Genomic DNA, 141,776 nt, shown 5'->3' with positions numbered 1-141,776 from the left:
TTAAAGAGCGGCCACAGTAATCTGCGGCCGTCTCAGTTGCTAGGATGCAGCGGAATCCTGTTTAAATCTTCCATAAGTGTTTCTCACAGTAAGTGCTACTTAAAATGACACTTAATCTTTGGGACTGCTAACATCTTCTCTTGCTGCTACTGCTGTGGCTTAAGAAACTCATCTAAAGCTGTAAAACGTGGGTAGGAAAAGGAAACAGTGTTGTTTGAAGGTCCACACGTCTTGGGTGCCTTGCCATGGAGAGCGTTGACCTTCACACCGATTCCCAGCACGGTTTACTCTGATTTTACACAGGAGAAACTGAGGGTCCTGGGGGGAAGGTACCTGCCCACTTCTGCGCACGGATGGCCGCGCCCATATCCATGCGCGTGCCTGCCCGCCTCGCCGCTGAGGCTTCCTTCTGTGCCTGCTGGCCTGGAGCGCTCCGAGGCGCAGGCTGTCCTCCGCGCTGAGCCCACCTTCCCACTCGTCCCAGCCGGGCCTTCGCTGACGTCAGGGCCCCGCACCCTGCACCCACCACCCAGCCCTAGCTCAGCACCTTGTCCTTTCCTATGAAGCACCCAAGACATGTATTCACTTGGCTGCTCGTTTAGTCAGTTTTTTGCCTCCTTTAAAATGTCAGCTCAGTGAGGACAGGAAGCGCATCTGTCTTACTCGCTTCTGTGCAGCCAGAGCTCAGCAGAGGCTGGGCCCATAGTAGACAGGTCAGGAGATACTAGTCGATTGTGAATGACGCCCAGCCTTTCTTTATTCACTACATTGCTTCTCATGAACAGTTCATTCTATTAAAGATTGTTTGCTCATTAAGTCCCAAAATAAAAAGGTTAAAGATAAAAATAGTAACAAAATGTCCCAGTAATACAGTGACTTTCTAGCCACTTGTGATTGACTGTTCCTTGTACGGCCCGTTCTGGTTTCTTGCACCCACTTGAAACCAAGACGTCCCAGCCCCCAGTGACACAATGAGTGTGGGCTTATCTGCCCTCTAAAAAGGCCAGCCCGAGACAACCAGGGACGAGCCGCCCCCACGGAGCCATGTGTCCTGTGGAGGGTCCAGAGCACCGTCTGAATCTGATAGGTTGCTTAGCTCCATTTGCTTTAGTTCTTTTTCTGGAGTTTTGATCTGTTCTTTCCATGTATGATGGATAAAAATTCAGAAGGGGTATCTTGGGAGCAAGGAGTCCCATCCCCATAACAGGCCCCCCAGCCCAGGGTTCCAGTGCCAGGAGCATAAGTCCCCTCCTTCTGGCTGCAAACACCACTGGGGATTAAAGTCAGTGGAAGAAACTTCTGGAGTCCCGAGCAGCTCCCCGTGAAGAAGCCACACATGGGCTTACTCGGGCTCACTCCCTCCAGCTCCAGCACCAGGGTAGCAGCGCGGGACAGCTTTCTCCCAGACGGAAAGGTGGGCAGGAGCCCTGGTCCCTTTTCCGAGCCCGCCCCTGTCCCCAGAGCCACACAGCCTGCAGGAGGGTGCTGTATCCGAGACTCCATCAGTCCGGCTAACTAACACTATTTGCCCCGCCCTGGAGATCCCCCGAGACTTTGCTGCACCCAAATTATAGGCCCAACCAAACTGTCTACCATGGTTTTTCCATATGATTGGCTGGTCTCGGCTCATACTCACAACTTCCCAAATCTGATCAAACAAGCAACAGCTGGCCTTAGGAAGTCTCCTGCCCCCATACATCTTGCTAGGTTGCCTCAGGCCTGGCACTAGCAGCAGCCCAGATTCATAGCTAGACTTTGCCTGGGAATCTCCCAGCCCAGCACAAGTAACAGCCATCTCTGATTGCTTTACAGCTCCTGCAGGGTAGCCCAGGGCAGAACACAGGTGGGGGTTGACCTTGGCCTGAATCCCCTGGGAAACCCCAGAGTCTGTGCACTCAGTGGACAGCTACAGACCATGTCAGAGCACCACCACCCTGCCCAGCTGACCCTCCACAGAGGGCGGAGGTGGGTGGTCAGTGGTCACAGCCAGTCCTTGCAGCTGACTGGCCTGGGTAAATCCGTCCCATTGATCTGCCAATAGCAACCAAGGCTCAACTACAAGAGGAGGGTGTACTCAGCCCACAGGAGAGGTGAACCTTGAGTACCCAGCTTGGGTGAGAGGGGAGACTGTACCACTGGAACCTACAGGACACCTGCTACATTAGGCCACACGACCAAGACAGGGAGTCAAAGCAGCTCTACCTGATACATAGAAACAAACACGGGGAGGCTGCCAATGTGAGGAGACAGAGAAACACGGCCCCAATTTACTGTTCTCTCTCACTGAGACACACTGACATGCAACATCATTGTTATAGCCGATCCCTATTTTATAACCTGTGATGGCGCTCCTTGGCTGTGACAGTTTTGCTTATGGCTCTTAGGACACACGTGACACTTAATCCAACTTCCCGAACTGGCATTTCTATTGAGCCTGTTCGCTTTTGCTGAGTTTGCAAACTCTCATGTGACGGAAGGTCCTGGGCCTGGCTGTCTCTGTCACCGAGGCACGTGAGTGACCAAGGACCAGACCTTTCGCCCCTCTTTTACTCGCAATTTCACTCACAGTGCTCTGGCCCAGACGGTGCTATGTGATGCCTGCTGTCTGGCTGGAGGGGTGGGTGGAAGGGGACAGGGACCAGGGCCCGACCTGCAGGGCTGCTCCCTGCAGCACCACTGAGCAGAGACCCCGCAGAGGTCCCAGGACTCTGCTCCTGGCGCCACGCAGACCACTCCCCCAAACAAGGCCTGTCCCTGAGTCCACGCAGACCAGCAGCCGGGCCCTTCGCCAAAGCATGTGAGTAAACAACGATGGCTCCGGACCTGCACTGTGTGTGTGTGACATGCACACACACACATCGGTACATTTGTGGACATACAGAAAACATGCAAACTGTTAACATGAATACTCCTGGAGCAGAGAGGAAGGTTTTGTGGTTTTACTTTATTTATTCATATTACTTGAATTTTCACATACATGTAATCATATTTACATTTAGAACAATTATTGAAAATGAAAAAACGTAATTTTTGCAATGAATGCATTTCTTTGAATACTCAAATTCTACAAGCCGGCAGGATTCTGTCCCCCAACTGTCCCATTCTCCTTTCTGCTGGAATAAATGTTAAAGGAGCTATTTTTGGGCGTTATGCCATGAACTTCATTAGGGGAAGTTACAAAAAATTTCTCTGTGAAAGTCGTTTTATTTAGATCATGAAGGTCGTTCAGGAAACAAGTCGTCAGTCACCCTGTAGCCTGGCGTTTCTGCGCCAGGAATGGAACGCCGGTCTCCCGGGCAGCGGCCGTGTTTAGCTCTTAATGAGTTTGCTAGTTACTTAATGAGTTCTCTGGTTACTAATGATGTTTCCACCGTCACACCGGCTTCAGAAAGCTCAGAGCCCGCTGTCAGCAACCAGACAGACGCTCGCAGCGAGCACTTGTTCAATGCTTTCACCTCTCACTTCCTCTGTTTTGTCGTATTTTCCCTTTTCCACAATTGCTCACTCTTTTATTTTGTATATTTTTGTAAGTTGTCTGAAATCCTTCTTAAAACAAGGCAGGGTATAAATAACTGAAGTCATAAATATGCAAAGCAAACAGTGCCAGGACGCTGACATTTCCATTTATGTCTAAACGTTACTTGTTTCGCTCCAGTCCTAATACCCATAATGCCCTCATTTCCTCTCCACAGCCCTAAAAACACTGTTTTATTAACGTGCTGCCGAGTCTTTGAAATGTTCGGAGGAGCTGGGATGCGAAGGTTTGTTCAGGGCGGAGGCTAAGCTCTGTCACAATCCTCAGTGAGTCCCCAGTGGGAAGTGCCACCAGGCAGACCATGCAGGGGACGGCCAGTCTGTCCCATGTGCCACAGACAACGTGCAGTTCCGGCTGTCGTTGGCACTTCCCACCAGGTCCCAAACTGCGTCATCATCCACTGAGCCCGAGTCCCCTCATCCTCACTGTGCTGTTGCTACCAAGTCCCGCCGACATGTAGAAAGTTAAGGGCCTTGTGAGCAAGAAGGAAGTTGACTTGTGTTTTATAACTACTCAGAGAGAGAAAAATCTAAAATATCCTTTCAGTCTCTTTCCAAAATAAGTCATGATAAAGATGGTTTTATCACACTGTACTAGCTGGGCCTACAGAATAACAAAACACAAAAGGCAGAAAAGAAAACGCTAATAAAACGGGAAGTCGTTTACTCCCAGGCCATAAACTGTGAAGGGCGTCTGCCAAGCCCAGAGACGCAGTCCCGAGCCGGCAGCCCTGCCCCCGGCCCCCTGCAGGCCCTGCCCCCCCCCCGCCCCGCCCCGCACAGCAGGTGACGCTCTGACCACTCTCTGCTCACCTGGGACCAACACAGCAGCACTACTGTCCGCTGCACCTGAAAATAAAACTCATTTGCGCTCTGCAGGCGCGCGGCCCCGCCCACACGGAGTCGCAGGATGGGGACGAGGGGGAGGCCGCTGCCACCTTGGTTTCCTGGGGCGCCTTGGCCCGGACGGAGAGGGGTGTGACCGCAGTTGCAGTGGAAACGGGAGTCCCTTACTGCGAGAACTAAATGAGCACCAACCGGTGGCTCGGCGGCGCTGTGCTGGTTGGTGCGGGCGCAGGTGGCGTGAGGACACGGCTCGCCGCGGACACAGGCAGCTGCCCCGTATCCCTGAGTGCACCGCCCGTACCTTGCATACAGAGGAACAGCAGAAAAGAAGTCACAAGGGACGCCAAACACAGACGCAAACACAAGGAGAGAAGAGACAAGGCCGCGACGGTGACTCGGAGGGAGCACGCGGCACGTCCAGCCGCAGCCCAGGGTTTGGTCGCCCTCCGGCTCCGGAGACCAGCCGGGTGGAGCCGCATTTCCCAGACGAACCCGCGCACGCGTTCCAGGAGGGTCCGGGTCCCACCCACTGAAGTGCGCGCACTGGAAGTCAGGACCGAGGAGGTGGGGAGAGAGCCGGGAACGCGTGTGGCACGGGTCACCGCACGAGGGACCACGCACGTAGTGACCGTCACCCCGCATGGTGGCAGTTTGAGCAAATACCGACTCAACTGTGCCGTCTGCGTAAAACTCATGTAATGCTGTGTACCAATTACACTTCAGTAAATACATACACAAATAAGCAAAACCCCAGAAAATGTTACCCTAAACTTTATGTATGCAATATTTACAGAAATGAATAGAATTTGAACATAAGCTCTTTCAAAAAGCATAAAAGAGGTTGGAGAAGATATTATTATAGCAAAAACCCAAACATGTTATTATGAAAAAGGGCCAGTTAGGAAACAAAAAACAGCCAGTTTTTAAATTTTTCGATTATAATTACTAAAGTTTAATAGAATATTGGGACGATAAAATTAAGATTTACCTACAAAAGCACAATAAATTGGAAAAAATGGGGGTGGGAGGGAGGTAATCCAAATAGAAAAACAGAGAATTCAGATAGTTTAAAACCAGGGTGATACAAATCACAGGAGGAAACCCCCAAAGAAACAGAAATAAAATTAGTGAAGTGATAAAACCACCTCGACGGTGAGGTAAGCGCCTGTGCAGCTGAAAGAACACATGTCGTGCCTTCCCGGGGGCCACGGCAGGGGGACCAGACACAGCAGAGCCCACTCGGGAACAAACCCCGTGGGAATCAAACTTCTCGTCACAAACGCTGGTGCCGAGTCAGATACAGACTCAGAAAATATGTTTCCCGTTGTCCTCTCCTCAGGGGGCTGTAAAAAACTGCAGGGGGTGAAGATGTAAATCAGAAAAGGACAGGAAGTAAGTCCAGAAGGCAAGGAAGGACGCACCAAGCCCAGCCATGAAGATGCCCTGCAAGGAGTCTGGGGAGGGGCAGGGGGGGCCCGGTGAGGCAGAGAGCTTGGAAACAGCCCCTCTCACTGTCCCCAGAGAAGAGTGGCAGGAACTGCACACCAGTGACCCTCTGAGAGCTGTCAGAGCTCCGAGGTCTCTGGGTGGGTCACCACCTCCAGCCCTGGACACGGGCTCAGGACTGCAGTTGCCACCCACCCCCCCAGGCAGTAGCCCCACAGCCAGTGGGTGGCAGGAGCTGGCAGCAGTCACTGTGTGAGCTGCTGGGGGCTGAGTGGGCACTGGTTCAAGTGTTCAGCCCCCCTGGGATCAGTCCTAGAGGAGCCAGCCCATTGTTATGGGTTTTCCTTCCGGGACCAGGAGTGAGTTCCCAAGGTGAAGACCAAAGGAAAAACCCCCACGTTTCGGGCAAGGAGAGGAGAGGGCCAGGGGATTCTCCCCAGAAAAGGCCTGCCCTCCAGGGAAGGCCACCTGGGGGACCTGGGGACAGGCCCTGGTGAGTGCCGCCCCTCTCTAGCCGCCCTGTTTCACAAAAAGGGAGAGAGCAAGGCTGAGAGAGGCTGCCAAAGGCCCACCCTCCCCGAGGGAGCCAAAGCCACCAGCGAAACTGAGATGTGACCAAGCTGAGATGACAGAGTGCTGCACGCCCATCCCCGGCACCTTGCACCCCTCCCGGGACTTCAGCGTGGTGACAGGAGGTGGGCCGCAGCCCAGAGCGCCCCAGATGGACTGGGATGGGGGTTCCTAGGGGAATCCAGAGACAGTGGGGAGGAGGAGAGAAAGGACACCCGAGCAGACCGGGCCCCTGGCTCTCCCAGCTACAGCAGACGTTAGGCACAGCTGGCTCCCAGCGGGATTCACGTGACCCTGCTCCGGTGGCCTGCTACCTTCGTTCCCAGCACCAGGAAGGCCCTGTCCAGCGCTCGACCCAAAATCGCAGAGCAGCTAAAGTGGGACAAAGCGTCTGAAGAAACACAGCGCGCACCGGCACCAGGCGCAACACATGGCAGGTTTGGGAATAAGCAGAGGAAGAGTTTAAAATAACCATGACCAACATCTCATAAGGGCTCTACGCAAAGTAGACAAGAGTCGGTGGTTAGTGAAAGCGGAGAGAGGGGACCTCTGAGAAAACACTAGGACTCAAAAGACAGCAAAAGAAACCAGGGGCACCCCTGCGACGCCTCTGCCGGCTCATGCGGAGCCCGAGGAAAGGAGCAGTGAGCTCACTGTCCTGTCCACAGAAATGCCCCAGAGACAAAAGCAAGCAAACAAAAACCAAATGAAGAAAAACCAGAATAGTGTATGCGACAATTACAAGAGCTGCGATGTATATGAAATTGGAATACTATGCAAAGGAGAGAAATGTAAGAAATATTATATCCAAAGTAATAGTGGCTGAAGACGCTCCCGAGCTAATGACACAGCCTCCCCATCCACCCAGCAGCTGCAGAGAACACCGAGCAGGATAAATACTAAATATTCCACTCCCAGTCCATCATATTCCAAGGAAAAAAAAGGATGAAGAGAGTATCTTGAGAGAAGCCAGAGAATAAATGCTCCTTGTGAAGAGAAGCCGCAGAACTCTTTCCTCCTATCAACTCCCTTCTCCAACAGATTTTCTCCAATTTCCCCATTTCTGTGTGCACAGACCCGATGGCAGAGGGGACCCGGGCCGTCTGGCCGCCTGGCCGCGAGGCATGGAGGGTCCGTCTCTCTCGAGAATGTGCAGGTGTTTCGTGTCTCTTGTGCTCCAGGCTTCAGTCCAAATACTAAGGAAACAGAAAAATTCCTACCAAATATTCAATGAACACATTTATGTAGTTATTAGGACGTGATATTTAATATTTTTCTATGCTTGTTGCCCTCCGACATTCAGGCCCATGTAGGCAGACCAGTGGGCTCTGTGCCCTCAGAACAGGATAAGGCGGGAATTCGCAGCACGAGAGAGTCGGGCTGCTGCTCAGCAGCGGAAGCCCCAGTGCGAGGCAAACATCTGATGAGGAGAAATGACCGGGTGGGGCCACGCGGACAACCAGAGAGTCAGCGAGGATGGGGGAGGGGCGCTGGTCCAGAAAGAGGGCTGTGGCCAGACAGGACGCCCCGCCGCCCCCTTAATCCTCACTCAGCCTCCCAGCGAGCCTAGACCGTCAGGGCCACGAGAGCTCTGGGCAGAAGCCAAGGGCAGGCACAGAAGTTGGAGTCAGATAGCCTCACAGCCAGAGGCTCTGACCAGCAATTTGGACTTGACCGTGTCTACCTGATTTCCGTGGAAAATGTCTGGAAGATCACATGAGAAATGGCTCACATGGCTTATCTCCTGGGAGCAGGACAGGAAATCAGTAGGGGGAACAAGAACTTCAACTTCTCCCTTTAAAACTTCCACAGTGTTCACATGTTTTTGGAATTCATTTATTTATTCAACAAAGTATCATTTATTTTTAGGAAAGCAAAGTTAACACTCCACAGAGAGTGCGGAACACTTAAGCAAATGTAATCGGTTGTGTGAGAATGTCTAGAAAAGGAAAAGGGAGAAAACCGAGTGAGGAAGAGGAGGGACGGAGAAGGCGAGCGCGAGGTGAGACCCAGAGTCGGCAAAGGCGGGGAGAGGCGTCGACCGCTCGTGCGGCGGCAGGTCGGGCTTCGTGGAGGTGTCCACAGCCGCCACGCGGCTAGAACACACCGAGAACAAGCCCCAAATGAGACACGGGCCAGGTAAGGGACCATAAGGGCTAAGGGGCAAGGACAAGTTCATGTTTCCACAGGAGACAAGAAGCCTCGTGGACAACTGCAGCCACCTCCAAACAAGTGACAGTTCGTCAAGTGGCAGAAAGACTAGACTCAAATTTTGCCTGGGGAATAAATATTTGAGACTAAAGAGTGAGTTAAAAGGAAGCAGATTATATAGAGTTTCCTTAGATTGGTTACATTCACTACAAAGCAGTCCTGGACACCCTGAGGAGCGAAGCCTCAGGAGATTGGGACCCGTCCATGCCTCCACTTTGCTTTGGCCTTCACGGCAAAGCAGCTGGGTGCGCGTAGGTGGAACCTACGTGGAAACCCACTCCCTGAGAAGCCACGGCGAGCCCAGCACTGAGGGGCAGGCCTCCCTGAAGAGGCGGAGCTGGCTGCTTCTGCCTGTTGTGGGAATGAGGAAGACGCAGCTACCCCGGCTCACGGCTGCCAGCGTGGTGTCCAGGACTCAGCAAGAAAGCGTCCGCAGACGGGGCGTCCAAACGGACTGCACGGACAGAGCGCGAGGAGGCCTGGGGAAGCGCGAAGACGGACCCGATCCGCCCACGACTCGGCCGCGGGCCAGACTCCCGACTCCCTTCACACATCTCTTCTGATGCCGCCCGTCGCGCGTCCACCGAGAGCAACGGCCAGCTGACTCGGAGCATCGGCCCCACACACGTGTGCTGTGTCGGCACAGGCTCCTGGGCCCGGAGGTCTGACGGCCAAGAGGCGTTCGCCGAGCATGACGATCACGTGTCAGCAGCCTTTCAGACGGCAGAGTGGCAGCCGAGGACGCTCCGCATCTCGGTGCTCTTCCAAACATCGTCCCCAGGAAACGAACACTTCCCACGATCTCACATGCAGGAGGGAATTCCTAAATGACAGCTGTTGTTCTCAGTCCAAAACCAAGACAGCATGCGCTGTTTAACAACCTGGAGGCTAGAATATTAAATTGATGGAACAGACAGAAACTGCTGATAGATGCAAACCAAACTGGGAGTGGTTACCTTATTAGGTGCTTGCAAGGAATGTTTAGCAACTTCATAGTAAAGATCCTTCCTAAAACAAGAAGGACCCGTCACACCCATCTGTGGTGGAATAAACAGGAATTCGGAGACTGAGTTCAGTGTTTCCAGAGCCGGGGCAGCATCGAGAATCCGGCGCAGGGTCACAAGACTGAGGAGGCAGCACTGGCACCGTGCGGCCCTGGACGACCGTGTGACGCGTCCTCCTGTACCATCAGCTCATGTCATTCTCACAAGGACAGTCTTCTTCTGCCCTGTCTCTCCTGAGCGCCCTCTTCAGGTGAGAGGCGTGGAGACTGAAGTTGCTGTCCAGCCCACCCAACGGAGCCAAGTGGCTGACCCAGAATGCAGCAGGGTTTGACCTCGGACCTGTAAACAGGCACCTTGGAACAGTGCCTCTCTCTCTGAAACACTGTTTCTGTCATTAGCAAGCTCTGTGACGACAGACAAATTGATTCATTTCTCTGGATCTCAGTTCCCTCCCGGGTAACACTCTGTTACTGAGTTACACGGATGGCAAGTCCTGTTTCTTATCTAGCGTTCCATCGCTCTGCTAGGAAGAGCATATCATAAAACCAGAGCTAAAAGATTTGATCGTCTGCTAAGTGTTTTTTAAACACGGGTGATTATTCCTCTCGAGAATGTAAACACTGTATGAAGAATCAATAAATATGGAATTCATTAAACCAATACTTACTAAGAACTGACTCTGCAATAGATTGATATGAAGAGAACAATGATGAAATAATAATAATAATAATGATGATCCCTGCCTTCACGGAACTCAGAGACACCTGAAAGGATGGGCGAGTCGGGAAGCCGTTTCGAAACCCTGTGTCAGGACAGAAACTGGACCAGAAAGAGAGTCATGTGACGGAGACCAGGAAGGTGGGCCTGGCTCCCTGCAGACCCCAGTGCGGAAACACACCTTGTCGGGTGACAGATGACGCAAGCAAACAAGGAAGAGAACGATGCAGGGAGAGCTGCAGAAAACCAAATATCCAGAAACTAATATTCCAGAAGCTAATTTGCACATAATTGTCCAACTTCCAAAATGTACCCATAATTGCCATGGCTGCAGGCGCCGACGCAGCAGAAGTCATGCCCATGTATGATCCCACAGCTGTGGGAGAGGTGCGCAGACGGCGGGCGGCGTGACCGAGGCGTGCAGGCTGTCCGACCATGAAGCACGGGCCCGTGCCCCCTGCCCCACACCCCACCGCTTCCCACACACGTTTCCCGAAGCTCAGCTGCCCACAGACGCCCTGGTGCAGAAACACCTTCCGGGACACCGGACACCTGAAGGACCCTGGGGAACTCAAGAGGAAACTCGGGAACAGAGCTCAGCGGGAAAACCAGGAGCGAACCTGCTCTCAAGCCATTTGGAAAGGCCTCCAGGAAACGACGCCACAACCCTGTCCCAGAGGCGTCTCAAAGAAAGAGGCCCTTCCTGCAAACAGGCAGCAGAGGGGAGGTGTCCCCGGAGGCTCGAGAGGGCCGGCCATGGGGCCGCCGAGCCCGTAGGCCTGGCAGAGGAGAGCCAGGCTCGTCCCATGTGAGCTAAGTGCGATTTTACTTGTGGTTCGGCAATAACTGGTAATTTATGGGCTTGCATGTTTTAACAAGGTCTTACCAGCCTGTAATTTTTAAACCAAAAAGGTCAAACACATTTTGAGTTTTCATTCCTAATTTTTACATCCCAAGGACAGAAGATCAATGATTCTTTCAAATGCCCGTCACACGACACTTCCTTGCTCACCGCATGCCTGGCGTGGCGAGATGAAACAAATGCCCTTCTGCACCCAGACATGAAGTGGACTTTGCAGTGAGCAGGTGTTTCCCGCTCTGGGAAGGCAGAGCTCGGAGGTGCAGAGCAGGTCATTTTTTCTTTTCATATATTGTTATGAATTGGACTTACTGGGATGATGCCTCAATTTCTGAATATTTTCCAAATCTTCTCTGGGTCCTCATTGCACCCTTTCACTCTCTTCAAAGCCCTGGGAGACCAAGTTCAAGGCCCGCTCACCCCATTCCCATTCGGCCAGTGAGAGGCGCCGTCCCCCTGCCCGAGGGTGGGGCGTGAGGTCGGAGCGGCTCCCTGGCCCCTCCTGGTCACGCTGTTGCCTCCCTCAGGGGGACTAGCCAACAGCTAGTTTATAACTTTGTCTTCTGTTAATAGCACACGGAAAATGTTTAACTCCTTAATTTTCAAAAAAGGTGAGGATTAAGGGCGATTAGAATAAAATTCACATGATGTGCTTGGACCAAAACAGATTTCAATTACTTTATGGAACATTGCATGTTAAAGCTGAAAAAATACGTAAGAGTTTTATCTGGGCTTTTTCCCAACTATATTTGAAAATGTCTATGTCCCAGAAGACACCCCACCACGTTTTACTAAAGCCTCCCGCCTCTGTGTTCTGTGGCTGTTCTTAGGGGCTCTCAGTGTCTGGAGAAACACTGAGAAGGGTGGGAAAGGGTCTGCATCACCTAATACGTGGAAAAGAGCATTTGTAAGCATTTAACACTTCTTACTGACGCTGTTTGCTGCTCTTCCTGTTTGGAACTCTCCCTCGGAAAACAGTCAGGGAGTGAAAGAAGTGGCTCTGTGTAAATAGAAATGGGCATTTTTCCCTGCACTTCAGTACCATGGACCCGAATCCACCACTCATGTGGCCTCACCCTTGACGGCATGTGGACACGCAGGGCCAGCTCGCAGTGCCCTGGTCAGCGGCGCCGTCACGCAGGGAGAAAGGGGGAGAGAAACATCGATGTGAGAAACATCGATCAGCTGCCTCTCGCACCCTGGGCACGCAACTGGGTCCCCGGCCTGCGACCCAGGAGTGTGCCCGGAGTGGGAATCCAATGGGCCACCTCTCGGTGTGCGGGACGCCCCCCAGCCCACTGGGCCGCACGGGTCAGGGCAGGATAGAATCTGTTCTTACTGATTGGAAAGTAGAATATGATGAACATCACATTTTCCCCAAATACCCTTCGCTCGGGTCGATTGACTATTTATGTCATCAGTCATTCCCCCTATGTGTACACAACACACACATGTCTGCATTACATGTTACATGCTTACACGCATGTTGGTGTGCATTATGCCCAAATACTGCAGCATGTGTCTCCTAAAAACAAGGGCGTCTTTCATATGACCACAGCACCAGGGCCAAAGCCAGGGAACACAGCCAGAACATGGAGGCAGTGCCCTCAGCTGACCCGGGGGTCACGCACTCAGACTTTCCCCGCCGCCCGGTAACGTCCCTCACGGCCGCGTGTCCTGTCCAGGGTCCAGTCTCGGGCTGCGTGCCGTACTGATGGCTGTGTCTTCACGCTTCGCCTTCCCAGACTTTCGTGACCTTGGTGCTTTTGTCCAGGTGAGAAGAAAGTGCTGCAGCTGGCACTGTCTGGTGTTCCGCGTGGACAGTGCAGACAAGGAGCCTTTTTCGGCAGTAAACGTGATGAGGCGCTGAAGCCTGGGAGTCCCGGAAATCGGGGAGGCCTTGGGGGAGAGGCTTCTGAGTGCAGTGGACCAGGTCCTGGTCCTCAGCTCTGCTCCGCTGTTTGCACACACGCTCACTTGTCTATCCAAGAAGCATTCGCTGAGCTCCCGTGACGAAGCAGGCAGTCTCCCAGGCTCTGGGAGCGGAGCAGTGCACAGAAGACAAAACCCGGACCTTGGTGCATTCAGTACCGGGTCCTGGGACCTGGGACCTGGGACCTGGGACCTGGGACCTGGGACCTGGGACCTGGGACCGTGACTTTACTGGAAAACATGGTCTTTGCAGATATAATGAAAGTGCAGAGCCCGTGATGAGCTCGTCCTGGATTGCCAGGATGGGCCATGCGTCCAGCCGCAAGGGTCCATGTCAGGGACAGACGAGAACACACAGACACATGGTGGGGAGGCCACGTGAAGGCAGGGGCTGCGGCCAGCGTAGGGCTGCCACGCGCTGAGGGCGTCAGCTGCCGCCAGAACCGCGGAGAGGCAAGGGCGGCGACCTAGGAGGAGCCCAGACTGCTGACACCTGGATTTTGGGTTCTGTCCCCACAGCTGTAGGGAATGCATCTTGGTCTCTGTGAGCCAGCAAGCCTGTGGCACTTTGTCACAGCCTTCCCAGGAAACGGACGCCCGGAGGCCCCACTGTGGTCACCAGGGCGTGGGGGGGCGTGCTAATGGGGCACGGGCCCCTGGGCAGCTGCTCGAGTCCCGGTGCATCTCTCCCTCTGTCTCACCCTCTCTGGTCACAGTTGGTTTATTTTACCTCATTTTTCTACTGCAATTGACGTCCAGTATTACTTTGCATTAGTCTCTGGTGTACAGCACGGTGGTTAGATAACACTTCACAGAGCGATTCCCCCAGTAAGTCTGGTGCCCCCTGGCACCGTCCACGGTTACTGCCTTATCAGCTCTGTCCCCCGGGCTGCACCTGGCGTCCCCGTGACCGTTCTGTGACCGCCAATCTGTGCTGCTCCACCTTTTCACCCGTCCCTAACCCCCAGCACTCCGGCAGCCGCCAGTCTGTCCTCTGTGTCCGTGAGTCCGTTTCCATGCTGTCTATTTATTTTATGAACATAATGTTTTAAACTAAAGAAAAGGGAGTACGCTCAGGTAAACCCATGCCGTCCTCCCACATTTCTCGGGGCCCTTGTCTGGCCTGCCCCAGTGCCCCGCGCCCACGCCCTGCCTCCTCTCCAGGGCCCGTGGGCCTGCGCCCTCTACCTGGGGCAGCTGCAGACGCTCCTTACGGCCCCGCCAGTGAGAGTCGGCGAGCCCACTGGCCGTCTCTTCAGGGCACATCCTCCGCTGTGCACAGTCAGGGCACAGAGTCCACAAAACCCGAAAGTGGAGACCCCCGGACCCCCTGTCTTTCTGAGGTGGCGAGAAAACGCGCAGGCGAAGAGCAGAGAGAGCGCCCCCCTTTGCCACGGGGAACAGGTGAAGTGCCGTGCAGCCCGCGGTTCTCCGGCACACGCTTGAGCTCTCACCGCGCGGCTGCCACGGCCCTGGCAACTGGCTAATGTGCCCTGGCAGGCTGTGGTGGTTCCGAGGGTGACTTCAAGTGCTTGATGGGGCGACTCCTCGCTCAAAAACCCTGGGTCTGCGGGGAAGCCGCGTCGCAGCTGTGCACCACTGGGAACCTTTTCGGGCCCTAACTAGGCCACGAGGCCACCAGGGGGCGGGGGAAGGCCTTCGTTCCGGGAACTGACCACTGGGCAAAACCGGTGTTGCCATGGAGGTTATTTGTTGCCCCTTGTAGTCTGGACTCGCAGACCCGTGGTAAGGACGTGCTGACCAGCGACTTAAGTGCTCGGCGATATAAACTGTGCCCCCCCATGTCCCCCCAGCATCACAACTATGTATCTGTTGGAGCTTCAAACGTCTCCCTGTCCGGCTCATTGCTCCCTAGAACGTGGTCTCTGGGGTCCTCGGGACTCTGTCAGGAGCTTCAGAAAGTCAAGAACACCTTGTTTTAGATTTTTATTTATTTAGATTTCGAGAGAAGGGAAGGAAGGGGGAGAGAGGGAGAGAAACATCAGGGTGGGGTTGCCTCTCGCACCCCCCACTGCGGACCCGGCCTGTACCGGTTCGCAGGCCGGCACTCCATCCCCGGGGCCACACCGGCCGGGGCCAAACTCTTTTTTCAAGTTGGCATATTTTACCACGGGGCATCATACCGTAAGCACCTTTCCCCCCATGAAAGTTATAAAGAGGTTTACACAGAAAGTTTAAGTAGAATTATAACAATCAGTTCACCTGAGTTCCAGTGAGAATATAATAAACCCTCATGACTGAGAAGAAAGCCACGCCTAACCGCGGCATTAGGGAAGTGAGAAGTGTTGGAAACAAGTGAAACACAAATGTTCTTATAACAACACCTCCTGAGTTGGAAACCAGCAGCTCAGACCAGCACTCACAGGAGACACAACGGATTAGCGTGCGGGGAACAGCCTTTCAAACACAGGCTTTTCTTTAAGAAAAGAGACCGAAAGGGGTCCAGCCACAGGGCGCAGACTTTCAGGCCCGCCCTCCTTTCTGGAGTGGACTGAGGGGTGACTGACCACTTCTGGTCGCTCTGGGAACAAATCTGGATTGAAATCGTTAGCTGGTTTCACTCGATTCCTATACAAGGGGAGCGCCCCCGAAACAGAATTGTCTCCTGGAGGGCAGGCCCCTTACAGTACAGGCCTCCCCCACTAGGTGTTTTAGGAAGCCACCTTTATCAGTGAACCAGCTGGCGCTGTTGTGAGAGGCTGCGTTCAGCTTGGGTGAGTGTTTCTTGACAACTCTTTCAACGTGTTTGCCCGTTCCACGGGCTCTTAAATGGGCGATTTACAAGTGCACCTGCCCGCACTGTGCTGAACAGCGGTTTCTGACTAAAAGCAGCACGACACCCACGCCCCACCTTCCCATTCACCCAGTCTCACCCCGAGTGACTTTTTTGTTTCCTCAATGGAAAAGGTTCTCAAAGGGAAATATTTTGTTGATGTAGAAGATGTGGAACAAAAGAACAGCAGAAGCACTAAAAGGTATCAAAATTGACAAACTCAGAAACTGCTTTGAGCAGTGGAAAAAACACCTTAATAGGTGTATCGCATCAAATGGAGCGTACTTTGAAGGTGACTGAAGTTTAAACATGGAAGAATAAATACATAAGTTTTTATAAACAAATTCTCGAGGTCTGGGGAGTCCCCCCTCATATCTAAAACACTCAAAGAATTTTTTCCTTTATCTTGTACAATCCTGAGTTAAAACATTGAGAGTGACTAAATCCAGGCTAAGGGATGGAGAAAACATGGTTTTAACAATGATTATGTATAGCCCAGAACCTGAGGAATAATACTGTGTGATGTTCCAACTTCCCTCGATTTGTTCAAGCCAAGGAGGAGATTACACTCGTAACCTCGGATGGGGGTGGGTAAAACAATGTTTATAAATCAAACCATTCCTTCCATTCCTTTCATCACCCAGGGGTTTCACTGTAGACGAACTTCCTCTGTAATCCACACCATTCGTACTTTGTATGGGACTTAGTAGAACTTTCACTTTAAAAAAAAATCAGGAGTTGAAGTAAATGCCGAGTATTCTTAGGCTCCTTCTGCAGCTGTTCAAAGTTCCAGTTCCGGTTTCTTGTTTAAACGCTCTCCTCCGTAAGCCATCCCTGTGGCTCGCAAACTCTGCTCTCGGCTGGACGGAGCTATCAGGCCTCCCGCCCGCCCTGCAGGTGCTGTCGCTATCGCGGCGGCGGCTGGTCCCGGGGAGGAAGCGCCGCCCCCCTTCGTGCGGTGCTCAGCTCTCGAGTTCTCTCTCTGTCCTGCTGGGGGCTTCCTGGCTTTCTCTACGAGGCCTAGGGCAGCCTTTCCTGCTTGTGTTTGTTTCTGAAAGCCCCTCACCGTTCGTTTGCCCCTCACTGCATCAATGGGAAAGGTTAACCAGATGAACCTTCTCTCTTTGGTGAGGTTGTCTCCCTAAACCTGTAACATAAACAAGCGTCTCCCTGGCCAAGTCTGCAGATGAAGACAAGGGGTGGTCAACACATTCAGGCATTTACAGGTAAGTTTCATTACCTGCGTGCACAACATAGAATTTTCCTTTTCCTCGTGTATTTCTAAGTTCATGAGTGCACCCACTCATCCGTTCAAAGAAATGAACAAGGAGTGCCTGTTACAGACAAGGTACTGGGCCAGTTATGAAGCATGAAATAAAAATGGGTCACATAAGGTGACCGTTCAGGAAGCGCACTGACAGCTGTACCATGTCACATGGACGCATGGTATCATATATCGCCACAAAGAAGACATCTGTGCTCCGACACACAAGTCTGGTCCTGCTCTGGGGCCTCGGTGGCCTTGGTCTGTGGTCTGAGGCCAATGTTGATGGGAAGCCTCTGGAGTCAGCGCAGGAGAGCCCTGTCCCGAGTGGCCTGAAGCTCGCGGTACCAAGAGGGAGAAGCCCACGTGTTGGCGAGAATGAATTCTGTGACCAGGGCAGGGATTTGTGCCCAGCTATGGCCTACAGGTCAAGTCCCAACAGAAGAGAGGCCAGGGTATTGGGAACAGGCCGGTATGGAGTAAGACCAGTCCGGGATTGGATGATTCTACCGTCTTTACAAACCAAGTTTGCCTGAAACTATTTCATAAATGCTGGTAGAAGACATGGGACTTCTGGGTTGGAAATAAAAGGCTGCGTCACACCCGTCCTTTGCGAGCCCCACCGAGGCGACACGAAGGGTGGGCTCAGGCACCCACCCGCTTGGACGCACAGCAGGCCGGGCCCCAAGGGAGACGCTGATCGCGCAGAACCTGCCGTTGCACAGCGAGAAGCGAGGAAGCCGGCTCCGCCCCGGAGAGGAGCACAACTCTGTTTGTCAGGGCTGTTTCCCAGACAGGAAGCCCTAAACACGGCTCCGGCTCCGGTAAAGAGCTGTCCCGGCCTCGCACGCCTGGGCCGGCCAGCACGGTGTGCGGGGCCCGGGGGAGTCGTGTGCACCGGCTCGGCCCACACGGGGCAGGTGTGTCAGACCCACAGTCTCGACGGGGGAAGCGGGGCCCTGCTCCACTGCAGCTCCAGCCGGTGCATTTGCTGATGACTCACAGAGGTCACCCCTCCACCAGAGCTGGATATTGGAACCGGAGCATTAAAAAATCCTTATCCCAGAGATTTTGATGAAATTGGTGTCTCATGGGCCTTTCCATGAGTATTTTTAAAAACTGACTCCAATGTACGAAAACGTCAAGACTCATTTAAACGACCCATGAGGACTGAGAGCGTGTCTCCACCTCCCCCAAGACTAAGAACCGCGCACACAGCGGCTCTCAAACATCAGCGTGCGTCAGAACCCCCTGCAGGGCTCCGCACCACAGGTGGCTGGGCTCCGCGCCCAGAGCTGTGGACGCAGCAGGTGGGGCCTGAGAATCTGCAGTTCCAGCAAGGTCCCCGGGCTGCTGCTGCTGGCCTGGCGCTGCCCTGAGAGAGCCACTGACCGCGAGCAGCGCCCCTGCCCACACAGGGACGCAGATGCCGCCTGAGCGTGTCCAGGCCGGGTCCCCGCAGTCGGCACTGCAAATGAGCCCCCACAGGATGCTCATGCTGTTGGCTCCTGGTCCCCATTTTGAGTAGCAAGGACCTGGGGTCCCAGCTGAAAATGTGAAACCCAAGGCCCCGTTCCAGACCCCCTGCATCACGGTCCCCCAGAGGGAGACCTGGGTTACACTGCCAAACAGCCCAAGTGACTCTTTCTAAGACCAGAAGTTCGCTGTGAGTAAAAACTATGTGATCCGCCCTGAACTTCCCATTAGCGTCCATGCAATCCCAGACAGACTGGTTTTACGATTCACGTTCAACAGCTGGAAGCTGGTGAAGGAAAGCAGAACATGCGGGCCCCAAACAGGCCCCTTTGGCACAGGATCTTTTCGAGGGGAAAGCAGCTGAGAAGAAGCAGATGCAAGACAGCGCTCTGCACGCCCCCATTTGTCTGAAAGCAGGACACGAACTCTCTGTCAGGAAGGGCAGCAGTTAATCACGGACACAGCTCTCGGCCCATCGGCCCAGAGGCTGGCAGGATCCACGGAGCAGACCTCGCTGAAACCAGCCCTCGGGTGCCTTCGTTTCCCCTGCGTTTGCCTCCCCACAACTTGTTGCCCTTAGAAGCTCAAAGTCCTTGTTCTTTGTCTCGTCACTTCTCTAAAAACTTAATCTTTTGTTAAGACCATATATAAACCCAAGTTCAAACTATGCCTCTGAGTTGCTAATTGCTGAGTGCTGTGTACGCACAAGGCACACCCAGAGAAATTTCTGTTCGCTTTTCTCTTGTCAATCCATCTTTTGTCTAATTGACAGAGAACCCAAGGTGGGTACGAAAAAAGATTTTTTTCCATCCCTTACATTGGAAGAGGGGTCATTATGCAGAGAAGTCACTTAGCATGGAGGCCAAACCAGAGCAGCTAAGACCCAGCCGGAGAAGGTGGGTCACAGGAGCACCCTGGAAGTGCTAAACCAAACCAGAACCTGGGTTCCAACAGCAGGAGCCGGACTTGGGGCTCCTGAGAAGGCTGTGCCCTGCGGAAGCAGGAGCAGGTGCTGAAAGGGACCGAGTCGACAAGCCAGGAGTCAACAAGCCAGAAGCCGACGGTGGCAGCAGGCGAAGGGCTTGGGGGGGGTGGCTGGTGTGGCCCCTCGTCATCTGCACAGAACTGCGGACAGTTTAATACTGAGGGGGGTGGAGAAGAGGAGGGCACACCAAAAAAAGGTGAGGGAAGGAAGTAGAGGGACTGGGAGACTTGGGAGAAGGAGGCGGTGAGAAGAGGAAGAAGCGGTGAGTGGCGGCCGGAGGAGAGGATGGGGAAGTGGCTGGGACCGGCGTGGGAGGCCTGGCCGGGCTGCCTCTCCCCTTCTAGGCCTCGGACAGTCACTGAAGACGCCCAGGCGCCTGGGCAACGATACAGTCAAATCTGAACTTTGGGAAGGGCACTCTGGTAACAACACCGGAAAGAGCCGCTGGCAGGGGTCTGGTCAGGTGGCCGCCTGTCGTGGCGTTCCGGCTGGCGACCAGCAGGACGAGTACTGTCAGAGGCCACTGGTGACGCCACAGGGCACACAGACCTGAGATGGAGCATGAGGGGCCCGTGGGGACCCGCAGTGAGAGGACAGAGGAAACACGGGCAGCGTCGAGTCGTCTCGACGTTTGGCTGCTGTGTGGCGTGACACAGCGGCGGGACAGCCCCAGGATTGGGAGAGGGCCACGCTGCCCAGCTCCCGGCGCGCTCACTGGGAGACTCCGACCCCCGTGGAAGATGCGCATTTAGGGTTGTTTTTAAATAGCAGCTGAAGACTCAGAGGTAGATGACATTATCCAGAGAGAGAACACAAGGTCTGTCCAGAAAAAGTCCAGCCATTGTTAGTACAACAACAATGGTTTGTGTGACATCAACGTCACCTGGCAGCCAGGGAGGGCGGACTGGAATGCGTGTGCGTGAACAAGGACGACTTCACTGTACTGGTCAGTGGGGGCGGCAGACGCCACCGAGTGAGCACATGTGTTGTGTGGCCGTCGCAGCCAAAGTGCCTGAATTCACCACTGCTGTGCGCCAGGGAAAACGCCGTGAGACAGGGGCCGGGACGTTCACCGGGCTTGGCGATTACGAGGTGCAGAGTGACAATGTCAGAGGAAGAGGGAGGTTGGATTTCAAGTTGCAAAGGGAGGGGAAGGAAACAAAGGTATTTTATTTATGAAAATGTTTACAATTTATTTTATAAAGGCATTATTCCAGTATGATGGTGGAGAAAGACAGAAACAATAGAGGCATTAACCAAGGAAAGAAAAGTTTCAGACTGTTAGGCTTCTTTGTTAATGTTTTTAATGTCAGGTCACTCTTTTTTTTAAAGAAAACAAAGTCACGGCAGTTTTTCCTCTTAAGCATTCCTGGTAGCAAGACAACCCACCGCTGAAAATCTGGAAGTCATTGGAAACAGGAAGTGTTAGAGTTTCCGGACCCCCCCCTGCCCCCCCCGCCCCTTGGCAGGCGGCCAGGCCGCAGGGAACAGGGCCCCCGATGACCACGGCGCGGCCGAGCAGCCGGTGTGCACCTGGCCGAGTGCCGCGGTGCTGTGCCGGCAGGGGCACCGCCTGCCGAGACTGAAGGCCTGGCTCTGCCACTCTCTGTGGCCTTGCCTGAGTGACCGACAGGGCCTGCAGTCCCAGTGTCTCGCCTGTGACACGGAGACAACACTAGTGTGCATGATGAAACTCTGCCAAGAGTGAATGAGTTAGCGCTTCGCGGGCAGTCAAAGGTCGGAGCGACGGTGAGACTCGGTGCACCTCGACAGACGATGGAGACCATGTGGCCTGCGCACAGCTGTCGGCCTGGACCACAAAGGCAGTGAAAGAAGAAGCGGGCTGAAGACTGTCAGGGGCCACAGGACACCAGGGTCCCGTGGGAGAGCAGCAAAGGTGATAACTTGGGGAAAGGAGAGTGGAAGAATGACCTGGCATGCCTGTCCGGCAGCCTAAGGCGGGAGGGAGGAAGGGGACAGAAGGAAGAGGAAAAGGACCACAAAGGGAGGGAGGGAGGGAGGGAGGGAGGGAGGGAGGGAGGGAGGGAGGGAGGAGAGGGTGAAGCACAAGGAGGTGGAGAGCGAGGGCCAGGCAGGAGCGGAGGGCGCGGAGGGAACCCTGAGCTGACATCTGTCCCTGCGTCTCCGTGGCCGCAGTGTAAGGAAGAATGGCACATGACAGTGAACGGATGTGCTGTTAGAAGGTAACGGTTCTTGTTTAGCATCGAGACAACTTTTTCTGCCTATTTATCACATGAAAAACAAAGAAAGCATTGAAGCAACGTGCACAGCAAGACACTTTACTTAGATTTCTGACTCTGCAGTCGTTCGGCTCTTTCCTGAAAACGCGGTTATTAACAGTACTGACTGCACAGTGCTCAGAGGCCCTCGTGTTTGGAGGGGTGGTTCTCAGCAAGCTCGTGAAAGCCGTAACAAACGAAAAAGACCCAGATCTCCACCGCTTCTTCTACAAATGCTTAAAGGACAAAAGACGCCAGATGAAATCATACTAGTGAACGACCAAAAGGCGCTTTTCCACAATCTAACAAGTGAGATTCATACGGCCTGCGTGAGGCCACAAATGGACTAAAACACATACCATGTATCGAAGGACTCTATAAGGCTTTCATCAAAATATCTGAATTCCTTTTTCTGCTCTCATGACAAATAAATAAGTAGTTTTGAATATCACACTATTTAAATTCTACTGTATTTAGTTATTTCCTTTTTCAAACATTTTATTTAAAAATTTATCAGATATTGGATTGGCCAAAAAGCCCATATGATTTTATATGTAAAAAAAAAAGGACACATTTTTCATTTTCAGCAATAACTTGATTGATTTGGGTAGTTTGAGTATGTCAGCTAATCTCCCGGGTGGTAGAACATGGACTGTTCTCAATTAATGTCTTGATTGAATCTCTGTCAACTTTGACTGGTCCGCCTGACTGTGAGGCATCAACCAGTAGAGAAATCTCCAGTACGAAACCATTTCTGAGATGTTTGATCGGTCACAACACCTTCTCCATACAGGGCACAAATCTTTTTTCACATTTCAGTTGCATTTTTACCTTTCTTAAAATGATAAAGCATAATATGCCAAAATGTTACCTATTTTCTCCCATCTTCAATATTAAAATGGCTGCACAAAAATCGTCACTTTTTGTGTGTGGTTTTTTTAAACGAACGCTGATATGACACCGTCACAATGGAATCTAACAACATTGTTCCGAATGAAGTTGAAGATGGATAAGTGCTACAGGAGCCGTCGTACACAAGAAAACCAGCGGCTCTCAGCCAGGCCGACGCCTGCAAGTTGAAAGCGTTTTACGGAGAAGACGCACACACTCACCAACTAAACTCTCCGTGGACTCCGGTAGCAGCCGGAGAGGCGACCTTCCACCGCTCTCTCCATTTTCATAAATCCCACATGGAGCACATTTTTTAATTCCTTGCTTTACAAAAATTGAACCGAGTTACCTTCCTCTGCTGTGTAAATGTCCCCTCTCAGTCTGCAGAGGTCTTGTCTGGCGTTACATAACCATGGGAGTGGGCGCCCATGACCTTTGACACGTGACGCACCTTAATAAAGGGGGCCACCGCCCACCACAGCCACGAACGCCACTGAGTCCTGTCCGCCCTGGGGATCCGTGTCCTCCTCAGGGGGTTGACATGCTGGCGAAGAGCTGGGACCTGAACTGAGACCCCCGAGGTTTCATCACAGCCCTGCCACTTGTCAGTGTTGTGACCTGCAGCCCTCGGCCTCAATGGCTTCACCTGTCATATGGGGAGAACAGTATCTCAACAAGTAGCTGCGGGAATTAACCAAGCTGATGTGAAGTGTTTATTCCTGGGGTTAGCAGCTAGTAAGTCCACCGGAAAAGTATGACCTCCATTATTCCGATTATTAGGGAGCTGGACCAGATTCCTGTGCTTAGAGCAATATGCCTCCTACCAGGGAAAGAGCAAAATTCCTCCAGAGTCAAGCGTGCCTTTCCGGGCATTAGGATGATAAGTGTCAGGTATGTGGAAGGTTGCAGTGTTCCTTTGAAACATCATCTCAGTTGTGTTTTGAAAATTACTTATAACAATAACCAGAGGGTAAGGGGGCTAGAAATGAATATTTTCACCTCTGCGATTTTTAATGGTGAACTTTAACATTGCTGTAAACTATAAAGTATTTCAGCTGATTCTCAAATCCCCAATAACTTTGCAATTAAGTGAAGGATGGCATTCGAGAGAGGCCCCGAGCAGCTGTCCAGCCGCGGCGTCGGAGAGCGGCCTCTGTGCTCCGGACCACAGCCGACCGGCTCTTTGGGTGTTTTCGGTGTGGCTGACCAAGGGCCGACGGCAGACCTCCCGACCTCCCACACCTCTCAGGCAGACACTGGAAATGCTGACTATCACTCACGTCAGAAGCTGCTTTACTGGAAAATGCAGACGTGGAGAGAAGACGTTGGCATTCCAGGCTCTTCCACACCGGGCCCCCCTGCAATACTGCGGGAGTGGTCTGGACAAGGAGCCCGGAGACGCCGGCTGCATGCGCCTGGCCAGCCCGAGCGTCCCCCTGCGCACAGGGTCCTGTCTTCACACACGACAGGGTGGGGACTCTCAGTGGGGGCCCCACAGGCTCCTTCTGGGCATCGTTTCCAAAGGGATGAATGGTTTGTATTTGCTAAACAGAAAACACCAAAATCACCCGGTGTTCCTTTTTTTTTTTAAATGGACCGCCCCCTCTGAGAGCATGCTTGAAAGAAAATGCGGGTGAAAGGCATCTTGATGGCCACTGGTAGGAGGGAAATAGACTGCAATTAGCAGCTGGAATCAATATAAAATTAAGTCACACCGTAAGAATATTCAAATATTTCCCTAGGCACAGAAATGGAACTTCCAGGACTATAATTTTTAAATTGTTACTACTTCAAAATGCACATGGTTGGTAACCATGTGAAAAAATAAAGCAGAGCACATTGTTAATAAAATTTGTGTTACATGTAATCAGCAACTACAGAAAGCAAAGCCTTCTGTGAGTTATCCTCAAACATTCAGACGAGGTTTTATTTTGTAACAATCAAACTTTCTAACTGTCATTCAAACACCCAATCCTACTCCCGTCCTGGTGAGATCAAACAGCTCGGAAACACCTCTCAAATCCCTCATCGTCCTCTCTGCACCGTGCACACCACGCTTCTCTGTGCTCTGACCGAACGCCGCACTTGGGAAGAGGTAGAAGAACCATACAGGCCGCGTCTGTGTTAAGTGTAAAGTCACTACAGATAATTATAATCCTGCTCTTACCACTGGTGAACGGCAATTGTGTGTCTTCCGGGTGGTCCTGACCGAAGTGGCCCCCACTGACTGGAAGGAGTCGCCCCCTAAAACGGACGACCTGCCGCCCCTGAGCTTTCTGGTTGCTCTGGGACATATCGGGGTCTTTTAATCAACCTCCAAGTCCTTTCTGAACAAGCTCTAACTAAACACTGTGATTTAAGTGCTGAGATTAGTGAGCCACTGCTCCAGGGAAATTGGTGTTTTGAGAGTTTCTAGGGCAACAGTTAGTCTCTCCCAGCAGCAAGTCTGTTGGAAAATGTGAGACAGGAACATAGAAAACCTCTTAAGTTGAAGGAGCCTCCATGTTTGAAGATTAAGGGTGATGGAGAGAGGCAATCAAATGCACGCTAATGAGATGCTAAGGGGCGTGTTGCTTAAGTAACAGGGAAGTCACTCAGAAAAGCAGAAACCAAGGCAATTTTGCTTGATTAAATAGGGGTTTTTTTGTCTGTTTGCTCGTTTGGCTTTGTTTGGTGCTTTTGGTGGTTTTTCAACGCAGTTTAACTGCTGATCTGCCTGAAGGTCCAGCTGGAGATGACTGGGAAGCAACCGTGCAGCCCCGGCGGCGGCGGGGGGGGGGAATGGTCTGGGTGCAGAGGGGGGCAAGGCAGCAGGGCTGGGCCCGGCCCCTCCCGTCGCCTGGGATTCTGCTGCCCCTCCCTGCCATGTAATCTCTACTATAGACCGCCCTAGAAAACAGAGGTTCTTCTTCACAGAATATTCTCAATTGTAGAATTGCTTTTTCTTTTAAGATCTGCAAAGGCTTACTTAGATCAGGAACCAAAACCCTCCTAGAGAGTAACCTTTTCATACCCTTCACCTGGGATTCACGGTGGGCGGGGGCTGGGGGGCAGAGGCCACAGGTCCTGCCGTTTGATGCCCTTGCTGGAGGCTGGGAGGCTGCCCTCCTCTCTCTCCTTAGGGGTCCTGTCCCTGATGCAGAAGTGGGTCACAGAGATCGAACCGCTATCAACTGTGACATTGTGCTGACTGATGACGCTCAGAAAGCCTTCACACATGACAAGGGTGCTGGGAAGGGAATGAAAGTGGAACGAGACTGCACGTTCACACAGCCTCCACCCACCAGGGAGGGGGGATATCGGGGCGCAGAGTGTGTTCGTCTGCTGTTTGTTCGTTTGCTGTGTGTTTGGGTGGAGAAAAGTCAGATTGTGAAGAGGGTCCAGTTCTAAGCCCCAAAATAATTCAAGGAAAGAGGAGCAGCTCCCTGAACTCTCAACACTTGACCTCGTGCCTCCAAGGACAAGAAAGCCTCAGGAAGCTGGTATCCAGCAGGAGAGACACCTGGGCAGGGGCTCCCCACCTCAGTGTGCCCTCTCACCCCACCTTCTTTTAACACGTTCATGTTGTACCTCATCTTCAACATCCACCAGAAATAAAAGCTTTGTTGTTCTTCCTTTTTAACCAAAGTAGCTATAAGGAGGTGCTTTATTTTGTTTAATAGGGTAATTTGAACAACAATTCCTTGAGGAGTCAGAGTGTAACCTTTCTATTCACAGAAAGGGGAGCATAAGCAAATGGACCATTTCCGAACTGCATTGTGTGACTGGCTGTAAGAGACGCAGCCTCAACACCTGCTCACCAATGAGAGCTGCCGGTGCTTCTCACTGACAAGCAGCCAGTGCCGAAGGAGTAAAAAGCTGGGGGTAATTTCCTTACAGGTGCAAAGAAAATTCTCACTCCCGGTGTGACTGGAAGCCGCCCTCTGCCTGTCTTAAGTCCTCGGTGAGGAGAGAGTTCCCAGTGCTTTACAAAATAAAAATTTGTAAAAATCCATACATGCAACTTGCTTTAATTATCCAAGCCCCTTTGGAAGCCCAAGAAAGAGAAGTGTCGTTTTTTTTTTCCCTGATCTAATCGTCCCTTTTATTAACCCACCCTCCCTCCTTCCCACTCTGGAGGGCCTCTGCCCAGCCTCTCCTGCACTGCAGCAGTGGCCTCCATAAGTCAGAAAATAGCAACGCTTTGGTGTTTTGTTTGCCTTTTTAATAAGACTTGGTGAAGGTGACCTGAGTGTGTAAACTTCTTTGGTGAACCAAAGAAGAACCCACTCCTCGGCTCTGCCTGTTGGAAACGAGCACCGTGTGGGGTGTGATTGTTGGGAGCAATCAAGTGCCCCCGGTCAGCCAGCTGCCCCCCAAAACACCTCAAGGGGCAGTTCAGACAACAGGCCTTCTGGGTCCCGGGCCCCGGGCCCCGGCTGCTGGAAAGAATGGAGAAAGCTCAGCTTTTACCCGTAACTTTCAATTCTGGAAGATCAAAGAAACAACTCAGTCTCTTTCCCTGAATTATTAATGTTTTCAGGTAGGGTGAGATTATCACTAAGAGGGTATTTTCCACAAAATCCCCCAAACCCTGGCCCAGGATCGCAGCGTCCCCAGAGTGTTCCCACTGACGGGGTGGTGTTGGAGAGAGAAGCGTAACTGTTTCAGTCGCACGCTGTGAACAGTCCCACCGACAAAGAGCCCTCAGGGGCATTTGTTCCGGTGAAATGCACTGGCTCGGATGTGGAGGAGGCGACTTGAGGGCACAGACGCCGCGGAGGAGACACAGAGGAACAGAAACTGAACGAGGAACGAGGAAGGGTGACCGGCGGCAGCGTGTCATGCCCTCGGGGCCGTTTACGATGCGGAGCTTCCAACGACACGCGGCCACGATACTAAAATCGTGTTTGGGAGATACATTCAATGTTTACCTCCATCTCACACACTTTAGAGACTATACCTGATGTGAGATTCTGGGTACAACAAATGTAGAATAGCTTCCCCACTCTTGGCCCTACCGCACAGGTTTACACAGTACAGATACGTAATAAAATAATCAATAAATAGATACTAACACAAGAATAAACTCTGTGCCGCAAAGTTACCACTGTGATCCACTTCTGCCCACCCCCGCATTTTCTCTTCCTTTGTGCAGATACTTGGGGGACCATAAGACAATGCTTGACGTTCCACGTCCACTGCCGGTCACTGATTTGACAAACGCTGTTCTGGAGACTGTTTGCTGCCCCGTTCGAACTCGGTCTCAGCCGGCGTGCTGGCCCGGGCTGCTCTGGCCCAGCGAGCGCCGGCCGCCTCGCTTCCAGGAGGCTTCGGGCCGGCTGGCCGCTCACTGGCAACCAGAAACGTCCACAGGAGGGAACGTGCTCCATGATCCATGGTCACTGTCAAATGCCGGGAGCCCTGACCGCCGGCCCCACCCCGAGGACCGACGCACAGACACGCACCGGCACACTGCTGGCCGGAGCTGTCAGCCGGCCTTTCCACAAAACACTGAGGAACATGAAATCTATTACGTATGTAATTCAGCGTTGACTTAAAAAAAAACCTTTAAAACATTTCATCTTTATTTTTAAAAATCAATAACTTAAAGATCTCAGGAATGGTACAATTAAATTTACAGAACACAGGCCAATCAGATCATATCAGATTAGGCTCCACTGTACACAATCGTACTCATTTCGAGGTTGGAAATTACATCCTTCGAAGTACTGTGCTCGCTTTCCTCCAGCTGGCAGTGGGTCCGCAGGCACGACCCCCCACCCCGTGCACCTCGTCTGCGGATTTAGCTCTACCCATTCAGTAACTTGACATTCCGAGAACATATTTATGAGTAAGCGTGTATGTGGAAAAAAGTTTACGTCATTAGTCATTTAGCATTATTTTGTTGAAGACAACAGTCAAATCAACGCAAATCGCAGTAAACGTGAAGGTGAAGCTGACACCCCTGAGGAGGAGAGGGCATCGCAGGCCCAACCTTGTCTGGTGGCAGCTGTGGTCAGAGAGGACTTCCTGGAGGAGGCCACGTCCAGGCGGAGCCCCGCAGAGAGTCCACACCACAGCGGCTGGGCCGGGAGCACCCGTCAGTTCCCAGGAGACAACCAAAGATGTCGACGCCGTTTGCACACGAGCCTATTACTGAATCCTTACAGGAGAGCCAAGCCTGCTTCGTTGGCTGTGGCTTCCATTTCACGCGTGGCCCCCGCCCAAGGCCAGTGCAGACGCCGCCTTTGCTGAGGACTGGGCCCGGGGTCTCTGTGTGATTGATGCTCGTGCTGGGCCTTTGTGCAGCGTTCAAACACGGGAAGGGGGCGGGCGCATGGGAGTCTTAAACCTCGCTCCCCCCACCCCTCGGCTCCTGCCCAGTGTCCCTTGGGAAGGGGCTGTGAAGGGACCTGCTGCCATGTGGAGATGCTGGCAGAGGGTCCCTTAACACCCCCCCCCCCAGTGACCCCGCTTCTGAGGATGGAGCAGCCGGCCCCGAGGGCAGGTCCCGTCTCTGCCCTCGAGCACAGGGACCACGAGGCCACGGGCCCCTTTCCGAAATCATTTCTGGCCAGTTTTCGGGGGCTTCTGCGCTGCTCAGTCACTCCCGCTCTACCCATTAACCGCCCCGCCCCGCCGTGAGCTGTGGGCCCCGGAGAGTGCTTCTTTCCAAACACTGGGCCACCGGCCTCCGGTCCCGCCACTCAGCTCACTCGGTGTGGGGACTGCAGAGGAGCTCTCCTCTCTGTGCGCTCGCCGTGGGCAGCGGACTCGGCCCTGCCCCCAGCGCCAGGGCCCCCAGCACTGGTGGCCTGGGAGAACCGAGTCCTGCGGGTCAGGCCGGGCAGGGCCTGGGTCAGCGAACGGCCAGCTCCTCTCCGACTCACACCCTCACCGCCGTTGACAATTCCTCTCTAGATTGGTTTTTAAACAAATTAGTGTCTGTGTAAAACTGTGCACACGTAACACTGCTGGCGTTCTTTAACTCATTCACGTCCTGCTGCGGGACTCGGGCTCTGGAAACCCCCAGAGAGCGGCGGCTTTTCCTCTGAGCGCCCGCAGGAGCCCTGAGCCGCTGCCACCCAGCGCTGCAACAGGCCAACCGGTGAGACCGGTCTGCACAGTCCAGGGCCAGCCTGGGTGGGTGTGGCCGTGCCCTCCACTTCCTATCACGTGTGAGGCCAGGGGCCAAGCGTCAGGTGCCACTGCCGCCCACAGGGGGACTGACACGCAAGGGTTCCTCGCCGTGTGCCCCTGACTCCGAGTGACCTGAGGCCGTGCATCGGAACACCGGCACCTGAGAGTGTCCAGGTGCCCCAGTCCACACTGAACCCCAATCAGGTAACTCCCCAAGTGGGCCGAGCCTACCCGAGCCTCCGGTCCCCTTCCCAGGCTCTGGGAACTGACCGCGGGGAGGCAAAGCCCTTCAGCTCCAGCCTCTGGCCCTAACCCTGGCTGGTGTTCCGGGCTCCGGGTCCAGCTCCCTCATCTGGAGACCCCTTATTAAACTGCCAGGGAGCCCTGGGGAGACTGCGTCCCGTGCGGACCACCGAGCGACATAATCATTCTCTGCGTGTGTTTGACGCTTCACTACGGAAAAGCCATCTGCTCCCAGGCTGCTGCCCGGCGGGGCCCAGGGGTTTGGTTTGGCAGAGGCAGCAGCCCTGCACAGGCGGCCTTGCCCGTGAGGCAGCACACCAGGCCTAGACATGCCCACTGACCCCACGGACAGTGAGTCCACGGAGCATCCCGTGACGCAGAGCCCCGCCTCACGCTGCCGCAGCAGCAGGGCTGGGCGCCCCGCCTGTTTCACCGCACGCCTCCCAGTCACACAAAGATCACAGCGCCGAGGCGTCTGGGCCCTCCGTCCCCGCCAGCGAGTCTGCACGGCCGGCACCTGGCAGCACCACTCGCCCTAGTATTTTCCTCCGGACGTGCCTCTGAACCAGGCGGAGAGGAATGATTCTTCCTGCTTCTCCATCTCCCTGTCCTTTGGGCTGCTATTTGTCAGAACACTTCATTTATCAAAGAACGCCCTCTCAGAAGTGATGAAGTGCAAGAATTTAAACCCTTTAATTGCTGCATTCATTTCAGATCTTACGACACTGAATTCTGATTTAGTGCTTGACACTCTCCACTAACATTCCAAGAATTATTTTACCCGGCACTGATGCAAACATCAAGTTGAAAGTCGGTCACCAGAAGGAGCGACATCTGCACGCACACTAGGCCTTGCTTCGCGCTCAGGTGCCCAGGAGACCACTGGGAGGGCGCTCGCCGCTGCGGGCAGCCTGGGTTTCCACCGCGCCGCAGGGAACCAATGACAGGGCGGTCTCGGCACCTACTTGCTAGACTTCCATTTAATGAGATGCAGTGCTCTGTGAACGTGCCGGCCCATGTCTCGTTTCCCCACACCCGTGACATCGTGCTTGTCAGTCCCGGGCTGGCAGTGGAAGGAAGGTCCACACAGTGTCCGTGGGAGCGTCTGCCTGACTGACGGCGCCATGGCCTTGGGCTCCAGCCTGCACTGGGGGACACTGCCCAGTGGGCACAGACAGGCCACGTGCCCCCAAAGGTGAGCAAGAGTCACCGTGTGCAGTCTGTGGTGGCGCCAGTCACGGGCGCAAAATTCCACAAAGTAAAGGAAAGTCGCTTAAGGGAAGTACACAGTATTTCAGTCAATCTTCCTCTGGCAATTGGTGTCTTCTGATGAAATTCCAGAGATGTCCCGCGGGACACCCACGATTGTCTCGGCAGCTCCGTGTGCCGGGGCCACAGCCACGTGGAGACACGCGTTTGGTTCCCTCCGACCCACACGAAGGCAGGCAACCCGGGACCCCTGATCAGTACCTCGCTCTCAAATCAGTGGGAAATGTTCTTCCAGTAACTGGGCGGCACATTGAAACTGCTGCTAGGAGACTGCAGGCTCCTTTCAAACAGCTCCCGGCGGACAGGCTGGGACGCAGACGCGCGGCTGCGCCCGCAGTGCCACGTGGGTGCTTCACCCCAGCGAAGTCACAGCCCAGCATCTTCTGCCACTTTTACGCAGTTTGCTCTGAAATACGGTCGGCAGCCTGGGCAGTGGTTCAGCGTCTTCTTTACCTGTGTAAACAGCTTTAGCATGTTCTCACACCCCTTTCTAGGGCTGAGGCTATGGGTGGAGAGTCTCGTTTCGGTCCCTGGGGTCGAGGCAGCCTCCACGTTGGGCACGGGCGTGCAGAGTGAGAATGGCGGGGTGACGGGGGGGGGCACCGACTTGGGCACTTACACGGCACTGGTTCTAACCGAGAGCATCTCGTGGGTCTGACACCCCTGCCGTCCCACCGTCCCTCAGTCCCACCTTCACTATTTCTGACGTGGCCCCCGCCGCCCTCCCCACCCCCGACTGCTCCATAGGCATCAGCCCTTTGGCGCCTTCCCTTAAAGCCTGCGCACCTGTCCGAGGGCCTGCGGTCCTCCAAGTTCAAGCTCCGAACGCAATAAGCCAGTTTCTTCACAATTCTCTCCAGCCTGCTTCTTCCGCCTTCTCTCTAGCCGTCCGGTAGTGACAGTCTCCCCAAACTGTCATTTCCGTCCCAGTGGCGAACGACACAAGCCGGGCTCTCATCCCGAGTTGTGCCACCTTCTAAGTGTGTGAGGCAGAGCCTGAGCACTGAACTTCTCCGAGTCCCAGTCTGCCATCTCAGAATGGGGACCAAAGGCTGGCTGCTCATACTGAATGACGCACGGCCCCCAGTAAGGCGCAGCCAGTATTCATCAGGCACATAAACAGTGTGTTCGTTTGACGTCCACGCCTGCGCCCAAACCCGTTGCCGTCATCCTTTCCTCCGGGACGCCCTCCTCCTTGTCCCCCAAAGTCCTGTCCCAGTGGCAGAGGCCGTGTACGTGTGAGCGGGAGGCAAGGGCAGCTCTGCAGCCGGAGCAGGGTGGGCCCCCGACCCAGAACGACAGACGGGGGCCCTTACAAACAGACAGCAACCTGCAGACGTGGGGACACGGAGAAGGCACCCCGTGACACGCAGGCAGAGACCCCAGTGACGCCGAGGGCCGCCGGCCTTGCCCAGAAGCAGAGAGGCAAGGAAGGGCCTCCAGGGGTGTGGCCCTGATGACCCCATGGTTTCGGATCTTCGGCCTCCAGAACTATAACACGACAGTTTCTGTCATTTCATGTGCGGTACTTTGTAATGAAAGCCTGAGCACATCACCTCATTTTCCCAGACTCGGGAAAAACTCCAGTATATTTGTGGTGAAGCTCAAGTGGCTTAATGAACTGGTCTGGACTCACACAGGGAAATGGGCGCACACGGACGGCTGTGTTAGATCACCGAACGCTCTGTCTCCATTTCCGGGACCGTCTAAAAATTTCAGGCGACAGAGGTTCAGGACTTAGGAAACTTTGTTACGTTCCCCCTTCCCTGTGACCTACACTGATCGCCGGTAAAACGGCAGCGACTGTTAACCATCAGGCAGCGACACAGTCGTTCAACCGGTGATTCATGCAAACTGCACAGTTGTTCATTTCTATGTGTCATCTGTGACCTAGGAACACTGTGTGCAGAACTTTAGAAAAACATTTTAAAGCATTTTTATTAAAACATGTTTGCTCTTAGTATTCTATTGATTATAACGCTACTGTGTCCCTTACCTAGAAACATCAGTTTATGCAAAAATAACAGTGTGAAGATAGATAAAACCAATCTGATATTCCAGGCCAGAATCAAGGTCTACGCCCTACTTCAGTAACTATATTTAAGAAGGAAGGATACAATTTCCAGCAGAATTTGGAAAGAGAAATGCAATTGCAGTCAGTGTGGTTAGAAGGGATGTTCACTGTGTAATTGAAAATTCCCGAGTATGCCGGGAAGGCGGCTCGCCAGGCTCTTTGTTGCCCAGAATAACACATTATTATACAGTAAAGAGATTTCCCGTTTGGGGCACGGGAAACCCAAGGCTCTGAAAGCGCCTCCGTGGGCCCCGCAGCTCCAACTTCACGGACAGGCAACGACAGCGCCGAATCCGTCCTCGAGTGGGAACCTCACGTCAGGTCCACGCCTGATACCTGATGGACGCCGAACGCCAATATTCTGGGCCAAATCCAGCCCAACGCCGGCCTCTGCCGGGCGGCGTTCACTGGCCACAGCCACCCTCTTCTCGTCCTGTGGCCTATCCCTACTCCCCCCCAGAGATCTGAACACTTGCAAAGAAGAGACCACGTACGTCTGCAGACCCCAGAACGTGCATTACCCGGCCCCTGAAAGACTCAGTTTGCTGACTCTGCACTGGGCCCTTGGCAGCTAAAGTGTCGCCCTCGATTCGTTAGAAAGGGACACGCAGGTCCCCCAGACCTGCTGGGTCAGAGTCGGCAGGTTTCCACAAGCCCCCGGCCACTTCACAGGCACGGGAAGGCTGGTGCGGCGTCCGTCCAGGCCACAGGCCAGCCATTTCTTCTGTGAAGGGGCAGATGGCGAACATTTCCACCTTTCGGCCAGGACTCAACTCTGCCTTCCTAACTTGAGGGCAGCCAATGAACAACACGGGAATAACAGGACATTGTCCTATACCAATAAAACTATTCATGGAAACGGAAATCTTAATTCCATTACATGTTCATGTGTCACAAAGTATCTTTTCATTTTTTCCAAGCATTTAAAAATGTTAAAGGCCTTTCTTAGCTTACAGGCCATAGAAATCGGGCGGCAGGCTGGGCAGAGCCACCGGCCCCGGTTCGCAGCCTGGGCCCGGGTGAGGGGCACATCACTGCCCTGCCCGCCCTCTCCCCACCCACCCAGGCCCCCTCGGACTCAACACCTGTTTATATTCTAGCTCATGGGACTTCAGAGAAGTCACCTGTTGTTTATCTAACCTTTCCCAGGATACGTTTCTACATGTCGGGTCCTCCTTTATCATTTCTAACTTGCCACCTACAGTCTCCGTCAGATGACGGCTGGGATGATGTACTGCAACCTTTCTCACGGGCTGAACAGACCGGGGCAGAGAGGCCGGGCTGGGAAGATCACACACACACACACACACACACACACACACACACACACACGGCTCCCAAGGAACAAGAAAGCGATCATAAAGACCTCTTCTGTCTTACATTCAGACCAAACACACTGAACATTTCTAAATATGCAGTCTCTTTATTTGACATATAACCCTTATGACACACAGAGACAAATCAGTTTTATAAAAGAAGTTTAGTTCATGGAAATCTTTAACTGACACTCAAGCTTGGTTGAAGATGGGCTCAGCAGAGACCTGCCGCTGATGGTGCACAGGTAAGAACTGTCGAGTCAGCACGACACTATTAGTTTGGGTTTGCAATTTAAGAAACAGGGAAGCATTGGAGTCAAAAGCATAGACTGTGCTAACTATCTGAGTAATCTTAGAGGAAGCATTAGTATATATACATACACTATAATGGATATATTCTTACATTTATGATCTGAATGAACTTGTCAGAAGAGGTTCTGAGTCCTGGTCGAGACTATCACTACACTGTCATGTATTTTTTAAAATTTTGCCTTAATGACTCTATTTGATGTGTCTACCATCATCCAGTTTTCTCTCTCCTTTCTAAGAAAATTATTCTGTAAGACAAGCTAATATAAAGATCTTTGTACTTAATCTCACAAATCCTTCACTAATGAAGCAAACCCTTCTCTAATGAAGTATTTCCCCCAGTGTATTAATTAGGAAAGTTACATCTGCATGAGACAGAAAATGCTGGCCTCACTAGCTGAAGCCTTGCGAAATTTATTGTTTTGTGTAAGAAATTCTGAGGAGAAAGAGCTCCAAGTTGCCCAGTTGAAGGCCTCAACAACATCCCGGACGAAGCCTCTCTCCATCACTGCCTACTGCGTTCTTCGGGGGGTGTGTGGGCTCGTCCTCAGGGTACCGGCCCGGCACCATAACCAGACAAAGCAACACCCAGTAAAGACGCCGTCTCTTTCTGTGTTTCTGCTGAACTGTGATGGAGCGTTTCCCTAAGTTCCCCAGAAAATTCTACTTCACGGCCCATTGACCAGGAATGCATCAAACCTGCTCCTAAAATATGAACAACCAGGAAGAATGGGATTATCATAATTGAATTAGGAAAGCAAATGGCCATTCGAAGGAGCTTAAATTACCCGAACAAAGTCGGAGTTAGAAACGAGGAAGGGGGCAGGGGTGCGGAAGTTACCACTGAACAGCCAGGCAACACTCGGTGCCACAACCAGAGCTGGTATTTAGCCAGTTGCCACTACCCCATTCTTCAGCAAGAGTTAATCTGAAGGCAGCTTATTAATTTTCATGGCATATCCTTGTAAATACCATGGGGAGATTCTGATGCGGACCAAACAAACTGCGTGTCTGAGTAACACAGACCTGAAGAAGCCGAAATCGAATCACAGAGTTAAAGGCACATACCCCAAACCGAGAACCCCTACAGAATTTAGCAAAACCTCGCCCTCACACCTCTCAGGAGACCAGTGTCCGTCATGTGAATTAGGAAGCTGGAACTCATAACCTCCATGGAGGCTCCAGCCGACCTCCTCAGTGACATGGTCAGTTCCAGTCAATACAACTGCTGACCAATCAGAACCTGCACTCTTTTCAGATGCTTTTTTTTGTCCAGCCCAATCAAAACGCTTGCCATTTTTAGTGACATTCTATTCGCTCCTGAATTCCTCGCATATCTTTGTGGTATTGTGGGTTCTTGATCAAAAGTCATTCTAATTTTCACTGTTTGTATGTATCAACAGCAACCGCCATTCATCTTCACGGGTGGGGGATCAGGGAGAAGTGCAGACTGGAAAAACGGAGGATACATGCTCTACGTAAAGGACCAACTCCTTCCTAGCATAACTGACTACTGTTAGTGCAAATGCAGGCTCAAGTGGTGAGACTTCCCAATTTTTCAAGAGAAATAAGGAATCTAAATGCTTATGAAGTAAGCACACACTATAGTGTAAGAGATTACTTCGTAAGTTGTCAGTGTTGGCAATTAATCACATGTTATTGATTATACAGAAGTGTTCATGGTGTGAAAACTCTTTGATCTGCACACCTTGATTTATGCATTATTCTATATTTAAGAGTAATGTATTCTTAAATTCAAAGTTTACTTTAAAATAAACACAAACTACTTATCAACAACAGTGTACTCCCACCTTAAAAAATAAATATTCTATTCTCAAGAAAAAAAGCAATACAGCAATTAATTAACCAACTAACTTAAATTAAGGGTAAAAATGCTCTAATGTGGCCTAGAGGCTGTCACCCCGTGACCATCAGGGGCGTGTGTCTGACGAGCGCATTTCGGGACCCGACCTTTCAGCGGCCAACGGGTGGCCATGCACTGGAACGCGAAGAGGAGTGTGCGCACGACGCTCTTCCTTCCGTCCCTGGCGGTCCACCCCCAGTGTCCGCCCAACCCCAGAAAGTCCAGAAGTCTTGCTGAGGAGGCAGTTCTGTTTCGGAGACCCAGACAGTAGAGGGCCACTACGCAGACCATTACCATTTCCTTTTCTCAACTGCTCTTCAAGCTGGGAAACAAAACCCATCTCAATATGACCTATTCTACATGTTCCAAATACAACACAGAAAACATCTCAAACAAACGTCCTCTTTGTAGTTTAGAAAATCTAAATTAGAAATGGATTGGTATTTGTTAATATGATCAGGATCTGACATGTTTCAGAAGGTTATTTATCTCACCTTCCGGTTATGTTCTGCTTTTTTAAAAAATAGGAATACAGTTTCACAGTAAGTAATTTAGGATGAGACTGTCGCTCAGTGTGCTTCACACGTAGTTTTGCTGGAGACCTACTTCTTTTAAATATTTTTCTGCTGAAAATGTGAAAGAGCTATTCTTTCCTTTTCCCGTGAGTGTTTTGAAGACACGTTTCAACTTTTCAAACTATGAGAATTTGCATGCCTTCACTGCAGAGCTATTAGAAAAAAGGGTTATTATTTGCACAGGAAAAGAATAAGGCATTCAAATAGGATCAAATATCTAGAAATAAAATAGTATATTCCATGAAGAAACTGAGAAATCACAAGACACACAGACTGTCAACAAGCAATTCAGAAATGTAGTGTAAGAGAATAGGAACATAGTGATGTCGTTCAGTTAAGCTTATTGGAATATGCAAAACCATACAAGAATAAGTCTATTGGTTTTTTCTACATAGAATAGAGGAAAAAAATAAAATAAAAATTGGTGGTATAAAATTTTTCCATTCTTTCAACTTAAGGGTGAACTGTAGCTTGAGAACTTTCTGAAAGTTTAATAAATAACTATTTCCCTTCAAATCTAAAGTTTTTCCTCTACCAGCTTTTCGGTGAACTAGCCGGTTTACAATGCAACACATCTACTCTAAAGATATAATTACTGACTGGATCCTTAAATGGCATAACTATTGCCTCAGAACCTCGGGAAAACTGTTTCTCAGAAGCTGCCAGGATTCCAAGAAATCAACCAGGAAGTCTAAGAGCAAAGTGGGGAAATTTTAATTAAAAGTTCACTATCTAATCTAGGGTAACTGAGTATTTCTACAGATGTTTATGGGATTTTATCACATATCATTAAGGTTCATAAACACGTCATTTACACACAATAACCATGTATGACTCAAAGTCTTAGAACTTTCAAGTTACCGCCGAGCTGAAACAATCAGTCACTGGATTTAGAACATTGCTCTGGTTTATTCTGAATGGGAAAAACTAGCTCGTGGGAAAGCAGCCCAAGACACGAGGAAGTTCCTGACCTTTAACCTTTCTAAGAGTCATTTAACAGCACTCAGCTGCTTCGGACAGGCGAGATGTTGGCTTCTGTATATTTGCTCTTACACAAAATGTAGAGACCTTAAATCTGAAAGGTCACTTTGGCCTTTAAAAAGGTGGACATGTGGAGCAAAAGGCATTCTTCACGTGTCCTTTCATCAGGGACTTTGCCACTCTGCCTGTTGGAATCTCCCTTCTGGAGACAAGGACTTACCTTGCTGACTCTGGGAAGCCTTTCCAATCCTGTGACTTCCACAGCCCCCTGAATACTTGCGCAGACCCTGGCCACGGCACAAACTGTCCCTTAATTAGATGCCCTTCCGATAAACAAGAACTCTCGAATTCTGCCCGACTTTTACTCACAAACAAAATGCAACATGGGGACATTTCCAAGATCTCACTCTGTGCTTTGTTGTCTGTGATGAACTGATGCCACATACCTGTATGTGAAGTCTTCCTTCTCCCATTGAGGAACAGTGGGAACTGCCCCACCAGGAACATCAGCCGCTGTCAAGGGCACCAGACAGACCCTGAGCAGCCTGGGTCCTTGTTCGCCACCCCAGACGGTTCTGTCCAAAGAGATCGGTAAAGAAGCGAAGTCACTGACCCGCATTAGAATGCTAGTGTTAACCACGAAGACCTCTTGTGGCGCGCTGGCGAGCACCCCAACTTCGAGAGCCCTGCGCGTGGAGCTCCAGGACAGAGAAAACCAGACCTGTGCAGGGTCTACGACTGCGCGAATGTCAACCTATAGTGGAAAAATTATAATAATGAGCATCTACGTGGCGACTCACGCACGGAGATGCACTTGAAGTCGGTGTTGAGTCTGCGACTGTTTCCATTCTAACCGAGTTCTGGTCCTCGGTCCCCGTGGACTCAGGGAGGAACACGCACAGGCAACGGGTCTCATTTGTTGATAAGACCTGTAGACACTAAGCGCGGGGAGCAAAGCGGCAAACAGTAGCTTCCAAACGGTTCGTCTGCCGACCAAATAGGAGTCCACAGGCGCCCTGGCCGGGGCAGACCCGCCGTCAGAATCCCCCCCCTACCGCCCTAGCTTCCGGTCACCCCGACATCCCACCCTGTTGGTCTTTGTCCTCTACATGACCCGGTGTGCAAGGGCCGAGGGGGGACGGGGCTGGTGGGCGCCACCGGGTCTGTCCCCCAAACCCCCGCCCCTGGCCAGCCCAGCCCGCGGCCCCTCCAACTCCCAACTCCGGGCGCCGCAACTCCAGGCCCCGAGGAAGCAGATTCACTCCCGCCCCGACCGTTAGCTGCCTTCTCCGGACCACGCCGCCACCCGGGCCTGGCCGACCACCCGCTGCCACCGCGCCGCTCCTGCCCCGCCCGTCTCAGCGCCCCGGCGGGAAGGCTGCGGGGCCTACCTGGGCGGGTGCGGCCCAGCGGGTCCGCCCTGGGGCAGCGGCCCCGAGGCCCGCCGGCCGGGAGGCCTGGAAGCCGTTGGAGGCGCTGTTAGGCGGGCGGCGCCCAGGCCCTCCACGTGCGCGACCCTCCGTGTGCGCCCCCGAGGCCGGCAGGGCCTGGGGTCGCTGAGCAGTTACTCTCCCCGCGGCGGTGCGTGGAGGGCCCGAGCTGGGGGCTCTGGGTCCCGGTGCAGCGGCCCCCCCCCCATACGAACGCCCCACGCACGCGCGCGCACGCGCAGGCCCGCCCGCCCCTCCCGCCGGCCCGGGGCCCACGTGCGTTCACACCCAGCTGGGCCTCCCAGGGCGTCTTTACTAGGAGGTTGGTGAGCGGAAAATGGCTTCCCGGCTTGGACACGGTCTCTCCGGTTCTTCCATCATCGGTGTGGGCTTCCTCGGGGCGTGGCTTCCTGCCCCCCCCCGCCCCGCCCCGCGGGTGTGCAGGGCGACCAAGCGGGGCTGGGTGGCTGTGAGCCCCCGACCGGAGGGAAGGCTGGAGGGCTTCCCGGTCCAGGGTGGGTCCTGCCTGCTGCCCCCGGAGCTGCCCGGGCAGGGGGACCCTGACCTGGAACCATCCATTGGAAAATAAAGATCTAATTTGCTTTTTCTCGTCTTTCTAAAATGTCTGCAGAGCTCACACTTGTTCTGCTCTCTCCATTTAGAAGTTCAGCGGCCTTCACGTAGCAGTTTGGTGATGTCTTTGTGACCACGAATAAGCGGTGGGGCCCTAACCCTTGTTTCTGTCAATTAGCCTCTGTTCAGACAGACTTCCTCCTTCATCTTGTTACTCAAAGTCACAGTTTCGGGGAAGACGTGAGTGATGTCAACTTGGGGCGTGCTGCACGTGTGTATTTGCATGTAAACCAGGAAGGATTTTTACGGTGCCTGGGCGGCTTCCCTCCGAACCCACAGTGCATCCTTTGGGGCCTTCTGAAATCAGCCAAGGACCAGGGCAGAGCAGAAAAGAGAATCACTGGCTGGGATAAGGGGGGGAGGAGGAGGCTGGAGAACTTGACATTCCCACGGCCCATGCCCTGGGAGAAAGGTCAGCAGACAGTGGCACCCCCACCCCCAGGGCTGGGGGACAGGGCCGTGGTGGTGACCCCAGCACAGCTGGGCTTGCTGTGAGGTGCCAGAGGTTTGGGGAGGAGGCTGGCTTCCCCGAAGGGTGGTGTCTGCCGCCTCCATTCACGGACAAGCTCAGTGCTTAGACTGGATATGTTTAGCTGCCTTTGGATTTCCCCTCCTGCACTTGGTGCGGACAAGTTACAGGGCAAAACCTGGGCACCGGTAGGTCTCCCTCGTTTGGTCCCCTGCCCTCCAGGACTGCTGCCTGTGCGGCGCACTGTCGAATACAGTTATTCCCTCAACCGTGTCCACCCTTCTGGTTGCTTAGGGAGGAAGGGTGGCTACATATCCTTACTGTGTCCTGTGGCCGAATTCCGACATAACTTAGAATGGACTTCGGTTCCAGAAAATTCTGAGGCTTAGGGCCTTCCAACTATAATAGACTTGGAGGTACATGCAGCTAAAACTAAATTTTAAAAAATAGGTGCCTTTATTATTCATTTCACATATCCTCTGAAGTCCAGTGCCTTCCACTAGCAGGGAAAAAATAAAACTGGCCAAATAAAATGAACTCAGCTTCTGCCCTGGCCGGTGTGGCTTCGCTGATTAGAGTGTCATCCCATAAACGGAAGGGTTGCAATTCCCAGTCAGGGCACATGGTGGGGTCACAGGTTCCGGCCCCAGTTCAGGGCTTACAGGAGGCAACCGATTAACGTTTCACTCTCACATTGATTTCTCTCTCCCTCCCTTCCCGTCTCTCTAAAACCAATAAGCCTGTCCTCGGGTGAGGATAAAAAAATTAATTCAGCTTCTTTTGATTTTAAAATATTTCAGGGGGAAAAAATCAGCCAAGTAAAGGTCAGCCACAGCTGTTTCTCCCTCTTCGGGAGACGTCTCTGGCTCGCCCTCCTCTCCACCGGCTGCTGGGCCCCCGGGGCCCGGGGGGGAGCAGGCGCACGTCGGGCCCAGCGCTCTCTCCCCCCGGAACTGGCCCTCCCCTCCTCCCTCACTGGGTGGCCTGCACCAGGGCCTCCTGAGGCCCGACTGGCCTGCTCTTGTTTCATGGCGTCACCTGCGGTTGATGCTTCTGGGTCTTGTCCTCTTGCCTTGTCCTGAGGTCCCCACAGTGGATCTTCTCTGTTCTACTGGTTGTCTCAGAGCTGTGAGCCTGTGGGGGACCCTAGAGCCACCAGGCCACGGCATGGGGGATTCTTTTCTTTGAGGCGGCCTTCAAACACGACCTCGGCCGTCGCTCTGCTGTCCAGAGACCATGCGGTGCCAGCGCAGGCTGGATGCACACCCCCCCCCACCCGCCAGGCTGGCTGCATCCCCTGTTCCTCTCTCCGGGGCGTTAGTGCCCCCGTAGGTGACTGGGTCACTCATATCTACACTCCCCGGCTTCTCTCCCTCCAGTTTTCAAATCCTACTCTGCCTAGGGAGAGCGAACTGCCCCTTCTCGTCAGGAGGGAAGTGGCCCTGCAGGAAGAAACTCCTTTCTGCTCTCTGTGCTGCGGCTCTCCGTAAACACAACAACGTAGGAATCACGCACACCAAGCCCTGGCTTTCATTGTACACAGCAGCTTTTGGAATTTATAAAACACTCTTGTTCTTTAACAAAGCGCGGCTTTATGACTAAATTCGTGCAATCGGGTTCAGAAATGTCAGCTTGAGGACTCCAAGAGGAATAAAAGCCCTCTTTGTTCCGTACCTCCCTGTTCTCAGGAGCGGTAAATCGCAGGGACTCAACAGATACGGCAGCCACTAAACACCTGGGGACTAGGGAACCAAAAATGAAGAAAACGCTGATTTAATACTTGAAAAAATAGTGTCACCTTTTGCCTACGCTCTACAAAATCTTTGACCAAGAATTAATTGCCTTTCAGGATACCCTCCTCGCCCTCCCAGCTTCCCGTGGCCGAGCCTATTGTCCTCACCCCCGTTTTACAGACGAGGAAGCACAGAGAGGTTCGGTAACTTGCCCAAGACCACACAGACACTATCTCAGATAAAATTCCTAAGTCTTTAATTTTCGATCACAACTGCAATGTCAATAGTATAAATGAGGTGGTGTGTGCAGCAACGAAGCAAAACCTTCCCAGCTCCAGACCGCCTGGGTTCAAGTTCTGAACTCCTAGCAGGTGCCCTCCAGGTCCTTCACCTCCAGGTACCTCAGCTGTAAAGCAGGAGAGATAAGAAATGTAAATGCCTCCGAGCATCAGCACGGGGATAAAGGAATTAACTCCTGCGGAGACTGGAAGTCACAGCCGGCATGCAGCGAGTTCTCAGGAATGCCGGCTCTTCCCCAAGGCCCACCTCACCTGAACTCCTAGGACCAGGTGAGTTTTGGAATTGGGAGACTCGTTTAGCTGGGCAGTGTGGGGCACGATCACAGGGGTTGTAAGAACCACCCATAACCAGACACTGAGGTTTCTATAGCAAAATTCATGAACATTCACTTTAAGTGAGATAAATGAAACCTAAAAATAGGCTCACGTCTGCCCTAACACTGGCCCATAAATCTACTCAAATCGCATTTTGTAACTGTTGTCACATGAGTCATGGAAACAGCAATTAATTTAATCATGTTGTTTTAATTCTCGTGATGAAACGGTTGCAGGAAATGCTTCAGTGACCTACTGAGCTTTTCATCTGAAATCCACTCCATAGGAACAACAGGTAGATACTCACATTTCTTTTAGCGTCCAAAAAATAAATAAAATAATGAGGCTGGGATAGGGCAAATCAATTGTTTAAAGTCATTCGATCAAGGCCAAATGCGGGGGAGGGGAGTTTTCTTTTACTTCATGAATAATAAATTGAAACCAACTGAACACGTTAAGGAAAGAAAAACGCAGAATGAAGACTGCCGGTTCCCATTTCATCTTGTGTTCAGTAAACATCAAATTCTAATTTAGATGTAATCGACTTTTTTAAAGAGAGAAATGTCATCTGTCAATATTAAACAGATAATTATGAAGCACTTCTGAGTGGCAGAGTCGACTCAGATTTTTTTCACAAAGCTAATAAAAAAGAGAAAAGACAGCATTCAAAATAAAAATATGGGTGAGACATTCCTCAGTTCCTCGGTTGAAAGGAGCAGCCCTTCCTGTTCTCAGGCCCCCAGAAGCTCCCCGGGTGGGGGCCCAGCCCGGCCAGAGCCTCCCGCCCCCCAGCGGAGCGGATCCCTTCCTGCTCCCGGCCCTGCCTGGGTCGGCCGCCTCGGGCCACTCAGCTGACCACCAGATTATGATGTTCCCAAGACCACAAACCCCTTTTCTCCCCTGGCACGTAATGCATCATTCCTCCCTTCAGAAGCTCAGGCTCCTTCCTCTGAGAAGCCAACAGAAAAGCAGCTGAATCATGGCTCTTTCAACATGGAGCGTGATCTAGTTTCTTTCATTCCTGGACAGTAGATGAAAAAATACATCTCATTCTTGGTGTAACTTTGACCTCCATTTTCTAGTTAATAGAATGGCCATTTGAAATTTTCATACAGTTATAGCTTAGCTTTATTTCCAGAAGACAAGGATTCCATTGGATTGAAAACGATGGGTGACATGGGAGAGTAGCAGACTCATTACTCAGGAATTAGGTCACTGAGCTGGCTTAGGCTGAATGCTGTAGATTCTACAAAACAAAGACCCCTCCCCCCCCACGCCATACAGGAGAGAACCAAAGGTTGCATGGCCAGCGACCCCTTTGCGGCTCACAGACTGGAGAGCGGTGGCAGTGGCCGGCAGAGCCAGCGGGGAGAACCGCAGCTGCGGCCTGCGGATGTCCACATTCCACTGACCACGTCTAGGCAAAGATAACAGGAGCAGGAACTGTGGAAACTCTGGTGGAAGAGAGAGGATGTTTCAAGAAAAATATTCACATTTGTTTCACATGGCGCTGACCGAACAAAATGAGGTTGCGAGCCATTCTCTTCTGGGGAAGAAAAAAGGATGTTTACATTCTTCATTTTTCTTTTCATCCGAGTCCAAGTTGGAAGAGCCTGAGAGCCTAAAGCTGGGTCTCCTCATTCACGGCCGTACTTCAGAGGCCTTCAGTGGGGACGGAGAGAACCCATATGGGGCTGGGAGTGCGGGAAGCCGGGGCGCGTGCGGATGGGGGTATGAGCAGTGGAGTCTAAAGGGAGGCACCTCCAAAACTCAGTTTTTGCTCTGTGGTCCGAACTCCTCACGGGGCTTTTTCATAACACGGTTGCCAAAGGGCCGCCCCAGACTTCCTAAATCGGAAACTCGAGAAGTGGGGTGTGGCCATGGATGCTTTTGCACTGTTCTACAAGTAATTCTGAAGCATGCTTCAGCTTAAGAACTGCTTTTCCTCGCTGCTCTGAGCGCACACAACTGTGGTGATAGCGAGACTTAAACCTCGTGGCCCTCTGCATGTAATTACAGGGCCATATGTCTATGTATGGACACACAGCACCTTCTCCCTAGTGCATGAGCTTGTGTTTCACTTTGCCCCTGATCCCCTTCTCCAAATCCCAAACACCTGCACAATCATCCCACTCGTGAAAGGGATCCCTTGGTTTAATAACCCGTCACACATTCAGTGATTCTTGGCGTTTCCGCAGATGTGGAAATCTCTGCACCCCCTTGACAATCTGTAGTTAATACAGATATCTTTCTCAACGACTGAAGCATGCGTTTATTTTTTAAGATAAACAAATAAGAGAAGTTCAAGAACTTCCCACAAAGTTGGTTTTCGCAGCTGGAATCTCAGAGTCTTGATCGGTAAACTGTGGGCAGAATGCCTACCTCGTTGGTTATCAGAAGAGATGGAGCGTTAGAAATGAAAAGCCTTCTGCTTTGCCCAGCCCGGGGTTAGCTGTCACCTTCTCCTTCAGCAAAGCTCAGGGCTTCCCCAAGTCTGGATTTCAAATCACCGACTTGTCCGCAAAATAAGCATCATACAGGTTTTCCAACTAGTCCATAGCTTGTGGCCCCAGTGTACCGGGCTTTAAAACGTCATAGGGTTACTGAGACCCATTAGCATTCCGGGGAGACATCTGGCTTCCCGTCATGAAGCTCGGTACTCAACAGCCTTGGGGGAAAGTCTGCTGTGATAGAGTCTGTCATATACGAGCTCTGTTTTTGATTATTTGTACTAACTAGCCCAACCCTCCAGCCCGCTTTCCGTACAAGACGTATTTACAAAGCCTTCGGCTGGAGCTGGAGTTCTGTGAGCCCAGACTGTGCACGAACTTTCTTCCACAACATTGTCTGGGGGCGGTTTTTCTGATGAGACTTTAATTTTAGGGTGCCTGTTCATTTATGATTAGAAATACATAGTACAAACTTATTTTTCTCCAGTGAGAGCTATGTTTGATGAAAAATATACTATTAGGAATAAAACTAAAATTATCCAATGCATTTCCGCATGGGTTATAAATTATATGTGTAGGCCGTGACATGATCCTTAAGCAAGCCAAAAGAGTATAGACTTTTTGAACATTTAGTAAGCCCAGTTGAGCCATATTTTGAAAAGAGTTCCAGTTTCTCCTCATGGGATAATAGGAATCACACAGAAACTCACATTTACCTAACTTCCCTATTTTTTAAAGTGTAGAAAAATTTGGGTTTCTTTCCCAAGTAAATTACATGTTATTCTTTAAGATAATTGTCATGCGCCTGCTTTTGTTGGCCACACTAGGGTTCTCACCACGACACATTATTACTTGACGAGAAATTGCACATGTGCTGGGGGAGGGGCGTCTAGAAGCACAAAAATTCTCATGCAGATTTTCAGTATCAAGTCAGGTCTTTTCAGCACAAACAGTTACAAATGTCGGCAACTCCTTTGACTGGCCAAAACAGAAAAGGAAACTAAATTCGTATTTCAAATAATTTTTATCAGCATTTACTGATAAGAAAATAGAGGATTTGACCAGGAGAAATAACTGTTTTGAACACATGGGTCAGAAAAGTGGGGGTTTTTGTTTGAATATAAAAATGCGAATACCACAACCACCATCAATCTTATCCAATTCTCTCTTAAATATAACTTGAGTGGGCTCCATGGGGCCACTGGCCCTGCCCGGCCACGCTTCGGGCCCAGAGCCTGAGGTACCAAAGGCTGGGCGAGGAGTCCGGCAAGAAGGAGCCGAGATCCAGAGCGGAGAAAGGGGGGTGCAAACCACTGCGCTCAAGAAACACAAAGAGTCTCAGCAGGGAAGCCACCTGTGATAACAAAAGGACAGCCAAGGGCAGGGCTGGCCCCGAGAGGCCCACCCAGGGGACAGCCGCCGGGTCCAATGGTAAAGGACGGGAACACGCGGGGAGTCGGGGTTCCTGGTGTGTGGGGGCCGGGCGCCGAGGCCTTCCCGGGTCGCTGGGACTGAGGCGCGGGAGTTGTCCCTGGAAAGCGCATGGTGAGAAAGACACAGGAGAGGACAGGTGTGGTTGGCCTTCACGACGTCCCGGAGAGGGGACACTTGTTAAAATGCCGTCTCACTCCACGGGCTTTCACAGTGGTCACACGGTTGTCCACTTCTCGCGCGTTTGAAATGTTCCGACTAAAACCCTGGGAATCAGATTCTGTAATTAACTTAAGTAATTATAGATGAGTAATTAGAGTGATTGTTGAATATCTGAATTCCAGATAAATTATTTACACGTCATGTTGAAAAGAATGAGACTTAAACCCTTCATCTTATAGACAAAAAGAATAAAAGTGTCCTGCGAAGGCCTCCGGCCTCCCTGGCACTTGGACCGATGCGTGGCAGACACTAAGGAGGACACGGGCAGGAACCATTTCTGACCCCTCACGTGTTGGGGTGACTCCTTTAAAGTCTTATCGTGGCACTGTTAGGAAGCGGAAAAAGTACTGCGATTCAATATTGTATTTTTGTTCTCATCTGTACCTTTGTGTGAGCACACAGTTCAGCAAAGCCCTTGAATCCTGACTTTAATTACACCTGCGGGATCTTTTTTGACTAATGACTGTACTTAACTGCCCTCCTTCAGATTTTCACGAAGGGTTTTTCTGCCTCGTGGTAGTTTGTGTGTCCGATGAGGCCGAAAGGACGTAACTCTCCACGAGGGGATGGTGGTTGGTGCAGGAAAACAACATGGCGACACAGCGGCTGGAAGGCAAGTTTCCCAAACGCCTGTCTCGACTGACTCAGTGTCAACTTGTTGGGTCCGCAAAACCCAGCTCTGGAACTGGCGGTAAGAAAAGAGACCCCGGGGCGTGCAGAAGGGGCAGAATATGCTGAGGCCGCAAGGGACATCTCAGGGATAAAGGGTAGCAATCTCAAAGGGGCTAAAAAATCAAAAGTTGTCGTCCTCCACTACACTGTTGCCATGCGTGCCTCGAATTAAACATTTGAAACAGCATTTTACTCAGAGCCAAGTGTGTGGAGTAAAAAGTAAATCAAAGTCCCCCACAACCAATAGCCACTTAGAAACTCCATTTTTGGTCTTCTTCCCTTGACCCCTAACCCCACAGGAGAAGGTTAACTTCCACTACTTTTTGGCGCAAAGAGAAATCAGACATCGCTGTGAAGTCGACCTTCCAGGGCAAGGAGCAGTCCTTCCGGCAACCACACAGCACTCACGAGTCCCCCAGTCGTTGCCCCGACGGTGTCCCGGTTTGCTTCTTGCAGCTCCTAGGTGTGCAGGTCTTCCAACCGGTGCAGACAGAGGGGCTTTCTCCCGGCTCCCAGGCAGCCGGCCAGGTGGCCACTGCAGACATGAGAGGCTGGGGGGCCTCGGTGACGTGGAGTCCCGTAAAGTCTGATCGCCGGAGCTGTGTTTTGAGAGAGTTCAGGGCACTGTGCTTCTCTTCTCTGCCCAGAACAACGTGTTTTTGCACGCTGAGACGCTGTGTGTTAAACTTCACGGGAACTGAACGCTAACCGTGTGTTTATGTATGTGTGGCTGGATGTTTCCCAACATCCTGCAGGACTGCTGAAAAACACACACACACACTCACACGTGTAGCGGAGAGCCAGAAAGGCCAACTCAGCCATAGAGCAGAGCTTAGTTTAAGCTTCAAACTAGGGGGAGGGCATCTCCGGCCATTAAAAATACCATGAGAGGGAGCCTGCCTGAGAGCTTACCCCGACCTGGGTGTGCACCTGGGCCGCCTGGGGGATCATCGGGTGAGCCCCTTAGACACTCTGGCTGCTTAGTGTCGAGTTTCAACAGGGACAGTAACAGGAAGAGTTAGCCGTGTCCCTCTGTACCTCACCCTCCCTGCCATCACATGCACACACATGCACGCACTCCTGAATGGAAAGGAACTTGGGACTCGTCCTCCCCAGCCCTCCACGCCTCTGTGCTGAGCCTGCATTCACTGCTCCCCCCGTCCTGTCCTGGGACCAGCGTGTGTGAGCACATGTACACGGAAACACACAGGCAACCCCCTGAACATTCGTCTGGCTAACACTCCGGCAAGTTCCAGCCCTCTAAGGACTATACCAGTCACTCTGTTTCTCTTGGAAGGCCCTGCTCTAACTGAAGCCCGACATTCTGTTTATTCTGCCCCGTTTAGGCTCCGAGGAACACTCTGGGACGCGCTCGCCGCGACAGAGGGCCTGCCGTGGGCGCCCTCGACACTGCGGGACCCCAGGGCTCTCTCTCGGGGCCAGAGGAACCCACGTGCAGCTCCAGCTAATTTTTGAGCCTCTGTGGTTGTGGGCAGCAAATGAGGCTCAAAAGATTTCAAACAACTTAACGTCGTGTTCCCGGCCCCTCTTCGTGTGTAAAGTTACGCAGATCCACTTTGTTACGTGGATTTTTGAAACCTACACATACAAGCAAATTCAATTTGCTAATTGTTTTGGCCCCCTCCCCCTGCAACAGCAGTTTTCGGAGCACTTCTGACACAGCGTGAAGGGAGAATTGAGTTTCCCTTTCTTTTCAACTGAGCAATGCAAAGAGTCTCTGGCGGGAAGCCAAGAAGAGCATAAAGGAAGCAAAGACGGAGGTTACAAGCAACTCCACCAGCTATCCCACGACCCCTCCAATGACTGCGGATCCATGATCAGTGAGCTGGTTTTTTGGCCCTTTTGCTCCGGTTCCTGACCGGAGCGGCGGCTCCACAGAGAAGCGTGAAGCGTGGCTGAGTAGTGACTCCCCCACACGCTCAAGTCCCTGTTTCCCCTTCAATGATGTCAAAACCAGAACTGTGTGAAGTCATGTTTTATTAAGAAAAGAAATTACGATTTTAGTTTCTTTTCTAAATATATTTTTATGAAAATAAATTGGAACTAAGGGAACTCAAGGAGTTTATTGTTTGCCTCGATGGCTGGGATTTTAGCACTTATATGTAAACAACTCAGACACGTTGTGAGTGCTACATTCAAAACACAGACATTCTATCAAGTGCAAATAAGATATATATTCTTCACCTTTTTCTGACCCACATTGTATTCAATTAGCGTGTGATAGTCAACAACACACATGCCAGATATTTCTATTCTAACGATGCCAACTATTATTTTCAAGTCTCTTTTAAAACAAAGGTTATGAAATCCACGAGGATTAATGGAGAGGCCCGTGACTTGCCTCGGGAAGCTGACAGGGAGACAGAAGGCTGAGCCCGGCCAGGCCCGGCTGTGCTGGTAAATGTTTAGCAGCCGGCTCTCTGGGACCAAGGGAAAACACCAGGAGGCCTGATTTCTAGCATATGCTAAATGACTGCCGCGTAAATACGCCTCGGCCTTGAGCTTCATCACCGGGCGCGGAGGTGGGAAGAGGGGCACCCACCGGAGCACGTCGTGGGTGGGGCCCACTGGACAGTGGCTCTCTGGCGTCAGAGGGCCTGTTGATGGCACTTAGCAGACCGGCCCAGGGGGCTGGGAGCTCTGCAGGGCGACCCGTCGTAAATGCCCGCAGACATATTCCCGCGTGTGCCCATTGTCCTCTCTCTCCTCCTCTGGACTTGGGAGCGCCCACTCCCCCGAGCTCTCCCTCTTTAGCCCTTTAGCCCTCTGCTCTTGGAGCGTGTGGTCTCTGCCACTACAAAGCCAAGTGCGGCTTCTGCTACAGGACTCTGGCAGTGACTTTGAGCTACTTCGGCAACAGGTCTCGCCAGTCGGCCCCACAGTCTTACAAAGGTGTGCACCGTGGTGGCGTCAATGCGCAGTCCTGCTTCCGCAAGGGAGGTCTCAAGTGAGACGCGGTTTTCCAGAGACTGTGTTGAGATGACAACTGTAATGATCATAAGCTTTAGAGCTAAGTTTCCAGAAGTTTACCCAACTATCTAAACAACGTAAAGGGCAAATGACATTTCCGTGTTACTATGAAAATAGCGTTTACCTGGCGAGTCCCACAGAAGCACCTCTGGGCCTTTCGGGTCCATGGACAAGGCCGCGCGCACCACCACCCCAGCCCACGGTCGCAGATGTCTCCTGGTTTGCCTAGTACGACAGGTCCCATTCGGCAATGAGCAGCCACTCCGGGCTTGTAACGGGGCCACTGCGATCACGTCTCTCCCCACTTCCATTAGGACTTCCCGTTATTCTTAAGATGAAATCAAAACCCTGACCGCGGCTGACAGGGCCCTCTGCGGTCTGATCCCGGCCTCCTTCTGCCCTCGCCAGCCCACTGGTGACAGCCACACCAGCTTCCTTCTGTGCTTCAGACACAGCAGGTTCACTCCTGCCCCAGGGCCTGGGCCCCCGCTCCTCTTCCCACCCGCCGGGCCCCTGCCTGCCCTGCCGGCCTGACCCGTCAGGCGGCTGTCTCCTCAACGCTCCCTGCAGGAGGCTCTCCTTTTCTGCCCCCCCTTGGATTAGGTCCTGCATCATGAGTTCACACCGTCTCTTAATTACATCGTTAGTGTCCTCGCTGTCGTCAGGGATGAGACTGAGGGTCTGCTGCTTTGACCATGAGCAGCGCTGACCCCATGGCCCAATTAAGGGACAAAAAAGCACCTTCATCCACCAAATGACATCACAAAGACACTTATCACTAAAAGAGAAAGTACAAACCAGACGTTCAGAGAACACATCTCTCATCCCCACGAAAATAAGTCGCAGCCAGACCAGCGAGACTGCGTACAAACGCGGAAGCCAGCTCCAGTGATTCAGGTCCCGTGACAGGGAGGGATTTGTCACTGGACTCCTCTTTCCCCCACAGTGATGTCCCTCCAGGGAGGCCCTAACGCGCCCCCACCGCGGGCTCCCCGCTGCCCTCTGCCCAGCGGCTGTGTTGTCTCACGCATCCCTCCCTTTCAGCGGAAACTTCAGAGCACTGGCTCTGAGTCAGTCTGCAACATCTTAACTTTCCGGGACAATTATCAGATTCCCAAGCTCAACACCACAGTAAATCTTGCTTCTAGAAAATACTCTGGCTCTTCTTCTATTTAAAAAAAAAGTGTGTGGCCCTGGCTGGTGTGGCTCAGTGGATTGAGCGCTGGCCTGTGAACCAGATGGTCCCCAGTTCGATTCCCAGTCGGGACACATGCCTGGGTTACAAGCCAGGTCCCCAGTAGGGGGCGCACAAGAGGCAACCACACATTGATGTTTCTCTCTCTTCTTCCCCTCCCCCTAAAAACAATAAAATCTTTAAAAATAACGTGTAGGAAGTTAGGTAACTCCAGGGGCCTCAAAGTCTTTGGAGTTTGCCCAATATGACTTATCTGTGTCTTATGCAAGGAGGACAACCAGCGGGTGACTGGACACAGAGCCCAAGAAGAAACCATTAGAAATTATAATTTTAAATATTTATTGTTCTGCTCAGTACAGAGTAAGTCACCAAAATGTTTTAACGTTTCCCGAAATACTCCTGTAGAAGTTGCCATTCATTCTACTCCGGACAAGTCTGAGGCTTGTCTTACACAGTGCAGTGTACGGACGGTTCATAGCCAGTCCCGAAACTCCAGGCTGGTTGGTGATGAAAAGTGAAAGCGTCCGGTCAAATGGCTAAACCTTCGCTTTAAAATCTCTCAGCTGCAGCTGGAAGTGTCTGAGAGGACGCTTCCTGTTCTAGTTCCTGCAGTCTCCTCTCAAAGCTGGAGCTTGTTTTAAAAAGACACAGATTAAACACTGCAGTGAATTATGTCTGCGTCCATGCGCAAACACTTTTTCGTTTTTGCTTGTCTTCGTGGATTTTTGGAAGTGTAATGTTTATTTCACTGTGTGTGAAAAATGACTGGTACGAATGCGGAAAAGAGAAGGGGGGAACCGTGGGAGACCTAATGACAGTGACCTGTGGTAACTGGGTCAGCAGGAAGGGGGGAAGGGTTGTGTTTGCATTGGAATAGGAACTTTCTGGAACATTTAAACAGCCGACACTGCGCCATCGCCTTGGAAACCCACTTGGACATAATCGGTCACTTTGGATTAGGTTTGAGAAGGGGATTCCAGGTGGAAGCGTTTGAAGTAGGTGGTCGGTGTCTGGAGAGGGGCTCGTGCCTGTTCTTGGGACCCCGGACGTGGGGAGACCCTGGCAGGACTGACGGCTCAGAGAAAAAAGCTCCCGGGGCCTGATCCTGTGAATGTGGGCACAGCAAGGACAAATGCCATTCTCCACAGTGATCGGATGACATTGTCATTGAATGGTTGGAGTTGACTGATGCCTTTTTATATTTTCCATTCCTAATTGCTTTTTCTAGTCACACGGCTTCATTTCAGGCTAATCCGCAGCTGGTGAGCCCCACCGTCCTCCGTAGTTCTGTGGTACCTCCTTCAAAGCGGCGCTCCTCACCCGCAGCTGGACGGTGGACCGCTGGTCTCCGGCGTCTTACAGTCGCCCTCCTCCATGTGCTGAGCTGTGGTTCCCCTCCTGCGCCCCCTGCCCCTCGCTCTCCTCCTCCTCCCAGGCTTTTCCTGCGGGGAGGGCCTTCTCGGAGCTGGAGTCGGGGAAGGCAAGACTTCAGACTCAGGCCAGCCATGTCGGCAGAGCAACTTTCATTTTCTTAAAGGTTGGAGAACTTTGAGAAAGTTATGGAAAATAAGAAATCGCCAGCAAAAGTGAGGTTTGTAAATCGTCTGTGAACACAGTCGACTCACATTACAAATTCCCTCTTTCTGTGGAACAGCAGCATCTGGCAGAACTTTCCGTGATGGAGGAAGGTTCTGGTCTGTGCCGGTGGTGGCCTCCAGTGCGGCCGAGTGACAGAAGCGTCCTCTGTGTGTCACTGGGATCCTCATATGACCATCTCAACAGATACAGACAAAACATAGTTCCTCCACAAAAATCTCTTAACAAATGAGGGGCTGGAGGGAACGTTCCCGAGCTAATAAAGGACACCTTACAAAGTGCCCACCTCACCACTCCGTGCGGTGTGAAACTGGGGGCGCTGGCCTGGGCAGCGAGACGGGGAAAAGAAACAGAAGGATCCCAATCAGAAGGGAAGAAATAAAAGCCTCTCTGTTTGCAGGTGACATAATTTTATGTCAAACACACACACACAGTTGGGCTAATGAGCTCAGCACGGTTGCAGGATACGAATCAACAGACAAAAATCCATTGCATCACTCTACACTAGCAGTGAACAAACTGGCAGGGAACTTCAGCAAACAAGCCCATTGATCATGGCATCGGAAAGAGTGAAATCCCCAGGAATACACAACACAGGACACTGACAACGGCCACACGTCACTGAAGCAAGTTGACGGAGCTATAAATAAAGGGAGACGTGTGCTCACGGATGGGAGACACGGTGTCGTCACGGCGACACTCCCCATGCTGACCTAAGACTCGGCACAAATGTTATGAAAAGTTGACATCTTTCTCAGAAGTCAACAAGCTGATCCTAAAATTTGTATGAAGATTCAAGGGACCCAAACTAGTACAAACAGTCTTGAAAAAGAGCCAATCGAGAAAACTCCCACTTCCCAACCTCAAAACTTCAGAGTTGCAGCCACCAAAGGGTGAGGGGCTGGCAAGGTAGACACCAACCAGAGGAAAAGAGAGTTTTCACGGCAAATTAGTGGTGGAGCTGAGTCGAGCCCAGATCAGACATGGAAACCCGTGACCCCCACTCCCGCCCAGGGGCTTCGTGGGGGCGGCTGTGGTTCTCCACATTCTCCTCCACAGTAAGGACGCCGGGAGCATGCGCCTCGGAAACAGCCAGTAGTGAGTCACCAGGGAGTGAGTGAACAACGCTTCTGGCGGTGACAGCTGCACACACCACGTGTGCGAACCGGTAACACCACTTTAGTATGTGGTGTGTAAAGAGGGTAATTCCATTTCTAGGTATAACACACCAGTTACCCCGAAGCCAAAGAAAGAAGTAAAAAGCTACTTATCCATGTGCCAAATAAAACACAGATGGAGTCTCTGCCCGCTAACATTCTTGACCCTTAAGGATCGGTAAGAGTATGAAAATTAAAAACTATCGGTCTAAAATGTAAGACAGTCCCACACTTCAGACCACGACTGAGATGAGAATAACCGGGGGCACCCACCCCGTGTTCTCACTCTCCGTCCCCGGCCATCACTCCAAGCGAGACAAAGACGGGCCGGCGACGTGGAAGGCGTTTTACACGCGTTCACACGCATCCTCCCAGCCAGTCCTGGGAGGCACTAGTCGTAGAATGGATTCACGGAACAAAGCAGCCCTAACGAGTTCAAGGTCATCAGTGGCTCAGGGGCGCCGTGTCACGTGGCCTCCTTCCACACCGAGGGAACCGCTGCCTCGGTGGAGCTCAGTGGTGACGGCGCCGGAGAAGGAGCAGCCTCCTGACGACGTGAGACGTGACCGTTACTCCGTCTCTCTGGTCCCTGCGGACTGGGCCCAAGGATGCCAAGGGAGCACACCCGGCCATTCCACCCGCAGGCGGCCAGCAGGACGGAGCTGCCCCCTGCACGGCCCTGCATGTGCTTGTGACGGCTGTGGCCACGCAGGGGAGAGTGGGGGCGAGGGCTGGGCCCGCCTTCACCACTGCCCCGCAGTCTCCTTTCACAGCCTGGAGAGCTGACCCGGAGCTGCGGCGTGCGGGCTGAGAGCGGATCCTGCAGCTGGAAGTCAGGGCCGTATCTGGCCCACACTCCGGGCTCCTTGCTTTGGACAGTTGAATACTAACAATTGTTTCTATGGGGTAATAATTAATGCTTACTGGTACTTTAAAGGACTTACATTTCATCCAGTAATGTTACGTTAAACTAAGGCTTTTTTAGGTAAAACAAATAGCACATTGGCATTGCGTGGTGTGTGACTTGTAAAATCATCTAGAATAATTGGCTTCATTTTTAGGGCCTAAATTCTCCTGCTTGTGAAAATAGCAACAATGAAAGTTGTCTCTCTGTTTGCTGCTGTTACTGGGAGAGCTACTGCACAGGCCGTGGAAGTGACCCTGTGGTGTGGATCAGCCTGGGAGGGGCGCGGGGGCCGAGGCCCAGAGGGTTGGGGCCTTGGGGGGGCCTTCTCAGGAGCCTGGGCTAGATGGCCCCTTCCTCTTCCTCCCCGTGTTTATTCCATCCTCTGGAATAAACAGTTTTACTGTTTAGCTGTTTTAAGACCCGTCCATCTATCTATATACCTATCTGTCAAGGTATCTTACCATAGGTGCAGTAAGACAGCTGCCCAAAACCCTTTCGGAATAAAATAAGGGTATAGATAATCACATGCTAATGAAACAGTACAATCATTAGCTGGCTTTTTCGAGCCCACACCGGGGAGGATGGGGAACAGCAGAAAACCCCAGTGCAGTTCAGTAACACCGACCCGCGAAACACTGAAATGCACAAATCCCAGACGAATTAGTAAGGCCCGTCTCAACATTTGGGAGAAATTTTATAATGGCAAAAATGCTAGAAGTGGAAATTAATTACTTACTTCTAGCTTGTCTGCTATTTATACTGCATATTCTGGGCACTGGTGTGGCTGCTCCGCACGTGTGACATCTGTCCTATTATTACCACCGTCCCCTGTTCCCTTCAGAGACTGAGGATCGGAGTGGCCAGCGCCCCCGCCTACACTCGCGATGGCCGGCAGTGGCTCTGAGATGTGAAGCCAGGCGGGCGGGCCGCGGGGTCTGCGGGACCATCAGTGGTGGAAGGTCTCCGCGTGGCAGGGGTGTGCGGAGCCTCGTGACCCTCAGCCCGGAAGGCGAAGCAGCAGCTTGAGGTGGGGGGAGAGGGGAGATTAAACACGCACGCTGGTCTGAGTCTCACTCAGAAATCCTCACGCACATTTTCCCAAAGCCCCTGGGTTCGGAAGTATGGAACTAGGCGAGCCATCGATTTCAGTTCACACATGAAAATGCAGCAAGGACTCTGAAGAGATGCTCTGGATTCTGAGCGGGCGATCAGAATCTTTGGCATGGAGGAGTGATCGAAATGAGTGCAACGTCACAGTCACAAAACAGTGGGGAGAATGACCAGGCCCTGAAGAGACAGCCACAGACAGGCCCAGGGCTGTCCTCTCCTGCCGACTAAAGACCCCATGGCAGAGGCAGCACGAGTTCCAGCAAACAGACACATGGGCCCGGAGGTGGCGGAAGGCGGGAGGGGCCGTACCTCGTTTGCGGCACGTGTGGGTTCCACTCTCCATCAGTAGAAGTGGACAGAGGTCCTGCTGTAGGACGGCCACCCGCTCAGCTTCCGGCCCAGCTGCCGACGCCGTCCTCACTGCTGACAGAGAACGTCCCTTTCCGCCCACGCTTCCCGGTCAGAACTCTGCAAAGTACCTTCATCACTGGAACTTGCGACGGGAGACCACGGCTGGAAGGCTCATTCACCGAGCTACTGAACTCTGCACTCCCAAACGAGACTATCTGGAGGGGCGTGGGCAGGAGGAAAGAGATCAAGTGGAAAAGTCTGAGTCGGGCGTTACCGGGAGATACATTAACATGAGCGCCTGTTGCCCCAAGAGCCACTGATTCTGTCTGGAGACGGGTGGGGGGCCGTTTCATGCAAGCCCCCAGCCCGCTCCGTTGTTTTAGCTCCTGGAGCTTTCGGGCCCGCAGAGGAGTCAGCAGGTCACGGCAGCCACACCCATGACTTACTCACCGAACCCCCTGCCTGCATTTCATCCGAGTGTCCACGGCTCTGCACAGTGGTGCTAGGGGCCAGATTCCTAGAAGGAGAAAAACCCCACAACAGTGTTCGGTTCTCCGTCCTGGCTTAGATGCTGCAAACCTTTTGTGGGATGGTGGGACCATACAGAAATAAATTATTATACGTCCTCAAAGGCTGCCCGAGTTTGTGCCAATGCCGGTATCACTGGCTCAGCTGATTGGCTCCTAACGAGACATAGTGAAGTGGCAGTTAAAGCTCCCTGCTTAGACTTCACCTTGAGGCTCCAACTTCAGGGAATAAACTGCTGTTTGTGACCAGAAAGGGACTTGTGCACCTGGTTTTACCCCGGCAGCCACGTGTTCATGGAACAAATGTACATCCCAGAGCCCACCAGCTCCAGAGCCGGGTGATCGTGAACCAGAAACTCAAATAGGATTGCACAGAATGGCAAAGACATGTTTTTGCCTCAAAAGGAAAAGGACAGAAAACAGTGCTTTGTTGTTTGAACACCTCGATGTGCTAAATACTACACTGGAGACATCTTTGTCATCGGAACCTTGCAGTGGTTTTGTGATGGCCACTTTTTTCTTCCCATTTTTATAAAGAAGTCCCTTTAAGTTCAAGGGATTGAACTCGAGCTCAGTAGTGCACGGTTGGTAAGATCCACGTGGGGCCCCGAGCCCAGGCCCTTCCCAGGGCTCCCGCCTGGTGCTGCTATGGCCTCGCTGGGCAGTGGCGGGGAGGGTGTGCAGCAGGCATGGCGGGTGGCTTTGCAGCCCCGAAGGGATAAGCCCTGCGCGCCCTCATCATCGGCACCCTTGTCGGTGTGGCCTGGCACCCACAGGAAGTCAGGGTCCCGTCATACATAGAGGGATGGGGTGTCCTTCATTCAACATTCTGTGTGGTGAGGTTGCCCATCAGGCCCCCGGAGACCGGTCTTCGTTTCATGTTGGACAATGTGTTTGCCTTTGGGTGAAATGGAACTGTTACCCGACATAAAAGGCAAACAGAAAAGTGACAGATTGCAGGACTGGGTCAGGACTCAAAAAAAACCCCCAAATCCCAGAATGGATTTGATGTAGAACCTGGGGACAAAAAAGCAGTCATAAAAATGTATTTTACAAGTGTCATAAAAAATTTACCTAAAAACGGATTTCATGAAAATTCTTACTCCTTTGCTACAGAGAAAAACTAGTAACAATTAAACACATAGAGAGTTTAAATAATCTTGCTCCTTCCTACATTTTACTTTTTATCAAAAACATAACATGTACAGGAAAGTATATGCCCCAGCCCGCGTACACATACGTGTACATAGTGCATTCTCATAAATGCACTATGAGGCAATTCCGAGGCAATTCCCCAGTCCAGGTAAACCTTTCTCACCAGTGACTTTTTTGTTGTTGTTTACATGTCTGACAAATCCCATTCAACTTGTGCCCGGGGGGAGCTCTGACTATGGGCCACAGAAAGTGACAGTCTCTCCCTCCGCCCCCAAGAACCTCGGGCCTCCCCAGCGAAGGCTTTGGGGCAGATTCCCCCTCAGATGCGTGAAGAGAACTGAGCAACGCTACCTGCTTTTGCAGTTGCAGTGGCAGAGGTGATGTGTAGCTCCTACCCCAGTCGGCACATGGTTTATGGCCTGAGGGGCCAGTCGTGGCTGTGAGTGGCATGTGCACCCGTGAAGTCACAGGTGCGTCGGTAAGTGGAAGGCCGCACGCAGAGTCCCCACAGGCACGGCATCACGTGTCCCCGCTTGGCTGTGGAATCCATCTCACGTGCCCCTAACCTCGAGAGCGCGCAGCGCCGGGCAAGGAGGGCAGGGCTTCCCGGTTCCAGACCTCCTCTTCCCTCCCCAACTCGCTCTGTGCCAACTGGTCCCCCGAACCCCTCGCTTCCAGAGCTTTCTCTTTCGGTGCTGGCTGCATTCTCTTTCTCTGAGGAAGAGGAGGCATCTTGCCCCCAAATAATAAATTCAGTGAGTTCCCCAGGTCTGCCCTTTATCTATATCATCACATCATTTTCAACAGCAGTGGCATTGAGGATTCGAAGCTCCCATGTGTCCTCTCGTCGGCTGCATGGGTCGCAGTCCTGCCGTCCAAGTGATTTGAGAGCATCCGCTGCATGGCCAGGCCCGCAGCCTGCCGCAGCCTGCCGCCCGGACACCTGCCTGTGATCTGGGTCAGGGTGCGGCCACTTGAAGCTCCGCCTCCCGGCAGTGCCCACGGTGGCGACCACAGAGCAGGAGGCCTCTGGACCTGCGCACGGTTGGTGCTGTGGGAAAACCCACCTGCAAGGGACCCGTTCAAATATCACAAATTTCATGTCAGATGGTGAGACGTTTGCAAATTCATCTTCAGAAATTCAGGCTCAACTACATGAAAATGAATTCATTTTAATTCGTGGTTAATATTGCAAAGACATGCTATTTCTTAGCATAAATAATGAATCAGGAATTGATCTTGGCATCCTTTTTGGGATAAAATTATAATAATAGCAGGATAGGCAATCCTCCCTTGAGATTCGGCTTTGGGAGCAGGATCATAAATCTTTTGATATGCAGTCATTTTTCTGAAGAACACGACCCTCAACGATTTGCTACTCTGGGTTCTATTAGACCCTCGTTTTTCAAACGTCTCTGTGATCTGAACAGTGTCTCAATGTGTTCCTTATGAAGCTCACGCAGTCTGCATCTTTTCCAAAGTCTTTGCGCTGTGTGGTTGGTTTCTGCCGCGACGGCGTGTTTGATACGGTTAACTGGAAACTGAGGGGCAAAGCTCCGGGACTGGGGTGCTGGGTGTACGTGAAAGTGAGGCTTGTCTCCGTGGGAATTCGTTCTGCACGTGGCCGATCTGTGAGCGAGCGTTTGGTGTTACGCTGACTCGTGCTTTCCTTGTAGCCACTAGGACTCGGTGAGTCAACCCTGCCACGCGGGCTCCCTGAGTCGTCGCGGGGGACGGTCAGGAAGCCGAAGGCGGGCTGCCTGCGAGGCGCTGAGCACGCACCGCGCCTGGGCCCTACGACTCAGGCCCCCATAGTGGCGACAGTCACAATTCTCTAAGAGTGGCAGGACGAAGGGACACGATTTAAGCTGAATGTCCAGCTAGGCGCTCACATTGGGGTAAAGCCATAGGGTTCAAGCTAGGGCAGCTGGGGTAAGCCTTGCAGAATGGGTGCGTTAGGTGGTACACAACTGTGTAAAACACGGTAGTTTGAAGGAAAGGCTGGGGGGGGGGTCTGTGATAATGTCTCAGTGATAGTGATGGTGAAAATCAGGTGCCCCACTGTGGATCCCGGACGAACACACGGTGAATGAACAAAGCCTTTACTCAATGACTCAATGACTATTGAGCCTTTACTCAATAACAGCCCCTCCCCCCACAGAACACCCCTGAGAAGCGCCCAAAGAGTGTGAGCACCGCGGCGACGGACCAGTGTTCACAGAAGCCTGGAACAGCAGAGCAGCCCCCGCCCGCCCACCGGGCGCATCTGGACGAGTCGGCGGAGGTCTCTCCCCAGGCCCGACCCCACCGAAAAGGGCCTGCAGCCTCCGCTACTTTGTCAGCCTCAGGGACCATCAGTCACAGTCGCCGTTTGCAGTGTCCGCTGGCACAAACCTCTCCGCCCAGGGCCCGCAGTGCTGGCCTCCGCCTCAGGCACCTCACTGGGAAGACCCGGCCGCGGAACGAGTTTGCGAAGGCGCAGACGGCCACTCCAGCAGGAATCGCCGGCCCCCGACACACGTTCAGAGACGCTCTCCAATTCCTGAAGCCACGCTCCCTGCTGGGTGTCAGGCTGGGCCGCAGAGAGGAAGGAGGTCAATGCACGTTCACTGAAGTTCTCGGATATTGCTGGCTTGGCTGGATGCAGGGCCGGCAAAAACGCGGTGATGGCTACTTACCAGGAAAGACTAGTGACGGACAAACAAGACAAAAGAGTCCAGAGTCACAGAGGCAGCAAGTGGAGCGGGACTTCCCTGTCCTTCGCCCTCGACTCTCTTTGGCTTGCACGGAGGACAGCTGAGAAGGCAGGCAGGAGAAACCACTCTCCCTCAAAATCGACGTGCGGCAAGCCCTCATTAGAGACTTTGTACTTGGGGGCCTGTTATCGCCCCCAAAAACTGGAGGCAGAAGAGAATCTGGGAAGAATCCTGGGAATAATAAATAATTTAAAGTGTGCCGAGCTCTATGAAATATTAAAGATGTTTAGGTAAGAAAAAAGAACAGTTCTGTCTTCTGAGAGGCTTACCTTCCATTTACTTCAGAGTTAATACAAGACAGAACACGTGTTGACTGATTTCAGAGAGAATGGCCTGTCCCCCACCCGGCTCTGCAAGGTGCCACCAATCACGGAGGGACGCCGCCTCACACCCCGAGAGGGCTCCCATCAAGAAGACAGACACGAACGGGTGCTGACGAGCAGGTGGAGAAACTGGGACTCCCACACCCAGGCCGCGGGATGTAACACTGTGCCGTCACTGGAGAAGACAGCCCGGCACTTCCTTAGAAAGTTAGGGTTACGACCCGTAATTTCCAGTCCTTACATCCTTCAGAACCAAAAACGCCTGTGCACACAAAACTGTTACCTGAGTGTTCACAGCCACAAGGTGGAAAAACACGGACACCCGTCAGCTGGAGGATGCACAAATACCGCACATCCCTGCAGAGGATGGTCACTGACCCGTGAACGAGAGCAGCGCCCGCTGCCTCTCGGATGGGCCTCGAGGTGCTGGGCTGAGCGGAGGAAGCCGGACCAAAGGGCACACATCCCACAACGCCGTTCACATCAGCTGGCGAGCACGGGGGGAGCCCGGGGGGCAGAGAGATGCATCGGCCTGCAGAGGGCCTGGGGGTGGGGGAGATGGCTAACAGGCCGGAGTTTCTTTGGAGGTAACGAAAATATTCTAGAATTAGCACTATTCTAGCACCACATAGTGATGATGGGCACAACGTTGTGATCGACTAAGAACCACCGAATTGCACACTTTAAAAGGGTTAGTTTTATGATATGTGTGTTATATTTTAATTCTATATATAAACCCGTATAAGTGAGTCACTGACATTACGAAAATACCTATTATATTTTATAATCTCTTTATGATCTAAACTTCTGTAGTTTAAAAATATTCATTAAAAGCATAGTGCACATTGGCTGTGCCCTCGTATGAAATATGAACCAAGAAACAAAAAGGCCGAAATGGCAAGGTCACTCACACAGGGTCCCAGGCACCTGTGTGGGCTCCCTGTGCGGTGGAGCCCATGGACACACAGACCACACTCCCTGAAACGCGTGGAACAAAACGAGGGGACCCGAACACGGCGCTGGGGCGGAGGAGGAGCTCTGCTTCTGGGCGGCGTTGGCGTCTGGTCCGTACCATTGAGCGTTTGGCGTTCAGAGACAGAATGAGTCGACCTGAGTCTCGACGGAAGAACGCCTGGACGCCCGGACACGAGGACACACGGGAGACAAACAAACCTGAACGGCAGTCGGCTTCACGCACCTGCAAGTCGTCGGCCGGGCTAGAACTTCAGGGACGTTGCAGAAGAAGAGCCGACGAGGCCTGAAAGGTTTTGTTCCGAAAAGGAATGAAACTGGGGGCTTCGTTCCGTCGGCGGTGGGCAGCCGGCAAAGACGCTGTGGGAGGAAATAAAACACTCCGCATTCGATTCGGGTAGGTCCTGCCGGCAAGCACGTGGGCGAGGACTCGAGGCGGGTGGACGCGGAGGCTCAGAGAACCTCACGGAACGACCGGTTCGGGCAAGGAAACCACGAAGCGCCGTGTGCGGGACCCGGACCGGCGGCCGGTTACGGAGACAGGGCAGGAGGCCCCGTGCCCCGGGTGGGAGCAGGGCAGGGGAAGGCCTCGTCTGCGGCTTAGGCAGGGAGAGCATCAGGGTTTGGTGTCTGCGTTCCTAATAAAATTGTGTTTAAGTCGTGATGTTGAATTTGAGGTGTTTGTTCCAGGTTTAGAAGTCTGGTGGGTGGAGTCTTGAGCTCACAGTTCAGGGAGAAAGTTTGGGTTATAGATAAATATTTGAGGGGTCGTTAGAACACGCCTGAAGTAACAGGAATGGCTACCATCGGTCAAGGAGAATCAATAGGCCAAGACCAGACACCATGAGAAGCCTGGATGAGGGACCGGAGAACATGGAGCCAGGCACACGCTGCCCAGTGCCCATCAGTCCAGTGATGGACCAGCAGCCGTCCTGTTGGGTCCCAAGGGAAGCAGCTGGGAAGACAGGATGAAGTTGGCGTTGAGAGAGACGGATGCCGTGGAATCTCCTTTCCTGGTCGTCTCTACATCACAGTGAGGAAGAAAATCAGCGTTGTTTTGTGTTGTTCTACCGCGGCGGGCGGGGCATGGAATTCTGGAAGCTGTCAGCTCAGAGAGCAGGTGACCACTGAGGAAGTGAGTAGGACCAGAAAGAGGAGGCAGGTCCAGCAACAGCCTGAGATGGGCTGACGGGACATCAGAGTGCTGTCCAGGAGGCCAAGTGGAGAAAGGGGCAGACCCCCCCCCCCAGTGCCACTGAGAAGTGAAGGCAGCGGAGGACTGAGCATTTCGTCCTGGGAACGGCAGAGTCGAGCTCCGCCCGTGACCTTCGCAAGCACCCTGCTGTGGCGTGGGGGTGGAAGAAAGCCTACCTGCCGGGTCCTCAGTGGAGTGCCGTGGCGTCTTCAGAGAAATGGGTTCAAGTGCAACACGCGGGCATGAGGGCACAAAAGGAACAGAGGCAGAGAGGGAGCCCCACCCCCAGAGGGGCCGAGGCTGGGCGGAGCCTGCGTGGGGGCACCGGGCGGGGCCCCTCCCCAGGGAGGTGGAGGATGGTCAACACGCTGTCCTGCTGACGGTCGCTCAGTGCAGGCAGAAAGTCGGCAGATCGAGGGGAGCCCCAGAGACGCGGGGGCTCAGATGCAGGGGGCCTGGTACGGGGGGGGGGCGGAGCTGCGCAGGGAAGCACTGGGGTGGGTCCAGGGGAAGGGACATCGATAGACGTGGGGGAGTTTAATTTTTCAGACAAGGAGAAAAAGTAATAAATGCCTCCCCAAGAACCAGGAAGCCAAGACAGTTCACTTCATTTCTATCCAAAAATTAATGGGACCTATGCTAAATGCTGGCCTGAGTGAGACATAGTGTCATTACCTTAAAAGAATACTGTTGTTTTGTAATTTGCCCCTTAGTAAGTGTAAGAATAAAATGCTAGATAGGCCTGAACACAGGAGGCAGCTGGACTTTACATATCAAACAGCACGGAAGCTGTCCCGTGGGAAGCCCCACAGAGCAACACTGAGCAGCGCGGGGCATCTGCAGGGTTGCCCGCGGCCTGACGCGGAACAGGAAGCCGTCCACAGCAATACTGACTCTAGGAATCCATGAGCGAATCAAACAAGCGCAGGGGGTGCATTTCCTTGCAAAATAAACAGAAAATAAACGGCCTACTAGCTGCCTTTCCAGCAATAGCATATTTTCATAAAACCCTTCTAAATGACTACAATTTATTTCACAGAGAGGCATTCAAAAATCTTTCTGTCACTGAGCATGTGACTGGGTGAATAAACATGGAGAAAACATCAAGGGTCTTTCTGCCTCCTGTGAACAGCTGGGTTGTTACCTCCCCTTCTAGAACACTGCCTGTTCGGGCCCTAAAGCAAAAAAAAAAAATCTACGTAAGTATATTTTATATATTCATAAAAATATATATCACACAATTATTAGAATATGTAGAGTATGTTCTATAACATTCACAATATTCATAACCTATACTTATGAATTATTATCTATGTCATAATGTGTTCATAATATATAAAATATATATTGTATAATCGTTAGAATATATTCTATAACATTCACAATATTAGAATATGTACTCTAAAGCAACTAGCCTTTATAGAGAAGAACATAAGAGGTAAACTTATCTTGAGCAGGGAAGGGGGCAGAGGTTCCAGGAGGCATTGGGAGACACTCGCTTATTTTCTGAACTGAACACTCAGCGGAAGCTGGACATGACTCCGCACACTGTCCGCCTCTCTGCCCACTTGTCCCTTGACGAGAGTTTCCTTCTAGCTAGTGGCTGGGTTTTCTTGACAACCAATTAGGCCCTTGGAACACTGTCACCACCTGAGGAGGTGACGACGTGGCCGAAACAACCCGAACGTTTATGTCCAACAGGGAAAGTAATAACATTTAAATATGGCACTTGGCAAATAGTGATACTCGATAAATAGTCTTTGATTTGGTTTAAAGATGGTAGCGACTTCACATGGAGTAATCGCTGTTTAACACGGTAAACTATGGGTCCAAGATCAAGTCGGAAAAGCCACTCTAAGATCAGTCAGGAACAGCAATGCCATTATGCGTGAACAGATTCTGACTATAAAATAGATACACTGCGCTTTCCCAGTTCTTAAAAAACAATAGAGTTCTTGCTTTCTGCACTCGACGAAGAAGAAATGTCTCTGGGACGTCGGGAGTCCCACGTGGGAGCCACCTTCACCCCTGCCCTCCAAATAAACGGGCCAGAGATGCGTTTGGAGAAGGAAAAAGAAGAAAACTTGAGAAGTGCTGTTTCTCTATATAAAAAATAGATGCTTTTTAAAAAATCAGTTAATAATGTAATTATAGACCATACATAATCACTTAACAAATAAAACCATTTACATTTTTCTCATAACTGTTGGTCCTATTTTATACTTGAGAGCATAATTTATTTAAGTCATGAACATACTTTTGGAATTTGAATGTAAGACAGTGATTCATAAATTGCTAATTACTCTCCTCTGCTAAATCTTTAAACAAAATGGACATATTTAACATTAATTGCTTGAGATGGTCTCAGTTCGAACCCCCCTGTGGATACTGCTGTATCTTTTCAGTCCAGGATGCTTTCTCAAAGTGATGCATATCCTTTATTCTTAGGAGGGAGAACTGAAGAAGCCTTGGGTAGGGGTGGGGCCCACAGGGGGCCTGGGAATGTGAGTTTCCTGAGGCGCCTGGCCTCCAAATTAAACCCAGAGGAAATGGCCGAACTTCACCAGAAGCCGGAGGAAGAGAGCGAACTTCAGCTCAAGCCCAATCCTGGAGGCGCGCGCTCCATCTACGGGAGGGCGGAGTCCGCAGAACCCACCCTGCAGCGCCTGCCAAGATCCTGTCCCCCTCCGTCCAGGGGATGACGGAGAGCCAGCTAAGCGCTGCAGGAGGGAAGTGGCTCCACCAGGCTTTGGAGAGGTCACTGCCCGAGACATGGACAGTGGCAGGGTCTGGGGGTGAGGACCAGAAGGAGAAAGGGAGAGGGGAGGGGCTGCAGAGTCGGGATGTGAGTCAAGTTCAGGACGCCCTGACTCGTGGGAAAGAGAGAGAGAGAGTTCCCCTACGAGACGCACAGACGGGGACCTGACTTTGGAGAACCGCTGTGGCGTCTCCTTTGAATGGTATGTTGGGTTTGAACAGATGGAGAAAGGAGTTTGGCAGGAAGGGCAGGGGCTGGCAGTCCCTCACATGGCTCCCCCCTGGGCAAGAGTCACTGCGCCCCCGCTGTGGGCTGGCTCTCCGATTGCCACTGCACAGCTGTGCCATCGCTGAGTGGTCAGTCACACCGAGTCCGGGGGCCATGGCACTCGTATCACAGAGAAGGAAATGGAGGCCCTGGGAAGGTGGGGGAACTGTCCGTGGTCACAAGGCCAGCAAATGAAAAGGATGCTAGAAACCCCAATCCAGGGAACAGAAATCTGCTCCATTACTTTAAAGCCATTCCTGGTCTTACAACAAACAAACAAAGACAAAATGTTGTCACTACCGAAGACAGCAAACCGACACTGAAGACATCCAAGCGGATTCCCCAAACAGTTTCGGCAATGGCCACACGGTTTATGAAAATACGTGGCCTTCCAAGGTACCCACAGCGACGAGAAAATCACTGGCAGTAACGAACTCGGCGTTCTCCAGACACTGCCGAGACGGTCTTCAGGTCCCCGGCCCTAAGATGCAGGACACGTCGCAGGCCTTCCGCACAGGTGGGCATCGGGGTTTCCCTGGAGAAGAGTGAAGACACGGGAGCTGAGGGCCCGGGGGCCTGCGGTGCAGATGCCGCTCCCCTGCTCGCTGACATGCTGACTCCTGGGAAGAGCTGTCCTTAAAGACGACCTTCCCGTGAGCCTGGGCGGACAAGCTGGCCTGGCACCGCCAGGTCGTGCGGCTGCAATGCCCCCTGCGGTAGACTGTCCATCCCCCTGTCAGAAGGGGGTGGGTCGCTCGGAGCCGCCGGGACTGCGCTGTAAAGAATGAACTTCCTGCTTAGTCCGTGTGTCCCTACAACCCTCGCTAATTCACAGGCAGCATCTCCCAAGTTTGTCTCACGGCTGCGTGAAAATGTTTGCACATCTTACAGCATACCTAATTCGGGGGTCTTGCTTCCGTTTTAACTGATTTTATTAAATTGTGACTGTCAGTTTCTGTTTGAAAAGAATCGACTCAAAGAAGTCTATTCCAAGTCCACCTTTGAAAGATGAAACTTGTCTCTAGTCATGCAGTTCTGCCTTCCCCTGTGGCGTGATCACTAAATCACACGCCTCCTTCAGTGTTTGGAGGAGACGGCTCCCCAGGGCTGTGCGTGGACACCTGAGATTTTCAAAATGAGTCTCTGAGCATCGACGGGAAAAAATTTATTCATGATGTCTAAAGGAAAGACGAGTGACTCTCTAGAGGAGAAATGAAGATTAATCAGCCTCTGTTGCTCTCGGATATCTTTTTGAAATTCGCATTTTTGTCCCTGCAGTCTTCAGAGAGTCTATTTTAAATGACCTACTTTTGAACTGGCTTTCCGACCAGCGTGTAGCGGCAGAAGACAGTTGACTTTAAAGGGTTTTGTGGCTCACGATTTCCTCCTGAACGCATCACTTTACTCTGTCGCTCTGACTGGTGCAGACAGGAGTCCCTAGAGAACAGACGCCTTTCGTTAACAGAACAGTGGATGAGAAGAACACAGGTGTGCTCTGGGCCAGAGTGTCACGCATTTCTGCAAGGGGTCAATGTTGGGCATCACAGTCCCCACGTGGAGGTGAAGGGTCAGCAGCCCTGCACTGATCAGCTCCCGAGGCGGGTCTCCGATGGCGTAGCCACAGGCGGCTGTGCGCCCGGCAGCCGAGCCCTCTGGGCGGAATTCCACCGCCATCTGTGGTCATGGGTCCGGGTGCACTGCACCCTCTCTTAGGAAGGTGGGTGGGTGGGTCTGGGGGCTGCTGCGCCCCTCCCTGGGGTACTGTCCCCTCACTTGGACCAGCCTTCCTTTATCCGACCAAATTCTTGGGTAGAAAAGCCCACGTCCGATTTGGGGGCGAAAAGGCTCATTGGCATCACAGCACACTGACTGGGTTCTGTTATTCAGAAGCCGGCCTTGGCTTTGACGTTGAGAGTTAGGACGAGATTTCAGTTCACCTGTTTAAAATATTGCGCTGATCCTGGTGGCACAAAACTGAAGCAGGTGCCCCAACTCTGTCCTCAAAAAACAGCAATCCCCACGGGCCTCGGAGGCAGAGGTGGTCTTCCTGGGGGCCATGGCCGCTAAAGGCCGTGACTTCGGGTCAGAGATCACCAGTGGGCACAGTCACGTGCAGGACACGACAGTCCCACCCAAGGGCCCACAGAAAACACCCACACTTCTGCTCGCGTTACCCAGCAGGTAGCTACTGCACGCATGCTCTGTTCAGTCCCCACCACCCGCTGTGACCACCCCGTGCCCCGCGTCCCCCCATGTGAGGGCAGGACCTGGACTCGGTTTCCACGAGCAGACTGCAGCGCTGCCGTGTGTGTGCTGTGTGTGCGTGACCATGGGGTTACATTAGGTAAGACTGTGGTGCCCAGCCTGCCGAGTCTCTCTCTGGGGCTGGCCGCCAGGAAGCAGGAGCCCCGCTGGGGACTCCGTGTGACAAGGGGCTGCGTGGCTCTAGGAACAGAGAGGGTCCCCGGCCAGTCACCAAGTGGGCGTGGAAGGGGGCTCGCAGCAGCTCTGACCAACTGACCCCGGATGGCCCCTGGGGTGCCCGTGAGCAGGGAGCCCGGCTCAGCCAGGCTTCTGCCCTGGGTCTGCGGAAACCGGGAGAGCCAAGCGTGTGTGGCTGGAAGCCGCTAAGACTGGTAACATTGCTGCATAGCAGTAAATGACTGATACACGGCTCCACAGTCTGTCTTGACCTTCAAATCTCTGTGAAAAGCCCCTCCATCTGGGCGTTTGTGTGAAAATCCCTCAGTCGGATTCCCAGGAGCAGATTCAGGTTTTTGGGGGGATGAGGAATGTCGTGTCCCTCTCCATACATCCTATTAAAGGTGCACACTGGTGGTCTGTCCCCCTACGTGTGATTCTCAATGCGTCACTTTGTCAGCGTGTCCACAGGTCCTTCTGAGTAATGACAGACACTCTTTCCCACGCTGACTAATAAGTAACTGGTGAGAAGCGACTTCACGTAAATACCCCAGTCTTCGCCTAATTCCCACCCTCCAGTTTCGGCAACCATCAGTGATGTCCTGGCCACGCGATGCCTGTGGACTCACCAGTGCCGGGCTGCTGTAAGGGCCATTCCCTTCTCTTCTATTTCTGTGCTTGTCTAGGTAATTACTGATATCGGCACAAACCCACGGTGAGTGGCTTTTCATTTGTTACCATCTCTGTATATTCCGACATTCCAACTGTCCCAGATTTGTCCGCTGGAAGCCCCTTCAGGTGTGTATCTGTCCTTCTGACATGTTCGCACCATTTTTAAGCCTTCCTCATTTTCTGGCAAAACAGAATTTCCCAGGTATATGTTGTGGTTTCGCTGCCCCAGACCTGGATCTTTTCTCCAAGGTTTCCCGGTTCCTTTCCAAATGAAGGGTGGGGTTTAGCAACCGAAATATGGGCACCAGGGGTACTCGTTGCCAGAGAGATGTCCCGGCTCCCAGTATCTCTCGGTGACAAGGCTAGAATGTGTACATCTAACAAAATGCACGCAAGATCCATACATTAAACACCGTCAAGGCATCGCTGGGAGAAACTTTAAAAGCCCGAAACAGATGGGCAGGCCCGAGAGACGGGCAGTAGGTGGGCTGTAGGACTCTGTGTGATTAAGATGTCCGCTGTGAAGATGTTTCTGCTGAGCATCTCGCAGGCTGCCATCGACTTACTGGCTGGGACTGGGGTCTTATCTGAGGCTTGACTGGGGGACACTACTTCCGAACCCACCCAGGGTGTTGCAGCATTTCCTGGTCCTGTGGGGTTCCTCCACCTCTCTCTCTCTCTCTCTCTCTCACACACACACACACACACACACACTGAGTTTTTAACCTCCACTCCCACGGCAGCCCTGTGGTGTGCCTTCTACTCTTCCACCTTCCACACGGAGAAACACGGGTGCCCTTTTCTGTGCAAGTGCACGAGCCACTTCCTCGGCTTCCTCGAGCCCAGCGTTTGTGGGATTTGCTACAAGAGCAGGAGGTGCCGTGTGGCATTTGAAAAAGAAAATGGCCAGGCCGCAGAGACACCACGACTCCCTGACCCAGGGTCGGCGGTGCCCCTTGTGGAAAGGAGTGTGATCATCCGTGGTTCCGCTTGTGTCTTCCTCCCTGAGTCACCGAAACCTTTGATGGCAGAGGCGGATAAAGGCGGAAAGTCCTGCGGAATCTGAAAGCCGTGCTGGGACCATCCGTGCACTGCTGCTCATTGGTGTGTTGTGAACGTCTCTGGCTGAAGTTCGCTATTTTCTCATTCGTGCAATCATTCTGAAGCGAGGTCTGCGGTGCCCGGTGCAACCCACAGCGGTCAGCTGTGACGGGAGACAGTGGGGCAGGTGGCGCGAAAGAAGTCAGCAGAGCTGGGAAGCGCGAGCAGCCAGGCCACAGGACGCTTACCTGTCAGGGCTTCACAGTCACAAAGGTATCGTCACCCATGGGAGCTGAGTTTCCGAGAGAGAGCAGCACGAAACGCCTCGGCCCTGGATCCTGGGTGACGTGTTCGTCTGGGTCACAGGCCTCCCCACTGACCCCCAGCTCACCACGGACGGGCTCAGAACTGAGACGCCCCGAGGAGAGAGGCCAGAACTTCCTTTGGCAGCGATTTTTCAGAAGCCTTCCTGGTTTCTGATCATTAAAAATCGGATATGATTCACCATCTGACATACTTCACACTCTGCTCCTCTGCCTGCTGATTTGGGGTTGTGGCTACTTGCCGACCACCAGAAGGTTCCGGGGAAACTGAAGTCACAGAGGGACATTTGTTTACTGCAGGAAGCACCAACCGTTGTGTTGAGGAATTGGGAGACACTTTAACAGTTCTCACGTTATCAACTTAATTGTATGCTTCCTGTGCAGCAGTAATGTCTTACGTTGCTGCCGAGATCATTTTGAAAGGAGTTCGTTCAAGGTGTGCAGCGAAATGCTTTTGGTGTCAACCACTGGTGACAGTGTCCTCCACAGGCTGTGAAACATACAAGGCCCGGTTTAATTCTGCCACACACAAAAAAAATTAGTTCATTGAAAAGACACCCGACTGAAAGCGCAGGCGTGGTTCGAGGATAACGGGATGAGGACACAGCAAAGGGAGCCGCCAGTTCCTTTATGTGTCCTTTCAAGGGGACACATGTGAAGAGGGGGAGGGGGAGTCCCAGTGAAACCTAAATGAGGAAACAATTTAAAACCCGGTGGCCGGCTGCTCCGCGCTGGGCCAGTGGGCGTGGTCTCCAGGTCAGCGGGCTGCACTTCGCGCACAAGTGAGAGAACCAAGCACAGCCCGCTGAGCCGTCGCGGTTCCCCCACCTCACTCCTTTCTTTCAAAGTCGTTCTCCAAGTCACGAAAAGGGGGGTGCTTGTTGCAAAGGCACTTCATTTATAAATGTTGTTACTGTTTTTATTATTAACATTGAACACGGGAAAGGCCGTCTTGGAAGTCACCTGCAAACCCGTCCTGGTGCCCCCACTCTGTCCCCGGGCGCGCTGGGTGGCTGGGGCGCTGTGAACCACCGCGCCCGCGGGGCTCCGAGGTGGTGTCCCCGCTGCTCCCAGACTCCGTCGCCGGCTGCAGCAGCAGCAAGGCGCACGGTCCTTCTTCGCCCGGGCCCCAGGAAAAGCGCCCGGCGTGGCAGCACCTCCCCCTCTTGGGGAAACGTCCCCCGGCTACCGCTGTCTGGGCTGGGGATGGGTCTCCTCGTCGCGACCGCCCCTTTCCTAGAGGGGGACACTCGCGAACACACCCGTCACCTCCGCGCGACCCGCGGTCCGCCCGGCGCGCAGCGCACCCCAGCGGTCGCGTGCCGCCTCCAGGCCCCGGCCACCGGGCTTCCGGAGAGCTCGCCAGTCGCCGCCGCGGCCGCCTCGGAATCAGCACTTGTGAGGCCGCGGGAGCGGGTCTGGGCCCGACCCCTGAAGGCGCGGCTGCGGTTCCGGCCCCGCTCCCCGCACCTGGAGTGGGACCCGGAGAGGCGGGGCGGGGCTGCAGCCCGGCCGAGTGCCGGTGCAGCTCGCCGAAGCCGCCCGCTGCGAGCGAGGCGAGGGGGAGGGTCTCGAGGCCGAGTCCGCTGCTCGGGGGAGAGACCCCAGCGGGGGTGGAACCGGCCCCCGAGAGGCGCCCAGGCGCGCGGCGCGGGCATGGAACGGGCGGGCCCCCGCTCCGCGCGGCCGCGGGACCACAGCTCGGTGGAAGCGTGGCTGGACGACCACTGGGACTTCACCTTCTCTTACTTTGTTAGGAAAGCCACCAGGTAAGCAGAGGGCACGCGGCGGGGCCCGCCGCGGCGTGGAGCGCGACCTGGGCTGATCTCCCCCGGCATTGTCCCCTCCCTTCACCATTAAACAGCCTCGGCTCCCGGGCCTTCATTTTAAAGTAGGTCCTCGGTCCGCTTACGGTGCCGAGGTCTGGACTTGAGGGCGAGCGCGGTGTAAAAACCCAGGCGTGGGCTTGGATCCAACTCGCTCGCAAAGTTCAAATACAGAAACATCCGAGCGCCCGGCCCCCGCCGCTCTCATCCCCGGGGAGCCGTTCCCGTGCGCCCTCGTTCACGGCCTCCTCCTGCAGCCCCGTCCAGCTCCCGGAGCCCCAGACCTCCGCGGCGAAACCAAAACAGCCCGAGCCCCTTCCCTGCAGCTCCGGAAGCGCCGTTCCCAGCGCGGTCCCGGCGGCTGCGCTCCTCCCCCGTCCCGCTCGCCCGGGCCTGGGGGGCGGGGAGCCGGGGAGGGGGCGAGACGGCGGGACAGCCCCGGGACAGCAACGTGCAGGAGCCTTCCCGGAGTGAGTGCGGGTGCCGTGCACCCCTCTAGTCCCCAGTGTCCCTCCTGCCTCCTTTTACTCGCTCCTGCGTCCGAGGCGGCGCCGCAGACTGAGCTCCGGGACGGGTGGCGTGGAACGGACCCGGGGCTGGCGGGTCCCGAGCGGCCGAAGCGACCCCAGGGCCAGCTCTGCCTGGTCTGGAGCCAAGGCCGGCGGCCGCGGTGGAGGGCGGGGGCGAGCTCTCCTCTGGGAGGCTGCCGCGGGCCTTGGGGCGCGCGTGGGAAACACTGGCAGAGACTGGGGAGGAACAGAGGCCGCAGCCGAGGGACCCGGAGGGGAGCGGAGAGTGCGTGGCGCGCGGGTCCCTGAGGGCTGCGGACTCCGTGCGGCGCGGGGACGCGGACAGGGCTCCTGCGCGCGCTCGGGCTGACTTCCAGACGACCCTTTGGGGAGGGCGCGAGCCAGCCCTGGCCGCGGGGCCGGAGGCGATGGTGGGGGAGCCGGCCGGGGCTCCGTGCGGGGCTCCCACCCGCCGGCGCGCAGCCGCCGCTGTGCAGGGCGCTCCCCGCCAGGGGGCGGCGCGGCGCGGGCCGAGCGGGCGGCCGGGTCGCTAGGGGAGCCGGCTGCAGTCACCCGCCGCACCTGGGCGCGGTGTCGCCCCCCGCGCCTGCTGGAGTTCGGGGGTCCGCCGGGGCCGCAGGGCCCGCACCTCGCCTTCGCACGTCTGCTATGCTGCCCTTTGGAGACAGAACGAGGTACCAACCAGCACCCCTTTCCCACTCCTCGGGCGCGGCGGGCCGGGGCTGGGTTGCGGGAGTGGGGTGGGGTGGGGGACACCTCACTGGCAGTGGACCCTGGGACATTTGGACCTCCTTGTCCCTCTGCGGACTATTACTTTGCAGCCGTAGGTGGGGCTCTCTTTAACCCCGTTACTCCTAGGAAATGTCCAGAGTTGGGGTCGACTTAACCACTTGCGGGGTTTCTGACAGAGGCGAGGGCTTGGGTCATATCTCGTCTCTCGGATTAATCACCGACCCCTCAGAAAGTCAGTCCCCTTCCCTGCCTTCTCCTTCGGCCCTGGAACCCCACGTCTGGAGTGCCCGAGGGGTGAGCCCTGAACGGAAAGCGGGTTTTCCCGGAAGGCGCTCTCTGCCTATTTGGGGAGAGCACGAAGGCCCGAGGGGTCTGGAGTCGTCCCCTGCTACTCCCAGGCCACCTGTCCCGTCTCCTGGCACCTTGGCACCCTTCTCCCTCCTGCCCTCACTGAGTAGTAGGGCAGTGGATGGGGAGTGGGCAGGGGACCCGTGCTGATCTTTTAAGTGTGGGGCGTCTTTCGTGTAGATTATTAGCAGTGGAAAGAAACAAGTCGTCTGTCTTGCGAAGCAGCCTTAGATGCCCCTTCCCCTTCCTCCTTCCCGTGTAGAGCAGAAGTGGGGTGGTCAGTCGGTGGTGGGTTTTAACCGGTCACACCTAACCCCGCTCCGCGTCCAGAGCCTGCGGGAACTTTGGAAGTAGGATCTTAGTGGAGAACAACAAATCGAAACTGTTGCTGCCGTTCTCTTCTCCTTACATTTTCTTCCAAGTAGCACAGGATGAAAACCCTAATTCTCAAAATGGTGTTCATCTGAGCAAAATTTAGGTCGTCTGGGACTCGATACGTTTCTCAGGCCCGGTTTTCACGGCACAGCCGATGTGGACAGCCGGCCGCTTCTCTCTGTGGCCTGTGTATCTCTGTGTGTGTACACTCTTAAGAGAAGAGTTTATGTTGAGTTCAAGTCGGAAAACGAAAGTATAAAATAGTTTAGAGTGCTTCAGGCCCTTGGTTTTAGGAGTTACAAAGTGCCTAAGTTGTCCGTATGCAGCAAGGGGTGCTTCAGAAGATGGTGGTCCAGTTTGGGACTGGATTTGGTGGTGTGAACTTGAAATTAGAAATTAGAGACCCACAGGAAGAATGAGAGATGGGAAGGTAGATGCTTGTAAAACTGCCGAACTGCTAGGTCCAGGGAGGTGAAAACTTACTGCAGGCATGTTAACCTCCCCGACAAGATTTTGTTTTTAACTAGAAGCTCACACTCCTGCGCTCTGTCCCCTTTTGTTCCCCGCTGTTAGTGTGAGTACCATGGGCGACTCAGGAAACCCACAAAACAACAGACTCTCAGCACCCGTGGGGGCCCTCAGCTCAGCTATCCCGGCCTGTGAACAGGCCTGATGCCGGGACTATCTCCACATCCTTGGATGTGATCACGGCCGTTCCACAGGCAGGCTTGCCGCTCCGTCCTTTCCCTGGTGGCGTGAGGTGGCGTGATCCGTGATCCGCACCCAGGAGCAGACACTGAGTGGAAGGAACATTGTAGCCCACCGGGATTCTCCTTGAAACACCCCGGAGTTTGGGCTGCCCTTGAAAGCCCTTGTGCATAACACTGTAACTATTTTCAATTGCAGAGTTAGGCACCTCATTGAAAGCTACATAGTTTGCAGCATAGAAATAGATGTGCTTTGACCCTGGCAGGGTAGTTCAGTTGCTTAGAACATCATCTGGATACACCGAGGTTGTGGGTTCGATTCCCCAGTCAGGGCACATACAAGAAGCAACCAATGAACATTTGAGTAGGTGGAGCAACAAATGGATGTTTCTCTCCCTCCCTTTCTTTCTCTCCTTCTCTCTCTAAAGTAAAAGAAACAGATGCTGTTTAGTAACTAAACTACAGTCTGTATATGTGAGTAACTACAATCTGAACTACAATATGTGAAGGTGAGGGTCAGTTGAACAATTATAACATAATCTATTGGCATAAAAATAACCGGACACTTGCCACCAGAGCTGGTGGAAAGGCCCCGCCCTCCCTGTTGGAGGGGACAATGTTGCAGCTGCCCCACAGGCCAGAGACTGAGAACAGGGGCTCTGAGGCCCGGCCTCCTCCAATGACATCCTCCGGGCTGCAGACGCCACTGTCCCCACCACTGCCGTTCTGCACAGCCAGTTAGAGGCCGCTGCCTGTCCTTAGCTGCAACCAGCTCTGGGATCCCTGGCGAGGGGGGGGGTCTGTTGGAGGAATAGCGCCGCAGGCTTTTTATTGCTTTATTTTGTGTGAGGCAAATGCTTGAGAATATTTGGCACCTACTGTAAAGAGGAGATACTAAATGAGGACAAGTGTTTTACGGCCGCTTAGATCAAAGTCCAGAAACAGAACTTCTGTGCCACCAGGCTGTTCTGGGTGGCGGGCTTCCTGTCTGATGCCACCAGGCTGGCCTGGGCATTCACGCTCCAGGCCCTGTGCTTGGGGTCCGCTCTCCTTTTCCCCTTTCTCCTCGTTCTTTTGTAATTTTTGCGCCTCTAAAAGTTGTAACATTTCCATGTTGAAGGTATTTATATTAAAACAGAAGATGGATAGAATATAAATATTGCTCTCCACCCTTAAGAATGACTTACTGTAATGATACGGGAACAGAAACAGCACGATTTTCAGACACTGATACCTTGGCATATTTCGTTAAACTGGGCACTAGAGCTGAAGATAATAAAACCCTGTGGGCGCAGACTCCATTGCCCTGGACGGGACTTAGAATGCAAGGCGGGGCAGCTGTGGGTGCGTTCACTCTTGGTCCCGTGGGAAATTATACAATAATTAACAACACGAGAATACGCTCCTGCACCCACAGTGGTAAGTCTACTTCTGCCCCACCCAGTGTTTTTATGATGGTAATTCTGGGGCACAACAGCCTTTTTTCTGTATTGCTTATAGCCAGGACACAGACAGCCGGCTCTAAGCTGCCTTTCCTTGACCTCAGCGCACTGGTGCCGATCGCCTGGGAGACCACCAGAGTTCCCCCCCACCCCCACCCCTCGGGACGCGTCTCATTGCCCTTCCACCTCCAGGCCTCCGGTTCAGACCATGGAGAGCTCGTGAAACTAGGCCGTGGCTCCTGAAAATGTGCTCGAATGTGCACAGTGGCAGGTAGTCAGAGACGGGTCTTTGGGAGTCAGACTCTGCTGGGCGTAGCCCACGCGGGAACAGGCGTGCGGGACCATTCAGGGGCTTCTTTCTTCTTTCTCCCAGTTTGTGACCTGGAGCTGCATAGAATTCGCCAATATTTTCACAAGATCGTGGCTTCAGCACATCAAGACGAGCAGTTGCTCGCATTTTAATTATGTTGTGCAACAAAGTTTCCTTTTTAAATAATGCCACCTAACTAGATGATTTGACTCTGGTCTCTCGTGTTGTTTCTGTTAAAGTGCTTGAAACTCCTTTCAAGTTGCGCAGGTGAGAGTCGCACCTCTGCCCTCACCCGACGGGAGAGCCTGCCCTCCTGCCGCTCTCCCCGAGCCCCGGGTCCGAACCCACAGACCGTCCTGGAACTTTGGTCGGGCTCCCCAGTGCATTCGAGTAACAGCTGGGAAAGATTTCTCTCATAACTGAAGAGGCTAAACAAACAGCACTGTGTGGTAGTTTTCAGTTTACCAACCCGGTAATTTATTAACCCCGTGGCTGCTGTGATGAGTTAGATGTGCCCCTTGTTCTCTGCGCTGACGGCGGACGCGAGCCTCTTCCCGGCACACGGGCCTTCGGTGAGGGCTGCAGGACAATGAAATAACTCACCGAGTTGGTTGATAATGGAGGGTCGAAAAGTGACTAATTTCTGACTTTAGGATGCAGACCAGCTGCTGACGACGCGGGACATCCTATGAAATTAGTTTGCCGGACAGATGTGGGCCCAGCTGACCACGTGGCAGCCGACGATGGGCCTCGTTACAGTGTGACAGTGTGAGGTCACAGGGAGGTTACATATTTGTTACAGCGTGAGGTTCTCCACGCACAGAGCCCAGGAGCTAGGAGTGGAAGGGAGGCCCCTCCACGTAAGTCGGCCTTTGCTCCTTAGCTCCGCAATCTTGTTCTCTGCCGGGAATGCTCCCTTAGCTTTGAATGACATAGGCATCCATATTTTATGATGTAAGTATTTTGTTCAAAATTTCTCCAAATAGGAGGAGGTTATACTTATTGCCAAACAAATGCTTAAAGCGGCCGAGCAGCCTGAGTGTTAAGTTCATAAGTGTTCCTGACAAGTGTTCTAAAAACCTTTTCAACATATGTATTCTTCGGGGTTTTGTTAGAAGCGAACCTGCTTTTTAAAGTCTTTTGTGCCATTGTGCTGTTTGAGACTTTCCCCTTGAATCTGAGTTGTAAAGGAAGATCAGCTTTTTGCAAGTCGCTTTCTCTGCATAATTTTATTACACCCACACTTGAGAGACCAAAGAACCCCATTTGATATCTCATCCTTAGTGATAATTATAGACAACAAGAATGATCATTTCTACTCTCTGTGGAATAGTTATGCTGAGGTTACAAGGACAGGAGATCCTGATCTTCTGAGCTGGTGAAATACTGACGCATGCACACCCGGAGGATCGTTGCCTCTCGGACGTGGAGGGGATCACGTGACCCATTTTCTCAAACTTAAGTAGTACACCCCTGTTCCAGGAAGACATTCTTCCCAGTCTCCATGACAGTAGTTAGGAAGCTTTCCGTCACATGGGGCAGCAACCCAGCTGGAGCTCACAGAGAATGATTCACATAATGGAGGTCCCTGGGGACTGGTTTGGCTGGGAAATGCAGCTGGTCAGATAATCTCGTCAGATCCTGCCTGTTGCTCTGTAGATCTATTTAATGTATCTGTTCTTCGCCCCTCCATTCATCCATCTTTGAGCCCTGTGCTGTACTGGCTTTATTATTCTGCGTGTTTCCTTCGCGTGCTCGAAACGTCTCTTCTTGGCAAGATTCTGAGAGTCTTGAACATCTGATGTTAGAGAAGCGCCTTCTCTGCAGGTCAGTCCTCAGAGTGACCCGGGCCTCGTCACGTGGCCCGCCTGCTCTGGGCCCGTCACCGAGTCCAGGGCAGTGTGGTCTGACCGCTTTGCCGAGGCAGGCGGTCCACCGTGGGACCCATCCTCGGGGTGGGGAACTCCCAAAAGGCGGTGACGAGGGCACGCCCTGCAGCTCCCGGTTAACACCATTCCTAGGGTCAACTTCCTTTTACTTGAACGTTCTTTAAATGTGGAGTTTTTAAGAGCCGGTGTAATTTAATCATGCTTACAGCATGCGTGCAACGGTAATACCAGAATAAATATGTAAGTGAATTATGCATAAAATGAAAAAACTCCAGCCCAATGGCCATGGACAGCATTCGTTAAATCCACCCGAGGAGTGGCCACGGCCAGGCCTGCGGACAGAGGTCCCGGGGCCAGCTGGCCTGTGTAGGCTCCCTTCTCCCTCCGGGCCCCCCCGGCAGAGCAGCGAGGAGTTTTCACTTGCAGGACGTGGCTCCTCGGCTGCACTTGGTCTGCAGACGTCTCTGCAGACCGCATCCCCCTCTCCCACGCACTCTCCCTCCGAAGGCCTGCAGTGTGACAGGCCGCCAGGCGGACAGACGGCAGGGCTGTGAAGCAGCAGGACGGGACCTGGTGACACGGGCCGTCCCCGGCACAGGCGGCGGACTTCTTCCACCTTGTTTTGGGTCCGTCCTCCTGACCAAAGTGAAGTGTTTCCCTGCAGATGGTACGCGGCCGTGTGACCTCTCGGCCCGCCCTCTCCGGCCTCCGCAGACCTCAGCCTGGGCGGTGCCACCCTGGGCAGTGTCCCGGCGTCGAAGCGGAGAGCCGGTCCGCGGGCAGAGTGACGGCCTACATTTCAGCGGCTGCGTTCCTGCCGATGTAACTAGGTTTGCCTTTAAGGGATGCTCTTCATGCGTGTGATTGCGAATGCACGGAACACCACAAAGCGTGTTTCTCCGATTCCCAGTCACACTCGAACGTGAAAGCACGTGAAGCGGTTCTGCGCTGTGTTTCGGTTCCGTTGGCATCCCGACGTTTCCAGAGCTGGAGAGAACGGACCCGCTAAACCGCCTCAGGCAGAGGACCCGCTCCTCCCGGCGCGGCCCGGAGCGAGTGCCCCCTCTGACCCGGCCTGGGCCTCGGTGGGGGTGCCCTGAGCCACCCCGGCCCCGTCTAACACCGGGCGCCCGTGCACTTGGCGTTTCCTTCCCCTGAACCAGCACTTCTGGAAAGGCAAGGCTCCCCGTCTGCTGCAGACCCCGTCTTTGCCCTGAGGGACTGTCCAGCATGTGGCGGAAGGTTCTCGGACCCCTGGCCCAGACACCGAATGCCAGGACCCCCCCTTTGTAATCCACATTTCCAAATGCCCCCCAAGGGCTGGCGCCAGTACTAGATTTCGAGCTACTGTTCCCAACCTTTAGCATCCGTTTCTGCCTGTGCTGGTTAAGGGCCCTGGGCAGAGTCAAGCTGTGACCCCAGACCGCCTGCTCCTGAGGGTGTGACCTTGGGGACTTCTATCGCTCTCTCTGTGCAATGGAAACAATGGCAGGTACTCCCTGGGGTCCTTAAGGACCCTAGAGAAGATGCGGTCCGCTTCCTGGTCGTTCTGGGTAGCAGTTCTCAGTCGTCCACTGTTTTGCCTTGAGAATCACTCAGAGAGTCGTTCCCTCGAACTCAGAGTCATTCCCTCCAAGCGGAAAGCGGAGTTAGAACAACAGAGGGAGATTTTAGAGACTTATGCGTCTTCCTCGTTTTTAGATGACGTTTTATTAATGGTTTGAACAGAATCTCTGTGGGTTTTGTAAGGCACCGGAAAGGGGTTCGGAATGGCCAGCCCGAGTCTGGAGCGGGCCCCCAGCTGTGCTGTCCCCCCCCCACCCCGCTCTGCGGCAGGCGGCCCAAGTGAAGACACCCCGTTGTTAAAACAGAGGGGTGGAAGGGAGTGAGGAATTGGGGCGCAGAGACTCGTAAACGGGCTTAACACGCTCTTTCGGCTGCAAGCATTTCTGAGTCCCTCTCACTCTCCTTCAGTGTGTCCCAAACACGAACGGGGGGCCCAGTCCAAGTGACGCACACAGGGCCACCAAAATGGCCTAACGTTAGGTCCAAGAGCAGGAAAAACATCTGAGAGACACTGTATTTTGTGAGAGCTGTTTTTGCGTTTTTCCTGCAGATAATTTTAGCAGACGCCCGTGTCAGCCACCAGCCGTCCTCCCCCCCCCCGACAGGAAGTGTGCTGCTGTGTCATTCTGGTCTTCAGTGATGAGTTCGCACGCGTGACGGGGAAGGCCACAGGGCGGCTGGGAGAGGGCGGGGTTCTAATAGCAGACAAGCCCGTGACCCTGGGGTCGCTCGGGGCCTGCGACTTCCCACGCTGTTTGGGGGTGTCTCGCAAATCTCCCCACATGCCGCAGCTCCAGGGACTCGCTCCACAGCCTCCCTGAGGCCCAGGCGTCAACCCACACGTGAGATTTCCCCGGGCGGACACGCGTGGGCAGGAGCGAACAGGCCACCTGCCACCCCCGAAGCCCCTGTGGCGGAGCGTTAGAGCCATCAGGTGGTGCGACCGTCCTTCAGGGTAGAATTAGGGTCATTGTGAAACCCCGCTATGGCTTCATCACAGGTGATCAGCTGTATATTATCTCACATTTGTCGTCGGTTTCACTGTATCTTTGATACTTTGAAAAAAAATTGTCCCTCAAGTCTCTAAATTATTTTGGAAAAAAATTAAATTTTAAGTAATGACAGAAAAAAAACAAGTTATATTCTTGCATGTATTGTTCTCAGCTAAACGTTAGGCTCTTATCTTTATGTATTATTAGAAAATGATACATGTAACTGGAGTTGTTGGTCTGAGGAGTCTGTGTATTTCACTTACATTTTGAGAAAATACTTACACTAGAACAACTTTTTTAAAATGAGTAGCTTCTGTAGAGAAATCGTGCATTTAAACTGGGAACCTAAGAAGAAACAATGGCTAACATCTGGTTTTTCTCTAGAAGCCTATTTATTGAATAAGTTCCTTGCATATTTACCAAAAAAACCTTTTAAAAACACATCACCATTTAATGCCCAGTTCATTTAAAGCAGCACCGAGTGTGCGGGCCTCACTGGGCACCTGCCACCACACTGTCCCTTTCTTTGTGGACGTCACCTCCTCAAGCTGCCAAGGGGCCTGCGAAGGCAGTGCCGCCGTCCCTGTCACGAGGGGAGAACAGAGCGTGTCCCTCAGGCCTCCCCTTCGAGAGTGCTCCCCTCCGAAGCCCCCGTGTTCCCCACCTGGGGCCTGACCGCGGAGGGCGCAATGCCCAGACTCCCGGCCGACCTCCAGCGGGATCGAGCGCAGGCTGAAGTTTCTCCAGGGGCTCGCTGTGTGAGCCTCCCCCCACCCCAGGGAGCGCTGGAGACCTAGCCCACGGGGGGTTATTTCCATATATAGTGTAGAGTATAAAAAGCGGGAACTCTCCAATGACTTTTTAAAATAGAGTGGCTGAACGTTTAGGTACTAGGCCATGACAATGATATTTTTAGTATTAGAACACAAATACCCCAAATACAGTATATTTTCAAAGAGTTTTTTATCCTCTGCTGCATAGTTTTAGGCAAGAGCACAAAACACGTTACACTAGTTGTTTTACAGGGAGGTTTCGCCGAATATTTTTAACTCAGAAGAGTTATGTTTATATCACATTTATACTTTGCTTTGTAAATTGTTTCCTCCTTATTCTTCTAGATGCCAAGAGATATTCTATAAAATGCAGGGAAGGTCTTTAAATTATTTTCTTTTCCCAGACGGCTGGAATGTTGAAGACGTATTTAAGGCACTGCTGCCTTTTTCAGGATTCCTCCTGTAAGATGCGTGAGCTGTTCTGCTCTGGAAGCGGCTGTGTGCAGTCCTCCTCACAGGCGTGTGCGTGCATCGGCGCTGTGCACACGTGTGTGTTTGGCTGCTCCCATCGGAAATGCTCGTGCCCCCCCCCGTCCTGTCAGCAAGCACTGCCCCCCCCATGTGTCACTGCTGGAGAGGGGACATGTGCGGGGGCGGGGCTGTGACTCGCCCACATCCATGGGGAATTTTTAGAGTTCGCACTGCATCGTAGTTTTCCTTCCTGTGATAAGTCTCTGGTAATCTTCAGTGAAAATGAGAAGTTGGAAAAGGGAGGAAGTTCTCATTCTTAACAGCATGCATGCCTTAGACTGACTTTTTCTTTTTTTCAGTGAATAGTACTGATCAATTTACAAAGTTTGTAGAAAGCAGGTGATGAAGTATACCCAATGCACAATACAAAACTCGAACCTGTTTAAATATCTGTAAGAAGGAGCTACTATTTTGGCACCATTCCATGTAATCATTAACTTAATGGAGTCTACCATTTTAAGAATGATACACTTAAAAATATTTTGTTTATTTATTTTTAGACACAGGGGAAGGGAGGGAGAAAGAGAGGGAGGGAAATATCAGTGTGTGGTTGCCTCTCACACGCCCCCTACTGGGCACCTGACCCACAACCCAGGCCTGTGCCCTGACTGAGAATTGAACCTGGGACCCCTTGGTTCGCCTATCAACACTCAATCCACTGAGCCACAGGCCAAGAATGATACGCTTTGTATCTACTTAAAACAATAGCACGCAGGATGTGTGGAATGAAACACAGAGCACTTTATTTCTGCCATGTGTGCAACTTTGATGAACTGAACTTTTTGTTACAACCGTCGTTAAAACATGGCAATCCCCCATCTAAGCTTGCGAGCCCCCAGAATTCCTTTGACATTTATCATTCACAACCGCAGTGACACTTCCCACTGAGCATTGCTGAGGATGCCAAACGCCCGACCCTGGAAGATCACGTCCAACCTTCTCCCTGCGGCAGCTGCTGCGACCCAGCAGCCCGGCCGACTGCGGGAGGAGCTCCTTTAGTGTAATAGGGTGTTCGGCCGCCTAGTGACAGCGCCATGGACTGAGCAGGACTGTCAGTCCCAAAAGAGGCCCCATGGAATCAAAACATCGCTTTCGTGTGGCCAATTTTCATGCCCAGTCGTCACTGGAGGACAAGATGAGCTGCAAGGGTTTCCCCTGAAGCAGTCCCTACTATCCCGAAATAGCCCAACGTTCCCTAAAGCAGGGCAGCGGGACAATGCCCCCCTGAGTCGATTCATCCTTCCAGCAGGTTTGAGATTTAAATTTCAAGTCACGTTTACGGAAACTTATGGCAAGTTTTTGGCTGCTGCCAGGGCCTGTGTGTCCTGCTATGTGATTAATTCCCATCCTCGGTTCTCCTCTTGCTCTGTGTGGAAGAGGGCGCTAAGGGAGGGGCGTGTAGGGGGGTTGGGAAGCACAGGTGAGGTTCACCTGAGGTGAGGTTCACCCGAGAGGGACGCTCCCAGCATTGATTGTGGTACCTTCGGGCTTTCTCCAGTCGTTGTAAGACATATTGTCAAAGTTTAAATAGAAAACGGAACCCGTGTACCCATCTACAAAAGGTGTGTAACGCCTGTCATGTGTGAGGTAAGACGTGTTTTGTGGAGTAAGGTCAGGAAGGCAAGGAGTGGCTGGAGGACAGTAAAGAAGGTCAAGTCCACCTGAGACTGGGAGAGGGAGCCCCCTCCCGGGGGTCCAGGTTCACGGGAGCTTCTGGAGGGAGCGGCAGCCGGGGAAAGGCCCGCCTCCGAGTCACTACCGCCTCCGGGGTCCAACACGTCCCTGGACTGCGCAGCCCTTGCTTTTTTTGCCCCGATGGCTACATTGTAACTTACATAGAGTTACTATGCGACTCTAAAGTGTCAGCTTTGGTCTAGGGCTTCAAGAGGCCACTCAGCCTGTGGTCTTGTACCACCCGGGGGGCGGCCTCTCCCCCTCAAAGCCGGATGAGGAAAGAGCAGCCACTCTGGCCCCCAGGCCCGCCGCAGCGTGGGATAAGCCTGAGGCACAGGGGAGAGCAGCCCCTTGCTCTGGGGAGGGCGCTGGGAGCGCTGGCTCTGAGTTCTCTGATCGGACTCCACCCGGCCCAGGCAAGGGTCCTGCAGGAAGGAGCTCTTTCTCCGACTTCAAAATTTGGGGCCAAGGGACAGAAGGAGCCCAAGTGAGCTGATGGCCCTGCCTGGCCCGTGGCTGGTGTCGGCCGCTGCAGGGGCTCTTTGGTCTCCGTGGCCGATGGCCACAGCTGCCCATTTTCACAACGGAAGCATCAGCTTTGAACTCCCGGGAGGCTGTGGTCGGTCCACCCTCCCGGCGGAGTGGTCTTGTAGCCAGGACTGGAACTGCGTCCTGAGGACCTTCCGGAACACCCATGCGGTCTCCTCAAATTCCCGCCGGCCGGGCGCCGTCAGCGCCGCGCACTTCAGGAAGGCAGGACAGGCGGGACTGGCCCCGTCTCACGCGGGATGGAATTGCAACTCAGAGGGGGGCCGTTGCAACTCAGAGGGGGGCCGTTGCTCGCCACTGGTCACGCGCCCCCTCGGCAGCAAACACACAGACGGGTCAGAAGTCAGGACGCACGGCTGACACCGCCTGTCGGGCTTCATCGGCCCAAGGATTCTCAGCAGTCGAAGGGCCGGTCATTCTCCCCTCCAGAGGCAGATCGCAGTTTGCCTTTTCTCTATTAAATACAGTATGTGGTATGGTTCTGAGAGTAAAATGAAAAGGCTTGATTTAAGGAGGAATGGCTTGCCACCCAGTATTAACCCAAGAGCTTCCAAAGGTTCGGCCATCGCACCCAGGCTGGCAGAGTGAGTGCCCGGTGCCCGGGGTCCGGCTCGCTCTCTGGACGCCGTTCACTCCCGGTGCCCAGCAGCCCCCTCCACGGGAACTCTCCTTGTTCCCCGTGCGCCGACGGGGCTGGGAGAGCAGAACGGGAACCACGGGAGAGGCGGGCGACACACAGGAACTCCCCTGGGCCCTCCTCTGCCACGAGCGTGAGATCTCTGGAGTGAATGGTGGCTGCATCTTAAAACTGTTAGGTACTTACTGCCTGTTTGCCTGACGGAGGGGTGACGCCAGGGTTCACTACGACCGAGAAGATCGGGGAGGGTCTGTCCCTCGACACTCCCCAAAACAGTGCCTCACTGAACGTCTTCGGTCCTGGCCACTTAAACCGTTACCGTGGCATGGAGATGGCGTTGCTCTTATTAAGGGAAAGTTCTTTTAAGTATCTGCAGTGGAAGCAAGTGTTTTTCTTTTGAAAGTAAATTTTAGTTTTGGCAAAAGTCAAGTCCTAGGCATGACATAGATTTTAATTAGCTGTTACTGCTGGTTTCTTTTTGAATTTTGCTGTATTTGTTTCCTTTGTTTTGAGAGGAAGGCTTGGTGAAAAACAAGTTTAACTTTTAGATAAAACTAATATTCTTGAGGAACTCATAAATTTTTTTAGAAGTTAATCTCAAAGGAAGGGTTTTAAAAATGTCTGAAGTAATGGCCCCGTCCAGATAGGTAAGATTGCAGCCTTCCGGGGGAAAGTTCGAACTGACCGGTCTTGGAACAGTGAGACCTGGTACGTTTGTTTATAAACAGACCAGCTACTGCAAAGCTTCTAGCTAAAGTAGGGTTCCTTCACAAGAAAGGGCATTAAAAACAAATCATTTCAATTTTTGGAACTGGATTTTTAAAATTAGGTATTGCCTACGGTAAGATTTCCATCCCTCACACCAGACGAGATTGGTTTGAGCGCTGCTGATCGGGCACCATTGGAGCCCCACCCCAGCCTCCCTGCTCAGGGGGTCGAATCGCTGGTCTTTTCTGTTTTCTCTTCGGATCCGCACGGGGCGATGGAGAGGCAGCTGTCTGAAATCAGGGATGCGAATGAGCCCCATTTGGTGAAGCATTTGTTTTTAATGTTCATATATTTAAGTTTAGAACAGGCTTTGTTGTCGACGGCCAGTTTGCCTCCCTATTTACGTTTTCCCAAGACTCGTCACAGGCAGCGTCTTGCGCTGCAGCACGAACCGACGTTGAGAGAGGTAAACTTGACATTGGACGTGGTATAGGTCAGACGTCTGAAAATCATGGGTGTAGACCTGCTTCCTTACAACGTCCATTGGACCAGTTGTCCTCCATCCGGTTCCGAATCTGCACCGTCCTGAATGAGCCACCTTGTTTCTGTTTCCTGTGACCCCTCGGCCCCCGGCGCCCTGAGCGGACCGGGAGTGGGGGCGCCCTTCACCGCGGCCACAAGTAACACACCACCCTCTGTGTTCCCTTCCGTAGAGAGATGGTCAACGCGTGGTTTGCTGAGCGAGTGCACACCTTCGCCGCCTGCAAGGACGACGCCCGAGGCCGCGCCGAGTCCTGCCCTCGTCCCACCCGTCCCACGCAGCAGCCCTGCGCCCGCGCGGAGAGCAGCACCCCAGCCGCGCCCGCCAGGAAAATCTCCGCCTCCGAGTTCGACCGGCCCCTGAGGCCCATCGTGGTCAAGGACTCCGAGGGGACCCTGCGCTTCCTCTCGGACTCGGGGAAGAAGGAGCAGATGCCACCAACCCCCCCTCGGGTTGATGGGGACGACCAGGACCAGTGCTCACGACTCCTGGAGCTAGTGAAAGACATTTCCAGCCACCTGGATGTCACGGCCCTGTGCCACAAAATATTCCTGCACATCCACCAGCTCATCTCCGCGGACCGCTACTCGCTGTTCCTCGTGTGCGAGGACAGCTCCAACGACAAGTTCCTGGTCAGCCGCCTCTTCGACGTGGCCGAGGGGTCCACCCTGGAGCAGGCGTCCAACAGCTGCATCCGCCTGCAGTGGAACACGGGCATCGTGGGCCACGTGGCCGCGCGCGGGGAGCCCCTGAACATCAAAGACGCCTACGAGGTGAGGGGGGTGAGTTCTCGGCCAGGTTCAGAAGAGGAGTCAGTGGTGGCCACTTTTCCATCTTTAGACGCCGGTTCTGGTGGGTGCATCCGGGAAATGGCCCTGGCGGGGCCCTGTCCCCTTTGTCCCCCTTTCCCCGCTGGTGATACTGCGTCATCGTCCGCTCACAGCTGTGTGCCCACCTTCTTACCGGACCTTCCCACAGCCCCGTCTGTTACCTCTGTGTGAACCTCTGGAGTTTGCGCTGAGATTCCAACGCAGGTGCAAAAACCGTCCAAAAAAAAAAGCCTCTTGGCTTATATATATTCGTCTACCCACCCACCCATCCATCCAAAATCACACTCATTCACTCCAGGTCCCCCTGACACCAAGGACCGAGTCTCTTCCTTTCTATTCTTTCTTTCCTTTTTACTAAGCAAATAAAGTCATGGAGGTCTTTAAAAATGGAAATTTCAACTCTAAAATATTTTAATGCGAAGATTTCCTATTTTTCCCACTTCTGCTATAGTTATATACAGACCTTTCATTATGCTCTTACGGTTTATACTACATGATGTTTCAAATTTCATGCTTGAAGTGATCCTTTTCATCAACAAACCGACAGGCTTTACACCAAGCCCCTGGATTGAGAGACACGTCACCTGCGGGTGACAGGAAGACCCTCCGTTGCCGCCCCCCACCCTCCAGTGCGGAGGGCTGCCCTGTAAAGTGTCCGCGGCCCCCACCTGCAGCTCCTCCGTGGGATCCCGGGGGTCACGGCGCTCATGCACCCCAGAACCCCTGAGACGGTGCCTGGTGCCCAGTCATCTTTATAAACACTGACTCAGCAAAAGTCACAGCAGGTCCGGAGGACAAGCGGACAGGAGGCAGACCTGAGGGGCGGGTGCTGAGGAAAGCGGTGGGTCCGGGGCGGCAGGAGAGCACAGGTGTTTGGGCAGACGGACGGATGGAGGACGGAGGCCGGAGGGAGCGACGCTGGGTGTGGACACGGGACGGCGGACAGGACCTGAGTGGACGGAGGGAGTCGTGTGCGTGGTGGGACCCGCATGTGCAGAGGCAGTTAAAGCAGGGCAGGGAATGGGGGCCACGGCGCATGTCGAAACCGGTGGGTCGTAGTCCAGACACCGCGGAGCTGGAGGGGCGGGGCCTGCACACGGAGGGGACCTGAGTGCCAGGCTGAGGCGAGTGGCTGGGCCCAGGGCCCCGGGAGTAATCACAGCGGGTTTGAGGGGGCACCAGCGCAGCAGGCTGGGCCTGAGAAAGATGGATTTTACGGAGGCTGTAAAATGAAGCCGAGGGAAAAAGACTGGAGCGTGGGAGGGGAGCATTTTCACAGTGTGAGGAAGTGAGGTCTCCGAAGCAGGGCCCTGGCCTCCAAGGCCGAGAGGGGGTGCGTTCCAGACGGGGAGGTGGGGTCCGCTGGACTGGGCAGCAGGGGGGCGGAGTCGGCGAGAGAAGAGTCCAGGACTCGGGTTTGAAGGTGGGTGAACAGTAACTGGCGAGAAATACTGAGGGTAGGAACTTGGTAGATGTGACAGTTTAAGTGGGTTAAATCCTGAACTGTTTTTCAGAATCCATTCTGTACACGTGACCTATTCAAATCTGACTCTTCGCGGCGCTGTCTCGGTGCCCCCTTCCACCTCTGTAGTAACATCCCACCACAGCTGACCCCAGAAGGGCACTTGGGCACAGCTGAAGAATTCCCTTCTCATGACAGGTGACAGCTGCGTTTCCGCCCTTTGGTGGCGGTAGAGTCCCAGGGGTCCCCCGCCCGGAGAATTTCCCCACTGACCTGCATTTCCTCTAATCTGCTTACGCTCCTTGAATTTGGGCAATGCCATTTTTGTTCAGCGTCGGTGAGGATTTGACTTGTGCACGGCCATCTGGAAGAGCCTGTGTCCCCCCTGTCCTCTGCCAGGGCGAAGGCTCTCAGCCGAGATTCCTGCATTGTCACTTGACCCCCTGGGTCCTGGCCTGGGTGTAGAGCGGCCCCGCAGAAGTGACTTGTGTCCCAGGAATTTCATTTGAGGTGTGGGCTGATCGTTGACAGGCAACCGAGGTTGGTATGAACCTGGAAGTCAGCCCTGCCAGTAACGTGAATAATGAAGTGCCTGCCTCGCAGCCCTTTGTGAAAGGAGTCGGGACATGAAAGTGCATCAAGTGTTTTCCGAGCCTTGAAACTCGCGTCTGTGAAAGCAGCACTCTGCCGTAGGGTTTCTCAGGCACTCTGGACCACACGACACTTGGAAGGAGGGTGACATCACCCTGGGAAACCTCGAGGTGGCCGTGAAGTGTAAGCATGCGGGGGTTGGAGCTCAGAATAAAAAAATACCTCACGGATAAATGAGTAGTGAGAAAAATCAACATTTTACTCACTATTTGAAACTTTGTAAGAGAATGACGTAAATTGGAGGACTCAGATATTTAATTACTAATAAAAGGAACACACGCATACACTCAGGACGTGAGACCCAGCCCTCGGACAGCAATCCTTGGTCGGACCTCTGGAGCCAGGCGCTGCCCACCTGTCCATGGCCAGACACCGTCACCTTCTGCATCAGCCCATCGGCATCACGCAGGTTCTGGAATGTGGCACCGAGTGGTTGATAATAAGACATTAACACGGAGAATGCAACGTGGCAGTAGAAATCTGTTGGGCGCTTCTCTTACCTATAAAAACTAGGTGTCGCCCAATGTCTGGGTTGGACCGGGATCTAGTCAGGGCTCCATGGAGGAACAGGGCCCAGGGCCCAGGGGCCGACGTGCCCTCCCGCCTGTCTGCTGTGGTCGGGCCCCAGCGGGCTGGCCAGCACACCGCGTCGCCGAATTCTCTGCACCCGGCCCTGGGACGCGAACGCCCACTCTTCCGGAGACCCCCAGAAACCACGTTCCACCGGCTGTCAGATGTCCCTGAGCCGGGTCAGGGTGACGCGGGGAGTGGCCAGCACAGACGGCCTCCAGCCCTGGTTCCGCATCCTGTGGGAGCCTAAGCCTCCGAGACCCCCGTGTCCGAGGATCCACAGTGCGGAGCACCCCTCCTTCCCCCGAGTCCACTGGAAGGCCGACCCACAGGACGGCCACCCCGCACGCGCCCTGACTTCTGAGGACACGACTCGGGGTCCGAGGGAAGGGTGCTCACCGCCCAGCTTCCGTTCCTCCCACCCCACTTCGTTCCCCCCTTTCCACGCTTCCTCCAGAAAACTCGTCACCGTCTCACACCCTGCGGGTCTCACTTTCCACTTTTATTGAGACACACGGGCTCTCAAACGAGTGTCTGATGAACAGTTATTTCCAAGACGAGTCCCGGGAGGAAGAAATAGCTGCAGCCACTGTTTTGGTTTTGACGAATCCAGCCACCTGTCACCGCCCAGTCACACCCCAGGGAACGCAGTTTGGGAAATGCCGTGTCTGCTGCGGCTCGGCGCGCTCATCGCCTTCAGGCTTTGTCTGGAAACGCCACTTTGCAGAAGAAAACCAGCCGATACTTTGCCGAGTCTATTGTGTGACTTCCTTTTTGGTTTTCTGTTCTTTTTCGTCTCATTCCAACTCACGGGAAAGCTGCGAGACCCGGGTAAGAAGCTTCCACGTACCCAGCCCCAGTTAGGTTTTGCCCTATGTGCTGTAGCATTGTTCTCTTCCTCTCCATATAATGCATTTAAGTAATGAATGCGGGTTATGTCTTCTGAACCACTTAAGAAGTTGGAGACATTTTCACTAAGCATTCCAGTAAATTTTCAGTGTGTTTTTCAATGAGAACATTCTCTTCCGTCATTGCAATGTACCAAAATCAGGAAATTTTATGGTACAATGCTATTATCTACGCGGTTAAAGTCACGTTTGGCGAAGTGTCCCACTAATGCCCTTCACAGCTACTTTTTTCCTCCGACAAGGACCTCGTCCAGGGCGGCATGTGCACACCCTTGCCCCGTCGCTTTGGTCTCCTGCACATCTGGAGCCATTCCTCACTGTTTCTTTGTCTTCCTGGACACATATTTGAGAGGAACACAGGCCAGCTCTTCTGCGGAACAGATGCAGCCCAGGGCGCGGGCCTTGCTCCTGAGGACCCGGCTTCCCCTGCAGGGAACGTGAGGCACGCCCTGCCGCCCGCCCACCTACGCGGAGTGAGACCCGGGCTGCTGTCGGCTTTAACTCCCAGTCTGCCCCGGGCGCACCTGTCACAGGGCTGCTAACTTCTGAACTCCCCTCTGCCTACCTCTGTGGCCTGAATTAGGCGCTTGGGGCCAGCGCTGGTCTTTATAAAGTGGCCTTGTGACTGAAGTATTCATTAGCAGCATAAGTGCCGGCGGTGCCTTCTTCTTCCTGTGTTGACATTAGATTCACTGTGAGCCCATCGTTTGCTTCTTCCTGCGCGTCCACGTCGGTGTGCTGTCTGCTCTCTTCAGACGCGTGGCAGAGAGAGTGTTACTCGAGAACCACTTCTTAGAGACACTCAGCCACGCCTCCCTGTGTCTCGACAGAACTGTGAGCATGTGGCAGACAAAGCAACCACACAGCAACATTTACGCAGACCATACGAACTACTCACACTGATCCCCCACCACTGTGTAACTTTTCTTTCGAAAGAGCCTTTAATGCCACGTTTGGGTCCCCGAGGGGAGGACTGGCCTCGTTTCTGACCCCAATTGAGTGAATCCATGTAACCATTTAATCCATTTACAGCTTGGGCTTTGCATGACTTTTGACTAATTAAAAAAATAGAAATGACCTTCAAAGATGAGGATTTTCCAGTGTGGCTATTCCATACCCTCTGAAGGGAATTCCCAAAGCAGACTCGTGCAAGCAGAGGTGCTATTATTAGGCCGAGCCTGTATCTTCCCAGGCCTGCTGCTCCGAACGCTCATTCCAGGGCTTCTGCTCCGCTGTGCGGTTTCCGTTCTAGTCGCCCCCACAGGGCGCCCCCCACCCACCGACGAGATCGGCTCTGAACAATAATAAGCTGAAGATGATCCCCTTTGATGATGGCAATGCCTGTTACTAATGAGTCCCTTCATTAATGTAGCAAATGCGTGGGATTCCTGTGTGAAATACCGGAGATGCACCGATGGGCCAAACGCAGCCCGTGCCTGAGCCGACAGCCCACCTTTCACCTCCCGGGTCTGCAAGGACATGGGGCCCCCCTCTCCCTGTGCCCACCCTCCGGACGGCACGGCCCCCAGTCCCTCCTGACCGCTGGGTGTGCATGGTGTGCCTCCTTAAAGGGGGCGGCACCCAGAGGGCGAAGTTGTATGTGGTCTGAGGCCATTCAGCTTTCTCAGGTGTTAAAAAAAGGGGGCGACGGTAAGATTTAAATTCCTATGAGCCCCTGGGACACAGGAAACAGGGGGCCGGTGCTCCCAAGGGAGGGGAGGAGGCGGTGAGGAGGCGGTGGGTTTCGTGGGGAGTGTCAGAGCAGAGACAGCGTCTTGGGGGCGGGCGGGTGGGGGGGCACAGAGGGACAGAACTGAGAGCTGAGACTGTGCTGCCCAGGGCATGGCTGCGCTTCCCTGATTTTAAGTAAAGCTGCCGAAATTGGTTCATATTTTGAATTCCCTTTATTTCTGAGCGTTTTGGTTGAGTCTTTATTTTTCGGGTTCTCATAAACATTCGCTTCTCGGAAAAACTTAAATGTGTCTTGTTAAAAATGCTGTGCACTTACATGATCAGCTGCCTGTTACAGCAATAAAATTGTCATCCAGGGCAAAAAGGTAAGTCGAAGGGCAGATTTCTCTAATCTTATAAGTCAGGAAAATCAAATCAGTCTTTGAACAGGTCAGCCACTAAATTGAATTTCTTTTTCCTTGCAAGGATCCTCGATTCAATGCAGAAGTTGACCGAATTACCGGCTACAGGACACAAAGTATCCTCTGCATGCCAATTAAGAATCACAGGGAAGAGGTAAGCCAATTTTCCATTTTATAAAAGGTCATCTGAAAACATTTTTCTTTTTGAAAACAAATTTGCATACTAGAGTGACAAATTAACTGTAAAGTACTTAAATGTCCTGCTTCATCTTTCTAATTTAGACTTCAGTTTCAGGGTTGAATCCTGATACAGATTTTGCTGTCACTTACAAATAGACTTCGGGCCTTTCATTTCTTTACCAACTCCCAGCTTCCCTCGTGACTTTATTCTGCCCAGGACATGCCATTGTGGTTGTGGTGGTGATCACTTCATTTGTGTATGTTGAGCGACGAAGTAATGCTCTTTCCCAAATGGTTACCCAGTTACAATGTTCATCAGAAATTTTAAGGTTCATCTGCAAGTTTTTTCTAATTGTTGCACATTTTTTCAATGTATTTATTGAAAACAATCTGTGTGTAAGAGGCCCTGCGTGTTTCAACCCGTGTGGTTCAAGAAGGGGGGCGCTAGTCCCCTGGTAGGTGGGTGTGTGACTGTGGGAGGGACTCCCCATCTCTCCCCGAAGGCCACTGAGCCACCTGCGCCCTCATCCACCATGTATGGTGGCCCCATGTCCTCGGCCATCCTGGGCATTGTCCGTGTGTGACATTTCAGCCACCCTGGAGGGGACGATTTAAACTCAGAAGCGTGGACACACGACCCCACCCTCAGCCACGGGCCACCTGTGCCTCGCAGGTCGGATCAGAGTGCATGCAGGCCCGGGGGCCCAGGCTGTGGTTTTCCTGCCGGACCCGAGTGTCCTCCCCACCCCTGCCTGCCCCACGCTCCGCATCCTCACCGGCGGTCACCGCTCCCTGGCACCAAGCACTCCATGAGATAAGACACCACCAGGAACTTCCCTGGAGGCCGGAGACCTTGACTGAAGGGAGGGTTTCCACACACGGCTTTAACCCTCTCGCTGCCCCCCCATCCCGCCGCCTCCGCGCCCCCGCCCCAGGCCCACATCACGTCCCGTGAGAGTCATCTGCACAGAAGAGGATGATGAAAAACAGAAGAATGGGAGGCTCTCGGCCAGGCCCTGGTCATCTGAAGAAGTAACGTGGCTGCCGGGGGGGCGAGGCGGCCAAGAGGATGTGGCGGAGGACTTCCAGATTTATCCTCCCACTTGTGGTCACGTAAACACGCTCGGGGCAGGGGCAGCTTCTGTGCACGCGCGGAAGTCCTCTTTCTCCCATGAAGCTTTTGGGACCAGAATGGAGAGTCCCAGGAAGGGCTTGGCGAGCGACGTAAGACGTGTGCTCTTGGGGGGAAGCCCCCTCACCTGCTGAGAAACGGGGTGGGACGGGCCTGCCCAGGAGTTCCCTACAAACCCGGGCTTACGGACGACCTGCCCCTGGGGTCTTGAGGACGGCGCAGTCCCTGGTACATGGGGAGTCCTGGGTACAGGCCAGCTGTTTGTTCTTACGACAGACAGAACTGGCAGGGCCTTTAAGACAGACAGGGAGTGACAAAGCTGTCCCTGGGAGGGACAGGTCACCGGCCACAGACCGACCAGCCAGCTGGGGTCACGTGATCACGGTACAGTCCACCATCGAACCAGCGCCTCCAAGGAGACGGCTTTTGCTGGCTTTCCCCATAAATGAGGCCAAGTGACTCTGGAGTCTGCTCTGTGTTGGCCCCGTGCCAACGCCAGCTCGTGACCGAGGGGCCTACAGTGGAAAGTGACCAGTGACTATTTGGTCGTTGTCTGCAAAACGCCCTGGTACCTTTCAGAGACCCTGATCCCAGGGCGTGGCGTCAGTGTGACAACTGCCTGGCGGGGCAGTTAAATGTCGAAGGCGAGGCTCAGCTGTGACGGTGCAGAGAGTTCAGGGAGACTGAAGATTTGGTGAGAGGTATAATCATCTGTCTCTAGTTCTGAGTTTTGGGAGTCCTCTTCCTTACCGCCCAGTCGTGAGGGCAATAGCTGCAGCGGTCCCTTTTTAGAAGCCCGATAGCAGACATTCCTGAACTTCTGTGGTGAATGTCTTTTTAAATTGCAGAGCAGAGCTTTTTACAACCTCCCGCGCCTCAGCTCCCTTCTAAGAGGAGAGGATTAATGAGGAAAGTGGTGGGTGGGGGCTGGAAAAGCTTGAGAAAACTAAAACAATTTGTTGGGAAAGGTCAAAGAGCAACTGGCTGGAGAGAATGAAGACAGAAAGACGCAGGGCCAGGGAGAGAGGGGAGCCGCCGGGCCCGGCCGCAGGGTGAGGACCATGGCCAGGGCTCTGGCGACCGCTGCCCACCCTGCCGCACCCTCCTGAGGACCTGGGGTACATCGACTCGCATGACCTTCATCCCGACCCCAGGAGGCCGTTGGTACCGCCCGCGCCTAACAGATGAGGAAACACACAGCACATCGGGGAGCTCGTCCAAAGCCACGCAACTCGGCTCTGGCGGAGCTGAGAGTCAGACTGGGCGGGCTGTCCCCAGGGCCACAACGTGGGGGGAGGCTGGGCCCCAGGGGGCTCCGTGCGGGGGAGGCCCTGACAGTGGAGTGAGGGGTCCCGCTGCTGTCCCTCGTCCCTCGGAGGGCTCTGCGGAGCGAGGGGTTCGAGCCGCTGCACACGAGGCTCCTTGTCAGACGGAGGAAGAAGGGCAGGGTCGGGAGGGAGGCGGGCTCGGGGTCACATCCTCTGTGGCGTCCTGGGAGGACACGTCCCCCGGGAGGACAGCGTTCGGGGGCGTGCATCCTGTCCATCTGGGCCCGGTGCTTTAGGGAACAGCCGGGACGGGCCCACAGGCACAGAGAAAGCCATTTGCAGCGTGTGTGTGGATTTGGGGGCAGCTGTTCCCTGGCTTCCGCGCTGGGTCTCGGGGACCCGGTCACTCCCGTCAGTTACTTCTACACCAGACAGTCCCTTTCCTGTTCGGGAAAGGAGGGCAGGGAGAGCAGCTCTTCCTCTGTGGCTCAGGCGACCCATTTCTGCAGTGCCGCCCTCCCCGGGCGCTGGTCGCCGTGACGCGGGGAGACGCGTGTGCTTTATTTTTAGGGCTGCGCGGACCAGGATGAGGGAACGTTCCTCCTCGCTGCGCCGAGCTGGCCGTGCTGCCCGGGGGGTCTTCCTGGCGGAGACCCCGCTTCCTCTTGGTTGCATGTCAACTCCAGTCACGGAGGGGAAATCTAATTTGGAACCAGGGCTCTCTTGCTCCTTCTCTGTTTTCATTCTGCGTCTCGATTGTACTTCATCACAGGCGATGCCATAGTCGTCAATCTTTGATGCAGATACAACAGGACTCTGATAAGTGTTTCAACAATTTGATGAGGAAGCGTTTTAGTTAAATATCTAATTACTTATATCCTCCTTTGAAAAAAAGCCTACAAGTTTTGAAAAAATGTATCAGCTAATTTTTGTGAGGTTTTTGTGAGATGAATACTTTGGCGAACCAAGAGATTTAATGCTGCCGAAACCACAAAGTAAAGCGCTGATGGAGTCAGACGTGCAATTCCAGCTGTAACACACAAAAAGAAACGTTCGCAGTGTGCAAAAGTGACGCTAAGCCGTACTGACTTTGCTGATTTTAAAAATTCTCATGCCCCACACACTGTCTTCTCTGGACAAGTAGTGAGTGAGTCGCTATGACGTGTGGGTGCTTGGTCTTGGCAGCGAGGCTACGAAAAGCTTGAAGCATGAAGACACTTGCTGTAAAGCTGTTGCCCCTGGTGGGTGGAGAGCTTGAACAGCAGGAATTACAGATCAGCTGGAGGTAACAGGATGCAGGCTGACCGAGCTTCAACACCCACATTCAAGGGTCAGGCTGTGTGAACGGGGAACCGGAGAAGTGGCCAGGGAGGGATGGCCGAGGGGTGTCTGGGGGGTCCGCAGAGGGGCCTGTCGGGTCCACCCCGGGGCCCGGGGTGGAGGGGCTCGGGCGGTGGACGCCGGTCCGCGGTGTCCGGCTCCCAGAGCCGCTGGGGCCTCCTTCAACTTGACACAGCAGCTGGGAGCAGGTCGAGTTACAGCTTTACTAACCCACGGTCCTCCCGTCTGCAGTCAGACGGCGTGCAAATGTGGCCACGGAAGGAAGCAGAGTGGAACTGCAGGCTGCTGGTTGATCCGGATCTATTTTCGTCTTAAAGAACTGGCTCCTCCTGTGTGTCTTTGAAACCGACAAACCGTCCCCTGCCTTTATTCCCTCTGGTATTTGTTCTCGTAGCTTCGTTTCAGAAACAGAGCAAACGTGCTCGCAGAGTCCCTGTTTGTTCTGGACGGGATGTCACGATGCCCATGAGCTTGGCCTCCCCCTTTCCCGCTTTGCCCTTTAACCACCGACAAGCGTGTTCACAAGGAGGAAACAGCAGCCCCTGTGCTGAGGCCGCAGAGGCCGCAGGTGGCCTCCCGGGAGCAGGAGAGGGCGCAGCGTGAGTAAGGGTCATCTCATGGTGACGACCAGGGCGGGTCGTCTCACGGCGGTGCCTGGTGGGGCGCTGGCTGTGGCCTGAGCGCCGGGTGACAGAGGACACCGTGTGCGTGTCTCGCTCGGCCCCGCAGGGCGACCACTGCAGCCTTGCTGGATGCATTACGTCTGTAGTGTGACCGATCAGTTACACGCTGCACTTGGAGGACTCGCACGCAGGCCCTGAATAGCGGCCATAGTGGTCTGGGGCCCGTGCGGGCAAAGTGCCAACAGTTTCTTGGGTAACATCGGACCCGGAGGCGCATAACCAGACCCTGGGGTGGAGTTCGAGTGCTGAGTGATTCTGACCTTGTCTCAGACAGTTAAATCGCCGCTCTCAGCAGATACATGTGCAAACGCCCACGTCCATCGACTCAGAGCTGAGAGTCAAAGGGCTTTATAAAGGGCTCTATTCCTTCCGATTAAATCCTCAGCTAAACGTCCGCAGCTGCTTCTCCTCCAACCGAGTGGAGATGCACATTCCAGGGTTAAATCCAGTGACGGAGTGAGAGGGGAAGATCCCTACAGTCATTGCGTCCCACTTGGTTTTCATCGCCCCCTAGCAGTGAAACAAGGGGAAAGTGACTTGGACTTAGCACCCGGGTCTCTTTGGTGATTACAAATGACTTGATGATTGTGAGGACCGTGCTAGTGATCTGTCGAAACAGGACAAAGCCCCTGAAGCCCAGGGACGATGAATGGACCCCGGGGGCAGGGCGGGTCCACGGCTCCGCCCAGGCCCCTGCTCGCAGGCCAGCAGCAGTAGTGGAAGGTGAGGCCCTTGTCCCCAAGGGCTCCCTCCACTGCCGTTGGGAAGGCAGCCTCAGTCCATCCTCGCCTGGGCCTCGCCCCACAGAGTCCCCACCCCGAGGCAGAGGCCAGCAGGGTGGGGGTGCAGACCAGTCTCCAGAGCTGTGTGCCATCCCCTCCGGGCGCCCTGCTCCCTGAGGGCCAGGCGGCAGGTGTAGCCCCAAGTCGGGGGAGGGGCGTCAGGCCCCACCTGTGAAGAGGGGAGGCTCGGAGAGTTTGTGGTGACGTCTTGAAACTGCTAAGGACTAAATGTATTTTGTGGCTTCATTCTCTTTCCTTAAAACTGGCCCAATGATAGAGGAGGACACTGCTGGCTGATTAAAATAATACTTAAGACGTCTTTCTCACCCCTCGTGTGCTCACCTACCCCCTGGACCACCCGAGGCGGCACCGCTGGGCTGACGGAAGGTGCCGGGCTGGCCTGTGTCCCGGGGCAGCGGAGGTGGCGATTTGGAGGAGCAGTGCGGAGAGAGGACAGGGCCTGCTTCCTGGGCTGTGGCAAAGGGCCGGGGCATTATCGTGCTTCCAGAATGTTCTGTCACACAGGCTGCTCTGCGGGCAGGTGCAGCTGGCACGGGACCGAAGTCCTCTGCTCTTCAACCTCCACAGGAAGTGCCACGGCTGTAACCTCACTGTCTGTCCGCCCTGGTGTTCCCTGCACCCGCCCGGGATCCGGAGCCACTGATCCCGTCCAGCACTTGCTGCAGTTTAGACTGAAGGAGGGGAGGCCCTGGCAACAGAACCGTTCCTGCCGGGCACTGGAGGGGCTGGGTTTAAAGGACAGCTGGCGTCCCTTAAAGATCGCTGTTAAGGACCAACAGCTTCCTTTTGCTTCCCATGGAACCCAGAGCCCCACGAGCCGACACCTGAGAGGTCTGCACAGTCAGCACCTTGCACGTGTGTTTGAGCGTGGAGGATGGCCTGTGTCTCGGTGCAGGGACACTAGTGAGGAGGCTTTCCCCACGATTTGGAGCAGACACAGAGCCAGCTGCAGCCCCGGGGCCAGAGGGGCGGGTCTGCTCCTCTCCGCGTGGGAGGCTGAGGATTGATCTGATACAGGAGGACCGGAAGGAAGAATCGGGAACACATCCCAGGTTGTTTAGATAAACGTATGGGGGAGAGTGTGGTCGTCCCTAAAATAAAACATGCCGCAGAGAGGATCCGTTCGTAAGGCTCAAGACAATTAGCTCCTTTTTTGGACATGTTGTTTCACTGCCTAGCACTCTCCCCTCTCTTGTCCAGTGCCCAGGCCGCCTCCCCACCCCCACATCCAGCGGACGGCCTGGCTTATTAGCTCCGTGGAAACAAAGCCATCAGAAGAACGCCCCCCCCTCCTGTTCCCTCCCGGCTCCTTCCCCGCTCATCGGCTTTTCCCTCCGCACCGGCAGCTGTTCCTCCAAAGCCGTCCCAACCCCACCCTCACCGCTCTGTGGAAACCGCCCTGGGAGAGAACCCACTCTCCTGTGGGCAACAGCTGTGGTCCTTTCTCTGGCCTCACCGTGCCCGGCCGGTCAGTAGCACGTGGCAGTGATGGCGGTCACTCACTCCTCCGAGACCTCAGACTTCCCAGTGGTCCTGTCTCCCGAGGCCTTTCCGAGTCCTCGGCTGGCACCCGCCCATCACAACTTAGTGTTTTTTATTGAAAGACCATAAAAGATAATCACATGAACTGTGATTGCCAATGATTTCTTTCACCGTGCTAGGTGAACTCACAGAATCAAGTACAGCCTGGGACCCAAGAAGTTGAAAACTTCCAAACTCTTCCAGGGAACCAGACCGCAGTGAACACTGCAGGACTCGTTCAGTTACCGACGGGTTTGTCCGGGTTCCGTAGCTCACTGCCACCCCAACACCGGCAGAACTGCTTCTGCACACACTCCAGTGAATGTGTACCAGTAACTTTGCTCAACGCAATGACCGCCTCTCTCTCCTCGCACCAGGTTGTCGGCGTGGCCCAGGCCATCAACAAGAAGTCGGGAAATGGCGGGACATTCACGGAAAAGGATGAGAAGGTACGAAACTTGCGTCCCAGTGTGACGTTTGTCCAGGAAGATGTGTTCTCTTTAGCCCACAGGTGGCAAACACAAGGCCCTCGGCCGAATCCGGCCTCCACCTTGTTTTATGTGGCCCGGCACCTTGTGTCTACGCGGCGGCAGCGCCGAGCTCCCTGCCCCTGGTGAAGGAGCGGTTACACTTACACAGTCCTCAGATTGCATGCGGCCCTTTGAAGGCCGGCTCGAGGCTGATGGGGCCCCGGTGAAGGCGAGTCTCACACCCCTACTTCAGAGTGCACAGACCTCCGGGCTGGGCTTTGGCTGAACCTTGTTGAGCACAAAACTCACTGTGGTTTAAAGCGGCTCGGAACGGCCGCCGCTGCCTTTCCCTTGGCAGACACGGGGCCACCCTGGCCGTGGACCACCTGTGCTCTCATCCAGTCCGCAGAACCCCGCCCCCCTCTCCATGTGGCCACGCCTCCCCAGGGCTGTGTGTGCCCAGGGTGTGGTGGGCCTTTAATTCGCTCCTGTACCTTTTATCACTGCTATTAAGAAATTTGACCTCCAGCGAAAGCCCCTAAAGCAGTGAGTGCTCCAGGCTTGGCGCTCCAGTTCAGGGACAAATGGAACTGCCTTCCGGGCAAAGCCAACTGCAGAATGTCTTCTCAGCTTTGCCCACAGACTGCAGGGCACCAGCGTGGGGATTCGATTTGGGCTGGAGGGTGTGCGGCTGGCTCCCGAGAGAGCAGGGGCTCTGAGCCGCTGAGAGCACAGCAGGCCCCTCTGCATAATGGGTGTAACAGACACCCGTGCTCCTTCTCTGTGAGTGACCCCTGCGAGTACTTGGTGGGAAGCACAGCTCTCAATGGGCTTTGCGTCCCGCTGTCTGTCTGTGGTCCATTAACGTGAGCCCCGCTTGAAAGATTCTCATCCCAAGGCTGTAGTCTCCTGGCAAAATAAATCCATGACCGTGGATTAAAATGTGTCCTATAAAGACAAATTCTGATCAACAAGTAACATCACCGTGAGCCCATCGCCTTAGCTGGTGTGGGGAGGGTGAGAGCTGCCTGTTAACAAGAACGCAGTCCAGCTCCTGTTTGCCACTTTACAAGCTCAAGAGCTTTATTTGCCCTGGGAATAAGTTATAAGTCACTCCTGCCTTCTCAGCACGGACCCGAGTCTCGCTGTCACTTGGGGATCACACCGAATGGGCACAGGGCAGGCTCGGTTTCAGACGATGTCAAGAGCCCCGAGTCTTCATCCCCCTCCCTCCTCCTTGTTCATTAGTGGACGGACGTAGGAGACTCTGCGAACACTTGTCATCCACGGGGGGTGCCGCAGAGCTAGGTTTGGCTTTCTAACACTGACTTCAGCTCTAAGAACCTCCGGACGCCTCTACACTTCAGGTAATGTAAGGAGACAGTCTCACGGACCGTTCTTATCTGGTGCCTGTTTTCTAGGACTTCGCTGCTTACTTGGCCTTCTGTGGGATTGTCCTTCATAACGCCCAGCTCTACGAGACTTCGCTGCTGGAGAACAGGAGAAACCAGGCAAGTCTGATGCCCGGGAGCACGGAATTTCATCCTGAATTTTTGTCAGACCTTTACCAGTGTGTGCGTCTGACTTTTGTCCAGCGTATGTGTGTGACTGAAACCCACAGAGCACAGATTCAGTTTCTAAATACTTGGGCCGTCTCTTCTAACAGTCATTCCCATTCCCAATTGTGCTTTATCGCTGATCAAAGGTGCCGGCTGGCTTAACAGGTGCAGGCTTGCTTGGCTTGCAGACCCCGCCTCGCCTGACAGCCGTGAAGCCCCAGGGCTGAGCTGTGGGATGGGTTGCATCTGGGATGGAAAGAAGGCTTTCGGTTCTCGCTCTCTCAAGTAGACACATCATCTTTGGATTTTATTCTCCACAAGACGAGGACCTCGGCGCCCCCGTCTCTCCTTCAGACCACCGCTCCTAACCGCTGCTTTCCCACCCTGACTTTTTCCCCTGGGTTGCCCATGTGGGTAACACACGTATTGTCTACGGCCAATGTTTAATGTTCTTACCCCTTTTGTGTAGGTTAATTCTGAAGTTGCAATTTCAAATAAGGTGTTTTTATAAGTGCTATGGCTGTGTAAATGCTGTTCATATTAGTTTTTCTGAATGTTGCTGAACTCCTCGCTTTTATCCTTGAACCCTTTGCTCTGGTTTACTCCCGTACTAACTCCTGTCCCCGAGACTCTCCATTATTCAAGCACTCGGTTGAGCTCTTACCTCGGAGATCTCCAAATCCTCCTCCTCCTCCTCCTCCATCTTTCCTCCTCCGAGGCAGACGTCTTCGCCCCACGGCCTCCGCACAGCGTCAGTGCAGAGCCCCTTCGCGGCCTCCTCAGGAGGGCACCTCCGCTCTCCGCTGCACCCCTAACTCGCCTCGGTTCTCCGCCTGGTTTCACTGCAGCCCGTTCTCAGCGAACTCCCTGGGGAAGGGCAGTGGCGCGGCGGGCGTTCGGAGTCCTCACGTGTATGAGAATGTCCACCGTGCCACCGCCAGTTTGGCTGGGTATAAAATTCTCAAAAAGTATCACCTTCTCAGATTTTAAAGGCAGAGCTTTCTTTATGTTCTGACTAGTATCCATGTTGTGCCAATTCTTGCCTCTCTCTGAGTTTTTATTTTGCCCGTAAACTTCTGGATTATTTTTTGATCTTTGCTTTGGTAACGTAATCTCACAACATGACTTTTTTGTTTGAAACTCATTATGCTGATACCTGGTCATCCCTCTCAATCTAGAGACTTGTGTCCTTAAGTTTTAGGTGATTCTTTTTCATTTCTTCTTTGACAGTTCATCTCCCCTGCTCTCCATTTTTTTCTTTTTTTTGAACTTGTGTCAATAAGATGAACTTGTGTTTGTTAGTGCCTTGTAAATGCTACCTTGTTTCGTGCTTACAACATTACTATGATTTCGGTACCGCCGTTACCCTCAGTTTTAAGAGTCGGGCCCTAGATCACAGACCTGGCGGGAAGGGAAGTCAGGATTAAACTCCGGTGAGTCTGGACTCGGAGTCTGCGATCGAACCGCTGTCCCCACTGTAGTAACAGCAGACAGGGAACCGCCGTTAGGTGTTAGGGGCAGCGACGGAGGTGGGGACATGCTTGAATGCGAACCTGGTCCTGACTCGTTAGGTTACAGGCGTACGAACCCCACATAGCCCATGTCTGTCCTTACGTTGCTTTAATGATCACAAGCAGTCACTAAACAGCAAGCTCCCGGCTCTTTCCGGTCTAGGTGCTGCTGGACCTTGCCAGCCTGATCTTCGAAGAACAGCAGTCCTTGGAAGTGATCCTGAAGAAGATGGCCGCCACCATCATCTCCTTCATGCAGGTGCAGACCTGCACCATCTTCATGGTGGACGCCGACGGCCCCGTGAGTGCAGGACACGCCTTCTCACTTGCAGGGAGGCAGACACGTTCCTCAGAGCGCCACTTTTCAACCGCACGCCAGCCCCTGAGCTCCCTCTCGGACCCTCCTGGCTGTTCACGCAAAGCCAGTGACAGGCGGTGTGAGCTGTCCTGGTGGAATTTGGTGGCAGCAGGGGTGCAGGGTCCCCTCAGTGTCCCTCCTCTAAGCAGTCGCCACGGGAGCGTCTTGAGTGGCCGTGGTCCAGGGCTCCGCAGCCTCGGTGGAGAATCACGTGGGTAGTACAGTGTGGACTCTGTGGTCAGGAATGGGGGGTCCCGGCTGTGAGGGACAGGTGGACCCCCATTCTGAATCCTGGGGTATACAATTTTCTTTTAGCGGAACCTGTCTGAAAACCAGCGGGCAGGGCCGCGTACAGGCGGTGTTTTTCAAGCTGCCTGTACATCCCCGACCGCGACAGTGTTCTAACCGGTAGCGTTCCACCCCCCGATTTGTAACATGAAGCAGCAGATGCGTGTGGGAAGTCATTTCCCACACAGCCTGCTGCGTAGTTTCAACCAGTTATGAGATCTTTATATCGAGATGACTACAAGGTGGTAATCATCTGGACCCTTTTAAAGTCCGGGTCGGAACTCATTAACGCAGTACGTCAACCCATCGCGTTCGCCCGGGACCCGCTCTTCAGCGTCTGATTTGTGGAAGTCGTATGTGAGGCCCCCTTTTGCAGACGACTTACATGTCGCTCTGATTAACATCCAGCTGTGCTTCCCACTCCCCCCTGTCGAGTGTCTCTGATCTGGTTCAGCGGTGCTTTGGAGTAAGGCCCACTTTGAACGACTTCAGTGCCCGGGCTTAGAAAAGGAATTAAGTGATGTGATTTATTGATTGACTAAAAGTATGTCAACAACGTGAGCCAAAATCAAAATGTAAACGAGAAAAAAAAACACTCCACTTTTAAACTAACATCATTGTTTCATTTATGTTTCCTTCCAATTCTTTATTCAGGTGTGAGTGTGGCCTCGTCGCAAATGTGTCCTCTGCTTTTGTTTTTAAAGATTTTATTTATTTATCTTTAGAGGGGAAGGAAGGAGAGAGGGAGAGAAATATCAGTGTGTGGTTGCCTCTCATCTGTCCCCTGCTGGGAACTGGCCTGCAACCCAGGCATGTGCCCTGACTGGGAATCGAACCACGATTGTTTTGTTCGTAGGCCCATACTCAATCCACTGAGCTACACCAGCCAGGGCTACTCTGCTTTTTAATGTAACTCCCAAAGTATTTTTCTATGTTGCTAAACTCCTCATGATTCTTGTAATGATCTCATAAAATATTACTGAAAGGCACGTCCTTTAAAACAGACGCTCCTCACCTGGGATCTAACAGTGGCAATAAGTAGACACATAAAAGCAAGAACGGGAGGACCTTGAACAAACACAGAGAAGCTGCGAAGCTAACATTGGTTAACACCTGGTCAAAAACAACAATAAGTAAGCGAGTTGCAAGTGAAGAGCAGAAAGGACGGGGCCACGGCTTCAATCACACAGGGTCAGGAGTGAGCGCTGGGTCCAGTGTCCTCTGAAAATGACTGAGAAACAACTGGCCCCAAGGCGCAGGTGCCCATCCTGCCCTGGCCGTGCATGGCCGTGCGTGGCCGTGCGCAGCCGCGGGGGCGCCCTGGCCGGCGCGCCTCTCAGTGCTGCTGCCGCCTCTCTCTCCCCAGGACGCCTTCTCCAGCGTGTTCCACATGGAGTGTGAGGAGCTGGAGATGCCGGCCGGCGCAGGAGCCAGGTAAGTCGGCCCCGCTGCCTCCCGGGGCGCATGGTACTGGCCGCGGTGCGGGCGTTACATTTGAGACGCGAATGCGCAGGCTGCCGTTCCCCACACTTTAAAATGGTTCGGTCCATGACAACTAGGTGAATGTACCTGATTCAATATCAAACATACGTGTGTCGGGGAAGCAAATGTGGCGACGTGTGAATATTACTAATAAAAGGTTGCTGAGTCTAGGACTAGGATACCCATTGCACCTCCAGCTTTTTCATGTATTTCAAAACAATCATCACACAAAGTTAGAAGAAAAGGCTTTTGATTTAAAAAAAAAAGAGAGAGAGACAAGTGGAGGGCACGTCACCTCTGCGGGTCCCGTACAGCGGACCGCCGGGCAGCACGCCCGAGGGCACCGCCTGCCTCCCTCCGGCCCTCGCACGACCACCCCGGGTCACCACAGGTGGCAGCGCCGCCCTCGAGTCCCCCCTCCCTGCTTTCTCTCTCGCCCGCTCTCTCCTCTCTTGTCCTCCCAGGTCCCCCATCGCGGTGGAAAACTGCACCGCGGCCACTGCCAAGTCCTTGGTTTGTAGGGATTGTGTGTAAATCAAAACTCACGATTTCTACACCATTATTTTACCAACACATGCCAGTAGAAGGCCTTTCTCCTACTAAGAAAACTCCGGGGTGCAGCTGAGGGGCAGGAGGTAGCTCCGGGTGCATGGGGATTCCCGGGACGGAGGCAGAGGGTGCCCCGGCCTTGGCCCTGGCTGCCGGCCTGGGCGTGGGGCAGCTGCGCAGGCAGGTGAGCCCGGGTCTCTGCCCAGAGGCTCTGCTGCCCCGGAGCTTCTGCTTCACAGTCACAGCTGACAGCTGACCTTCATTTCCCTCTGGGCACTGCTGGTCTCGACTGGAGTTCGTTCCCTTCTCGTGTCCCTGTGTTTTCTGGTTCTCTGACACTGTGGAGTGCGACCGGTCCCCTTTGGGGGTGCGGGGACGTGGCCACGTCCTGGGGAGTGGTGGCTCTCCCACTCACACGCCGGGTCCCAGGCTCCACTGCCTAGTTCAGCTACGGAGTTTCTCACTCTCTGCACAAGCAGTAATCCACACTATTCCAATTTCATGAGGCCCCGGCACTGTCATTGCTTTTTATAAAGAACATTTTAGAAAGCTTCCAGATAAGACGTGTAATAATTTGACGTTTTTTTTTTCGGCTTGCATAAACAATGAATTCCCATACGTGTACAAATATAAACATACATGTATATTAGTGAATTTAGGACATTGGTGTGATAATGCACATGAAATGTACAAAATTATGAATTATCTGCATTTTCCTTTGAATATTTGTGCAGCAGTATGTCTCTGTAATTCTATTTCATGTATTTGCATTGGGATTTTATTATTAATTCAGGCAAGTCCTCTAATTCCCTGTGGTCACAGCGGAAGGAGCCCAGTGAGTTGGTGTAAGAGTGACCCCTACTGGTGAATGTGCACGTTTCAAAAAAGCAATGTCGTTCTATAGATTTAATTTCTTACTATATATTCAATTTGTGTCTGGTGAACACCATATTCCCTTCCTGTAAGCAAAATAGAGGTATCTTTTCACATACGCTTCTAATCATTTCAAAACTGTCATAGGTTAAAGACATTTTTTACAAAAGGTAACTAGAAGAGTGGGACTGATCTGCGGGGGTCATTTTCACCGATTCGTTAACTGATTCTGTAGTAATGCAAGTTGTTGAAACACTAGTGCCGTATGTCCACTAAACATTTTAAATGTAGCTGTTATTCTAACGATGTGATATAAGGTCTCATAGTGAGGTGAGTTTTTTTAAATAAAAATTAGATACAAGGCTGAATGTTGCAAAAACTTTGCTTCAGAATGGTGTTTAATAACCCTGCATTTGAGGAAGGACTGGGCTGCCACTCACACATCAGCAGCAGTTTTTTATCTTCTGAAACTGCTCAGTGACTGCAGCACCCAGGCCCCTCCCGAGCGTTTTCTCAGTCCAAACACTCCTCCGTGAGAGGAAGATGTCAGCCACGAGGAAAGCTGTCTTTGCAGGCAGTCACGTGTCATTTTGAAAGCTTGGTTCACTTGGTATGTTTCCAGCCAACCCACTTATCTTTTATGAATTCAAGTGTTATATTGGAGACGGTTTGGAAATGTTAGGTGCAAAACTAAAACATACCTGGGGTGCCCATGACGCATAATTATCGGCCCCCTTCGTTCCTCCTGTCTCTCGTCATTCCCATCCTGCCCCCTCACCTGGCCTTTCACACCTGCCTCCGACGCCACCTCCCCACCCGCTCTGAGCAGGTGCAAACTGTCCTCTGCCCCCGCACCCGCGGTGCCCCCGCGCCCGCGGTGTGGCGCTGTTACGCCGCGTTAGTCAGCCCGGGGCCTCACCGTGACTCTAAGATCCCGGCACAGAAGGGGCCTAAGCAGAAGTGCAGACATGTTGCTCCGTCCTGGGGAAGCCCAAGGTGGGCCCAGGCCCCTCGGGGTCTCTCCCTGCACGTCCAGGGTGGGCCCTCCTCGTGGGGTTGGGGATGCAGCTCCCGCTGCCCCCTCCGAGTTTCTGAGGGTGGCATGGAGGACAGTGAGGGACGGGCAGAGACACATGCCCGTGGTCCCCTCAGCCAGGGTTTTTAGAAACCGCGACATTTCCTGTTCTGTCCTGCTGACTTGGACTTAATCAACCGGCAACCCCCAGCCACAGGACGCCTGAGCCCCACAGTCTTTGTCCTGCGGCCAGGGGCCCAGAGGGGAAGGAGGTGAGGGAGGGACGCCGGTGGCCTGGGCCCCGGACAGGGCGCTGCACCGACCATCGTGATGTTCCCCCACCGCAGCCCTCACCCGGACCATCGGGGCCTGGGGCAGCCCCACCCCGCACCATCTGGTGCCCCACCTGCCGCTGACGGTGCTGCTCTGTGTTAACCAACCGAGCACGGGAACTGAGAGGCTGCGGGCACTTCTCCTGGGGTAGGAGGGAAAATGGCGCCCCACAGCCTAATCGGCCACGTTCTCACTTTTCACTAGAGTAACCAGTAGGAAAACTGAACAGTGTCAGGGAATTAAAAAAAAGAATTTACCCCTGGCTGGGCGGCTCCATTGCTTGGAGCGTCGTCTCCAGCCCAGAAGGTCACACACGGGTTCCACCCTGGTCCGAGTGTGCACAGAGGTGGCTGATCAGTGTCTCTCTCCCCCCAACCCCCTCTAACATCAACAAACATATTAGGTGAGGATTTCAAAAAAAGAATTAGGTTTCTGTTGATTTCAGAGTACTTTCAGTATTTCTGCTTCTCTGGGTCAAGGCCTCGAAGTCTGATTTTGTTCTCCTGGCGAGCTGCTTCTTAGCTACTTTGGGTCTCACCCAGTGCCCACCATCAGCAGGACGACAGGAAGAATAAGGAAAGTCACTAACGGCAGTGGCGTCGCTTTTTAGAAGCTTGGGGCCAGGGTACCTCCCCTTCCCCTGCCCTTCTCTTGTCTTCGCTGGAGCCTATCTTTCTTTCCTGAGAGCGTCGCTGCCTGGGGAAGACTTGTAGTTTTACAGTCTGTTCTCTGGACCGAAGTCCTGCCCTCATCTCACAGGCCATTCTCAGGATCCCACCCAGACACCATGTACGCAGTGGGGCCCGGGGGCGGCCGGCCGGGCTCGACTCCGCTCCCCTCACTCACACGTCACGCCAGACACGTGGTCAGCACCCGGTCTGAGCAAGTTGCACTTAAGCTAAAACACAGAGAAAGGGAAGGAAAGACTGAAAGGAGGCCAGGCTTCGGGCGTCTGTGTGGGGCCGTGGGCGTTCTCGAGTGCCTCTGTCCGAGAGGCAGGGGACGGCGGGGGAGGCGGTGGTGAGGGGACGTGTGGGGACTTGGAGCACTCGGAACTAGTGGACGTTTTTCTGAGGCTTGTACTTGACTTTGAAGTGACCCCGCTATTGGACTTCCCCACTTCTCTGTTAGTCATTTTACAGTGAAGATGGGCGCGTCCTTCCGCCGCAGTAAATGCTGTAACGGGGCCCTCTCGGCCAAGTTCATCCCCATCGCCCGGGACACAGGAGGTTTCCTGATGAAAAGCGTGTTTTACCCAGTTTTTCCCACCCCGGCGGGCCTCTGACGTCACGCTGCTCTTTGTGCCCCTCCCGCAGAGCAAGAAACTGGGGGGATGTCCTCAGTTCAAGAGGATTTTTTGAAGAGGATAGAATTTTAATCTAAAAAGTATCATAAAACATCTGAGGAGAAAAGGGATGAGCGCGTCCTTAATGAGATTCACCCAGGTCTGTCTGACTTTCCCCTCGTGTGAAACGTGGAAGCTGTTGGGCAGGAGAGGACAGCGGAGGAAGTGGGTCAGGCCCGACCCTCCTCACGCTGAAATCTGATGAAAAATAAGCCACGGGAGAAAATCCATACGGATTTTACGTGAAACGGCGCCCAAATCAATGTGCCTTTAATGGTGGCAAGTCGATTACTTATGACGTTTGAAAACCCGTCATAAGATACATGAAAAGATGTGGGTGTTTGTTTTTTTCAAAACATCTCAGTTGTAGCAGCTGCCGAAGGCTGCAGATCAGCCAATACACGCGCAGCTGCCTTTTCCCAGTAAGATGCCCACTGTGCCCTGGGACGAACAGCTGGTTCGTCTCTCACGTACTTGACCCCGCTCTGCCCAGAGAGGACTCACACGTGTGGTCTCCACAGGGAGCGGGATGCAAGCAGGATCAACTACATGTACGCCCAGTATGTCAAGAACACCATGGAGGTTCTCAACATCGCGGACGTCACCACGGACCGGCGGTTCCCCTGGACGGTGAGTGACCCAGGGCTGGGCCTGGGGCTCGAAGCTGGCTTTCCCCTCAAACGGGGGCCAGCGGCGACCCCACCGCTGCAGGGCTGGCCGGCAGGGACGGTTTAGGAGTGGCCTGTGCTGTCCCCGACCTGACGAAGGGGAATCCAGGAGCACCTGTCGGAGCTGGTTGGCCACCCGAGTCCTTTCCTGTGCACTCGTGTCAGGGTTCAACACGTACTAACGAATGACACACACCAGTTTTGAGGTCATTTATCTACAACCTACTCAATGGCGTTCCTGAGACAGGCTTGCCAGGATTCTCGAGTTTGTACTAAAAAAGGAAGTTCCGTGTGGCCTGGAGTCCTGTTACTGGAGATCCAGCCCCTGGAGCAGCTCTGTGGGAAAGGAAGCCTGTTTTCCTTGACAGCAAAGCTACAAAGACGAGTGTGTCAGGCACTGGAAACCTTGAATTCTGGCATTTTCTCTCATTGTCTCTCAGGAGAGCGTTGCCCATTGAGGCCGCTGTCCTGCTGTGATTTCACGTCTACGGGGCGTCTCAGAAATCGGCGGGTGGGCACTGGAAACGGCAGCAGTCTGTCCGCAGAGGGGCCAGTGTGGAACCGCAGGGCCTGGGGCCAGAGGCTTCTGGACGCTGCCCTCTCACTGTGTTACCGGAGACGCATCCCGCCCAGGGCGCCTGCGTTCTAGCCCAGCTGTGAGCTGCTGGGGCCATTTAAGATGGAAAAGAGAGAAACACGGGGCATTTATTCTCTTACTAATACGAAGACTAACTGCTTTAGGTTGCGTCTTGTGGGCTCTGTTGTAGTTGGTACATTCTCTGCACTAGCACGAGAGACCTGTGTTGCTGGTCTCAGGTGTCCCACATGGTTTACGTAATAGCATCTCACGGGCAAATCAGTCTTCTTGTAACTTTCACTGGTTTCTTGTTTCTGTTTAGAATGAAAACACGGGGAACACAGGCCAGCAGGGCATCAGAAGTCTGCTTTGTATGCCTATAAAAAACGGGAAGAAGAATAAAGTGATAGGTAAGCCTTCTGTTAACCTCCATGCTCCCCTGACTAAAGAAAAAAATCTCTGTGTTCCCAGAAACGTCTCTTCCAAGTACACACTTAAAGAACAAAATGTGTCTAAGATAAAAATTGAAGTGACAAAAGAATTCTGAAGTAGGCACAGACATGTGTGAAATGTCGTACTGACTAGGACGTATTTTTGTACCTACTCTAATCCTGTTTTAATGGAGTTTGTGCCGAAGGAGGATGTGCCGTGAGTCGGTAGACAGAGGGACGTCAGGTCTGCAGTGGGCACCGTTTCGGAGCCCCGCCTCTCGGTCTCTGACCCTCCTTTCACGAGCATGTGGCTCAGACTGCAGGGTGTATCATCCATCCACCCAGAGCACTTAGTGAGCCCTCTGTCTGCTGTTGGTGGCACCTGGGGTGAATCGGCACCCTGGGCAGAGAGAGGCCCTGGCCCCTGGGAGCTCAGGCCTGGGTCGGAGCTCGCAGAGGAACAGTGCTGGCGAGGGGAGGGGAACGCGCACACCTCGCTGAGTGTGCGTCCGCAGGCATCGCCCTCCTCCTCCTCCTCCTCCTCCTCCGAAACCCATGTCCCTGCTGCAGCCTGACCCAAAGCGGTGGGAGGCTGCCGCCCTGTGTCTAAGGCGGGAAAACTCCCGCAGACACACGCAGGGGAGCGAACCTGAGCGTGCAGACCACCCGTAGTGTTAGAACTGACGTGTGCGCCCCGGCGATGCAGGGGCGGGCGGACGGCCTCGCGTCTTCCAGGACCATGGAACCCTCTGGGAGAAATGAGGGAGAACAGACCGCAGTCTTCTCGGGAAGGAAGCCGCCGGAGCGGCAGCCTGGCCTTCCTCTGCCGGCTCGGTGGGCGGTCTCTGAGCCCCTGCCGTAGGCCGGGCCTTCCGCCAGCTGAGGAAGTGGGACTGAAGAAATGAGACCTCTGAACCCAGAGTCTAGAAGAGAGACAAATAAAATCCCTCATGATGCCCCAAGTGGTGACGTGGGGGGCACAGAGAGAAGAGGCCCCTGGGGCTCACTGGGTGGGGCTCCAGGAGCAGCAGCTTGGGGAGTGGGCGGGCCCAGGGACATGCACAGGCCAGGGCGCAGAGGGAGAGCTGCCGGACACGGGGGGGAAGAGCACCCAGCAGCACCTTATGGCAAAAATCGCCTTCGGTAAATAAATAAAATCTTAAAAAAAAAAAAAAAAAAGCCCTGGCTGGTGCAGCTCAGTGGATTGAGCACGGGCCTGTGAAGCAAAGGATCACGGTTCGATTCCCAGTCAGGGCACATGCCTGGGTTGCAGGCCAGTTCCCATCAGGGGACTCACAAGAGGCAACCATACATTGATATTTCTCTCCCTCTCTCCTTCCCTTCCCCTCTAAAGATAAATAAATAAAATCTTAAAAAAAAAATCGCCTTTGGGGCCAGGCCGAGCTAGGGTGTGAGTTGGGCATCTAAGCACAGCAAACAACTTCCCCTTTCTGAGACTCAGTTTCTTCATCTGTAAGATGGGGTGGCCCCACCCACGGTAAATCGTGAGGTCACTGGCATACTGGAGCGTCTGCCACAGACAGGCCCGCCCCTCGGGTGCAGCTGGTGGAGGCTGTCGTCCTTGACTCAGGGACAGAGGAGGGAAGGGCGTGAACAGCACAGGTTCCCCAGAGGGAGGAGGCGCCCCCGAGTCCTCCCGGACCGACCGCAGGCTCCGAGTCCCGTAGAACAGCGGGCTCAGGGGGATCCATCCAGTCACTCGCCTTCCTTTTATGTGGGTGACACGCTCGACTCGTGAAGAGGGGCCAGGACGGAGGAGGCGAGGGTTCTCCTCAGAGACCTGCTCTGCTTTGACCTCCGCGTGAAGGTTACTTTGTATTTGCAGCATTAAAAGTCATCTGCAAACGGGATTATCCTGGCTGCAGAGGACCGCACGTGAAATCTGAGAGCCCACGTGAACTGTTTTCTGCATTCTCTGCCTTGGAAAAAACTGTGCTTTTAACTTCTGGCTTCTCTGGAAGGAAACGCAGTCTGCAGGCCCAAATTCCAATGCACATCGAAATCGTTCTCTTGGCCAGGACGCAAAAATCCAATTCGTCTCCAAAGGACAAACTGTCTTTGGGGACTCAAGTGACCCAAAACTCACGCTCGAGTTTGGAAGAAAGTAGCGCTCTAGGGTTATTTGGACACGGGCATCTCGCGTTTGGGACCGTGTGGAACGAATTCTCGTGTAAACACATTCCATTTACTTTTCTATCTTGCACTGTATCTGGGCAGACTTGTTTGCTTGTCCTCGGATGCCGGGCATTCCTCGGAGAAAAGCACAAGCCAGTCTTTGGGGGGCAGGGGGCAGAGTTGATAAAAACTGTGACTGGCACTGGTAACCCGGGCTTCCCCTCTCGGGTCGTTGCAGGGGTTTGCCAACTCGTCAATAAGATGGAGGAGAACACGGGCAAGGTCAAGCCTTTCAACCGGAACGACGAACAGTTTCTGGAAGCTTTCGTGATCTTCTGCGGCCTGGGCATCCAGAACACACAGATGTACGAAGCCGTGGAGAGAGCCATGGCCAAGCAGATGGTCACGTTGGAGGTGAGCGCAGCTGAGCGGACTTCTCAGTGTCCTCAGTGGACACCCAGGTCACTGTGCTGTCCTCACAACATGCGGGTCTCTTCTGTCACGCACCCTCCCAGGACCAGGGAACCACAGGACCAAGTTTCTCCGTCCCCATTCAAACGGCTAGGGAAACAGACCCAGAATGTCTGTCAACGGTCACAGGACCAAACCGCAGCCCCGGGACCCAGTGTGTCCCGCCCGTCCTCTGCTTTTTCGGTGGGAAGTGGTCCTTGACCTGAGTCATCCATACACACAGACGGCACTGCCTGCCTTTCCCCATGCCACCTTGCCAAGAGCTGTGGTCACAAAGACAGAAACCCTAAGTGCTCATAGGGAATTAGAAGTAAGGAAAGGAAAGAAAAGCCCACACAAGTGAGGCACAGTGTAAACTCCTAGACTGGCTACTTCCTCATCTCTCGGAAGTCTGACTGGGCGGAGCCTGGGCTTTGCTGTCCCCAAGCACCCCCAGCGATTGCCACCTGCAGGGAGCAGGGAGCCACCATCGGGGAACTGGCCCCAGGCAGCCCCTCCCCCACAGGACCCCGGTGGGGCAGCCCCTCCCAGGTGCACCCGCTTAGGGAAACAGCCTTCAAAGGAGCAGGCGCCCCGGTCGTTCATCCCTCGGTGTGAAATGCACTTGAGCGCCCGCCCGCTCAGATCTAGTTGCCAAGAACTGGAATCGGTGTGCGGGACACGGCTTTTCCTCAAACCCTTAATGAAGAGACACCCAGCCTAACGAGCCAGGGAGTGTGCGCGATGTGCCGAGACTCACCAACAACCCCGACGGCTCACTTTACTCCCAAAGGGAATGCACGGCACTGTTTTGCTGTGTTACATACGGTCGTAAACCGGGGGCGCCTCAGTTCCAGCTATACTGCACACACGCACACGCTTACACAAGGCAGATACACTCACGTGTGTGCAGAGAGCTCCGAACGTCTGAGAAGGGTACCTTTTTACCAGTGATGCTGAAACTTGGGGGGATGTTTTGTCAGTCTGTGTCGTCTCCGACAAAGAGGAACTTTCAGACATGAGTTTTGACAGCACGACGCATGTCGGAACCCCGGCCACTGCCCTGGTTACGTCTGGAACACCATCCCTGCGCTTCGAGCTTGTCACTTTGGAAACAGGGATCAGTGATCCTCCTGTGCAGTCGTGAGAGCCAGTGAGCCCGGCTCTCTGGCCTGCGAGGGCGAGGGAGTGTGCTCTGGAGCAGGAGGGCGGGAAGCTGGGTCTGCATGTCCCCCAACACTGGGTGGGAGCTCCCTGCGCCTGGGTGTGCTCAGCTGGCCGTGGGCGGACCCTGGGCCAGAGCCTCTGCTCTCTCGGAGTCCTGTGCGTGTGAAAGGGTCCCCGGGCTGGTGACGTTCCTGTCCCACCCTACAGTTTCTCTTCGGGAGCTGTGCAGCTGGCGCAGGCCTCGTCTGGGAGCTGCCTCCAGAGCGCTCGCTCGCCGCGCAAACGGCAACGCTGAGACGCCAGCTTATGCGAGCGCGGTTGTCCTGAGTCTCTACACAACAAGCACAAGCAACTAATATCGGTGTTTTTTAAGGGAAGAAAAAACAATCAAAACTAAACGTTTTGCCAAGTTTGAGCCAATAGTGTGGCTTATAAATGCGTTTGTTTTATCAATGATATCAGATTTCTTTGAACGCGGGGACTATAACTTTGTTTTCTGAAACAAACCATGGAATGGAAACCTGGGACTTTCTCTCTGTTGAATGAAGAAAGCAGGAACCCAGGAAACCGCACTAGGCCTGGCAGTCTGAGGGGCCCAGTCCTCCTTCCACGGAGTTTCAGCAGAAACCCCGGTCCGCGGAGGCCGGCCCCTCACCGCGCCCATCTCTCCCGCAGGTCCTGTCCTACCACGCCTCGGCGGCCGAGGAGGAGACCAGGGAGCTGCAGTCCTTGGCGGTAATGCCCGCTTCCTTCGCAGAAGCGGCTGACTCATTCACACACAGATGCGCCTTTCGCACGGTACCTGCCTCCGCCAGCAACGGTCCCTGAGAAATTTGATCAAATGGGTCAAAGATTCAGATGGACACTCATAAACATATTTAATCGACCCCCATTTCCTGCGGGGCTGCAGTCCCCGATGATGCAAAGATAATGACTTCCATTAACTTGTCATACATTAGACAGTGCTAGGTTTTTTCCTAATAATTGTCCTAATCTTTACATCGATGTTAGGCCAAAATTAAATTTAGTTTTCAGCTGCTGCAGAGATGGGGCCAGGTGGTTGTCTGGTCAGGGTCCTGGCAGTGAGATTGTGTGGTGTGTAGGATAACCTGCTCCGTCTCACTGAGAACCAGGAGTGGTTTTAACGTCTGACCACACGGCTGGCGGAGCGGAGTTGGAAATGGGGTTCCCGCTGGGCCAGTCCCCGACTTCTCCCTCCATCCTCACCTGTGGGCTGAGAGGGGGAAGTGCGCAGACGTGGAAATGGCCTGTCCCCAGTGGCAGCTCTCGACACAGACGGCCCGGGTGGATAGCGTGGAAACCCGAGGCATTGACACTGGACAGTCGTGGCGGGCCTTCTAGTTTGAGGTCCGTGTGAGATGGGACGAGAGTCCTGCACTGGACGATGGGTGGGGCCAGGCTTTGGTGATTGTGGTTGCCGTGGAGAGCACCGTGGCCCGCCACACGCATGCTCGCGGAGCCCGTGTCTTCTCATGTGAACTGTGAGCTGTGGGGCCACACGAGCTACAGGAGCCGGTGACTCTCAAGGTGCCCGTGGCAGGAAGCGGGAGCCCACGTGCACGGCCCACCCCCCGGCCCACGCACATCCCCACAGCACCACGTGCAGGGACAGAGAGGAGGGAAGGTGAACCGGATGAGGATGGCGGTGCCCTGGACAACTAGGGCGGGACCACCGGGGGAGGGTCGTGACTTGGGGTAGAACATGGAGGGGGTGAGGCGCTGCTGGGCCGACCGGATAAACACTGGCGATCAGGGGGACAGGCTGGAGCAGGGAGGGCTGGCACTCAGACCTGGAGGCGGTGGTCTGGGTGCTCTGGGAGGCAGTCCTGGGATTCAAGTCGGGGGGATCCCATGGTCGTGAAGGCGCGGCAGGGGAGCGTTTGGGAGCGCACACAGAGCGGGGGGAAGATGGAGGGCAGAACGCAGGTGAAGACGGAAGGAGCAGGACCAGGAAGAGCTGAGAGGTGGGGTAGAAAAACCAGGGCAGGAGGGACCCGGCAGAAGGCAACAGCAGAAGCAGCTCTGAAAGGAGGGCGGTCCCCCGAGTGGTAGGAAGGGTGACAAACGTGAGGACTGAGAAGAGGCCGTGGGACTCGGTGATACACGGGGTGTTGAGAAAGCAGCTCCGGGCACAGGGGAGGAGGAGACGAGGGAGTGGAGGGAATGGCGAGGGGCTGTTTTTAAAAAACAAGTTTTGTGTAAGACAGGAGGAGGAGCAGCTATGAAGGGTGATGGCTGACACATGTGAAGTTTTTCTCCTTTGTTTTGTGCTCACAAGCAAAACGGCCAACATGCTCTCGGGCCAAGGCAGGGGAGCAGCAGTGCAGGGCGGGCGGGGATCTGGGCCCGGAAGGGGCCTGAGCAGCAAGGAGGGCCGTCCGCCCCTCGGGCCAGGACGAGAGTTCGGGGTAATAGCGAGCCCAGCTGCGTGCGTGGGGCACGCGTGAGGTCCTTTGTGTGTGTTAACTGGGCACGTTTCATCTGCAACCGCTCTGTACGTCAGTGTCCTTCACACACTGAAACGGGACTCGAGGTTGACGGCTTTTCGGTTGTCCTTCTCAAGGTCTCCCAGCACAGAGGCAGGGGGGCCGGAAACGCAGGGAGGGGAGGACTTGTGTCCTCAGGGACCGAGCAGCAAGCTGAGCCCGTTGCCGAGGGGAGTCTGAGGAACTTGAGATGGCTTTTCCCCCAAAAGTGAGGCCCCTTTGGAGCTCAGCCTCATCTGGAATTGGCTGTATTTGTTTTGTTCTGGGTGGTATTTGAAGAAACTAGCATTTTTTCCAATTACTTACAAAGGCTGGTAGGTTTAAAGTATCTTTCACATCACACTTCACTGGCCCCTTTGACTGACCCTCCCAGAGTGCTAACGTTGGGACTGAATCGCGCTGTGAGTGGGAAATCACCGCGTGGAAGGGTGTGTCTGTGCATGCTGTGGGCTGGGGGGGGCGGTTCCTAAATTCTGAAACAATGTCCAGTTTGTGCTGTTTTCTATAAATAAAAACCCGCATACAGAGTATTTTCTAAAGATAATGCCCCCCCAAAATATCACCAGGCTATTAAACTTTGCTTTTCACTTTGAGAATAGCATAGTCTTTCAGAAAACTCTGAAAATTATTCTCTCAATTATGTGTGTAATTTTAGCAAGGGAAAAACACTTTGGAAGAGCTGAAAATGGCTGTATTGCCCTATTGTTCAAAACCATCTGTTATCCCATTTGGAAAATAGATTTCTGGCAGCTGCACTGAGAAATTTGGGGTTACATAGCTTGTAGGTCAAATAATTCACTTAAATTGGTTGCAATCCAGCAACCGATTGCAACTCACAAAATCGCCGGGACCGCCCAGCCGCCCAGACAGCGGTACCGTCGGCCGTGACCGAAACCACTGCCTTTGTCCCGTGTCTGATTGTTGATCCCAATTAAAAACCTAAAATAAAAGGGAAAGCTATCAAATGTTTTCTTAACTTTTATTTTAAAAAATTGGTTCTTAAGATAATTAAAAAGTATTCTAAATATTTATGCCTGTTCCCAGAAAATTTCTCTAGTTAAAGCAATTTTGTTGATAGGAAATTCAGAATCCTAATTTTTTCCCCTTGAGTTTACTGAGTTTCCTCTTGTAAATCTAGTCATCTCTTGGCTTAGCATTGGGTGTCCCACAAGTAGGGCCTCGAGCTAAGCACTTCGCCATGTGTGCTTTAATGGTCCTTCGTCACAAGTCATTAAAGATAAAGCGCCCCAGCTGACCTGGTTATGGCTCTTAGGAAGTTATCAGAATGTGATAAATGTTTCTTTATTACAGGTAACTATGTCGTTGAGTGGCTCTTTGCCTCTCCTGCCTTCCTCTCTTGTCAGAAGAGCAGCGCGTACAAGCTGTTAGTGTTCTGTTTTGTCAGGGTCCGGCTGACTCGGTGCCGTCCCTACAGCCTCTGCCTTGACTTCTTTAATCTTGTCTGAAAGCAAATTGAGGCGCTGCTGTAAGAGGGGTTGTATCGGACAAGCAGGAGAGGGAGAAGCTGACCACGCAGGCGGCGGGTTTCCTAGGGTGCCCTGCCCTCCCCGTATCAGGCGTGGGTGGGGCGGGCAGAGGCAGGCGTCCCTCTGTCCAGGTGAGCGCGGCCCCTTGCTTAGCCCCCGCTTGTAGGGAAAACCTCTACTGACCGCCACACTGTTCGTGGAGAAGGCTGAGTAAATAATAATGAAGAAGAGTTGACCCTCCGATCCGCAGACTCCCTGTCCCTTGGACAGTGCTGGAGAGAGACCCGCCCTGGGTCCATCGGGCCCTCCGGACTCCCCGTGGCCCCCGCGGGTGCTCTCGCCCTCAAAGGTGCCCAGGGACCGGCCTTGGCTGGGTCTGGCTCACACAGGTGACGCTCAACAGACTCTTTCCGATTCTCCTGGTCTCGCTGGACCAGCAAACCTGATCTGTTTTGTGTCGACTTTACTAGGTGGATTATCTCCAATGGTATCTTAGCTTCAAACTGTCATGGCGCCGTTCTGGAACTTCCTCAGGGCTCACGAGATGTCGCCAGCTCTGTGTGTCTGGTCGCAGCCATAAATTTACTCTCAAGTTTTACTGATGAGCATATGTCTTTTACCCTAATCTTGACATCAGCACTTGCCTTCTTTGTACGGTTTTGAGAAACTGTACACTCGTTATCCCACTTTCTATAGGCTGTGCCTCTTCCTTATTGAGATTTAAAGGAACCCGCTGACACCAGGTTAGAAAGAAGGAAACACCCTAAATCCCGAGGCTGCAGTTCCTGAAGGAGCTGCACTAACCCTGCCCCGTGTGTTTTGCTCACTCCGCGCCCCACGAGGTCTGGGTCCCCTGCAGCGTGGTGGCCACTCCTTCTGCGTAAGCAGGGTTCTCTCTCCGTAGGTGGACGCACTCTTCTCATGGAGAAGGAGAAATACTACCAGCCTTGTTAACTAACCGTGCACATTTTTTCTTTATCTTTTCATCCTCACCCAAGAATATGTTTTATTGTGTTTTTGTGGGGTTTTTTGGGTTTTTTAGAGCGGGAGGAAGGGGTTAGGACGAGAAAGCGAGGCATCAAAGCGAGGCATTCCCTGCCATCAGTGAGATGCAGACTCTGGTTTCGTGCACTGGCGCTCAGTCACCTCCCCAGGCCTGTTCAAGGCAGACAGAAATTGGATCCCTCCTGATGGTCAGACAACTTTAAGTGACGTGTGACTTTCTCGTGGTGAGTCACGGTCCCCAACCGCAGGGCTCTGGATGGACATGTTTGCCGGCCCCCTGAGGTCAGCTCAGGAAGGGCGGGCTATGGCGTGGCCGGGCCTGTAGAAGAAGGAGAGGTGCTGGCTCTCGGGAGAGCCGCGTTGGAGCCGGCGCCGGCGCCGGTGCGGACAGGCCCCGGCCGCGCTGGCCTCTGTCCCTGCCGCACTGGGGACATCCTTTGTGGAGGGAAAGAAAGACTTCCCGCTGGGTGGACACTGATGCCCTAAGGAGAGAACACGTGTTCTCTGCGGAGCGCAGTGCGTGGGAGGGGACGGCTGTGCTCGGCTGTGACTTCAAGGGTGGCCGTCCCACCTCCTCACTTCTGGTGGGCCGGCTGCTGTAAACAAGGAGGCCCTTTATCTAAACCCGAAAACCCGCCCCCCCACTGCAGCCTGTGCATTGGCCTGCAGGACTGGCTTCATACAGTGGGCATTTTCCCGTGATGGCCGGGCTGGGGAATGGAGCCTGCGTCTGGAGTGGGTCGAGGGCAAGATTCACGCAAAGTTTGTGCACACTGGTGTCTGAGTGGGAGGTGAAGGTCCCGGTGAGCAGGGGGGCTCCAGATCGCTCTGTGAGATTTTGTTATCTGACCTTTTACTTCCCATAGAAGGAGGTAAAGTGGAGTAGTGACGTCCCAAGTGTTCACAGGAAACCTACGGATTCGGGGGGCAATCGAGGAAAAAGCCTCAAAGAGAGGAGAGCTGGTTCAGATGACTGACCGCCCCCCCTCCCCCCGCTAAAGCCTCTTTTTAGCAGGTGGCTCTCGGCCCATCCAGCTGAAGAGCTGGTTGGGTGGACAGCCCAGGGCGGGGGCCCTGCAGGGGCCGACTGTCACCCGCAGCCCCGCAGGAAGTCCCCGAGAGACTCCTTGCAGCTCTGCGCGTCTGTGGGCCAGGACGCTGGGTGTCGCTTTGTGGGAGCTGGGGCCCAGCGTGGCCTGATTTTTCAGGAGAAACCAGAAATCCATTGTTTTGTAAACTCGCCCAATTCTTAGACAACACCACAAATTTGGTGATTTTTAGTAACAGCACCAAACAGAAGAGATCGGAAGGCACCCGCCAAGCCCGCCGGTGGTTCCCGGCCCAGCCTACAGGCTTCGCCCTCCTAGGAGAGTTCGGGTGCTTAACACCAGAACTGAGGACTCCATCCAAGGGAAGGGACTGAGACTGAGTCCTTCCACTCACTTGATAAGTGTTCACATTAACACATTTCAGAAACGCCCACCCGTAGTCACAGTGGATACGGAGATGTGTCCCATAACAGCCTGCCTGTTATGCAGCTCCCAGGTAGTTCACAGAAAGGCGGAAAGTCCTACCTTACAGCGAACTTAGCGCACTGTAACGGGTGCTCCCGGCTGGGGCCGGCTCTGAAGGCCCCTCTGTGGGTGGCAGCTGCGCCGCCAAGGGGCTCATCCCTGAGACAGTAGGTGCCTCACGGGAGAAGCAGGAGGCACAGGGGGCACCGATGCAAAGAGCAGGTGTGTCCGACGAAGCTGCCGGTATCGACTGCAGTTCAGTGATGAACAGATCGACACCAAGGACGGCCGTTAGAAAACAGATTCCCCTCCAAGAAACGACACTGGCTTCTCAAGACCCATCCTGGGCCTCCTGAAGGAGGTGCCCCGGGTAGTTCTGGGCGCGGGCCTGCCTCCGCTCGTCCCCCAGGAGGAGGAGAGCAACCCCTGTGCTCTCGCACCTTCTGTGTGCCCGAAAAACGGCCGCCTGAGAACAAAACACCAAATGCTTGTGTCCTCACTGTCCTGCTCCCCACGGACGCCCAGCCCCCGGCACTGGGACCGTCCTGGGTGACGAGGCAGCAGTAATGATCTGTTTGAGGCCTCAGGCCTGTGTCCTGCTCTAGGTTCAGCCCAGGGCAGCCACGGGCTCTCCCCACCTGCCTCCTGGGCAGAAGGTTCCTGGTGTGTGTTGCCTTGGAGAGGAAGGCAAACCCTCGTGCTGTCTCCCAGAGCACACCAGGGGGCGCTGTGAGCCCGGCTGCTGGCCGGCAGCTTCCCTCATTGTCGCCCCTCTCCCCCAAGGCTGCCGTGGTGCCCTCCGCCCAGACCTTGAAAATCACCGACTTCGGCTTCAGCGACTTCGAGCTGTCCGACCTGGAGACGGCGCTGTGCACCATCCGGATGTTCACCGACCTCGGCCTCGTGCAGAGCTTCCAGATGAAGCACGAGGTGGGGCTGCAGCCACGCCCTTCTGGCGTGTGCCTGTGTCATGTGTGACCATGGGTGCATGTGTGGGGTCTGTGCCATGTGCCACACATGTAAGTAGGTCACGGGCACATGTGGCGTGTACTTGTGTGCCTTGTGTATATGCATGTGTCTTGTGCCGTCATGTGTGCGGGCATGTTGTGTACACGTGTGTTTGTGTGAACATGCATGTGTGTCTATGAGAGAACTGGTCTGGGGTGCCAGTGTGAAACACGGACAGTAAGTCTCGGTTGGTCTCTGTCACCTGATGCATTCAGGAGAATGTTACAGGAAAATCACCACCCATCATGAAGATGTGCACCCAGCACCGGGGGGAGGGCCAGGAGTGAGTGTTGCCAACAGGGGGGGGGAAGCAAGGCAGGAAGGCGGGGGGGGGGGCACTGTGCGGGGGTGAGGCTGGCAGGGAAGCACCGGCTGGGACAGCGAGAGGCAGGTCGTACAGACCCTGTGAGCTGCGCGGAGGGGCCCGCATTCCGCCCGGAGAACAGTGCTGTCAGCAGGGAGTTGAGAGGAAGGGGACGTGGTCCGACTGCAGAGGGCACGATGCCCCCGAGCAGGGAGGGCCCAGAACCGAGCGAGCCTTAACACCGACCGCAGCGCCGACGACCACGTCACCGGCCTGCGGGAGTGGCAGGACCGAGAGCGCGGGGGATGGCACCAGGGAACGCAGGAGAGGGAAGGCGCTGTCTGGAAGACAGAAGGCCACTCGTTCCCCTTTGAAGTTAGTTTTTCTGGTCGGTCGACTGTCTAGCCCAGCGATTTTCAACTGATGTGCTACAAAATTTTGTAAAACCGCAATTCCTGGCTGTTGAGTCAGGGGCACTGGCCTCTTTTCCCTGCGACAGTCAGATAAAAAGGTGACCACAGCCACCACAACAATGGCTGCCCAGTGTGAATGAATCAAAGTGATGCCAATTTTTTTGTCAGATCGGCGGAAGACAGCACCTTCCTTGGTGTGCGTGTCAGTGTGCGTGTGCCCGGAAATGGGAAAGGCTGAAAACTGCCCGCAGCGTCTCTTGCTCGGATTTCCTATCAGGAGCTTAAAAGGCTCCAGGGCCTGCTAATTCACGAAATGCAAGTTCTTTAGCACGGCCCGTGCCAGCGTCCCCTGGGACGGGCGTCACGGCGCAGGCGCAGATCCCCCACAGGCGGTTTCCGTCATCACAAGGAACCCGCTGCTTCGACCTAGGTCTGTGGCTGCCCCGCGGCAGGAACTGCTGATGCTGCGTCCTCCCCCCCCCTGGGCACTTCCTCCAGACCCCGGGCCCCGCCCTGTGGGGCTCTAGGACCAGGCACCACTCAGAGGGGCCTCCATCCAGCGTCCGAGAGTTCCTCTGCAGCCCCTCCTTCTTTTGTTCCACCTTTATATTTTTTCCCCTATGGACCTCAGGGTTTTATTCTGCACATATTACTTTTTAAAATTACTTCTTGGTAACTGAGCAGTGACTCTGCCTGGATATTTAAGCACAGTTTAAAGGGCACAGAGAACCCACTCTTGCATCAGGGCTGGGAGCTCCCCTCTGGACGCATGCTGTCTCCCTCACACCCCCGTCTGGCCCCAGAGTCCCTCCCCAAACACCTTCGAAGACAAACAGCCGGAACCTGAGGGGGGCATGTGGGTGGCTTCTTGCAGGGCTCTTTCTCTGAAAGGGACCCAGTGCGTGACTCCCTGTGCAGACTCTCCTAGTGGTGACACGCGGACATAATAACTTTCAGAAGGCTCACGGGTGCCCCCAGGCCCCCACACCCCTCTCGGGGCGGTCTTGCATTTCGCCTGGACCTTAGCCAGTGTGGTGAGGGGCAGGCCGCGCTCCGGGGTCAGGCTGTTCGAGTGGGAATGCGGCCGGACCCTGCAGGGGCCACAGGCCCCCGAGTACGTCCCTTCCCTGCCTGTCGGCGTCCTCCTCTGTGAACGGATAAAGTCGGTGGGACCCTGGCGCCTGCCCCAGGGGTGGGAGGGCCCGACGTGTGTGCTCCCTACAGCGCCTACAACACCGTGATCTGATTTGTGCGGTGACCATGAGTGGCCCTTGTGACCTCCTGTGCTTTCTTCCCGAAGGTCCTCTGCAGGTGGATCTTAAGTGTCAAGAAGAACTACCGGAAGAACGTGGCCTACCACAACTGGAGACACGCCTTCAACACGGCGCAGTGCATGTTTGCCGCCCTGAAAGCAGGCAAAATCCAGGTACTCGGGGAACCGTGCACGTGTCCGAGACGTTCTGTGGCTCCGCCGGTACGATGCATCCCCTCGGGTTTTTAATGTGCTCTGGTGATGGCCGAGAACAACAGTCACTGCCAGTCACAGGTCAATTACACTGCAACGAAAGACGGCAGTGGCAGGGCACTTGGTGGCTCCCTTTCTGTCAGGTCTAAAGTGTGAGCGTGTAAAATACTCTGTAAATACCTTCACGTTCAGTGTAAATGGTGCTTGGACAGATACATCTTTCCCTCAGGGAAAACCCCACAGCATAAGAAAAAGTGTTGCATTTCTCAGGCTCAAGTTCAACCTGCTCCATAGAATTCCTCAAACCCACGCAGGCCCCAAGCCCGCCCCGTGGGCATGTCAGGGCTCTGCGCCACCCCTTCTCTCCGGCAGCCGTTGGTTTTACAGGTGCGGCGGCCAGACCCTGCTCACGAGGAAGTCGGCTGCCGGACCACGTCCGGACGGCCGCTCCCTCCCGGGGAAACCGTGCGCATCCCTGGCCGCAGATTCGAACTTCAGTAGGGACCCACAGGTCATTCTGAGTAAATGATTCTAGGCATCTAGCACGTCACTTTTTAAAATTTTTTGTTTCTTTTTAGTGAGAGAGGAAGGGAGAAATAAACATCAATGCGTGGTTGCCTCTCTCATGCCCCCTAGTGGGGACCTGGCCCGCAACCCAGGCATGTGCCCTGACTGGGAATCGAACCAGCAACCCTGATCACATACTTCTTTTTTAAATTCGGCGCTTCCATGATTTTTTTAATTACCGAATTCTAATACTCTCATTCTCTGCCTCTGCTTCCACTGGGGGCACATTCAGCGGCAAGGGCCGGAGCCGGCATTTATCAGAAGCAGGTGGCCCTCATGCGGGGCCTGGACAGGTCTCATGGATCCAACCATCGGATGGCATCCTGGCGTCTGTGCAGAAAAACCACACGCTGGCTCCTGTGTGTGTTGGGAACACACCGTTCAGAGCCCTGAGACTCCGGCAGAACGGAGCTGAGAATTCATTCCCACATGTGTTTTCTTAGTGAGAAGACACTAGCACAGAAAACACAAACGGCAGCTCCCCTTCTGCCCCAAAAATCTGCGATTGGCTTTGGAACACACCGAGCAGTTTTAAAGCTCATTCCTGGCTCCCTCATGTGTGCCATTTGCTGAACAGCCACACTGTCTGTGGGCCTTTGGGCTCAGCCATGGGGAGCAGAGTGCAGGGGCGGCAGGGAACACGAGGTCAGAGAGTGGGGTGGCCACGCCGGGTTCACCCCGACTGCTCCAACGTGCACCTGGATCACTAAGAATGAGAGGCGCTCCCTGTGGTGGGCAGGTGATGGGCAGAGGTGGCTCAGGCTTTCCCGCTGATCAGTGACATTTGCAATAACCCCGTTCTGAAGAGGAAGTGCAGCTGCCCCGCAGAACAGGGCTTCCCACGCTGCCCCGTGGCGAAGCAGCATGCGTGTACGGCCCAGAGAAAAACCCCCGGGACAGGACAGAGGCGGTCCGGTCCTTGACCGGCCCCCTCTCTGTCTTTCCTGGCCTGTGTCGGCCGCGCAGAGCAAGCTGTCTGACCTGGAGGTGCTCGCCCTGCTGATCGCCGCGCTGAGCCACGACCTGGACCACCGCGGCGTGAACAACTCCTACATCCAGAGGTGAGGCAGCCCGGCCGGACACGGCCAGGCTTCTGCCCTGCAGGGGGTCTTTTCCAAAGCAGAGGCCGCACCTGAGTTGCCTGGTACCAGCTTTCAGTGTGCCAAGGCCCCACAACACACTCTGGGTGTGTTTAAGGCAACGGGAAAAAATGTTAGGTCTGGTACGGTATTGGTAACATTTCTGGCCTGAAGTTAAACATACTTATATTGAGAATCTTATTTCATGAGACAATTACCAAGAGTTTTACATGAGGCTGAACTTAAGCACTTCACAGAAAAGAGCACAGACTGGGTCAGAAAAGGTAAAACCCAGTCCTGATGGAAAGGTAGGACTTTAGCTCAATGCTGGTACTTAGTAAGTACTCGGGAGGCGGAGGCTCTGTTTGGTCCTAGTGCAGGGGCCACGCGTCACACCGAGCTGGGGACTTGGATTCAAACCCTCCCCCTCGCACTCGGGCCTGGCCTCGAACGGGGCGCGCCTCCCCCTGTACCTCATTTTCCTGATCAGTGGAACAGAGGCGGGGGCGGCATGTCTACCTTGCTGGCCTGGCTTGGGCTTCAATCACCAGGGCAGGCAGTGCGACCGGCAAGTACTTAAGTGCGGAGTCAACCACAACGGCAGCGGCAGCAGCGGCTGGGAAGGCCCGTCAGCAGGGCCTTGCCGTGCGCCGGCTCCGGGAGAAAGACGCTGACTCTCCGGGCAGGTGCTGCAGGCTCCCATAGGGACCTCGCTTACGTGACAGTTTCAGTGACAGTTTCAGTGACAAGTGAGATGTGAAGATGGCATTGTTTTCATCCGATTTTTCAGTCCTTGTGACATTTGTATTTTCTTGCAGCAACTTAGTTGAAAAACCCACATTTTAACAGGAAAAACCTTAGTGCTGAGCATATTTTTTAGCGTGCAAGGGGATTCCACGGGTGGGTAGATCTCTTGCGGAAATTCCGGATGTCTGACATCTTGAGGGAATTTCAGACGGCTCTGGTCACTCTGCCTTTATCTAAATAAGCAGAAAACTCCGAGTAAAAGGAACTGCTGTGGGGCACCATGTCCCCTGCTGACTTTCAATGGGAAGAGATGGCAGGAGTGTCAGGGACAAGCCGTTCCGCCTTTAAAATCTCACGTTCTGGTGAACGGACGCGGTCCCCTCCATCATGTGACTGTGGTCCTGAGTCTCTCGCCGTGACAGGGAGTGGAGACGGGTCCAGACGGACCGTGGAGCTCGCTGGAAGGCCTCAGAGCCAAACACCTTGTTACTGGCCGTGCAGACTGGGGGCCATGCAGCCCTGCTGGAGAGGGGAGGGCACTCGCCTCTCTGTTCCTTTGTTTATTTAAAAATAACTACCCAGAAAAACATCACCTGCAGGAACACTGTCCCCTCGTAAAACAAAGCCCTAGGAGAAGTCACGGGTGTGGCATCTCGCTTGCATGAACACCCTGGGTCGAGGCAACTTCCGTGACGCAGGAGAGCGGCGTCAGAGGTTTTGTTTCTTCCGACTTCCCTGCGGCTCGAGCGGAGGAAGCCATTTCTGGGGATGGGTCTTCTGCTGTCCTCGGTGGGACGGGCAGTCCCTCTCCGGGAGGGTGCAGGGGCCACAGCCACACCCGCAGGAAGCGCCGACCCACCGCCGGGAGGGCTGCTGCAGCCTCGCCCCTGCTGGCACTTGCTCCCGCTGGCACTCGGCGCTGTACAGAGAGACCCAGCGGGACGGACGAAGGCACAGGAATGACAGGAGCGCGTCTTCCTCTCTAAGCTCTTCTTTCTTGGGCCCGACCTCCGCAGGAGCGAGCACCCGCTGGCCCAGCTGTACTGCCACTCGACCATGGAGCACCACCACTTCGACCAGTGCCTGATGGTCCTCAACAGCCCGGTGAGCACCGCCCGCACCTGAGTGCAGGCTGGAAGGACAGCCTTCTGAATTCCGTTGTCTTTTCAAGTCCTGGGTCTGGGCCCTGGATCATCGTTCCCGAGCCTGACTCCTTGTTGGGTGAGGAAGACAGCAGCGACCCCTGAGGTTAAAGCAAGCACCGTGTGTTTTGCTGTTACCGGCCATGCCCCAGCCGCCCCAGTACCTGGGCTGGTGTGTCTGGGGGGACACTCAGTTGTGCCGGAGCCGGCAGCTCCTCCGCGGGGCAGGCGGTGCGAACGCTGGTTTCCTTCCTTCCCGAAGGGCAACCAGATCCTGGGCGGCCTGTCCATCGAGGAGTACAAAACCGCGCTGAGGATCATCAAGCAGGCGATTCTGGCCACAGACCTGGCGCTGTACATTAAGTAAGTTCCGGGAACCGGCCTGCGAGCGTGGGTCTCGGAGCTGGCCACGTTCCGGCTGTGCTTGTGTCCACACCGGGAACGCCAAGCCCACAGGGCGTGCGTCCTGGCAGAGCCGCCAGCAGACCCGGGACGGCTCCTCGGAGGGGGAAACGTGGGCCTTCGAGGCTACTGAGCTGGGTGGGACTCAGCATGTACGTCCACCCATGACGTGTGTGCCCATCTGGGGCGCAGCTGCAGGGCACACGCAGGCCTGGGGGTCCCTGCAGCGAGTAGGGGGGTGGGGGGAGGAGCACGGGCAGCTCACGGGGTTTCCCTGGAACCCGTGGCCCTGCCCCCTCCAGTCCCCAGGGTCGCACATCTAAAGGTACCTGTGTCCTAAAGCCGCTGCTTCTCTAAACGTTGGAGGGGGCAGCACTTGAAAGTCAAGGAGGGTGACAGAAAAGTCAGTAAGTTTCGGTTGATTCTAAATGATTGCCGAGTAGAGATGATCGAAAAGTGCCTGGGACCTCAGAGCCATCCCTCCTTCCCCATCTTTCGGAGAGACCCCCTACCTTGCGGGGGAGCCTGCATTTCAGTCGGGGGTCTCAGTCACCTGTGGCCCATTTCGTTCCATTTCCCCGCTTTCCTGGTGCGTCTGGAGTCTCTGCCCCCGAGACACTAGCCCGCCGAGGGCAGGGAAGGAGTGCCGCTCCCGGTTTTCTGGGTCTTCCTTTGCTTCAGAGGCATGTCGCAGCATCAGACAGACACAGCGCAGTTGTCTCGACCTTGCTCTTTAACTGTGTCACAATGCACGTGAGTTACCTGAAATTAAGGTAACACCACACAGGCCTCCTCGTGCTGTGCATTTGAAATTTCTCAAGTCAGTCTCGGCGTCACACTTTAATTCACGTCGTTTCATTTATTTGAAATTGTGTTTAAGAACTGAGATGTCGTTATTTATGATCGGCACTAGGTGAGGTTTAACGTTTCTCCCAAAGAAATGGGAGGAGGAGGAACAGTGAGCTGCTAACGGTTCTTAAAGGATGACTTTTACGTTGGGCTCTAAGGCGAGCAAAACCTGTTAGAGGTTTTCCCCCCAAAAGTGCGTCTGTGCCGCTTTGCAGAACAAAGGGTAAGATAAGAGCCTTCTAGAGACGCTTCCTAACCACCAGCTATTTCTCTTTATTTTCAAGGAGGCGAGGAGAATTTTTTGAACTTATAAGAAAAAACCAGCTCAGTCTTGACGACCCTCACCAAAAGGAGCTGTTTCTGTGAGTAGCGCGGCCGAGTGGGCAGCTGCGCTTCGCTCCCCGATGGGTTGTGTCCGCGCGGGTTTCGGACACACCAGCCGCCGGTCCCAGCGGGGTGATCTGAGAGGTGGCTCTTCTCGGAGAGCACGGCCACCCCCTCCCGTTGTGCCAGCGGTCGGTGGGACGTGCTGCCATTCGATGGTCAATTACTAGCGATCGATGTTCCCATCTCCCCCTCACCGTCGGGCTACAGGAGGCGGTGTGAGGGCAGTGGCTCCCCGCCGAACCAGGCGACCGCCCCCGGCTGTCGTGGCGTCAGCCACGTTTCTGTGCCAGTTCTGTCCCTGCTTCTCTGGTCTTTACAAACGGACACCCCGGGGTTAGAGGGCCTGAGTCCAGCTTTTCCACTGTGACTGCTTCCCGAGGGTGGTGCTCCCACCAGAGTAACGGCCGTGGGGTCTCTCTCCCCCGAACAGGGCGATGCTGATGACCGCGTGCGACCTCTCCGCCATCACGAAGCCTTGGCCCATCCAGCAGCGGGTAGGTGGCTCCGCAGTGAGCGCGCTCAGTGTGAAGTTACAAGGGGAAAAGTTCTGACCCTGGAAGGCAGCCGCAGAAGCGTTTGTGGAACTTGCCGTCTAATTTTCAAGTAGTAGCAAGTGCAAGTAATTGGCCACACAAATTTCCCTTTGGAGATTCCTTAGCACTTCATAACGCTTGTAATGCACAGTAAGAAAGAGAAACCTGTATTAACGCAGCAAACCCCCAGTGGCGGTTACGTTCTACTTGGGGAGGTATGACTTCTGGCTCACTGAGAGCTGTTTTACCCCTTGAGTAACGGGATGGGGAGAACCTGGGTTTCCACTCACCCTTCCCGTCTCCCCATCCGGGCCCTGAGCAGGCAGGGCGGCGAGGTCCAGGCCCAGACACGAACACCGGCACCAAGGTCAGCACCGCAGGGCTCAGGGGTCAGAAGAGCTGGCGTGGGTGATGGGCTGGTGGAGGGCAAGAATACGCTGAATGCAGCATAGAACATTAAGTGGCATTTAAAATAACCGGGCAAAGGCAGGCTTCTCACTAAACTACATTAGCATGATCTGCCCGCCTCACAGACAGACAGCAGAAGGCAGAGCTGGGCCTGCTCTGCAAACTGGAATCCAAACTGAATTCCAAACGGGGCCGAGGCCTCCGTGCAAAGAGTCAAACCATCCAAGTACTAAACAGAAACCGTTTACATCCCTGTTTCCGATCCTCGTCACACGTGATGTGGGAGAAGAGCACCTGAGAAATGACGCTGGGGCTGTTGAGGACTGGGGGGCTGCGTGTGAGTGAGGACAAGGCTGGAGGGGGTCCGCCCCGGGCAGAAACCCGGGCGTCCTGGGTGTGAACTGAAATACTGCGTGAGCGTGTGCCGCGTCCCAGCTCCAGCCCCTAGAGAGGCCTCCGCAGAACCATCAGCCTGGTGCCCGACTGAGTGGGGGGGGGGGGGGGCAGGGGCTGGCTCCGGGAGGAAACGCTGATGCAGGGTCCAGAGCAAGGACGCGCAGGAGCCCCAGAAGGGCTGGATGCCCAGCGAGCAAGGAGGCGGGCCCCCCACCCCCACTGGCTGGGATGGAACAGTGTGAGCATCCGTAGGGGTCGAAATGCATTAAATACGTTTTAATGTAAGAGTTCAAAGTAATGCTGAAGATGGTAAAACAAAGCCTTCCCTGGTCATCTGTGGTGAATGCTCTGGTGGAGACCCAAGTTACAGCTTTTACATGGCAATTAATATGGAGACGATCAAGTGTTTCTCTTGCTTTTCTTATACCAATTGTACTTTAGGGTACTAAAGACTTAACTTTCTCTTTACTGTACTCCGACTAATGACGGAAAAAGGAATGAGGGACTTGGCTCAAATCTCCGCTTCTGCAGCCCCGAGTCGCTGCATCTAGACACAGACCACTCACGGTGGTTCAAGTCAGCCAGGCAGGCGTTGCGGAGCCCTTGGCGGCGGCGGCACACGGCCCTGCCCGGCAGTAGTCCTGGCGCAAATACAAACGAAAACGAGCCCAGTCTCCATCCAATCCAGCCCCCCAATCCCATTACCGGTGTGTGGAGTACGGGCCCAGAGGCTCTCCCTGACGTCAGAGGGACAGAATCAGTGGACCCCAGACAGTGAGAACCGAGGGAGGGGTGACCCAGCTTATTCAGCAACGGCAGAACGTAAAGGAAAGTGTTGGGGGGAGGATCCGGAGATTAATTGAGGTACATGAGGCCTGCCAGTCAGTCGCAGGCTAGGCCCCTGTTCGACCTTGTTCACGGCACCAGGTGTAACAGGTGCTTGCTAGCTCCTGGATTTGGGGTGCAGAGGGGCCGAAGGGGGTGCACTGCTACCTTTTTCTGTGTGGACAGATTACGGACTCCAGCCTTCGTCGGTAATTAGGCGCACACTGACGGCAAACGAGACATCACTTCACCCCTCGTTACTGCTTTACTCTTGATTCTACTGATGTGCTGGAAAGCTACAGACCTGATGATTTTATCGTCTCCGTTCAAAGTCCCCTTTGCAGGGTGATGTGCTTTGAAGTGCCAGCCGTGGCTGTTGTTTATTTCAGATAGCCGAGCTGGTGGCGGCCGAGTTTTTTGACCAAGGAGACAAAGAGAGGAAGGAACTCAACATCGAGCCCGACGTGAGTATGAGGCTGTGGGGCCACCCAAACAGCCACTCAAACACGTCTGGCTCGCAAACTTCTTTGTTGGTGTCGCTGAGAACTTTCCTTAGAAACAGGGTTTCTCCTCATTGTAACTTCTGTCGTATTACGCCTACATTTTTGTAACTTGCTGTTTTCACCTAAATGTCATACGCTGCTTTTGGTCCCGACAGCCGTCCCTCTACCTGTGACTCAGCGGCTCACAGCAGACAGATGTCACTGTGACTCACCGCTTCCTGGTGTAGCACAGGCACTGCTCACTGTTCCAAGCAGCACAGTGATCAACACCGTGCTGCTAACCGCTCCTTCGCCGCAGTGGGATGAAAGCCCAGGGCTGCCGCGGGGATGGGCACGCAGATTTTGAGGGTCCCTTTACACAAACCGCCGTCCACGTAGAGTGTGGGAACTGAGTTGCGGCACCTGTGGCCTCGGCACCTTCTTCTGAGGGTGCTCAATTCCACAACGGTGGACAAGTCAAAGCCGGCGTGGTCTCCAAGTTCAGGTCGGCAGCTGGCTCTGCATCAGCAGTGGGCTTCGGGTCAGTGGTTGACTGTGGGAGAGGGTGCAGTTCAGGCAAGGTCACCGATGAACTCTCGGTCAGTTCCTGGGGGACATCACGGCCAAGACAAACGAGGCTCACAGTGCTGGCGGCCGTGCAGGAGGCCGGCACAGGTGAGCGGGCAGGTGAGGGGCCGCAGGCTTCCCTCAGCTGGCCCCGTGACCGGCCGCCTTAGAGCCGGCGAGCACTGTGCTCTGGAACCGGCCGCAGGTGTGTGAGTGCCTGCTCCTGTGTCTGTGTTTCAGGACCTCATGAACAGGGAGAAGAAGAACAAAATCCCGAGTCTGCAGGTCGGCTTCATCGATGCCATCTGCCTGCAGCTGTACGAGGTATTTCCGTGACAACCGCCAGACTTGCTACCTGCAGGCTGTTAGGAATTGAAATCTTGAGTAAAGCGAAGCAATTGGCATTAGGCTTATATTTATTGTTTCTTCTGCTGATGAACATGCCGTTTCAGTGAACAGGGACACATTTTATATTCACAATTCCTCAAAAATGTTCAGGCCTCACCTCAAAGCATAACCGTCTGTTGAATGCCTGCTGTGCGCGCTGGGCTGTACGCGCTGGGCCTGCACGGGTGCGGGGACAGTGAGAACCGGGTGCCAGCGCCACCCCTGGGGACGCTGGGCACACACGTGTCAGCACGTGCTTTTCCAGTGGAAGTTTTGGAGAAAAGAAAGAAAACTATGCAGCTCTTTCCCATTGAGTACTGTAGCTTTAGTATCGCTAGTAAACTTTTCACAAGGATTAAAAGGAGGTGGCCAGGAGAATATTGCAAGTGCCGTTCCCATACACCTGCCGGCTTCGGATTCTTGTTCCCAAGTTGAAGCTCCTTCCCCTGCGACACCCAGTCCATTAGTTCAGATGTTTGTGCCCCGAGCACAGGAAAGAGGTGCTGTCCTTGTCATGAGAAGTTCAGACAGGAAACTAAGTTTTGTTTGGAAAAGGGCATTTCTCCTGGTGCCCTCACAGGAGGTCAAGGCCAAAAGCAGCCTGCAGCCCTGCAGCCCAGACAGTCCCCAGACTCGGACCTGGGTCCCTTAGGCTCACCCCCCGGGGACACGGGGCCGTTGCCCCAGTCAGGCAGGCACGTGGACCATCATTGTCACCCAGGGAATTTCTCAACAAAGCCGGGGCCACTGAGCAGGAGGGGAGGGACGGGAAGGCGGGGCAGGAAGGGGAAAGAGGGAGGCGCGCAGGTGAGCCTGGCGACAGCGTGTCCCACCAAGTTGGGTCCACTGTCCCCTCCCTCGCACAGCGGGGCTCAGAGCACTTCCTCCCGCACCCCCAGGCCCACGCAGGCTCTGTCCCCAGAGTAAGAACGCCTCGGTTCCAGGTGCTGGCGAGTCTCCTGACCCCCCTGTGCCCAGAAAATGCAGTCAAAACCCCAGATCCCATGCGAGGGCTTTCCTCTATGCACCTGTGCACAGGGCTTCGCCTCATCGCCCCCGCTCCTGAGTGCCCTCGCACACGTGGGGATGCATGTGCTTACTGTTACGTATTGCAGAATCATATTCTGAGTGAGAGAAGCAGAAAGACAGATCAAATGACCTATGATTCCACTGCTGTTAACCTAAAAAACCAGGATGATCTTCTGCAGGGTAGGGCCCTTGCAGCACAGGCTCCCCCACCCACCCAGGGGAGTGTGCTAGGAACCATCTGGATCCGTGTGTCAGCAGGCACTGTTGTGAGAGGCTGCGTCTGTGGGATGGTGGTGAATTGTTTTTGATGACTTTTGACCCATTTCATGATGGGTGATTGACGGGCACACCTGCCCACACTGAGCTGAGGGTTCACCAGTTTTTGACCAAAAGAGCACGACCCCCATGCCCCACCCTCCCTATTCACCCAACTCGCCCCAAATGATTTTTTTTTGTTTCCCTGAAACAAAAGTCCTCAAAGGCAAACGTTTTGCCCACGTGTGAGAGGTGAAACAGAAAAATGGCAGAAGCACTAAAAGGCACCCAAATCGATGCATTCAAAAGCTGTCTGGAGCAGTGGGAAAACCACCCGATAGGTGTATTGCATCAGATGGAGAGGACTTGGAAGGAGACGGAAGTTTAAACACATGAGAACAAATACGCAATTTTGATAACAGATTCCAGTTTGGGGGCCCCCCTGCACGCACTGTGACATTTTCAGTTTTCATTTTACGGACATTGCCGGCTGCGGTCCTCAATGACTCACAGTGCCCACCTTTCTGTGCGGACTGTGTCCACGCCGCAGCAGCGCCAACCGCCGCGCTGTTGTGGGGCGTTTAACTCAACGTTTCTCTATTGTAAAGGAAGCTATGTAGGGCGCAGTAGTTGCTGAATGGTAGTGAATCCATAACAGAGCGTTAAGAATTCCTCTGTATTGGAATCTTGGATTAAAAAAAAAATTCGATTCCAGGGCACAGCCCGAAACCCTTTTATGGAGAAGCTGGAAAGCGAGGCGGCAGGTCCAGTCGCGCGTGGGGAGAGAAGCCCGGCGAGGGCAGAGTGCGCAGCCTCCCCGCAGAGCGGCCGTGGCAGGTCTGGCGCCCCAGCTCTGCCCGCAGCAACCTCTGTCTCCCCGCAGGCCCTGACCCACGTGTCCCAGGACTGCTTCCCCCTGCTGGACGGCTGCAGGAAGAACAGGCAGAAGTGGCAGGCCCTCGCAGAGCAGCAGGAGAAGACCCGGGGGAACGGCGCCGGCGGCCAGGCCCCGCGGAGCTGACGCCCGCGGGCGCACGCCCTGCCCACTGGGCACTGCGAGGCCGGGTGGGCCCCTTCCGGCACTGCATGGGTGTGTTTGCACAGCTTTTGAGAGCACAGCGGGGACCACTGGTCTTTGGCCGGTTCCTGGCCTCCGTGTCCGTGTTTGGCGCCGCTGGGCGGAGGACCCACTGGGGCCCGCTGTCAGCACGGGCTGGGCGCTGCGGGTATCTGCGCTCTGCAAGTGGGAGCTGCATTCTGGCCCTCGCGTTCCCTGGTTTTACTTGGGAATTTTCCATGAGTTTTGTGGTTTCGGAATTGTCAATCTTTCAAAAATGTTTCAACTCTTTTCTTTAAAATAGGGTAGGAGAAAATTGAATATATTCTGGGACATGTGAAGCCTTCGTAGGCAGAGAAAACCTGTGGGCTGAGAGGATTTTAAGGGGAAGGGGGCATGTCTGTCAACAATGTATTATGTTAACAAAAAAGTTAAAACTCGAAACAAACGGGAAGTACTATAAGGCAGTACTGTAAAGCAAAGGTATTACACTGATCATCGCCGATTTATCGAGGGGCAGGTGTAACCCAGAGACCTCGGTGGCTCTGCTCCTGTTTTGCACAGTTTCCTCATGTGCAAAAGTTGACGTGCGTTCCTGCACCCAGGCCGTCTGGGTCGGGGAAGCAGAGGAGGCGGCAGGCGGCTGCTTCCGGAAAGGGAGCCTGCCCCAGATGCGTGGAAGTGTCGGGCCTGAGCAGGGAGACGGGCATTTGCTTGATTTGTTTACCTCCCCCCCCACCCAAAAATTCCCCCTCTGTCCCGGGCTCGGACAGCTCTGGGGGATGGGGAAATGCAGCACCGTCACGGCCGCCACTGAAACACATTTCCATTTGTATCATTTTTTCTAAACCTCCTAGAGTCCAGCATGCTCCTTGAGTCTTTAAGATTCTGGGTGAGTGTGTGTCTCTTAAGATACTGTGTCTTTATTCTTACCATTCAGGTGGGGAAAAAAAGGCCAAACAAACCGTGGCCCTCACTCTGCGGTGAGAGAGGCCAGCCTAGAAAGTTACCGACTGCGAAGGCTGTGTGGGATCGTCATACGCTTAGATTTCCGGGATGTCACTCTGTTTCTATTTCCTGTCACACAGATGAGATCTGTCAGGTTGCCTCTTGGTGGCACGGGTATGCAAAGTGCCTCAGGTGTCAGTGAGGTCACGGTGTGCGCAGTGCGGCACACCTGTGCTTCCTCGGAACAACGCCACGTGAAGAGCGGCAGCCACTAACTGCCGCCCACGCGTCCGACGCTGAGACTCCCGTGGCGAGGTCTGCGGTCACTTGCCTCCGCAGCTGTCCGGGCCTCCCCGGCACACGTCACCGGGGCTCCACGTGACAGAGTAGACTCCACCCCGGGAATGCGTACACGTGCTTTGTTCACGAGCAAAAAGAAACACTTAGATGAGAGAGCGAGTGGTTTGCCCGCAGGTAGTGGTGGGTTTCACTTCACTGGTTCAGAAACGAGAAGCTGGGCGAGGCCACGCCCGGGCATTTTAGTTCGTGCAGGAGGAGAGCTGCTCGTTGGGGCTGGTCCGCTGGTTCGCATGATGCTGATTTCTAGGAAAGTCATTCCAGTCCATGGATTAATATCTGGTATGCGGGCACAAATCGAAGTTTCTGTTCTCACGCAAATATTTTCTGTCCGGTGTCTTTGGAAGCTGGAAACGCGCACACACACATGGGGGCGGGCAAAGCAGGCTGCAGTCGTTGCGTGGGGAACAGGACAGAACAGGACAGAACGGGACGGCAAAAACGCAGCACAGGAATGAGCCCTGCTCCGGCGTCGCCCCCGGACGGCTGCCTTGGCCTCCCCGTGAACCCTCTGCCCAAGCCTGTGCCGGCCTTGTCCCAGGAGTCCGTTCTCGTTCCAGCTGAGACACGTCACACGGTTCCCCTTCCGGTCTGAGCCCCCACGGCCCCCACTCCACTGAGCTCCGTGTGGAGCCGCCCGGCCTTCTGCTCGTCCAGGTGCTGCTGTGACAGCACCGGGACCAGCCCAAGGAGTCACATGTGGGTGAGGCCTCGGTCTTCATGGAAGGCGTCCCAGAAGGCCGCCCCTTTGTCAGCCCTGGTGGGCCCCGGACACCACCTTCAGATGCGACAGGACAACACAGCATGGCGACCTCATCCCACATGTCACCTCTGACACGGAGTTTCCCAGACTGAGAGAGCAGAGCGGCACCTTTGCTGGGCCTCTCGCGCGCACGTCACTGTGTGAGAGTCGGAGCCCTGCGAGCACCAGCCCCAAAGAACAAGCCCTGCGGAGGACGTGCTCCCTGGCAAGCGCCCCCCCCCCCGCCCCCGTCACTGTGGCGGCCACGGGAGGGGCCAGAAAACGGGCAGAAACGCTGGGCTCTGGGGGGAAGCTGGCAGGGGCAGACTCCTGCCTCCTCGTGGCAAGTGCCTCTGGGTTCATCACAGAGCGCGGACGGTGGGCGCACCCCAGTCTGACCGAGAGCATCCCTGTGTCTCACCGGACTGTCCCCTGGCCCGGCGCCGGCTGTCACGCAGCGCCGCTTTGCTTTGTTTCCAGTGGGGGTGGGGCGTGTGCCTGCCGCCCTGGGCTGGGAGAGCTGCCGGCCAGCAGGGCAGTGTGACTCTGTGCTGTCTCAGACGCACCAGGCCCACTTCCGGAGGCGCCCCTGGCTCGTGGCGGCCGGCTCAGCCCCAGAGACGGGCACCGCCCGGGCGCAGTTTCACTGGCGGCACAGGCCAGGCCCGCGGCAGCCCTGCACCGAGCCGGCCGCCTTACCGTGAAAACAGAGGGGCCGGTAAGTCACTCTGCTTTCACCTGTGACGGTTTCCCAAGGGCCCCTGTCCCCGGAACTTGGTAAGACTCCACTAGTGACCACTCTGGCCCCTCGGGAGTGGAGCGCTCAGACCCTGGGGATGCCCGCGGCGGGAAGGCACTGCTGCACCGGGTCTGAACGATGCTGTCGAAAGCCATGTAAATAGTTGAAAATACAAGTTTCTTACAGTTTCGGGAGAGACAACCTCCCAAACCGTCACTAGCCACTGTCAATATCTATTTGTATTCTGACACCTTTTCCATATATTTGAACAAACATAGATTTCGGGCACTATTTTTGTACTAGGATAAAGGCGTCCCTGTGTATATTATGTTTAGCTCTCAAGCCGTTGTACTTCATCGTGACCGTGGTGTCTTGCCCTCCCTCTGCCGCCCTGAGCAGCATGTTGGACACCAACCACTTCAAAGGACATTCACGTGGGCAGCCCCGCGCAACCGGGCGGTCAGGGCACAGACCCTCACCTGCCGGTCACGAAGCACGTGTGTCTGTGCTTTGTGAAAATAAAGAGTGGACACCAGGTGTGAGTGCAGTGTGGTTCTTAGCAGGCGTTGAACCTGAGGCAGACAGAGTGGGCCAGTGAAGCTCAGAGTGAGCTACCGTCCAACACCCGAGCCGGGAGCCACCGGGTTTTGGAGCCTGCGCTTACTCCACTCAGCTCTCTCGTTAAGTTTTAACTGGAAGAGGCCCCAAGTCCATTCTCACGGGTTCAAGTGGGCCACGCAGAAGCTCGGAAACAGGCAGGTTGGGCGAGCTTGGGTTTCACTGGGTAGCGGCGCCTTCCAGGGCTGCACAGCTGGTGACGGGAGGTGGGATTCAGCGCAGGGCTCCTCCCCCTGTTTGGTTTCCCACCAGATGCACCCCCTTCTTGTGGGACAGAACCACTAGGCCCGGCCCAACCCACAGAGCTAAGGACAAACACCACCGCTGCCCATAAGGCCGAGTTGCAGGTTCTCTGACCAGCAGAGGGCACCGGGTGTTTAGAGAAGTAATCCCCCGGACAGGGTTCAAACAATGCCTAAGAACTGATGCTTAAAGAGTTTTACTAGCAAAAGAAAAAATCAACGGAGAATTAAGACCGACTTACTGCCCCTGGTCTGGCGGTCGTTTCTCCAAGATTTTCTCCAGCAAGCGCTGACTGCCCACTGAGTGTCCCACTGAGTGCCACTGTTCTACCCACGGGGACCCGGTTCCTCTCCCAGCAGACAAGCCCCTGCCCCCACCTCCCCGTCCTCGCTGTCAGGGTGCTGCTCCTCGTCACAAGGCCCGTGTGTGGCGTGTGCGGATGTTGGGGTGCACCTTTCAGGTGTTAAGCTACGGCACGAACGGAAACCCCTTCAACGTACAGCGATCAAGCTCTGATTTAAGCTACAGTTGGCCTCAAGTAAAAGCTATGTGTTTCCAGTTCACAGACCGTTTGTTCAGGATAGAAATCCACAAGTTTTACCAATGAAATCAAACTACTAATCATTTGCACCAGAAC

General features: G+C 54.0%; 1 protein-coding gene across 4 annotated transcripts; it reads left to right on the top strand.

The window, feature by feature from the left end:
- Positions 1 to 73,245: 73,245 nt before the first annotated feature.
- Positions 73,246 to 140,808, top strand: PDE5A (phosphodiesterase 5A). 4 transcript variants are annotated; one of them, XM_053658504.1, is made up of 21 exons: positions 73,246 to 73,662; positions 88,196 to 88,796; positions 94,602 to 94,691; positions 101,843 to 101,914; positions 103,357 to 103,446; positions 105,169 to 105,264; positions 107,018 to 107,085; positions 111,770 to 111,878; positions 112,816 to 112,903; positions 115,299 to 115,474; positions 117,353 to 117,412; positions 123,974 to 124,120; positions 126,216 to 126,341; positions 127,914 to 128,008; positions 129,790 to 129,877; positions 130,178 to 130,278; positions 131,451 to 131,528; positions 131,984 to 132,047; positions 134,105 to 134,179; positions 135,005 to 135,088; positions 137,319 to 140,808. In XM_053658504.1, the coding sequence occupies exons 1-21, from the start codon at positions 73,550 to 73,552 to the stop codon at positions 137,454 to 137,456; spliced, it is 2,559 nt and encodes an 852-aa protein (XP_053514479.1). In that variant the 5' UTR covers positions 73,246 to 73,549; the 3' UTR covers positions 137,457 to 140,808. The 4 variants fall into 4 exon arrangements, with proteins under 4 accessions (XP_053514479.1, XP_036985827.2, XP_053514480.1 ...); XM_037129932.2 differs by having other exon boundaries at positions 73,247 to 73,662; positions 105,169 to 105,306; XM_053658505.1 differs by lacking the exon at positions 73,246 to 73,662 and adding an exon at positions 74,045 to 74,189 and having other exon boundaries at positions 105,169 to 105,306.
- The last annotated feature ends 968 nt before the right edge of the window (positions 140,809 to 141,776 follow it).

This window comes from Artibeus jamaicensis, unplaced genomic scaffold, assembly GCF_021234435.1.
Source record: "Artibeus jamaicensis isolate MK-2021 breed Jamaican fruit bat unplaced genomic scaffold, CSHL_Jam_final scaffold_537, whole genome shotgun sequence".
NCBI lineage: Eukaryota > Metazoa > Chordata > Mammalia > Chiroptera > Phyllostomidae > Artibeus > Artibeus jamaicensis.
This window is presented reverse-complemented; position numbering and strand designations above follow the sequence as displayed.

What these genes read in the sequence shown, in the direction of transcription:
- PDE5A (XM_037129932.2), top strand. Translation starts at nt 73,550, where the DNA reads ATGGAACGGGCGGGCCCCCGCTCCGCGCGGCCGCGGGACCACAGCTCG. An exon ending in GGGAGCTGCAGTCCTTGGCG is followed by an intron (nt 117,413 to 123,973) that starts GTAATGCCCGCT and finishes CTCTCCCCCAAG; the next exon opens with GCTGCCGTGGTGCCCTCCGC. An exon ending in TGAAAGCAGGCAAAATCCAG is followed by an intron (nt 126,342 to 127,913) that starts GTACTCGGGGAA and finishes TCGGCCGCGCAG; the next exon opens with AGCAAGCTGTCTGACCTGGA.